The sequence below is a fragment of the Colius striatus genome, chromosome 2 (assembly GCF_028858725.1).
Source record: "Colius striatus isolate bColStr4 chromosome 2, bColStr4.1.hap1, whole genome shotgun sequence".
NCBI classification, from domain to species: Eukaryota; Metazoa; Chordata; class Aves; order Coliiformes; family Coliidae; genus Colius; species Colius striatus.
Genome location: NC_084760.1, coordinates 95,261,463 through 95,367,562, shown reverse-complemented (window position 1 = coordinate 95,367,562; position 106,100 = coordinate 95,261,463). Strand labels below are relative to the sequence as shown.

Sequence of the window (106,100 nt, the reverse complement as noted above, 5' to 3'; positions counted from 1 at the left end):
CCGAAACACGTGCGATTAGAGGTGTCGTGCGTTTACGTGCGACCTCACGGCCAAGCCGAAACGCGCAGGCACACGGTCACCAAAGGCCTTCCCAGAAGAGGAAGGGAGCTGCAGGCAGCCATGCTGAGGTGCTTCACTCCGCTGCCTCCGTGAGGAAGAGAGTGCAACACGTGCCCGGGAGCGGGGTGGCCCGCGGGGCTCAGCGTGCCCAGGAGCTTCGTAGGCTGGCAGAAGGCAAGAGCTGTACCACAGCCCGAGTTACAGGGCTGTCACACAGAGCCCATTGCCTCTTTTTCTCCGTAACAAATGTAAAAGTGGCATTGCCCTGGCAGGGCAGTTGGATTGATATTAAATATGAGTAAGTGTACTTTTCTTAACCTTTTTTCCAGAAGCAGACAAACTATCTGATGTGATATTTCCCTCTTCCAAAAGTGTTTGCTTGTGGCAATGCTCACATAGGAAAATTCAGCCTAAGTGATTGTCATTTAGCACATACATAGCCATCTGAAGGCACTCTAATGTCAGGCAGGCTTGCAAAGAGGTGGTTTCAGCTGGAAACATATATTACAAATAGCTGGGAGTGATTGTCCAATAACTACAGGTAAGGCAGAAGACAGGACAAGAAGGAAAAAAAGTGTCCCTTCAAAGAGCTGGAAAGGAGGTGGGCTCCAGGGACTTCATTACCACCTTCAAAAGAGATAATTATCTGCTAAGCTGTAATTGCAGCGCTTCCTTCTCTCTCCTTGAGCTGGCTACACCTTTTCATTTAGCAGTTTGCTCAAGGCAGCTCTGCTGAGTTACAGGCTTCCATTTACAGAGTGCCACCACCCAAAACATCCGCTAATGCTCTTAGCATGGTGGCCACAGTCCGTGAAAAAGCTTTTACATTGTGATATCTCTTGCACAAGACATCACTGGATCCATTACCTTTCCTCTGAGCTTGTGCCAGTTTCTTTGCTGCATCTGAGGTTGAGGCAATGGGGACCATATCTCCCTTTCCAGCCTCCTTTGCTTCACTGTGCTGTTGCTAACAGAACACTTCCTGACTTCTCCCATGCCTACCAGGAACGCAGGAACGATAGAAATGAGAAGATGGCTGTAATTGTTACAGTCATGGCAGATGGAAAATGAATGCTAATCTAGACCTTTATAAATTTTGTTGTCTTCTTATGCATAACTTGCATATACAGAAAAGTTGCAATGGCTTTTCAGTTAGGAAAATATGTGTCCTCTAATCATTCTACAGAAAGAAAAAATAACCTTTTTTTTCACCAAAAGTTAATTAGTATACAAGTGTGATCCATGGCAGCATTCATGCTTCCAAGTTGGTGGGGATGTCATCAGAAAATTTCATGTGAGACCAATGTGTGTGTATGTATGTATGGACATATGAGTACACACATACAATGCAGCAGAGACTTAACAAGACAGGAATATTTATTTCATGTAAATTTGAAAACAGAAAATGTGGCTGTGAAGCCACAACCTTTTAACTTTCTTGTATGCACTTTTTCACTCAGACCAATTTGGTATGGCTAGACTTGATTTTGCAGGCACTTGAATGCACAAGGATCCTGCCGTGCATTTAGGAGTTAGAAAAAAACAACCTCTTACATTCGTGATGTTTTTACATGGTATAAGCTGGTTAAGTGTTACCTATAACATTACACACCTCCTCCTTTGTATCTAGCATCCTCTCCCTTGCATAAGGCTGCCACTGTATGTCACTGCTAGGATGAGGAGGACAAAGCTCATAAAACTCTGTGGGGATGGGCCCAACTATCCCCAACATGAGAGGCATTCCTCCAGCGTGCCTGAGTACCTGTGTGCCCTGCGATAGACCCTTGTAATACCAGACAACAGCCTCTCCTGTGAACTGCTAGAATTTGGTAACTAGCAGGTGTAAAGTGGGGCAACAGAGCTATGAGCACTTTTAGTCTCTCAGAATATTTTCCGGGCTATTTCAAGCAGTCTGTAATCCAAAGTCATTTTATATTACAGCAATCAAAGTCCAGCAGGTGAGGATATAAATAAACATGGTTCTCTTACCAAACTTGCTATGGTTGTTCAGGAGGGCAATGAACATGCTACTGTCAACAGATCCTACGTACACAAGACTGACCTTTCATTTTGTAGTTGTGGAAACTACACCTAGGAATTAGTTAGGTCTTTGGAAGAAAGTTGTATAGACTTTATTGGTCATGCTTTCTCAAATATGTTATTTCCATACCCTCTTCTAAAAAGTTTCTCATTGCCTTTGCATAAACATTTATTCCATTTTGCTCAGCACTAATAAAAGCTAATATATATATATGTTAGTGTAGTAATTCATGAGGACATAATATATTTGCACTCACCTATCACAGAATCATAGAATGGTAGAGCTGGAAGGGACCTTTAGAGATCATCTAGTCCAACCCCCCTGCAGAAGCTGGTCAACCTATACAAACAGTGTTTTCCTATGTCGTACATAGACACCGAGATAAATATTATTGCTAAGGTTTCTTATACAGTTTGTGTCCATCTCCTCTCTGTGAAATCAACTTATTCGGTCTCTATTTACTAAATCTTCGGTCTGCCATTCATATCATTTATCACCATTGACATTACGTTAAAAGGGAGGGAACGTGGTATCACAGCTTTGTGTAGAACTTTAGATTTTAAAACCCCTTCACAGAAGAAAGTTAATTAATTTTATTTTTCAGTAGCAATAATATTTGCCAATAGTTCAAAGCAGCCCTATACATGAGAAGAAACACTGCATGTATATGTGGAAAGTTGACTATCTCAGTGGCTTTTTTATTTTTCATTTCAGCACATCTCCTCTAGCTGTTAAAAAAACCCTATAAAACACAATAAAGCTGCAGGATGCTGATACCCTAGCTTCTCAACTCTTGTCCCCTTCCATCCTTTTCCACTTCCCCGTAAATAACTTTTATGCAGTAGGACTGTTGCACAAGTGCAGTGTTTAGTAAACAAAAGAGAACAAAACCAAAAGAAAGGTCAATAAAACTATCTAGAAGATCAAAATATGGAAAGTCTTTTACTGATCACCATTTTGAGAGCTGAGAAGCATCACGTTTGTACTATGGTAACCGATATAGTACTATCTCTTCAGTTGTGGGCTTGTTTAGTTAAACTATCAAATGTGTTTTAATTAATTTCTGTAAGCTGTGGTTTTCTAACCTCTTGTCTAATTTCAGTAAAATCTGACATTGAAGAAGACTGTATTAGAGACACCAAGCTTGTGAAACTAACATGAAGAGCTCCATTAGGTAAAACAATTGAAAAGGATCTAAATGCCTTCCTCTACTATGGGAAAAGTAAGGAGAAAACGATTTTCAAACTATCCTACTGGGACAAGATCCAGGCCACACAGCAGGTACATACCAGCCAGTTAAATCAACATATGTGTAACTCCATCCCCGCCACAGCACACATCATCTATTTCCATTCCACAGGCCAAAAGTAAGATATGAAATGGGGATGGGGAGAGTAGGAAGAGAAGAAAGGGAAGAAACAATAGGTTTATAGTCTTGGAGAAGAAAGGAATGGCAAAGTATAGGGTACACAGTGTGAAGAATTGGGGAAGACAATAATACACGATTCATCAAAACCCAAGCTTACTGAAAACTAGGCTTAGTTTAACAGATTACAAAACTGTATGAAATTCATCGTACCTCAACAGACCACCCGTGTACCTGGGGAAAAAGGGAGTGACATATAGAGGCAGAGGGAGAGATTGCTCCACCGATACTGTCACTGACAAAGCTCCCTGAAGAGGCTGCAGAGCACTGTGGTAAATTCCCTGCTTAGCAGCAGCAGCAGCAACTTGACAAACCTAATCAATGCCCGTGTCTGCGCTCCTCAAAACATACTGTAGACTCTAGAGAAATTTAATAAAACATAGGGGCTACAGCAGTTCAGCACACAAATGTAAGTTCATGGCCCCAGATACTGGAAGATCCAAGGGAACAGTTGTTGCCTACATTGCAACATCCAACACAGTAACATATACATGTCAGCTACCACCTTGTTGAAGGGCAGAAGGAATACTGGTGATCTGTGACATTGGAGGTACATTCAGCGCAGTCCAGTAACTTCCCTGATGTATTTAGCAGAAGCACCCAAGCTCTGTAATAGGGCATGTTTCACATTTAATTTTAGAATTATGTAGAAGACACTCTCAGTAGTTTTTCCTACTTTTCCTTGTTCAGATCAAAACAAGCACTTTAGTAATAAGATTTGTTGTTCAATTCATAGAATCATAGAATCATTTCAGTTGGAAAAGACCTTTAAGATCATTGAGTCCAACCACTAATCACACTGACAAGCCCACACCTAAACCATATCCCTCAGCACCTCAGCCACACATTTTTTAAATACCTCCAGGGATGGTGACTCCACTGCCTCCCTGGGCAGCCTGTTCTGGTGCCTAACAACCCTCTCAGTTAAAAGTTCTTCATAATCTCCAATCTAAACCTCCCCTGGCCCAACTTGAGGCCATTTCCTCTTGCCCTGTAACTTGTTACTTGGGAGACTGACCCATACCTTGCTACAACCTCCTTTCAGATAGTTGTAGTTCTCAGGTAGTTTCAGACAGTTTCATAGTCTACTCAGTTGTAGGGAGCGATAAGTTCTCCCCTCACTCTCCTCCAGACTAAATATCTCCAGCTCCCTCAGCCACTCTTCATCAGATTTGTTCTCCAGACCCTTCACCAGCTTCATTGCCCATTTCTGGACACGCTCCAACACCTCCATGTCCGTGTAATGAGGGGCCCAAAACCAAACACAGAACTTGAGGTGTGTGTGAGAACAGGGGGACAATCACTGCACTGGTCCTGCTCGCCACAGTATTTCTGATACAAGCCAGAATGCTACTGGCCTTCTTGGCCACCTGGGCACACTGTTGGGTCATATTCAGACAGCTGTTGATTAACACCCCCATGTCCTTCTCCTCCAGGCAGCTTTCCAGCTACTCTGCCCCAAGGCTGTAGCATTGCATAGGATTGCTCTGGCCCAAGTGCAGGAAGGACCTGGCTCTTGGCCATTTTGAACCTCATTCACTTGGCCTCCACCCATAGACTGAGCCTGTCCCAAATCCTTCTGCTGCATCTCATTTCTTTAGCAATGGGAGTCACCTTTCCTTTGTAAATCAAATATGCTGGACTATATAGTTGCTTGTGAGCCAGTATATATGACATAGAACACCAACTGCCACAGCAAGCTTTTGTCTAAACCTCTGGGAGATGGAGAGGCTATATAACTTTAGTCAGCAATAGCAGTAGAAAGATTTTAGCAATGCAACATCCTTGCACATGCTAGCTATGCAAATGAAGGTAGTAGTGTAGTAACTCTTGCACAGATCTACCCTCAGAGGATAAGCATACATCCCCCAACCCTAAACCAGAGATCTATCTTAGAGGCTGGTTTTATGATAGTTATGTAGGATTTGAAACAGCAGTCTATACATTCCTGAAATTGCTACACTCACTGCATGTTTATTTTTCCATACAAACAACTTGTCTTTTATCATTCTGCTCCTGTTGCAAATAAAGAGTGGAAAATAGGACAACGTATAATTTTCCACAGCTTCACCCCCCAAAAAAACCATGCTACCGCCCTATTAGATGGCTAATACAAAGCTTGTTCCAAGAATATTTTCACCAGTGCTGCGTGTGCCTGCTTTAAGGAATTATTACACTTCTGCATTTTTAAGCACGGTAGCTTGGCAGATCATCCCCATTTCAACATGCAAGAATGAGAAGCCTGTTTCAAAGTTTTATTAATTCAAGTCATAAAAAAGGTACAGCAACTTCAAATATGTACAAACAGCCGTAAAAATGTCACGTTCAGTTATACAGGAGACCATCTTGTTACAACATGGCTACAAAAATCATTTTCAATAAAACTTACACAAGGGTAAAATATCTGTTTAAGCATATATGCTCCAAAACCCTAGTAACAGTAGTTGTCAACTCATTTCATCAAGAAAAAAAATACAATCAAGGAGCAATAGTTAAGTTTCACTTGAGTAAGATGGGGTGTTTAAGATTTAACTCTCAACAAATAGTAAAAGTAGTAGCATGGTTACCAGTCTTGGCTGTTATTTTTAACAATCATTAACTGAGCAAAATCGCTTCCCTTTCAGGAAGAATCTTTTAAGAGTTAAGATCCATGCCTCCAATGTTCCTGCTATATCCTTGTTTGATTGAATCTTAGTCCATCTTCAGGTGGTTCACTTATGCATTCAGCCCTCTATGCATTTCATTCATTTCCTTTACCTGGAGGGGAGGAAGTAGAGGAAGATCAATTGTGCCAGTTCTCAACATGAAACTGAAGTAGTCAACAGGAGTTAATAACCCAGATTTTCATTAGCAAAGGGATTTGATCTAACACTAACAGAATTAAACATGCTAAGACCACTGTACCACTTCAGCTGCTTTTTCTTTCTTGAAATTCTTTCGGAGGTGTGTGCAGGGAGCAGACTAACACCCCTTGGATTCCTTCACAAAAGGCTCTAGGCTTGGGGAAGCACCATGCATCAATACCATTTGTTACTGTTCCATTGAAAAGTAGCTCTTCAATAGAAACTGTGAGCTCCACGCAAATACTTCAAAGTAAAGGTGTTCAGGACAAAACAAGACTATCAGCATTTCCTGTGGATTGCATAACCCTTGCTATAGATATGTAAAAACTGTACTTGCTGTCAGCACCACCTCCTGCCCCTGGGAAATGCAGATCACCAGTTGCCTCTGAAGGTAGTGCAGAGTGAACAGTGGTGAACTACAATTGTAGTGAAAGCTAGTCACACAATTTTAATACTTTCAGTCTCCTTGAACACATCTGAAGTACCCAAAGCAAGCTTTTAACCTGCAAGAAACTTAGGAGTTTCTGGAATCTGGCCAACCTCCTCCCTGCACATACACCACAACCAGAAATTAATTACCTCAGCTTTCACGTATTTCCCTTTCCTCCTCCTTGTAAGGACCTGTAAGAGAAGGACAGAATAATTGTGACTTTTATTTAAGCCCTGATTTCCAATGCAAGCTACAGGGCAGGCTGTCACTCTCAACTACTTTAAACAAGGAAGCAAAAAACAGGTACTTTCACCTTGATGAGTTTTTCCTAATACTTTTGTTTTCCTCAACATTTTTCATGTAACACCCTTCAGTCATTACAGTATGTCCATTACTGCCTTCACACCTCCCATGTCTCAACAAAACAGCCAGTTTACAGAGGAAGGCTGTTTCCACCAAGGGTCCCATTACTATGATATGTGGTTATTTCCCCCCCCCCCAAAAAAAAAAAAAAATCACACAGTTACCAGTTCATTCTGCTTGGCAGCTTTGTCAGAACTTACCAGAACAACAATTCCAGCAACGATTGCTATTACTATTATTACAATGACAGCAATGAGGCCAGGAGTCAGAGACTTCATGGAAAACTCTGGTGCTATTTCATCAACGTAGTAGACCACTGTCTTCTCAAACTGCACCTTTTCATTATCAATGCTGACATTTAGTGGGTTACCAAGAAAGATGGAGTCACCTTTTACCTAAGAACAGGAAACAAAAAAACCAAGACTTGCCAGTTCACATGTATTCACCTAGACCCTGCAGTGATTCATCTTGCTTTAACCAGTTCACAGTAGGAGTACCGAATGGAATGCAATGCAATATACACATCAACTCTCTGGCAAACTTTACCCATAAACACACTTACTTCTTTTTCAAAGTAGTAGGCCACATCAGCTATATCCACACCTCCAGAAGATCTCTCTGAGGAATTTTGCTTCAAGTCAATAGTAATGTAAGGTTTTTCGTACTGCAAAAAAAATAAGTCTGGTATTAAGAAGGTGCTAGTTTACACTGAACTATCAAATACAGAGCAAAATATTACAATCCAACTGGTAAATTCACACTTTGAATTAAGTTTATGGCGCTTGCTCTCAAGTCAATTGTTTACAATATGATTCTAATTCCATGGTTTTAGTTATGCAAAGCAAGAACTTATGTACTGACTGCAGGGAGCAATTTGCAATTTCTCAGTATTTCTGTTGAGAGACTGCTATTTGCTGCTACCTGCTCAAGAAGTGTCACTGTTTCAAGAGCTTCTCATAAGACTTATGCTGTAGTGCACAAGTCAAAGAAGAATTTTCAGTTATTCACAGTGAAAAATCAAATTCTGACACTTTACTAACATTTATGTGCCTCTTACCAGAACACTGCTTATATAGCGTCCATCCAGCATGTAACGATTGGTCAGTGTTTCCTTGAAGAACCTGTAAGTATATTAAAGCCACAGCTTTAATAAATAAATAAAGGACTACTTTACATAGCTACTGCAGAAACAGAAAACACTAGTATAATTGGTCTTTTTTTTTCCCTTTAGTCTCTCTGTGGTGGGTTGATACCAGCTGGCAGCTAAACCTTCACCTAGTCTCTCACTCACTTCCCTCTAGAAGGACCAGGAAGAAAATCAGAAGGGCAAAAGCAAAGAAAAAAACCCTCATTATTAGATTGTGTTTACCTTGACCCAGAAGTGAAAGGGTCAGCTGAGAAAGACTCCACATGATGCAAAAGCAATCACTCATCACTAGCAATCAAAACTCAGATAATATCTGAGCAACAGCTACTTGGGAAAAAACTTCCCCCCAGAAAAAGTGTTATTACACAATACTCCCTGTGGTCAATTTGGGTCAGCTGTCTCTGCTGTTGTCTCCACCCCAACCCTCTTGCCCACCCCTAAACTACTCACTGGGGCAGCAGCAGTGAGAGTCTGAGAAGACCTGAATGCTATGTAAAAGCACTCTTCAGCAACAGCTAAAACATCAGTGACTTACCAACACTCTTTTGGTCACGAGTCTAAAACACAGCACCATACCAACTACTACCAACAATATTAACTACATCCCTACCAAACCCAGTCCATCCTCATTATTAAATCATACTGGAGGTTGGTTAATTGATAAAACTGAAGAGGCACTTACTGAAAAATAAATTCATACGTTACTGCACTATTAGACAGAAGAGTCTAGACAGTTCTGAGAGTTCATAAATGGAGATAGAGTAGCAGCTTTTGTTCCAGGGGAGAGTGGGGAGAAATCTAATAGCTATATGTATATTATTCTTCCTATATGACCTCTAACAGAAGGAAGTGGGATTTACATTTTTTTAAGGAAAAAAATAGTCAAACTGTTGATTTTCTCCTGCTGCTTCTACACAGTCCTTCTGCCATCTTCATGAGTTTACTTTTTGGGCAGTTTCACTTTATTGCTTTCTATTTATTGCCTTCAAGTATATTGACTTGATTGACTCAATTTTAAAAGGAAGTGAATCTCATTAGCAGTTAATTACTTTCCAGAAAAAAGAGAAAGCAACTTCATGAAGGCTCTGTTGGTCACTTCTGAAGTGTCTTTATGAGTTCACAGGTTTGACTTTAAAATAATTGTTTAGAAATGCACTAGATCTAGTAGCACTTGCAGACATTGCCATGACTTCTTACTATCATCACTTACTTCTTTAAAGATTCAGCGTTCAGAGGAGTGTCTCTCTCAGCATGTTTCATTTCAATGATGATCCAACTGAAGCAAGTACAATGAATATTTTTAAAGCAAGTACAATGAATATTTTTAAAGCATATGCATGCAAGAACACATATTAAGAATCCAACCCCAGGGAAAAAAAACACAGCAGAAAAAGAAAAAAGCTTAAAGAAAGCACCCTTCAAAACCCTTTAATATCTCCTTGTTTCTGAAAAATAATAAAAAAGCAATAATCAAGTGTTTATTGCTACATCTTCATTCATCCCTAGTGCATCGCTCATATAGATACTCTACAAAGCAGAGCCCAGCATAAGAACATTCTCATGTCACAGCACATCTCATTGAAAGACTTACATTGTTCTGACTAATTGATTGCACTTCAAGTCTGAATCATGTTTGTCAGTTCTTCTAACACCAGCTGTATTCACACACCAACAGGTGGTTCCATTGCACTGCTTTGCCTTGAAAACACCAGTATTTTCACACTCGGGGTCATAAAGGCCATCAGTATCTTCAAATGCATCTTTTGGTTTCTCACGGCGACCTGATTTTGAGCTTGTCATTTCTGCTTTCATCAACAGGCATTTTGAAGTCACTAAAAATAACCAGAAAGTCATGTTATGCAACATCAGACTAGGCATGTTCTAAACAGAGCTCTTAGTCAGTAAAAACACGAGGTTTCATCAGAAGCAACCAGTTTTGAAGCCACTACAAGGAAACACTGGTGTCTAACATACAGCTGGTGCATAAAGGCAACACAGCTGAGGTATATCAGCTTCTCAACGCAAATGCATAAGAAGCTCAGCTACCTACCTTATCTTACAACAAAATACTGATTTGCAGTTTTGCTGAGCTTGAACCAAGAGCAAAATCCCAAGATAAGGCTCTTTTGCCTCTGGATTTGTACGAAAAGCCACAATACATGCTTTTAAGAAAACTATAAATTAATTAATCTTTGAGAAATCCTTGCCATTGGAGTGACTATTGCGTACGAAGTTCCACAGAAGGAATTCAAAATGCTTATCTTCCATCTCCGGTTAACCTGAAAGACCAGGAAGAAGCTTTCCTTCCTTACTACCATTAGTTGCCAGGAACTTAATAGTAATTTTCTCATACTCCCTTGGCACTTTTCCTTGCACCCCCGTACCAAAGCGCAGACCCAGGTCCCCACAGCCAACACGCATGATTTACTCACAAGTGCTGCAGTTCACGCTCAAGTCGGAACCCAGCGAGTTGCACCAGCAGATGTTACCCTCCATCCTGCAGTTGCTGACACGCTTGTTCTTCTCGCAGATGCATGCTGGAAGAGAAGCGCGGCCGTGAGGGCGGATACCCCCAGGGAGGCCGGCGAGCACCCCGGGGCATCGCCACCCGCTGCTCCGCAGACAGAGAGACAAAGCGGCCTCTCACCGAGCGGAGCCGGCCATGTACGAACACCTGAACCCCATCGCCTCCCACCTGGCCACCCACCCCTCCCTAGACAAAGGCGAGAACGCCCGTCGCTCCGGCTGGGCTCCCGGCGGGCTATGGGGCCGCTCTGGCCGGGGACAAAGGAGCATAGAGGCTGGGCGCCCCTGCCCCCACCCCGCTTACCTTTCCTCCCGCAGGACGGCCCCTCCCCGTCCGCCCGCGGTCCCGGTGGAAAGGGGGCGCCATGTTACGGCGCCATGGGGACCAGGGGACCGCCAAGGCGGCTCCGCGGGCGCGGAGGGGCCACAGAGGGGGTGCCAGGGTGAGGGAGCTCGGTTGGCGGGGAGAAGTAGATGGAGGAGTGTGGGCACTCACAGGTCTGTTGGGCACAGGCGGCGGCGCAGAGCAGCAGTAGGAGAGCAGTCCCACAGAGCGACTTCATGGCTCGGGCCGTCGACCGAGCGCGGAGAAGCCGGGCAAAAGTCCTCAGAGGTCCGGGTGGAGGAGACGGAGCGGTACGAGCGCGGCGGCGAAGCGATGTGAGCCGCCCGACAGGTTCCGCAGGTGGTGGCTGTGCCGCGCCCGCTCGGCTCTGGTTACACCTGGGACGCGCAGGGGGCGGCGGCGGCGACTCCTCCTCCTGGGCCAGCCGGGCGCTCTGTTAAACCACCGTCCCCTCCCCCCACACCTGGGCGAAACTGCATGGGGTAGGGCGGGTTGCTGTTTCTCTTTTGGCCCAAGTATGGCCTCTTCCGTAGGGCTGGGGAGGAGAGGAGAGGGGAGGGGAAGGGGGGTAAGAGCCTAGCCTGGCGTGGGCGGGAGGAGGTGAGGGGTGCCCCGAGGTGCAGTCGTCCCGGTAAAGGGGCTGTGAAACTATCCCGCCCGTGCCGGAGGGGTGGCGGGACAGGGCCGGAGAGGGAGAGAAGGAGGGGGCGTCGTCGTCGGGGAGCCGAGGGACGGCCGCCCCCGCCGTCGAAGAGAAACTGTTAGTCATCGGGGGAACCTCCCGGGCGTGTTTGTTTTGCGGGGTGGGGAGGCGGCCCTGCACCGTGAGACAGGGGCTGGGGGAACAAAACCGGCTCTTCTCCTAGCTCGGGGCTTTCTGCTCCAGCCGATGGCCTTCGGAGGGCTGAGGAAGGCCTCCCCGGGGGTGGCTGGCTCCGAGGTCCCTGCCCCAGTCCAGGGGCCGTTGAACCCTGCTGTTTCCTTTCCCCCAGGAGAGAGGCGGCCGATGTTTTCTCTTCCCTTTGAGGGCAAGCGGCCACGGATCGTTCCTGTAGTCCAGTCTCGGCTAGCTGAGAGCCAGTAATAAATCTTCACGCTTTAGTTTTGTTCACATCCAGTGGTGCCCTTCCAACGACTCTATGAGGACTGTGTGTTTAAAACGAATCCTGATGATACCTTAGTTAACTTTAGAAAAAAAAACAGAACACCTCTCTATATAGAATAAACTATTTCTTAAGGGGCTTTCTGCTGGTTGTATTGTTGGATTTCTTTTATTCCCTGTCATTATTCTCTTTAAAACACACACTAGATCACTACCTTAGGACTGCTTTGAAGAAAGGCTCTTCTGGCACTGCAGTACCCCCACTTCCTCGTCTAGAGCAATGTAGTCATCTGTGCTTTGTCTCTGAACAGCACAGCTATTTGGGAACCTACAAAATGGTAGGTATTGCCAGAGCCCTGCAAGGTCGCTGTGGAGGAGACATAGGAAAGCCTGCTGCAGGTTTTTAAATTACTTTCTGAAGTGTAAAAGTAATATAAAAAATGGAAGACAGAAAGATAGGTATGGTATACAAAAAATATTTGCTGAAGTGTTTTTTAAAATTAGTTTTAACTCAGTTTTTAAAATATGCAGAGATCTCTCAGAAAGATATATTAGTATCCTAGAAAAACAAGTTATTTTAGTAGGGAAAACCACAATGACATTTCTCTAAGTTCCTGCATTTGTGAGAAATCAACAGCATTTCCAAAGCCTTGAAATTTCCTCTTACCGGTATTCACCTTCCCTGTACAGTAAAAACTTGATGCTTTTGTGCACACAGTGCTCAGTTAATGAAACTGTTGGAAGCTTTGCATGTTCTGAAATATAAGTGCAGGTTAGCCGTCTTTGTGATTTTGTCTCTGTGTTTGTATTGTATTTTTGGGTTTGTATTTACTGTTGTCTACAGAGCTCTGCTGAAATCAAGTAAGTGATGTCCCACGTGGGTCTGAATTAAATGACTGGGGTTTGGGTCTACTGGTACAACCCAAAATAAAGAGTTTTACATCATTTCTATTTATTCTTATTTCAGTTTTGTGTGTCTTAATACCGTTCTCATATATTTGTCAAAGACTCAAAGTAAGCGCTTGATCTTAATGATGTGAAAACTTGGGCAGACGTTAAAAAGTCTCAGATATGGACTTCTTGCATTGCTGCTGTCAAGTGATGGCATCCTTCAGAAAGACGGGGAGGCTTAGAACTGCCTGCCTTGTTTTAGAGCTCATTTTCTATGTAGACATATTGATTTGTTCAAGATAAGAAGAGTTACTTTGTCATTATTGAATCACTAAGGTGAACTATGTAAGCCTTAATAATGAGGAATGGTAAATGTCATTGAAGTCCTTTGCCTTTTTTTTCTTCCTAAAGATGTAAATATAGAAGAACAGAAAAAGCTGTGTACAATTTAATCCTCCCTGTTCTTCCGGCCCTTGTTCTGTGCAGGTAAACGTCTGCCTAATTTTAAAAATCCAAGCCTTACTCTGCACTCTTGGAACCGAACAGTCACTAGTACTGAAAGCAGCACTTGTTCAACCACCTCCAAATACCAGGCAGGACTTTGATGTCAGTATACAAAAAAAGCCACAGCCTTCATTTTCTAAATGTTGAACAGCATTAGGGTATTTGTGTGGACTAAATGCTCCCCCTCTATTCTGCCCGGATGAGGCCTCATCTGGAGTGCTGTGTAAAGTTCTGGGCTCCCCAGCTCAGGAGGGACAGGGAACTTCTGGAGAGAGTCCAGCACAGGGCCACCAAGATGATCAGAGGACTGAAGCATCTTCCTTGTGAGGAAAGGCTGTGGGACCTGGGGCTGTTTATTCTAGAGGAGACTGAGGGGGTATCTCATGAATATTTATAAGTATATAAATGGTGGGTGTCAGGAGGTTGGGGCATCCTTTTTTTCTGTTGTATCTAGCAACAGGACAAGGGGTAATGGGATGAAGCTGGAACATAGAAAGTTCCATTTAAACCTAAGAAAAAACTATTTCCCTGTTCAGGTGAGGGAGCCCTGGCACAGGCTGCCCAGGGAGGGTGTGGAGTCTCCTTCCTTGGAGGTCTTCAAGACCCACCTGGATACATTCCTATGTGACCTGATCTAGGTGGACCTGCTGCTGCAGGGCGGTTGGACTAGATCTCTAAAGGTCCCTTCCAACCCCTACCATTCTATGATAAATAAGCAGTTTACAGTGGATTCTGGCTTTTTAGTATGACACACGTTTCCTGTGAGCTGTTAATTATCACTTATAGAAAGGCATGCCATAACTGGTGCAAAGATAGGTACATCATGTTGCTTTTTATAGTATAGAGTTTTAATTTGCTTCCCACTTGCAGGAGTTAATAAAGAAGTCATGAGCTATAATTTCCCCAGATTTTAAAATCTGAAGAAATTATTATTTAAACATTGTTCAGTATCTCAGAAGCAAAGAGAGTTGCTATACGTCATTCCTCAGGAAAGCAATGGAAATGAGGGACCGTTCACAATAATTTTAATCTTGTACCTCTTTTCAGGTTAATTTGAGGGAACCAGACCATACGGTTAAAACGATAAAAGGGCCCAAGTATTGAAGTAGCTTCATTACGGAGATACCTTGGTCCCTATGGGTTTGGAAGCTAGTGTCATCTTTGTACTTTTTGTGGTGACAAATAACTCTCTGCTGGAATATGTGACCTAATTCAGTGGTTCTCCTATCATATTAACTTTCCTCAGCATACAGCTCTAAAGGTAAGGGCTTGCTTACTGGTTATAAGAAGGGTAATTTTATCAACTGTTGGAGATACCTGCTGTTACCAGATATCTGAATGCTGATAAGGCAGTGCAGTGTAGGCTAGTTGTAGTTTACACTCAGTAATGCATAATTACAGCTCAGACAAATTATAATTTAAATAACAACAAACACATTACTGGCTCTATCATATGGCAAAAAGAAGCAGCAAAAATGTTTTGATCACCAGGCCCTAGGGAATGTCTTATATCGGGAAAACTTATGTGATCTGCATTTTTCATCTTTTGCTCTGTGATTTACATCTGCTTCAGCTCTGTTTCGAGAATAAAGTTCAGTTCACTGAAGTACTCAAGGGCCACTGATGCCAGGGGAAAATTTTCCATTGACTTCAGTGAACTGTGTATCAAATCCAAGGAGATAAATCCATCTTGTTCTGAAGTCTGTAAGAATTAGGGTTATTCAGGGATCTGGCCTAGGTCTTTATGAGGTCATTTCCAGGTCTGCTCTAGAAACTGGGGAAGAGGGCTTTGTGCTGCTCCCCAGGCGTAGAAAAGAGATGAATTCTGCTTTCAGGGAAAGTTGCAAGGATACATGAGTCACTCCTGAGGTATCAGGAAATCAAGTATCAAGGTGGGGCTGTGACATGCACTGTGGTCAGCAGATCAGAGAGATGAGTCGACAAGAGCATGATCAGTGCCATTGGAGTATCTGGCAATCTAGCTCGGAGCTTCTTCAGCAGCCACAAACCTGATCAGTTTTGGGTGTACCCTTCTGAAGATAACCAAAGTCTCATCCCTAGAACATAGGCCATGTATCATACCAAATTGCAAAACATAGTCTTACTAGTGTTCTCCCATCAAAAGTCATGACTTTTGAAAGTTCATGACTTTAGTTGATGCTGAAGAAGTTAGAAACAACCAGAAACAGTCTTTTGCTTGCAAGTGCCAACACATTTTTTGGACAGTCATCATAGCTGTATGCATTATCTGTATGAGAGACTTGCTCAAGAATGTTTTGTTAGGACAGCTTTAGAACATTTGTTCTCAATTTTGGGGTTTACTTTTTTTCTTTTTTTTTTCCCCAGACTGCACCATCTGCTTAAAATGAGCCCTGGAAAGGACTGTAGGAAGAGGATGATATTGAGAAATTGTATCTTATCCATGATGTGTTTCTGAAGATTCCGTGCCTTTGCAAATCGATGTTTGCTGCTGCTGCTGCTCAGAAGTGTAATAAAACTGCTACTTCTGTGTATTTTATTTCTCCTGCAAGTTTGAAAGCCACCATAGAACAGGTAAGAACAGGTACATTGATTTGAATAATGAGAACATTTGGAGCCATGAAGAACTTAAATGTTTTGGCCATATGGAGATGGTTAAGTATACAGCCAATCAGAAAAGGAACAGTCTTGTGTCTTTCTGTTAGGCTGTCTAACTACTCCAAACACTGTAAAAAAGCTAGTTTACACATTTTTGTCCTGTTTCTAAATCATTACTTCCTTTTTTTTTATTAGACTAACAACAGAGTTTATAAACCTGTTTGTGTATTTTGCTGCAATTGTTATGCACGCTGGAGATGGAAATTAGTTCTGAGGCAGTAGCTGCACTGATAAAGCCCTCCTCAGCTTCAGAAGCCTGCAGCTTGGTTCCCTGTCAGGCTGGAGAATTTTGACTGAAAGTAAGAGTACCCACTAGGAAGTGAAGGGCTGTTGGTTCAGAGGTTCATAAAACTAGACAGGGTGTAGCCACAGGAAAGAAATGCTCATGCAGTTAATGTGCATTCTGTTTGCGTCTCTGACGATTATAGAAACCAGCCTGTCTGATTTGAGGTGGCATCCTCACCTCTCTGCCGAGGCTTAGTCTTAACAGCAGTGGGTGAGGTCAGTCACCAGCTCCTCATCCTCATCTTCACTTACCTGAAAATACATCTCCACGGCTCTTACACCAGCTGCATTTTTAGAACAGCTATTGTCAGCATTCATAGCTGCTTTAAATGTGCAATATGAGATGTAAAATCTTAGTAGCTTTTCATCCAGGCTACTTTGTACCAGAGGGGCAAGCCTGTTAGTTTCATAGTGTGCCCAGTCCCTCAGAACACTAAACACTGATTTAGTATGGTTGGGGGAAAAGGCTCAGAAGAAAACATAAGATCACAACCTGTAGTAATAGAATCTCTATTTACACTAAAATTGCTTCAATTCTGGCACCTAAGAGACTTCTTTTTGCTCTTTTAGCCATTCTCTGTGAAAGAAGATACAGTTGGAACTTTGTCAAATCATTTGCTAAAAACTGTTTGAGAAAGTCCTAAATAGTTTTAACCATGTTTTATCACACAACGACATCTCAGCGCTGTAGGCAGAACCAAAAGCTGGTGGTTAGAGGGACACATAGTTGTCCCCACTCCAGTATGGTGTTATCAGAAGGCACATTAAGTATTTTTCTCACAACCTGAAGGTGTCTGCCATTTAATTTGCTTGCATTGGACTTGCCAGGCTACTACAAGGCAAGCTAGGGTGTGGATTTACAGGTAACCCACAGTAACAACCTATGGACACAGCAGTAAGCAGAAGGCATTTATTCCTCAATGAAAACAGGGTCAGAGCATGCACACTGGCAATTTCCAGCTAACACGCTGGAAATCCCCACCCACTCTTGCCTCACTGAACTTGTATGTGTAGTCATACCCCAAGCAAAGGTGAATAAATACACCCATGAGCTGAGAACAAAAATTGCATCCCACAAACACAACTTGGCATGACACAAGGGACATCAGAGAGTGGGGGGCTAGGCATTCCATAGCTCACAGAATGCTTTTTCCCCTCACTGAAATAAATTGCTTTTGTGCTATGACTACTCTCCTAGTTCATGAGTTTATTTTTTCAGTTAGCAATAGCTGTTACCAAAGTTCATCTGTTTCTCTTTGCACTTTAATTTACAGCCCTTAGTCATTTTATTGCTTCAACCTCCGAGTGAGAGGACGTTTACAACTTGTGATTATTGAATTCGGAGAAAGAAGAAAGCTTTTTGACCTGCTGAGGAGTAATTATAGAGCCCATTGCCTCTTGGGAGGGGCATTCAATGTTTAACAAACTGTGGCAACTCTGATTTAACTATGTGGAGCCCGGATCATTGGTTGGGCATGAAAAAAAATTCCACATTTGTTCCAGCTTACATTTTAACTTGTGTGTTTTGAGTCTCCAAAGGACTGTCCTTGAATTTCTACCTTCCCACTGCTGAACTTGATGCTGTTCCTTTCTTAGCTGTATGAGGTGATTGGAGCCAAACTATTTACATATGGAAATAATTTTCCTTCACCTCAGAAATTACAGCTACATTATTCTTGTTTAATCCTTTCATGAGGTGAGTCTTCTGAATGCCATGCCATGAAAATAAGACTCTTGACAATACAGAAACTACCCTGTCTTAATTAAGACTATTGTTTTGTACTATAGGGGCTGTGGTCATGGACAAAGATTCAATTGTGTTTAACAGAGTAAAAACAGAGGATAGATACTCTGTGTTTGAAAGAGTTTGTGATCTGAATTATGTGACCAATCAACTGAGACATAAATCTAATTTTTTTAAATTGGAAAATGCAATGAGAAAGATTTGATGTAATTTACACATTTTGCCCAGTTCTGGAATCAAAAGCCAGCTAGCTCAGAGCTTGAAGGCTCTCACCTGTTCTGAACTCACCTTCAGGAAAAATAAAATAGGACATTATTTTGAAAGCAGCAGTTTTTCTACTTTTGATCTCTCTAGATCTGCCACTGTTTTGTGTACTAATGTGTGCATGTATATTACATAAGTGATCTGTGAATTTGTGTGTCTCACTAGATGTGAGTGGAAGATTTTCAGATGACGTGATTTCATAAAAATGTTTAAATAAAATTCTTGAAGTTTTATTTATTCTGCTACATTGCTATCATGAGGATTTTTGAAGTTAGGGTTTGCTAGTGGTTTCTTGGAGGAAAGAGTAGAAAAACCCAAACTGGAGTGTGCCTTTCCCAGTGTGAATGTCAGCCCTCCCATTTCCCTGCGCAGGCGCAGGACCCCGGCAGTGCCCCGGCATGACACACACCTGCTTCATGTTGCTGCTGCACCTGCGCCTGAGGAAGCCTGGTGCTCCTGGCAGCTGGAACAAATGGCTCCAGGGTCACGGTACTGTAGAGGAGGTTTATTAGTCCTCTTTGCATAACACAGTCTGAGGAAACAGCATGGGTACGACTGGGTAACAAATAGTCATGGTGGTTAAATACTCATCGAAACAAAATGTAATCTCCAGTAGCTTCAGAAGGTTCAAAAAACCCCACACTTAAAGGGGTACTGAACAGTTCATCTCCTGCAGCGTAAAACATGCACTCAAGAGTTTTGGGTTACTCATGTTAAAGATGCATCATTCATCACTTGCCATTTTGTGACACAACAGTGAAGACATAATGTGGTCTATCTCATCTGTTTATTTTGACAATGTAATTGGAAGTCTTCAGATAAAATTGTTTGATTTCATTTACAACCAGCACAGAACTGTCAGTCCTTAAAGGCTTCTGCTGTCTGCTGTAAATTAAGTTCATATAGGATTTTTCAGTCTATTTACAGTAGAAATGAACAGCAAGTTCAAACTTCTGTCCCTGGTACTTTACGTAGCTGTGCTGCCGCATAGTAGTTGCCTGTTCTGAGGTATGCAGAAGCAGCATGTTTAAACATGCACTGCATTTGCTGTCAGCCTTGGCATTCTTTTACCATTTGCTGTTATTAGTCTAGTCCGTACACTTTCTGTTCACTGCATAATTTCCAAATGATTTTTTTTCTTCTAATTCATTAATTTCTCAGTGCCGGCAAAAAACTTTTGTTCTTAGACTTTTGTATCACAAAACCCTGCTATATGCTTAGAAGTTGTTTTCAAGTAAACAAAGCCAAAACCAATTTTCCTGTTCATTCATCCATCAATGACATACACTTAAGTGGCACTGGACCATGTATAGTTCTATTCATACTGTCACATTTGTCAAAAGCAAGGATTTAGCTGTAAGGCACCCTTCCAGCATCCTTACTTGCTACCTCAAGTAGCAAACAGGCAAGGCATATCCAGTCTGTTACGTTTAGTCCCAGCCCAGGCACCATGGTGCCATAACAATTTGTGCCACACAGCTCCTTACTCTCCCTTTCCACATAAAAAACCCCAAGGTTTCTGGTGATAGATGTGGGATGAAATGGTTTATCTGTTCCTTTTTAATTTACTGAAGCTTGTATGACTTGCTACATGCTTTGTTCTGAAAGTTAACCACGTGTCCAAAGTTTGCTCTTTAGATGAATGCTTTGGTTTTGGTATGGTCTTTAGGCAGGGAGTGCTCAGCCTGTGTGTGTGCATTTCATCTAGAACCTGTCTGACCGAGAGGCTGGATTCTCCCCAGTGTCTCGACAAGCAAGAGAGACTTTTTTTCTTCCTATTTCCTACCCTGCAGTAAGTAGGAAAATTCTATAATTTAAAACTATGCATTTTATAATGAACAATTACCTGTATTTAAAAGAAGCAATGGTTCCTCTTCATGGCTTTGTTTGAAAAGAAATACCAGGTGTTCTTCCTAGGATATTTTCTTAAACAACAAAAAACATTCAGTTTTGTTGTTTAAAAGCATAACAGAGGCCAAAGGCATTTGTTTTCCTACCTCACAGATTAAACAATTTTTTATAAAGTATCTCATAAAGATAGCTTATTAAAATATTAGCCCTGTGTTTTTCTTCAGTGATGCCTCTTAATTTATCTGTAAAGAACTCAGTCACTGGAAAAATTTAAGTTCTTTTTTCTTTTAAAGGAAGAAAACTGATCTGCACATGCCTTTTTTGGACGAGCTACTGGTTAGCCATGCTAACTATCACATACAATGGAGTGCCACACAAATACTGCACTGCTTTAAATTGCTGGTGGTGAAATGGTGCCCCCTGATGTCCAGCAAGCTGCTTGGAAATCCAAAAGCTACACTCTTCCCGATGCTCTTGGATCAATTGTTCAATAACCTTCTAAATACTGTAGTCAGTAATAAACAAACTTGAGAACCAGTGAAGTCCACTATATCATGAAGAGGATTTATTCAGGTAAAGTTCTGTTTCCTTGTTACCACTGTGTTCAGGCATTAGCCTTTCCACCTGGATGTTTTTCCATGATGTTTCCAAATGGAATCCTTGAGTCATCCCCATCTCAACAACTCTACCTCAGGCTGCAGAGTCCTGCAAGGAAAGGAAGGTAAAGTTGCAGACTTTCTCACAGCTTTCTCTCACTGCTTCAGTTTCTTCCAAGCTTGAGCCAAGGATATGCAACTGGTCTGTATCAGAGCAGAGCCCTGGTAGGTAAGTGACAGTATCGGAAGGGCTAGGGACACAAAATACCTGTCAAATAACTTGTTTGTAATGTATTTTTTGGAGTGAAAAGAAAGAAAAAATAACATTTTATTGCAGAACCACCAGCTCACAAAAACAATTTCCTGGATGTCTTTCTTGCCTAGGAGAAATCTTTAGCTCTTTTAACAAAAGACAACAGTAGGGTTTCACACTGAATCTTAATTTTCATTCCCGTTCTTAAATTTCAGTAGATTGCCTCAGACTAATTGCATAATACCACATAAATTAAATTGTTTCTGAGGAAAAGTATCAGCAGGGTATATTGCACCAATATTTTTAATGAACTTTAGCGTAGGTATGCCTTCTCCCTCATGGCCTGTGTCTCCTGGGGGCATGTTTATCATCCAGGGGAGTCGTTTTAAGGACGTTTAAACCGTGTTAATGGGCACCCGACGGTCAAGCTTGAGAAGAGCTGACGGTAAAGAGTGCCAACGGCAGCGCTGGGTAGCGGGCGGCCTGTCCGCTCCCTTTCCTCTCCTCACGCCGTGCCGGCAGCGCCGCCCTCCGCCCAGGCCGCGGCGGCGCATCGCCCCTCACCCCAAGTCCCGCTCCGGGACGCTGGTATGAAGCGGCACCGCGGCGAAGAGACGTGTCCCGGTGCCGACACGCCCCAGAGCTTCGGGGCTCACCTCGTCTTATGTGGGAAAGCGATGGCATTGAGACGCGCCCCGGGCCGCGCGGCACAGCCCTCTGCGGGCACCAGCCAAATGCCTGACGTGTGGCATCGCACGGACGTACGACATGAGCTGGGAGCTTTCTGCAGCCGTGAGGCCAGCGTGCCACGGCGGGCACGCCTCAGAGCGCGCGTCTCCCTCCCAGCACGGAGGAGCTGAGCGGCGGCGCAGCCAGACCCGTGCCCTGCGCCCACCTGCCCCGTTCTGCTCTAGTTGGCGGGCTCAAGGCAGACCAACACCCCCAGGCGGTAGCATGAGGGTAGAGGAGGAAAGAGTATCCCGCCGTCCGATTGGCTGAGGCGGCCGCCTGGCGCACTCCGATTGGCTGCGCGCGGCGCCATCGCGGGCTGGGCGGCGGGGAGCGCTGAGGGGAGTGAGGGGGCTGAGCTGTCACGGGCGGAGGCGGGCTCCGGGCCGAAGTGCGGGGAACCAAAGCGCACAACCACATTGACACGTGAGGGGCTTTTGTTTGTTTTGTTTATGTGGCCGCCAAGTAAGAGCTGCAGAGCCAGGCAGCCTGCTGTCAGCCGGCCAAGACCGCCCTATGCGCTCTGGAGGGGATCTACTGAAGAAGTAAATTGCTGCCGTGTAAAAGCCACTTTCCTCACACCCCATTTGGCATCTTCCTGAATTTTACAGTTACAAACGCCTTAGGTTTTTTCCTTGGTTATGCTTTCAGGGTATGTCCTAATACAAGTTTTATTCCCAATAGCTATTACCAAGTGTATACAAAATTAAGACCTCAAGACTTCTGTCTTAATTGTGGTTCCTTTATAGTAATTACGTTCTGTTGCATTAATTCTACAAACTTGCCTTGAAAAAGACACAATCACAAATTGGAGAGGGAGAGTGGAGATTTTTTTTTGGTAGATTGGTATAAATGTAGGGCCATGAGGATCTGACAAGCAGCAACTTTTTCTGGAAAGGAGTTTTTTTTCCATTTTGCAAGATTTTGAATGGGAAAAAGAAAGATCAAAGGCTCCTTCCACTGAAAAAGAGCTTTATCAAATTAGAACTAAATTAAAGAACTCTACATAGTCGGCTTAATACACAAGAATTATGTAATGAGTTCTGATACAGCCAATTTTTTTTATCACCTGACATACAGATCCTCTTAAAGCACTTCAGTTGAACAAAAGAAATACCAACAGCTACTGCTCAAACTGACTATTTTTGTAGTTAATTTTCTCTTTTTCTTTAACAGGAGCTTTTACTTTCCAAAATGAGACACAATCTGGTGTGTCAGACACCTCCCACTGCCACTGTTCATGTAAAATCGAGTGCATCCAGATCACATCAGCAAAAAAACCTTCTTAGACTAAAGCGGCCTACTTTTAAAGACCATGAAGAAAAGGCTCAAAGTCATAAACATAAATGTCCAAAAGGACCATGCCTAGTTATTCAGCGTCAGGAAATGACAGCTTTCTTTAAAATATTTGGTAGGTTAATATTGACATATCAATGTATTTACTGAAGAGTATAAAACTGTTAAGTAAGTATGTTTTCTAAAATCAGTAATTTTGGGAGTGACTTTTATGGAGAGGCCATGTCTTTGTCTGAATATATTTCATTGTTATATTTTAGTGTATAAATATTTAATGCTTAAGAAGGGGTACCAAACTGATGAAAAGCATCTTTTAAAATAACAAACAAAATCAAGATGGTATGATACTTCCTTTTGTGATTGTTTCCCTTTCCTTCCGATTTTCTCTTACCTTTCAATAAATACATATAAAACAACATACATGTTGTTTTACACAATGCTTAAAAAAGGCTGGACTACCAGTCTTATAAAGATGTTATTCAATATGGGAATAAGCACTTAAGAGAAGGAACAAAATCTAAGGAGTTGCAGCATCTTGTTTTCATTTGTGTCTCTTTCATATGAAGTTCTGTATTAATTTAGTGAAGAGATTAAGTAATAGTGGAAGATTGTGCTTGGTTTTTATTTGAACTTCAAATACAGGAGTGAATCGGAGAGTTTGTGGTGACTCTGTTATAGGACCTGTTCACAGTGATGCACTGACCACAAATAATTGAGCAAGTATTGCCTCATAAAGGCTGCCGGGTAATCAAGGTGCAGAGATCCAGCAGTTCAGCAGGACTAATGGTATGCTATTAGATGGAATGACTTAGTGCAGGAAGAAGTTACATAAACAGAAAAAATACTGGTGATTTTTCACCTTCACTTGCCATGACTGAGAATGAATCAAATGCAGTCACTTAGATTTTCCACCTTGCCTTTCTGATGGTTTGTCTTTTCGTGTTGTCTAAGATGTTTCATGACTAAACTGTCCCATCAGTTTCTCTGTTCTCTGCTGGTGGGCTTAGCTTCTTTCCTTTTGCTTGGTTTAATGAAAAGATCAACTGTTATTTATTTAGAAATACTTTCTAACAAACATAATTTTGGTGTTGGGAATGCTACAACTTTCTTTCTTTGCAGACGACGATCTAATTCAGGACTTCCTTTGGATGGACTGTTGCTGTAAAATTGCAGACAAGGTAAATTTATTTCCTTCTTAGTTAATAGAACATATATTGAGTGAAAAATCTGCCCTTAATCACTTGGTACTGTAATGCATCTACAGACAACATTTTTTTTTTTTCCATAAAAAAGTTCTGTTCATATGGAAGCTTCAAGAAACCAAATTTATGCTTTCCTAGTTGATAAAAATTATCAAAATATCTTGGTGCAAGATAACTGTGCAAAGCATTTTAGGAAATTCTATACTGAAATAACATATTGATACTTCATTTTGCGTTTTAAAACAGTATCTCTTGGCAATGACATTCGTTTATTTCAAGAGGGCTAACTTCACAATAAATGAGCATACCAGAATCAATTTCTTTGTCGCTCTGTAAGTACTTTTAAATTATCTGATTTTATTAGCATAAATGGCATTATTTTGCTCCTTTATTGATGCCACTGATAATTATGATCTATGATGAGACTTCTTTAATGAGTGTGTAGTTGTTTAAGAGACGGCTGGATGTTGCACTTAGGGAAATGGTCTAGTGGTTGACAGGGCTAGGACAAAGGCTGGACTCGATCTTAAAAATCTCTTCCAACTGAAACTATTCTATGATTCTATATGAAGTATACAAACATAACCTATGTGCTAGATATAAATAGCACAAATCCAACAATCTGCCTCTGATGATCACCTGTGAGGAACGAGCTTGGGCAGCAGTGAGGGAATGTTTGTGCTGGTGCAGGGATGCATAGTGTGACATTCTGCATACCAAACGACATCTGTGAATTTTTTAAAGCACTATACAAGAAATATATGCAGGACAATACATGGCAACATATACTTGGCTCACACTTCCTGCTAAAAGGTCCTGTTTTATGACTTACCAAACATTTATTTGTTCCAAAATGTTTCCTCATGATATGCACCTCAGCAGTAACTTTTATTAAAAGTTCCTGTCAGTATGACTTAAACCAACTGTCAATGTTGCTAGAGAATTTCTGAGAACATCTTTGAGCAGTTCTAAAATTTCTATACTGTGGAACAGAGGTGCAATCAGTAATCTGTCTTTACTGAGCCTGTATCATCTCTCAACATTTGGCTACGACTACAGGGTGATTCAGCGTTTTCTTTCACAGTGTTATGGTTTTCAGGTCATCTTTTTCTGTAACAGAGCTTCTCAGGTGCTCTGATTTGCACATTAGTGCAGGGGGAAAGATGGCTCTTTCTTCTACTGTACATGGGGTTCTGGGTCACATCCCCAGAGCATATAGGAAGAAGCTATCTGACTCTGCACTGCAGGGAGAGAAGCCAGGCCAGAAGAGTGAGCGGATTAGAAAGAGACAAAGGGCCTGGTGAGACTGTGGCTAGAGTGAATATTTGGGTTAGGAGCAAGTGAGAAAATTTGGGAGGAGGCTAAAAGTCGTAATTTTTTCAGGTATGGCTTACAGGAGCTTAGTATCAGGTGGATCCAGAGGGAGTAAATGTTTTCCTGATGACCGAGAAGATGACTCAGAACCAAGAGTATCACATAGTGAAGGAAGGAAGAAATAGGGGCATGAAGAAAATAAGGTTTCCATTTATACATGAGAGTAGACCTCTGTCTAGTGGTTTTCCACTAATTTGATGCAAACAACATAATTTTCCAAGGATAAAGCCCATGAAGTAGCAAATGTAAAGATTTCAGATTTTGTAAGATAGTTTTAAGCTTGATTTAGAGCATCAGACAGAAATTGTTCATTTTAGTGTAAAGATATCTTGCCAATTTGGAAAAAGCTGTCAAAAGGTGTCAGTTCTTGTATATCTACTAATTTAGGAGACTCTAGGGTAAAACAATTTTTGTAATAGCTTACATTAAGTTCTTAGGTACTCAAAGGATACATATGGAGCTTTCTGATGAAGGAAATCTTGTACACCAGAGAGAAGGCTGTATTTTATTAGCAGTTTTTCTCACAATATTGGGGAAAAGAACTGCTTCAATGTGTTTTAGTACTAGCAGTGATACTCATGTAGTGACTTAAGATTGCTTAACAGCATTTACAGACACAAACATATATATATATTTGAAGGTATCTGGCAAATACGGTTGAAGAAGATGATGAAGAAGCAAAGTATGAAATTTTCCCATGGGCTTTGGGAAAAGCCTGGAGAAAGCTCTTCCCTGATTTCTTAAAGTTAAGAGATCAACTATGGCGTAGAATTGACTACAGGGCTATTGTAAGCAGACGCTGCTGTGAAGAGGTAGGGAGTGTTTTAGTATTGTAGATGCTGAAACGACAACAGTTAAAAGCAGCTAACAATCTAGCTCTGTACAAATAATTTCTTTCATGAAGTGCATTGACAAGCCATGGGAAAGAAAAGATGCAGCTGAAATGTAATGGCCCATTTATCCTCCATGAACATTTTGTATCCTTCTGCATTCTTTGCAGCCTTATGATAAAGAAATATTTTACCATGCACTATGGTTCAAAGGGAAGTTTATATTGGCTGGAATCTTTCTGCTTTATGCAAATATTTTTATTTAAAAATTATCATTTTTTTTCACTTTTTCACTTCATTCACTTTAGAAATGGTTTTGTGCATGTTCACTGTACAAATTTTAAGTTTGTACACAAGTAAAACCTTCAAATAAAAACCTCAGCTCCTCAGGTGAAATTTTAGTCCCTTCAAAATTAGTATTTTATCTGACTTCTTAAGAGAAAGGTTTTTCACTGCATTTAAAAAAACCTCATGACACACTTTTAACATGGCAGCCCATTTCAGCTACCTAGTATTAACTCTCTGCCACATGTGAATTGGTCCCCTTGTTTTCAGCTGTATGTTTTCCCTTTATTTTGATGATGTCTGATGCAAAGGCTGTTCTGGTAGGTGATGGCTATTGCTCCAACACATTACGTGTGGCAGCGAGAACGTTCTGTGCACCATAGTGGAGCTGTGAGAAACTACAGTGACCAAGTACAGCTGCCCCGAGGACCTGGCGCTACTCCCACAGACTGTCTGCTCTGTGGCAAGAAAGGAAGATTTGTTCAACTAGGATTATCATCATCTTCCTCATCTACAGACAGTTTGGAGACTACAGAATTACATTCATCCCAGAATTTGAAGGACACCTTTCCAACTGAAAAAATGCTTGTTGACCCTCCTTTTCATAAAGCCCAAGGTATGGTTTGATATTGCAAATAATTTCCAAGTAGTTTAGGCAGATAAGGCTGTATTTGCCCTTCAGAATACTGTAAAGACTCCCATGCCCTTCCTGGCATGATGAGACTCAAATCTGTGTTAGCAGACATTGCTATTACCTGTGCAGCAACTTTGGCAGAACTCTGTTTTTACTGCCCAGGCTTCATTTCCACATCTTGTATCTTAATGTCCTGGAAGTACTAACTACTTTATATTCTCATCAAACTACTTTCATTTACTACAGTAGACTTTGGGTTGTATGCCAATCTATTTAAGCATTTATTACTATTCTTACTTTATAACTAAATTGAGAATCCTATTTGGAACACTTAGAACTGCTTAGAAGAAAAAGTAGAAATACTGGTCCATCTCACTCGAGTTAGAAGAGGGCATCGTGAATTGCTCTTGTTGAGAGCACTAGTTTTAGAAAGGGCAGGTTCCTCAGTTGCTGTCATCAGCTTGGACATATGTTAAATCCCAATTCACACCTTTCTTTAAGTGTATCTCAATTGCTGCCAGTGTTTAGACAAGGTTTCATTTAGAGACTGCGATGTGAGTAGAAAACAATACAATTGTGAATTTACTGTGAAAATTACTTTATGTACTTGAATCTTTGCATATGAAACTATTAAAAAACAGCATCCTGAGCCTGAGAAGCCTCCCTTACACACAGCAAACAAGGGGCAAACCCTTGTTTCATTTGAGACTGGAACACACTTGGGATGTAAATGTCCTGGAGGAGCAGTATAAGGCCTCAGCTCTGCAGATACTTTCATGGGCTTAACCACTGCAGAGTTTTTAGTACTAATTTAATCCGGAGTTACAGATGTTTATAGCTTTAGATTTTATTTGCATATGTTCTCACTGATATACAAGTTTTAGCTGTTATAGTAGGATTGTTGCTGCTTTTGACAGCTTCAGGTGTAGCTGTGATTCTCAAGAGATCTCTCAACTTTGAAAGCATTGGCAGTTGGGTCTTCCTTGAGATAGAGAAAAAGTCAGCTGTCTACAACACACCATTTAATAAATTTAATGTGTTAAACCATCACCATGTACTTATGTGGAGACTTAGGCGAGATTCTTAAAAGACTTAATTTTAAATCTTTTTCCACCTCACAGATCTTGCTTTTCCTGTCTGACAAAAGTCAGAAAAAAAAAAAGTGTTTATTTTGACCATTGGAGAATGGTTTATATGCTGGCAACTTTCATCAGGGGTGCTGGAAGTGAACCAAAGCTATGCACATGTCAACAACTTTTCTTGAAATAAACAGTTTATCAAGAGAACAAACTGAATTTCAGTTTCTCTTACAGCTGTGCTTTAAGAACATCATTCTAAAGAAAATGATAGCCACCAGTTGGTAGCCAGTGAAGCCAGAAGCCTTGCATTTTAAAGTGCAGGCTTTGATCTATCAGCTTCTTCCTAAGTTTTTTTATCCTCCTTTCTGGCAGGCTGCCAGAGTCTATCCAGCAAAAGCAGACCACGAAGCACCTTGAAGCAAGACAAATCCATGGAATGGTTTACAAGCAATGAAGAATGAAACACATCTGATGAGACAGAAACAGACACAGTGCTTTGCAGAACAACCTGTCACCTTGCATCACACCACCATACTTGACAATTGTTAAAACATTTCCCTTCAAATAGTAGGTGGGCTTTCAAACTTTGAATGCAGTAAAACTCAAAGCAGTCACTACTTAAAAGTTACACAACTTGCAAAATGTAGCAGCTCCCTTGTAACTTTTTATTAGGATACAGTACTTAAATTAGCAAGGACAATCTTGTTAGTGTCCAGAGAACAGTGGTTGAAACTTCCTCAGCTGTGTAAGGAATGCTAATTGAAAACAAAACAGGTTATTACTTCAGTATTTCAACATACAATGACTAATTTATTACTACAAGTTTTATGATTTCATGACACAATATGTCAAAGACTAGTACAGAAAAATACTATTTTTGAAAATAAACCACCACTAAACATTTCAGTTAAAAAAAATCAGAATTTTCCAAGTGTCTCACCTGAATGAGCCTCCTGCCAACAAGCCGGTCTGGCAACATAAGGCACCGACCAGTACGGTTCAGCACTGTCAGAAAGTGATTCTGTGACAAGAAAATGTTTTTAATTATTTCCAAAGAGTTAGAAACACACCTGCAAACTAAAGCTGCCAATGCACCTGGATTACTTTTTCCTGACATATTTTAACTTTCCTTTTGCTTATGTTAAAGTACTTTGTTGTAACCTATCAGTACATTCCAACCTCTTTGCTCTATTATAGATTTTGGAAGTCTATGCTAGTATGAGACATCTTCTTTCGCTTCTTCAGAAAAAAAAATACGCCAGAACAGAGCACAGTGATAACATTTCTTCTGTAGAAACCTTAAGTCCATCAGGGTCCTTGAAAGCGGCTACAGAACAAGTATAGAGGGCTGAATTTTATTAAAAAATAAAAATTAGAAAAACAGTAGTAGACAAGCAGTGATGCATTATTTGCAGATTGCAAATTATTTTCTATTTAGCCTGGATCTTTAATGAGATATTTAAAGTTAAATAACCATTAACATTTAATGTTTCAAACCTGACTAGATCTAGGGTGTCTATTCTTCACAACAATCTCAGCTGACCTCTTCCTACAAGCTTTGCCTTCATTGTATCCTTGGATTATCAAATTGCAGTAACAGGACATCTCATCAGCAATAATGTTCTTACCATTGTATTCATTTTCTTTAAGAACTACTTGATCCTGAATGTGGATTTCTTCATATTGCTTTTGAGGTGGTTCTTCAATGTTTTCTTGATTTTCCACCATTTCGCTTGTTTTGCAATTCTTAGGTTTAGCAGGGAGCACCATCCATTTTCGATGGGTCACCTCGAGGATCCTTTCACACACAAAAGGGAGCTTGCAGGTCCTTATTCTGTCTAAAAGGTCAACAACCTGTGTGATGCTTTTGAAGAAATGCAGAGGATAAAGTAGTATTTTGGAAACTCAAATCGCATGCTGTTAGTATCAATTCTACTGCCTTCCTCACTTTCTTTACCTTTGAGTCCTTCAGTTCTAGGGTAAAGGAGCTAGCAAACTGCCTATTGAAATGGAAAATAGTACAGATATTTTGAGGATGTCTTTAAGTGCAAACTTCTACTGACCATAATGAGAGCGTTTCCAAAGGCCAAAGGATTTGGCCAAGAGTAATTTATACTGCTCGCAAATCCCTACAAAGCACATCACATGGGGGTGAAAAAAATGTTGTGTTTAACATTTAAAATTTATATCCAGCATTAATGAAAAGATGTTTGATTGTGTAACAATGTTAGGTGAGGCCTGAATAAATGTAAGTGCCAGATGTAAATACCTACTTTGCTAAATACACAGCACACACACCACCCTGTTTCAGACTTTGACGTACAACAGGCAGAGCAGACTGAGGGTCAAGCATATCCAGTATGACCTGCAAGACATACATGTTTTTCCAGTAAATATTACTATTTATCTATCAGTTTTTTTCCATAGCAATGATGCTTGGAAATGCAATGTTTATATATGGAAAATGAATGCATACAACAGCAGTACATGATCACAAACCAGTGTTGTTCCTACCTCTCAAAGCCTTAGAGAAACCTGAGGTCCGCACACGAAACAAAACCAGCAAGTAGGGTTTCACCAACACAAAAGCCCTGTGCTAATGTTAAACCTTCTCCTAATTAAATGTCATAACATTGACATTAACATTAACAAAAGCTTTTGGAAGTCTAAACTGGTAGCACCTTTGGATATCTAATTTTCAAATGTAAAAACCCCGCATGTTAAAGTGCATGGTTTTCATTAAAAGATCACACTACACCCTCAATGTCCAACTTTAAGTATGTTTCAAGATTTAGAAAATTGGTTTTGGCAATTTAGTCATCTTTGGCTAGAAAAGTATTCAAACTGTGAACCTTCCTATCTGCAGATTATGTTAAAGTTTTAAAAAATGGTATTTTTATGCTATGTATTTTATCTCTTTGTCCAAACAGTTCAACACAGTTGTTTGTTTAAAGCGTTACCGCAAGTCATTTGTCTGCTTTACATGAAGAGTGGTTAATGTGTGACTGTGTTGCCAAGCACAACTTCCTTCACAATATCTCGATATGAAAAGTAGGACAGGAGAGCAAGCGAGAGCACTTCTTACTGGCCCTACTTACATTGTGCATTCTATATAGCTGATAGCAAAGTGTTCACATCTTTGTATTTTTAATAAGCTTGTGCATTTTTTTCTTAAATGTAATGTTTGAAATATATGCCGTAAGATACAGAATTCTCCAAAATACAAGAAAGTTTGTCTTTGCTCACAAGACAGCAGTGATTAATTTGTATTATTTCTCTACTACAGCCATGTTGCTCTTTCATTTGGGACCCTGTAGCTGAAACCCTACAAACACTTGTAATCTGTCAAAAAAAAGGGAAAATCACAACCTTTCTTCCACTGATGATCTGATTGTTTTTTCTCATTTTAAATCAGATAGGGGAATCCCACTGCAGGTGTTGAGTGCTAGAAGTTTTACTTTATGCAGAAAAGATATATGTCAAATGGTGAGATTTTTTTGGACTTACTGCATCAAGTGTTACAGATTTCATATCCACAGCAGCTGCTGAAATGTCTTTAAGAATAAAATCCACGTTATCTGGCCACTCTTCTGTATGTCCGATTTCCCACGCAGCACGCCAGTTCTTGTAATTCTTCTTAGCTAAATTATGATGATCCTCCCTGACTTCATAGCTTATAACACGTCCTCTGGGCCCCACTGAAGACAAACAAAAGAGCAGGGGTAAGGCTAAGAAAACTCCCAAGGCTACTAACTGATCTCAGTCTCGTAGACAAGTTTTCAGGTGCGCTCTGACTTACATAGGCTTGCACTATTTTTCTGTAACTGCAATAAATTTTTAAGTTTACTATACTAAAATTTAGAGGCAATACACAATGTTCATCACCACAGAAGTGTTGCCTGGATGCAGACAGTATGGCGTGCATTGCTATATCACTCTATCTTTGTATTGCTCTAGTTTTCCTGTCGCAGCATTAGCATCTCTTTCTCCTCATGCCTTTTCACTGGGCAAAGGCAGCTTTCAGCCATCAGCAGCCAGTGAGGTTCTGTGCCTTTTTAAGCTGTTTTAAGTCAGAGTCCCAAGGCTGTGCCCCTCACCTATTTGTTCAGCAAATCCATTCAGAAAAACTGAATACATGAAGGAATGGGTTTCCTGACAGTCTCTCTGGGCTCTAGCTTACTCTGGATCAGAAGCCAGAGCCAACATAGGAGGGAAGGTTTTAGCAGTGTCGCTTTGGATCACCTTAACTGGATGCAGAATATCAGGATCAGCTCCTTATTAACTCAAAATTATCAGTTTAGAAATACTGGAAGACTAAAATTGTTCACACTGGGGGTCAGTCTTACTCCTTCTGCCCATTCAAGAAACTTCCTACTTTTTGACACTGACTTTTATAGTACATCAAGTTTGCATGCATCACATTTTCCAGTCCAGGTTCAGTGACCACTGCTGGTACCCACAAGTACTCACTTACTCTGATGGTGGGGTGCCCACCAACACTGACTTGGAACATAAGCCTTCATGATACACAACTTGTGCTTTTCTGCTGCTTCAGTTAAAGGTGATTCCACGACGAGGTTCCAGTCTCTACCCTCAAAAGTGCTTTAATATTGCAGAGGACAGTATTCTGCAATAGCAGAAGTACTTAAGAAAAGAATTTGAAAAACAAATTCAAATGATGCTTTATTTTTTCATGTGTGTGCAAAAACAATCAGGGCAAATAATGGTGGAGGTTTTGTTTTATTTCCTTAAGTAAGTTGTTCTACCAGAAACTCATAAATCAAATTACTCTGAAATGCATTCCACTAACAGGATGCCTACGGATGAGATGAAGTTTAGGGGTGAGGTCTTACCCTCATGCACATTGCTGAGTGCAAAGGCTCTCTACCTGTAAGAGCACTGAGGCCTACATCAAATCAGGCTAGCTGCAACATGAAAAAATAAAGAGCCTGTGTACAAATAAGCACTTTCACTGGTACTCAGCAACCTGATTATTCACATCGTTCATCAAGATAAGGAAAAGTCAACTGAGAAAGGCATGAGACCAGAGAAAGTCTAGTATGGTTAATCCAAAACCAACAATAACAATGGCTGAAACTCAGCTTTCTACAGGGTCTTTCATAAGTAACCCTTTGTACTAGTGCCCTTGAAATAGTCAGAATGGTCTGCAGTCCCTGTGCTAGCTCTGGCACAGATGTATTCCTCCTTTAAGTCAACGAACCATATACAAACACGTGAACTGCAGCAAAACTTTTAAGAACTGAGTGTAAGTATTTGTTAAAAGAAAGGCAACATGTGATATGGGAACTGCACTGCTTCTAGGTTTTCTAAAACCAGGTTCTCACCTGCCCTTGACAGAAACAAGCTCATAGCGCCAGACCCACTTCCAGTTTCCAAAACGGTGTCTCCCGGGTGGACATCCGTCATCATTAAAATAGCATTTATATCCTGCAGGTGAGATAAACACGGCACGTTGTTATTTTTGGAAGCTGAGGGTGAGATTCGTCCCGTGAGCGGCCAGCCCGCTGAAATGCCAGTACCTTGGGGTACGCGATGGTGGGCCCCCGCGGCATCAGCAGCACGTACTCCTCCAGCGAGGGCCGCCTCAGCAGCAACCGCGCCCCGGCCGAGGCGCGCAGCACCTGCCCGGGCAGCTGCCCGATGATGTCGCGGTGGGGCAGCACGCCGCCGGGGGTGGTCAGCGCCGACCCCGCCGCCAGCCAGCACATCTGCTTCAGCGTCGCGTTGTGCTTCCGCCGCATCTCCGCCAGCGCCAGCTCCCCGGCGCGGAACGGCCCGGGGCGCGCTCCCGTCGCTTCGAGAGGCGCCTGAAGGTCGGCCGCCACCTCCTCCGCCTCCATCTCCATCCCCATCTCCTTCTCCCTCTCAGAGGGTGACCGAGAGGCCGCCGCGCACCGGCCCACCGCCTCCGCTTCCTCCGGCGGCAGCAGGCGCCTCACCCGCTCCAGAGGCGACAGCGACGCCTCCCACGCTCGCCTCCGCGGCCTCCCGCCGGGGGCCGGCCCATGGCCGGAGGAGAGGTCGGAGGAGGCTGCCCGCCGCAGGGCGCGCCAGGCCCTCATGGCAGCCCCAGCGGGAACGGGCGGAGGACGCCGCCGCCGCGCGCCTGCGCCGCGCGGGCCGATGACGGCAGAGGGCGACGCAGGCGCGCGCGGGGAGCACGCGGGCGGTGCGTGCGCCGGCGCGGAGGGGCCGGGCGAGGAGCGCCATGGCGGCGGCAGCGTGCGGCGGGGAGGCGGCGGCGGCGCGGGCCCTTTGCGCTTTCTCCCCCCGCGACCGGCGTTTCTTCGCCATCTCCGGTTCAGATGGGCGGCTGCGAGTGTGGGAGACGGCTAACAGCCGCTTGCAGCACGAATACGTGCCCTCCGCCCATCTCAGCGCTGCCTGTACGTGCCTGGCCTGGGCCCCGCCGGGGGGACGCCCGCCCCCCAGCAAGGTACGGGCAGGGGGTGAGAGGAGGCGGGGGGATACGCTGTGGGAAAGGGCCGGCGGGGATGGGGTCGGCGGCGCCCCGAGCAGCCCCGACGCGTGGCCGCGGCCCGCTCGGCTTCACCCCGCCCTCCCGGCGCCATGTGGCGGGGGTCGGCGTGGCCCGGCAGGCCGGGGAGCGGAGGCGCGGCGTCTCGGAGGGGGAGCGGGGAAAGCTAATGGGGTAACAGTCCCGTGGAAGGGATCGGAGCTCCACGGGGTTCGGCCGCGGAACCTCCTCACGGTACTTGGGGCATGTCCACGTGTTCCCCGGGGTGGAGGGACGCCGCTCCCCTCAGAGGAGCATCGTAGGATGGCGCTTAGCGAAGCAAATTTCACGTGTTGGTGGGGGAAGCGGCCCTGGGGATTGCATTAATATTTTTTTTTTAAACAAAAAGAAAAAGGGAGGAGGGCTAGTGACAAAAGCGCTGACTGTGTAAAATCGTTTATCTTTCGTATAACCTCCATGGAAGAAGCCTTCCTTGAAGGAGCGAGGTATGTTACTTCATGACACGTCTCACCTTAATCAAAAAGGTGATGTGACAGAGCAGGTCGACTGCTGTGCATCCACTTAGCTTATGTACAGTTCGTGTTCCAGTAAAGACAGTATTTCTCCACACTTCCTTACCCTTGGAAATATTTCCATGCAAGCTGCTACGCTGTCCGTGACGTGCCTTCCCGAGCTCAGGAATCCTGCAAGAAGGTATTCAGTAGCTTTATTCAGAGCACACATCAGAGGGCTTGGATGTTCTCCATCTTGAATTTGTTTTATTTAACTTCACCTCAGGAGAACACTGGACCTGAAAATATCTGGGATGTGTACAGTAAGGTACCTTTTAATCCTCTTTGTGTTGAAGTAAACCTATTTTCTTTAGCTAAAACGTTACGTTTCCCCAAAAAAACTCCTTAGTTAAAGTATGTGAAATCCACCCCCTTTGTCATAAGAAGTAGGAAGGACTTTTAAAAATGCTTTTAATGTATCAACAATTTAGTGTTTTTGAAATAGTGTAGGAAGTATTTCAAAATGCTTAACAGACAGATTTCCAATCCAATGGAAGACAAGATTGACTGATTTTTCTCATTTGAGCAGTGTAGTGTCTGAACTTTGAAAACTCCCCATTTGAAGAATGTAGCAGAAAGTGTTAGTTTTGGATTGACCTTAAGCTGTTCACTTGTCGTGTAACCTGGAAGAAAAAAGGATACATATGTGAATTGCAGGGCTGTGTGTGTTCATTGCCCTTAAACTGACATGTGAAAATGGAGTTCATCTATCCTGTGTGAAATAAAACTTAAGTGAACATAGCGCACTGCTGTGGTGCCGTAAGTTAAGCACAGGAGGGTTTCCAAGTGACTTTTTAAAACTAACCATTTTGTAGAGACTCGCTCCTAAAACCCGCAACAGCTCCAATTTAACCTGCATTAAGCTTATATAGAAAATGGATGTAATCAAGACAGCATTTGCCTGCTTCTAATTCTAATTATTCCAGTAGTTTGAATGCTGCCTGCTGCTTGAAAGTTGGTATGTTTTCAAGTGGAGCTGGAAGACATACTGTTTCTTGGAGTAATTATGCCATAAGCTTAATTCATTAGTTTGTCCTTAGACTGAACTGAAAAACTGAAGCTGTGATAGTTCTGCCAAATGTACCATATAGAATGTGCTTTTTTCCAACCTTATTTAGTCCTCTTTTTTTTAAACAGAGAGTTGACATGTCTAGGTAGTACATCTGGTGTTCATGAATAAAACTGTATCACTAGATACCTATAAATGGTGTTTGGCCAAGTAATACCTAAACTAAGTATGTTTTGGACTGTTGCCATGTAAATGAAGGACATGTTACAGGGGAGTATCAGAAATTAAGTTTTGAAGTGCAGGCCTTGGAATTGCTGATGCAGACGTGGCTTGTTGGGATGTTACCTGCACACGTGCTTTTGCAGTGTCAGTGCTTCCTGCTCGTGGTGTTCACCAGCTCCTGCTCCCTGAAGTGGTGCCTTGTGCAAGAGTGTGTGGACCCCTGTCTTTCAAAATACCTTCTTCCACTTTCTTCCTAATAAGCTGCGGCCGCTCTGTTGTCTTCAACTCTCAAGACTCTTCAGGCTTTACCTCATTTCAGCATTTTAAGTGCTTCACTTCACAAGTGAGCAGTAGATTTCTGCTTTTTAAAAAAAGAAATCTCAGTGACTGACTTCCTTAAGTAAGAATATTATGGAAAAATACATGCACAGCCCCTTTTCAAATAACCCTTTTTAGCCATCTCTACTGATTAAAACACTGCTTTTTCAGTTAAAGTTAAGAACTTCTGAATAAGCTTGAGTTTCCATAAATCTGGAGAAAAAAACCCCAAAACGAAGGAAACCGATGTTTGGCATAGTTCAGCTTCCCTATCCTATCCATGAAAACAGAATAGTCTTAAATATGACCCCTTATATTTAAGGTCTCACTGGCCTTTATTTCATGCAAAAGTTTCTGACAGAATGCCCCACCAATAATGGTGATAAGGGGTGGTCAGTCAAGAAACGTGCATGGAAAAAATAATGGGAAAAACCTTCATGGCCTCTAGCTTTCCTCTTGACATGGAAGTAACTATGGACTTGAGTGGAAATTTTCTTATACCTTTGGGTTGTTCCAGAGGAATTTTGCCATAACAAACTGAAATGGAGGATGAGCAAATTTTAGTTAAAAGATTTGTGCAAGAGAAGAGAATGAAACCTGTTCTTTATTGTGATTTTGCTTTGCAGTGAAGGTATGTGGGGTAATAGTAAAACTACTTCGAGATTGAAAAATACCACAAAACACATAACCTCTACTTGCAGCTCCACTATGTGGCCCATGTCTTTACATGACAGACATCAGTTTAGTTGGCAATGCTGCCAAACATTTAGTTCAGTTTTTTCTGGTATATTGTCTTAAAACCTGGTTGATTTACTTGATTGTGCTTTGCAACTGTGATGATTTCTCAGCACCTATGTTTTTGTCATATTTTATAAACACTTTTATTTCCCAGGAAAGATAAATCCTAACCAAATTCTTGCGAAAAAAATGGTGGTTTGGGTTTTTTGCAAGAGCCTGCTTTTCATTTAGGTACTTTATAACATTTTGGTATCTATTGGTCTAAGCAAAAACACTTCTCCTTTCAGAAGGTCTGTCAGTAGCATTAGGGATGATTCTTCTGAAGACCTTGAATGGTTTTTCTTTTGTGTGTATGTGTGATTGGTTGTATGGGATTAACCTGGTGAGAAGAAATGTAGCGACATCTTCTGCCCTCTTTACTTTAGTTTCACATACTCAAGAGCCACTTTTATTTCTTCTTCCCTGCATAGTGATGTGCTGCATTCACCCATGTTTGTTCAAGAGAGGTAAAGTAAATCCATCCTTGATGTGGTTGATAACACTTGCAAAGCAAGAGAGTGAGGACTTAAGAATTTCCTGATCATAGAAGGTTGTGTGGTACTGGTGACAGGACTTGAGCAGGGCTCTTGGCTCAAATCCTGGTTGTTTCCCTCTGTGGAGTAGGGGTAGCACTTTCTTTTTAACAAGCACTATGAATACTTAATGTTGACAAGACTCTTCCGAATAGCTTTTGATAATAAATGAACTGACCATTCTTGATACAGCGTTTCCACCTTGTAGATGAAGTATTCTGATTGTGTTAGTCTGCTTCTGGGACACAAACTCTGTGAAAAACCTGTGTATTTTTTTTCCCCTCATGTCTGTAGTCTCTAGGATGGCAAAATGGCCTCCACCAAATGCAAGTGACTCATAGCAACTTCATTACCTTGTAAAGAATTACAAGATGAGTCTCTGGGTTGCTGTGCCCCTTGGTGCCTTCATTTTGTATCTTGGCAGAATTTGTGCTGGCTGACTGGGTCTCAGGCTTACAGACATTTTTTTCCCTTCTGCTTTAACACCGAGATGGGCTGGTCAGACTAATGTAATTGATGTTTTATCTTCTTTGATTTTCCAGGATGGCCCCCAGAGGAAAAAACGGAAGTCTGAAGTTGCAGAAGTGGACAAGCAGTTAGATATCCTGGCTATTGGTACAGCAGTTGGTAGCATTTTGTTGTACAGCACAGTAAAAGGAGAATTACACAGCAAGCTAGTAAGTAATACACCCTTCACATGCTACTGAATGCTTATGGTTTCGGTCAGTTCAAAGCTGTTCTTGGTGCTGCTCAGAAATGGAATAAACTAACCTTATTATTTAGATTTTTTTTCTTTTTATTAATAGCTGCATGTATGGCTGGAGGCATAGTAATTCAGGTGCTTGGCAGTCTTCGAGGGGTGCTTCTTCTGTTGTTGGCAGTATGTATGTGTTTAGAAATATTGTTTTTGAAGTTAAAGCCATGTCTTAACATGATGCATGGATTTGTTATTTAGCATTGAATATAATGGTAATGATGAATTGTTTAACTGAAGAGTTAAGTCTTGTAAGGGAGTGTTATACCCTCAGCTCCTGTGCAGCATTGAAAAAGCGGAGAACAGGACTGAAACACTCATTGACTCACTGAGAAGGTGTCTTTTTAATGGGCTTTTCTTTAAACTTATCTCCCTTGTGTAAGCTTTTGAGCTGCCTCAGCACTTGATCTTTCCCACATGAGACATGCTGATTTTTGTTTTTCCTTTCTCTTTTATAACTTCCCTATTACTCAAAACCAAGTACCTTGGTTTTAGTCTTGGGGTACAAGCAAAACAAATCTGTAAATCCCTGTGCAAGTGTATTTGAGATACTTGGACTTTTGCTTCTAAACTGTTAGTCATTTGTAGGGTGATAAATGTACATGAATTTAGAGAAATTTATAATTCTTAAAATACATGCAAGTGACACCAGCTAATGAGTACATGAATTTATGGAAAACTTGCATTTATGCCTGAAAACTATGAACAAAGTGAAGGAGTTTCAGGTAAAAATTTACAGTTTCAGTTGATCTGAAAACAGGGGTTACTGTTTTCTAGGAGCAGGATAGCAGATGTTACTTGGTGAGTACTTTTTAATTCAACCTATCATAGAATGGTAGGGGTTGGAAGGGACCTTTAGAGATCATCTAGTCCACCCCCCCTGCAGAAGCAGATTCACCTAGATCAGATCACATAAGAACATGTCCAGATGGGTCTTCAAGACCTCCAGGGAAGGAGACTCCACACCCTCCCTGGGCAGCCTGTGCCAGGGCTCCCTCACCTGAACAGTGAAATAGTTTTTTCTTATATTTAAGTGGACCTTTTTTTTGTAAAAAGAAAAAAAGGTACTCCAGAGCTGTCACTTTTAGCTGTCCTTATTGAACAGAATGTCTTGCTGTGACTTAGTCTTGCTCCAAGCTGGTTGGTTTGCAGTGACGCTTTTAGGGGTAGTCTGAGCTGGCTGATGCTGATTCAAATAGTGAAATTTTATGAACTCCAGGAAATATTTTCTTAAACAGTTAAAGGGTATGTTTAAGATGCAGAGATTTTTTTGTTGTTAAGTGAATGATACCCCATTTTAGGGTCTTCTGATCTGCTGATAACTTGCTTTTGAATGCTGAGTACAAAGTGGGAACGCCACTTATCTCCGAATGTACTTAAGCAAGCAGGCACTTAGAAGTCAGTTAGCAAAAGGTATGTGCTAGCTTTTCCTTTAAGGAAATTTCATACTGTTAGCCTTGTTTGTCTGTGTGTATAAAAAATAGTGGGCAGAACAATTCTTTTATGTGAAGTGTGAGAACAAGAATTAATTCAAATACTTGTACATAGCAAAATATGAAAAATCTTTAATTTAGGTAACTGTGTATGTATATTGGTCTTTAAACCCACACTCTCTCATCAGATTGCCAGTGATTTGAATTTAGTTCTCAGAAGATCAGTTGGTTCACACTGGTGTGGGGAAGACTCGGTAGTCAAGACTTCTTTATTTATTGAGTTGACCCTCTTTTACCTTTTCTAGGATGGTGGTCATGACAATAAAGTAAACTGTGTGAGATGGCATCAAGACAACTGCTGCTTGTATAGCTGTTCAGACGACAAACACATTGTGGAATGGAACACACAGACCTGCAAAGTAAAGTGGTAAGTGGTGATGGTTTTCAGCCAAATTGGTTCAGCTAAATTTTCCTCCCTCAAAAGTTTTAGTGAGGCCCTGTTGGAAATGCTGCACTCTGCTATCCAGGCTTCATGCCCTCTGTACAAAAATGTCTGGGATATTATTCTTCTGAGATTTATCCCTTAATAAAACCACTTTAAAAGAGTAATTGTCATAGTTTAATTTCTTCCTCTGTGCACTAGAAAGACTGAATGAAACGAGTCACTGCTCTGAGAGGGATTCAGGTCCCTCAGTGTTAATTTCTAGTGGGACATGGATTTCCAGTCACGTGTGATGCTGTAAAAATCTAAAGTCTAGAAAATATCCTTAACGATACGCGAGAGCAGATAGATACTGGGACATCTCATCGCCATTAAATCAGTTACGTGCACCCAGCTCTGCTTAGAGCCTTGCTGTGATGATAACCCATTTGGTTTCGCTTACTACTGATGTGCAGTGGTGACAGTTCCACTTGGCTGTCTGAGCAGGCTGCTACTGTTTAAAAGTACTGTAGAGCAAAATAGAGCTTAGTGCAGAGAAACAAGGTGTCTGGTGTAGGCATTATTTTGTAATGAAGTCAAACTGTTTTTGAACTTTGAAGAAGAAATCAAGAGTTTTATTAATGATCTTGGTTATCTTAAGTAAAAGCCTAGCATGTGATGTCACCTTGACCCTTCTCTTATGCTGTTGTTTCTTTTTTATAACATTCTCTTGTGTTACTCTAACTGCTGCTCTGTCAGTTGTGTTAAAGTTGGTGTGAGCACTACAGACAGCCTGTTATTGGTAGTCTCTTTGGTGTCCCTAGGAAAGACATGCATCCTTAGGTTGTATTGAGACCTTGACATAAAGTATCAGAAGATGGCCATAAAATCTCCCTCTAGCCTTCTCTTCTGAAGATTCAACACACCTAGTTGCTTTTCTTCTTGCATTATGTGCTCTAGTCACTAAACTGCCTTTGTGGCCTTCCACTGGATTTACTCCACTATATCCCTGACTTTCTCCCAACTGAATCTAGTACTCAGGTGCAGTTTTAAAAGTGCTGCGCAGCGGAGAAGAATCAGTTTCCTTGACCCACTGACTGCACTCTAGCTAATGCAAATCCATTTGTAGTTGACCTCATTGCCACAAGACTCTCTATTTACTCATGTTGTGAACTTGACTGAGGACCGCAAGCTTGCTTTTCTGCAAAACTACCTTCTAGCCATTTGTCCCTAGCCTGCACTAGGATTTTTCCATCCCACATGCAGGACTGTACCTTTTCCTTTGAGCTCTGAGATTCTGACAGCCTATTTCTCAAGCCTGCTGAGATGCCCCCACGTGACTGCCCTGGCGTCTGCCCTATCAGCTGCTCTCAGTAATTCAGTATTGTATGTGAACTTGTTATATGTTTGTTTTGACCTGTTTTGAGGTCATTAATGAAGACCTGGACAATTTTAAACAGTATCCTGATGTCTTTAGGAAGTGACATCAGTAACTGACCACCAGCTGGACTTAGTACCGACTGTTTGAACTCTGTGATGTTACCTTTCCTTAGAGTCCATCCATTCAGTATATATAATATATATCCAGTTTGTCTGCAAGGGTACTAAGTAAGATGTTGTCAAAAGCATTGCTAAAGTCAACTGAAGTGGGATATGTAGCTCTTCTCATCCACCAAGACAGTTGTGGAGAGAAATAATCTAAAACATTCTGGATAACTTCTTGTTTCTCTGGTTGTGGCTTTTTCATATCTTAATACTGTGAATACTCAGAGGCAGCCTCTTGTATCACAATATCCTGTTTAAAACTCTGTTCTGTAAAATTAAATAAAGAGTATCCAAAGTAAAAACTGATGCTTTTTTTTTGCTGTGTTTTATGTTCTGAAGTCCAGTTTACAGTAGTCTTTTTACTACATTTAAAAATACCTTCTTGGGTTTAAGTCATTAAATGGTTTGAAATACTTAGTTCTGACCTTTCCTTTGTAACAGAATACAAAGTCTCGTTATACTTTCTGTAGAGTATAATGTTGTGTGTCAAGTCTGTGGGCATTAAAACTTTCAACTTCTAGGAAATGAAATCAAAAGTGATACATTAAATGAGCTTTGTGAGGATGTGACAGGTTGCAGGGTACTTCCTGAATGTGAGAAGTTTGTGTTGATGCTTTCCTTGCAATTTTGTCCTGTGAGAAATGTTCAGTACTTGGACTCCTTGAAAGAAGATGCAAGCTCTTCATGACAGCATCTTTCTTTTTTTTTTTTTTTTTTTAAAGTAGTACTTTGTGCCATAGACCTTTAAGCTGAAGTTTGTTATTGTCAGTGTTGTTGACAGACTTGGGAAGAAGACTTAGAACTGAATGAGCCTCGCAACTCTGAGAAGGCTTTTCTGAGTGGATTGATGTAAGCCTTTTGGGTGTGGGTCTTAAAATGGTTGTGACTCCTCTTACCCTGTTTGGGTAACAGAGAAATTTGAGAGAGGAATTAAGAACAAAATAGGCAGATATTTTAAAGATATTTTAAAGGTAACATTTGTTTGCTATTAAATAGCTTTCCATTTTTGAGTTGATGTATTTTTGTGTAAACTGGTTTGAAAGAGAGGAGCGGAATCAGAGTAGCTTTAACCTCACTTTTGATTGCTTAAATTATTATTTTTTTTAAAATATTTTTTTCTTTAAATTCTTCAGCATGGTGGTTGTACATTTTGAGATTATGCTAATGTGTGCTGTTTTTTCAATATCTCCTTCTTTCTCCCTTTGGACAAAACCTCTCCATACAAATTCTAGCAAGTGGAAAGGCGACAATAGCAGTGTCACCTCTCTATGCATCAGTCCAGATGGGAAAATGCTGCTGTCAGCTGGTAGAACTATAAAACTGTGGGACCTGGAGACCAAAGAAGTCTACAGAGTAAGTAACCTTGTTAAACTAGATGCAAAGAAGTACCCTTCTTGATCGATGACTTCACTTATCTAGTGATTCCTGATAGGATGGATATCTGGAAATTTCCCTGGGTGTGAGGAGACAGTTGGGGCAGTTTTGGGATTGCTGGAAGCTGTTGCTGTGATGATACCCTCAACTGTGGTTTCAACTTACTGACAGTTGAATGAGGACGTTGAATTCCTTGGCTGTGTCTGAGCATGTTACCAGCACCCTTTCTCAAGCCTGTGGCAGAAAGCTGGATGTACTGCTTTTTTTACTTGGTCCCTTTCGGATGCCCTTCTAGATGGAGAAACCAGTTCACCATGGTATTAGTTACTGCTGGCATGGGTTTGTGCGTGAGCTGGCTGACTTTTCAAGGAGGAATTTGTGTTAAGCCTTCAGATTTCTTTGCTGAACTTCATGTAACTGGTAGCATGATAAGTTTTGCTGTTGAAACAGTTGGAAGGTGTAGGAGCAAACCCCTCGTTGTTCCTTGAGCAGGGCTCAAGTTCTTTTGCCTGCTGGTATGTAGGACTTGGCTAGTCTGGATCTCTGAATCTCCTGGTACTTGCTGCCAGGTAAGTGTCTATGCTTGAGCTGTTACTGTGGGCTTACTGGCACATGGCAGCTACTGTTTATGTTTGCATCCTGTTATGACCAAAACCATGGTATAGAAAAGCAGATTTAAGAACTGATTATTTTGGGGAGGGAGAGTGGGGTTTGAACAGCCTTAGTATGTCAGCAGGCCTTTGTGTTCATCTTGCAGTTGAGAATGAAACTCTGAATTTAGTTTAATTGAGAAAGTGTAAAATTGGGAGTGGGGGTGGGGAAGTGCCCTCTTTTGGTAAGAGCAGTATAGGTGGATGTAATTTCTTTTGCCAGGACTTTGTACCAGTGAATTTGCCTTTGATTCCCCATCTAACTTCTGAAATTATGGTAAATATCTGGAGGGTCAGAAAAAGTTTCCTTGAAATACAGAGATGCAGGGAAACCAATCACTAGTAAAAAAAAAAAATCATTGAAATGTTCTTGTTGACTTAGTAAGCATTGAATCTTTCCTGATGTTCTTTGGTTTAATTTTTGCCATGTGACTGCTTATATAAATCACTGAAAGGCTTTTTTTTTCCCCCTTAGCATTTCACAGGCCATGCTACGTCAGTGTCATCATTAATGTTTACGACGGTGAAACCTATGAATGAAAGTAAGCCCTTTGATGGAATTACAGGGCTTTATTTTTTGTCTGGAGCTATACATGACCGATTACTGAGTGTATGGTATGTAAGCCTTTCATAATCTGTAGCGTTGATTATCATCAGTATTGAGGATAGGCTCGAGTATGTTCTGAACTCTGTGATTAGACAGAAGGTTAAGCAGAAGGGGCATTTCTGAGAAATGCAGTGATGATCTCTTAAATTGTGCATTCAACTAACTGATTGTTGAATGAAGATATAAATTTTTTTGGCTATGTCTGAGCATACTTCCAGTTGCCATTTGAATCACTAGTGTATGCCAAGAACATACTCTGTAATAGGCTTCCTTGTTGTTTTTGCTTACTATAAGGTTTATGATAATTTTATTGCTAAATTTCACTTGCTAGATACTTTGCACTTGGAATACAGTTTCAGTTTCTAAGCTAAAAACTGAAATTGCAGCATGAGTATTTTTTTCCTTTTTGTGGGGTGGATACTACCACAGTTGCTGGTGACTTATGAGGTTTATAGTGCTTGTCAGGTTCAGAGAGGACTGCTTGTGCTCTGGTAAATAATGTGTGCTGTTTGTGTCTTCCAGGCAGATCAGATCAGATAGGAAAGAAAAGAATGCTGTCATGTCTTTCACAGTAACAGATGAACCAACTTTTATTGACCTGACTGTATCAGAAGTCAAAGAAGAGGTAGGAGCAGTAGCTTGTAACTAAAGGTGTTCAGTTGTTTTTCAGTTGTCACATCAGCTTCGTTTTAAGAGTGTAAAGACAGAAGCTTGGTTGATATTTGGGTTCTGTTATGTAGAGATGAGATCTAAATGCCAGTTCACAGGTATAAACATTTTTATTACAGGTGCATTTATAAAGCTAATTCTTTTAAATACTAATTTCCAAAGCTACTAAGTGCAAATTTAGTGTTTTCTTGTGAAATTTTGCTTGTCATGGCAGAAATAGCATTTATTTCCTATTTGGAAAAAGTTATCAATATTGTTGTTAGAACTTGGCAGCAAAAACCACAAAATAAGTTATTTTTAAAAACTGAGTTTGGCTATAGTCCTGTTCTTCTGATCTCAGGTGGTTTTGTCAGTGTAAATGCATTTTGAATTAACTAACCTTTAATGAGTTAGGGAATGCATACTGTTGCTTTAAGTCTCTCAATTTCAGCAAGTACAGGACTTTCAAAGTAGTTGTCTTGTGAAACATGGTCACAAACTGTTTTGGTAATTATTTGAAATATTCTTCTCCTGCTGTCTTTTAGATTCCTTGTCTAAAAGCAGTATTACATGGCTGTATTTTTCTAATATTGCCAGTTGTGCTCTCTTACTGCAGATATTGGAGAGAAGAGTATTCCATAATGTACACCTGCCTGACTTGCTCAGAGCACTCATCTCAGTTTCTTTCCTCAAAGCATATTTACAATGTCTACGCCTTCATAGACTTGTGCCTCTAGACATATTTTTAGCACTGTGCTGCTTATGATGACATATGTCTGCTGTTGTGCAAACTGTTTGAATTTGGATCAATCTATAGTGGTCCAGAGTTATCTAATAGTTGTACGAAATGTTACTGAGATGTTAGTGTCTTTGACCTTCCTTAGGGGTTTAATTTTATCTTCAAAGTGTTCAGTTACTGAAAAAAGTCCAATCGTAGCTCGGCAGCTGTATCTTGATATCCTGTAGTTATGAGAGGTTTTCCCTTTGATCTAATTAAAATCTTTTACTGTGGCTTCTTTCAGCCTGTGAAGTTAGCAGTTGTGTGCAGAGATGGACAGTTGCATTTGTTTGAACATATCTTAAATGGGTAAGTTAGTATTCATCTCGAGGGTATTGAGGGAATGGTCTGGGATTACTGTAAGGCAAAGTTCAATCTTGTCATGCTGCCGCCTTTAAGCTGTTCTGGCTGTTCATAAACCAGGTTCCAGCTGGTTCTTTACCAGCTGGTAACTGGACACATTTTTTGAGAATTTAATTGTTTGGGACTGTGCTCCATTTGGGTATTGAATATTGCTTTAGCCAAGATTTTGTGTCTGTACCTCATCTTAGCCATCTGTAAAGGATGTAAACTGACTGAATTTGCTGAACACCTTCTAATGACAGGTGCTTAGGTGTGCAAGATATGGGAGTGTTTAAGCTACACATCTTGGGATTTTTTTCATTCTTTTTGTTTTTTTCTAATTATTTTTCAGTTATTGCAAAAAACCCTTAACATCAAACTGTACTGTCCAGATAGCAACGCCTGGAAGTGATGGAGACTCCACACCAAAACCAGTCCCTATTCTAGCAGCTGCATTTTGCGCAGACAAACAGTCTCTGCTGCTTGTGTATGGAAACACCTTACAGCCCATCATAGAGAAAGTGGTATGTAAAACTTACTGGAGGTGTTGTAGATTTTGTGATTTGGACTGTATGCTGCTCTCAGTTGGAGAGTTGTTTTTTTAACTTTCTTGAAAATGTATAACAAGACACACTCCTTTCCTGTTTTCTGGGAGCTGTGACTTTTATCCCTGAGCTATTTAGAAAGGCAATTTGTAGTCTTACATCTTTCAGTTAAAATACAACTTGACATCACTGCTGGCTCTTTCTTGCCGTTTAACCTGTTACTGAGTTAGGCCATTGAAGCTATTTTTAATACTGTTTCAATTTACCTATGTGAGTCTCTTTGGAGAGTACAGAGATCTGGTAACAAAAGGCAGGTATGCAAAGCAGCTGCTGTTTTAGAGTGGAAAAAGAGTTATTTCTACTATATACCTCTGGAATTTGTTCTCTCTTTCAGTAGCATAATGAATTGAGGGGATGAATCTCAAATATATTAACTGGTTTTGTTCCTGTCTTTTCAGTCTTTGAACACCACTGAATCCCACGTATGTTTGATACGGGACATCCAGAAAGTGTTGTCACTTAAAACAGATGTTGCTCTGACAAAGGTGAGCTTTGTGTGAAATGCAGTTTTGTTGCACCTCTTGTTTTACTTTGAAAATGGTAGAATTCACTGCACTCTTTTTAAAAGAGGTTGGATTTCTGTTTGGATCTGCTCAGAGCTGCTGTGGTAGCTGTGAGTGTCTGTAGTGCCCAGGCAAGTGAGGGTAGAGTGTGCTTTGTGACCACAGGGAGTCCTAGTGTACCCTCCTGCACAGTTCCTCTCCTGTAGCTCAGCAAGTGTTGTTCTCAACAGGTCTTCTTGATGGATGGGACTAGTCCTTGGCTTTTTTTCTGAGATCAGCTCTCTCCTAGAACCTGACAAAGTGTACAGTCTCTTTGACGCTGATGGTTTGGGGTGAAGTAGGGATGTCTTTGTTTTAGAGTCTAAATAAATTGTAATGGAGCCTTAAAGGGCAGGTCCTTTTAGCTCTTTGTTGAGATGGCCTTCGTGTGTTCTTCCTCACAGGCATATGGCACCTGGGAATGTGAGCTCAACACTTAGGTGTTCACTAAGGCCACCTGCCACCTTTTTCTGTCATGCAGGATCCCCTGGGGGTTTAGAGACAGGCTGTGAAGCTCTTAATTGGTGTGCGTGTTCAGGGCCTTGAAGATTTGAAACACAGGATGAGTGAAGTGAGCAGACAGCGCTGTTTTTCTAACCGTCAAATTACCAAATGGATCTAGTGCTCCATTGGTCAGGCAGGGTTTTGTACCGATTCCTGAGTCCTGGAGCTGAAGGGTAGCAGAGCCTGAGATGCAGTGAGAGGTGTAGGAGCTCCCTGGCATGCAGTGATGATACCCACCTTGGTTTCGCTTTTTACTGAATTCCAGTGAAGACGCATTTCTCTTGGCTGTCTGAGCATGCCTTGTGGGGAGAAGGTCAGTGATTAATATGGTGAGCAAAGAGGTTACTGTTCTACGGTAAAAATCTTGAGCTAGAAAATAAATTTTTTTGACTCTCACACACAACATATGGAAGTTGCTTTGTTTAGTGTGGTAGAAGATATTTCATAGAATAGGTAGGGGTTGGAAGGGACCTCTAGAGATCATCTAGTCCAACCCCCCTGCCAAAGCAGGTCCACCTAGATCAGGTCACACGGGAATGCGTCCAGTCTCTAGAGAAGTAGACTTCACACCCTCCCTGGGCAGCCCATGCCAGGGCTCCCTCTCCCTCACAGTGAAATAGTTTTTTATTGTGTCTAAATGGAATTTTTTGTGTTCCAGCTTCTTTCCATTACTCCTTGTCCTGTCCCTAGATACAACAGAAAAAAGGGATGCCCCATCCTTGTGACACCCACCATTTAGATATTTGTAAACATTAGTCTTACTTGCATTGCTTCATTGGGCACTCAGGCTCTCACAAGTACCCAAGTTTTGAGCAGGTACTTCAAAAAAAGGCCTGCACAGGAGCGCTGTGGTTTGAGTGTTCTTGAAATAGCGGGTAGCATTCTTCATATTCTAAGAGTGGCATACTCCCTTACATCCTCTGTGGGTCATGGAAACAGTTATTAAATGTATTGCATTTGAATTGGATCTCTCTTGTGTTCGTTGAAGATAGAGACCAGAGCTTGTTTGGTATAGCCTAAGATTGCTCTGTTTGTCATTGTGATCATAGTCTAATTCAGACCACTGCCTTCTGCATCTGAGCAATCCCTAGAAGAGGATCGGTGGTGGGACTGAAGTGAATAGTAACTACCTTTTACTGTTACATTGTGCTGCTGTCATGATCAGCTCTTACCTTCCAATGGAAGCTGAATTAATCGTATGGTTTATGGGCCTGACTAGTGCAGGTGGCATCTGTTGCTAGCAAACACCCAAATATTTGTTGGACACAAACAGTTCAATGAGTGTTATGAAAAAAGCTTGCAAGAAAAATGATTAACGGGTGATTCCAAAGGGATTGTTGCCTTAGTTAATGATGAAAACTAGCTGTTACTTGAGGTTATTAATTACTCTTAAAAATGTAGGGTTTTCCTAATGTATATGTCAAGAATATGAGTTATGGCAGGCTGGTTTTAACATGTGTATGAGTATCAGAATAAAATCAATACTTGAAATTGTAAGAAAGCTCAAAGTATTAGTAATTTATGCAAATGTGGTTATCTCTTGTCTACTAGGTAAAGACACCTGTTGTGAACTCAGACACCAAAGTTCTAGTGCCTGGCATTCCAGGACATAGTACAGCTGTCAAAACTCCATCATCAGGAAAGGAGAAGAAGAAGAGCAAGAGGAAACCAGGAGAGACAGAGGTAAAGTGCTTCCTCTTCTAAACACTGCAATAATGGAGAAACTAGAGTCATAAATCATCATTGTAACTTCTTTGGGTGAACTTGAACTTGCTTTATTTGGCACGGAAGCAAGGTTAGCGATATCCCCTTTTTGTACAAGAGACTTCCCTCTGCTCAGAAGCCTTTTTTTCCCGCCCTCATTCAAGCCCCATGTGCTTTGCCCATGCACAGTTTTACAATGTGCCTGCAGAACTGTCTCACGCTTGTGTCTGTTGCTCTGTGGTAAGGCATAGTACTACTTTTCAGCCAAAAAACTTCATATTTTCTTATTTTCTCAGGCTATTCTCTGTCAGTACATATAAAGAATATGCGGAATTGATGTTGTGTTCCATCAGCAGCAGAGGGAATGCTGTAGGTTAGGTACTTTGCTTTCAGCTGGTGTGTCTGAGAAACTGCACTGAAACAGCACTGCTGTTGTTTTCTGTCCGCAGGAGAGCATTGAGGAGCGCCTGGGGGCGCTGGATATCGACGTGAGCAAAGTCAAGACACCCGGGGGCCTTCCGCAGACAGACAGCTTAGCAGTGCTTCTGGTTCAGGGCTTGGAGAGCAACGATGCAGAAATCTTAAATGTAAGTGGTACAAGGTCATTGTGTGCTGTTTTTGATCTGTTCACTGAGACTTCTGAGGAGCTCTACTCAGAGCCTGAATAGTCAAGGACCTGTTGTTTCTCCCAGCTGCTTTTTGCTGGTTTGCTGCCCAGGGCAAATGGCATAGGTGTTATAACTGATAGTAGAGGTTATCACTTTTGTGTTGCTTCCTGAGTCAGTCTGTGAACTTTGAGGTACTTCTGTTTATAAGAAATTTCAGTTTAGGTGATTTACTAGCAGTGTTACTAATGCAGCCATCTTCCCTTAAGCTTGAGATGGAGCATAATCTGTGCTTAATCTCCTGAGTGTACAGTTTCTGAGTAGACACTGTTTGAAAAGTGCACCAATGACAACAGAAAGCTCAGAAAGCGTACTGTTGCACTTAGACTAGGAAGGAATAAGAGTTCTGGGGCAGGGAAATGAAATCTTTGGAATTTGATTCTGAAATTACTTGTTGCAGATACTGCTGAAAGGCATTTATTTACAGAAGTCAAGCACGGAAATAAGCAGGGAGATTTTAATCTGCTCGTGATGCTTCATTTCTAACATGGAGTAGGTGGACTAGAGGCAACATTAGCTTGTTTTAAGTCAATTAATCAAGTATCCTCTTCTGTTAATTGAAGCTGACTTGAAAAATGGAACTGCTTTTTGTAGTAAATCTTTTACTCATAATCCCCACCTAAGCATACAAAGGTAGTGGAGTAGAAAGACATTTAAAGCCATGAATTTTTGATTGTACTCATTTCTCATACACATGTTAAAACTGAATGATTCTCTGATCATATTTTTCTACTTTAACAGAGAGTGCTTAACACAAGAAAGGAAAATGTAATAAAGAACACAGTAGCCAGAATGCCTATACATGCTGTCATTCCATTGCTGCATGAGGTAAGAGAGATGATGTTTTGTGTACTGCTATACAAGCCACGTTTAATTTGCATTTGAGCTGAGGAGAATCCAGGATATATGCCTCTATTTTTAGCAATTAAATTGGTTTGGTAGTTTTACAGGACAGAAAGTGTTCTTATTTATCTCTGTTAGATCTTCTCTGGCTGAAGAAGAGTACCACTGCCAAAGCTAGGAAGAGTATTAGATCATGTAATATTATCTTAAAAGATTATGTGGGGAAAAGAAAAGGAAGAGGTTAAGCTGAAGGCTTGTTTGGTCCATGGCAGGCAATTATCATTACCTCTTCTAAACTATTAAAATGGATGATAATTTCAAGCATGAAAATGGCAGTGCTAGCCAGAGCAAGTTACATGATCATAAATGTGCTAGATACTCACATGGGAGAAAAAGAAGTAGCATCTAGACTTCGAGCAGTGGGTTTTAGATAGCACTTGGAAATTGAGGGGCAATTTCTTTCTTCTTTTGAAGATAGCTCAGAAGCCCAGTTGCTATATTTAAACTTTGTGACATCACTTTGTCAATTTTTAAAGGGATTTGGCTTCTGAACTGCTTACTCAGTGCTATTAAATAAAATCTGTATTTGGACAGCAATATTTTAATGTTTAGCCTTATCTAGACATTATTTCAGCTGAACATCAGTTAGTTGCTCTTGTTGCATGAACATCACATAACGTAAGGTAAAGGTTAGAGTTTTCTCATATTTTAATGCACTGGCCACAAGTAAGATTTAATTTTTGATAGTGGTACTAATCTTAACTGAAGTATTCAGATGGCCTGGATTGGAATGCTAAGGCTTGCTTTAAGCATGTGTTATGATGCCTCCTTAGACTTGTATTAATGAGGTGCAGGGCCTTTGTCAGATGATCTCAGTGCAAGTGTTTGGCTGTATGATCTCAGTGGATGGATAGATGACCATAGAACTGTCTTATCCAGAGCCTGAGATTTGTCCTGGGAAGTAGCCTTTACCTGACTGTTACCTTCGCTTGTTTCCCCAACTTGTCCACTTCCTAACAGCTGCTGTACAAAGCAGATAAAAACACAGAGATGTGTAAAAAAAGCAATTTCCTTCTACTTATTCCTGCCAGCTTTGAGCTTCACTGGATATATTGCCTGTTAAAAAGAGCTCCAGTTTTATTGGAAAACTGAAACTCTGCTTCTGCAAGTTGTCAGCCTACATATGGGATGGTAGAGCCAGCAATGTAATATTCTGGAGCCTAGCAATGGTTTATCCTGGCAATGGTTTATCCTGGCAAACTTCAAGTGCCTGAAGCTCTTTGAGCAACAATGTTGGAGCTGTCACATGGATGTAGCATTGGGTTTTTAAACTCGTTAAGTGTTTGTTACTTATTCCTGACTATTTTTGTCCTTTTAGCTTACGAAGAGATTGCAGGGCAATCCATATAGGTAAGAGACAACTCGACTACAAGTTTTCACCTGAAACTTTTCTAGTATGTGCATTATGATCTCTCCTTCCACTTATGTGATTGATTTCCATAGTAACTAATTCAGCTGTAGCATCTTGAGGTAAAAATTCCTACCCAATTGTGAGTACAAAGAGGAACTTAAGGCAGCACTTTGTCAGGATGACAAAGTGGAATTGAGAAGGGAAAAGGATACCTGAAATGAGCATATCACCCTGAGAAAGTATCCAGAGTCCCAGAATATGGGCACTGTGGGCCCGATCACTATGTATTTAGACATCTCCTGGTGTTGTGTTTAATAACAAACCCAACTCTTCCCCCTGTGCCTGTGTTATATTGCTGTAAGGATAACTTTGCTGTCCTCAGTTGTGTTTGGTTGTTTTTTGATGATTGGTCTGTGTGGTTTTTTTTATTTTAAAATAAAATTTCCCTTATTGTAGTTGGAGAGCACAGTAGCATGCTTTGATCTGTTATTCACTGAAATGTCCCATAAAAGATTTGAGAAACACAGACCTCTGAACATGTCTGGTTTAGTTCCTCACCTAAATGTCTGTAGTTTTTATAACAAATTACCTATGTATCTTTTCTAGATAGCCAAATTACTATAAGTATTTCTACTGCATTTATCTTAGTACACAATGAACAGGGAACACTCTATAGAACAATTTAGCATCCAGAATGTGAAATGAGTGTTTTCTCAGCCAATATCTCTTTGACATTCTTTATTTTTCTCCTCCAGTGCCTCTCTAATGGTTCGATGGCTGAAATCTGTTTTTACTCTACATGCGTCCTACCTTTCCACAGTAAGTATTTTGCATTAATTCTAATGCATGTAACTAAAACTAGAGGTAAATGCTTGAATATATGTTATGTTCTGCCTTTAAGAATCTTGTCTCCTGCTCTCTACTTATTGCAGTGCCCAGATCAATGTGCAGAGGGCCGTACTTCTGCCACTTTGGTTGAACTGCTGCACATAGGCTATAAATTGTCTTAGTCATTCATGACATAATTATAGCCATCCCAGAATCAAACCAAGATAAGTTATGTCACACCTGTGAGAGTCAGGGAACAAAATTACTGTCAAAGAGTCATGTAGCTTGTGTTGCTAAATCTTACGTAACTAAGTTTGCCTTGCTGTTGTAATGCTCATCTTGAGACTCTCTTGGGCATGGCTGGATTTATAGGGTGCCAAAGTTGGCAGGGTAGGAAGTAATGTCATAGCTTCTGGAGTCCAGTCTGACCTTACAAGTGATGGATAAAGTACTCTTTGCTAGGTAAAGAAAAAGGCATTTTGGCACTGTTAGTGCTTTGTCCCGTTTATTCCAGGAGTGCTGTGTATCAGCCCTTGCACACCTTGCTGAGGCTGCATTCCTACTGGTGTATATTCAGTTCCCACATACACAGCTTTCCAAGTAGTGCGACACCTGCTTAACAGCAGTGACTGTGGGAAGGAAAAGAAGGATAAGAATTGTCATGTCTTGAAAGCAGATGATGTTTCTGAACATGGTGAAATGTTAATGGATCAGGCTGCAAGTGGTTTCTGTGAACCCTCAGCTCTCCTTTCCATTTAGAATAACATGAGCAAGGATTGCTTGCCCCAAATGTACAAAAATAGTTTAAAAATTTTACAATAGGACATTTGTGATGTGGTGGTTAACAGCTTTGTTTATCCTTCCCCCAAGTTGCCAGACCTTATTCCTCAGCTGGGAATGCTCTATCAGTTAATGGAGAGCAGAGTAAAAACTTTGCAAAAGCTTTCACGTCTGCACGGAAGACTCTTCATTCTTGTCACCCAGGTGAGTTCCAGATAAATAACATGGGATGTGCAGAAGTATCGTTTGCAGATTTCACCTCCTAGTGGGATTACATCTGATGGGATCTGTCACTGGGAACTTGATTCAGCCGCTGTACAGCTTCACTAATAGCTCTTCAAGGAGCACACGTTAGTTGGCTGTCTGGTCAGTCCCTGCTCATGGGAAGTGTAACATGTTTTTTCTTTCCTGCCAAACGTGTACTAACCCATAAAGTTTTAGGGGGGAATAATTAGGAGGTACTGGGCCACTTCAGAGCAGAGTCCTCTAAATTTTTACTTTGTCTGTCATACTTCTTTGGCTGTTAAACTACTGCTATAAATTAATGCATAAAACTCGATGTAGACTTCATTTACATTACTAAGAGTTCTGTTGCTCCTCAAAGTTGGAATACATGATTGCATCTAAGGCTAATCTGCAAATTCCACGCAGGTTGCGGCGTCGGAAGCAGTTCAGGATGTAGCTGAGGTGAATCAGACTGCAAAGCTAGTATACGAGGATGGTAAGTGTTGTATGCTCTGTGAATGGGGCTCAGCTCCTGAATTCACGTGACACCCTGTGCTTGTTGGCTGTTTGGCACATTCCTGTGCTTATCTGTTAGCATATGAACTTCAAGTAGAGACACTGTGGGAAGTCTGTGTCGGGAGAGTCAGTGGTTGATGATGTGGACGTATTGTAGTTAGTTGTTTCGTCCTTCTGTCATTTTCGTTTCCTTTCATCCCTCCCATCTTTGCTTCACAAATTAAGGAATCAGTTATTCAGAAGTTCGGTGTGTTGCTTAATTTTAATGGACAGCCTTCAGTTTCTAGTGTTAGCTGCCCTTCTGCTAGGTAGATCCACTCAGGACACTTTTATGTTTAAGTCAGCAGGACATCAAAGTAGTGGATGTCAGTGTGCGCATGTACACTTCCAATTTGGTCTTTTTTTACTGCATCTTTGTACTGTATAACCTTATTGGAAACATCATTGATTCTTCAGGTACTGAAGAATTGCGACCTGCTCTAGGTTGACCTGCTTCTGCAGGGGGTTTGGACTAGATGATCTCTAAAGGTCCCTTCTAACCCTACCATTCTACGATTCTATGATTCAGGTAGTTTTGGAATTGAAATAGCACAGTTTGGAGACTTAGCAGCATGTGGGGTTGGGCTTTGTTGCCGTTTTGAAGTCTGTTCTCCAGGCTGAGGGATTGTTTTCTCTTTGCAGAATCCTCAGAGGAGGAAGTCTCAGATGATGAGATGATTGCAGATAAAGACTCTGATGTAAGTGCACTTGGACCAGATCTTCTCCTGTTTGCTTGAAACAGAAATGATGTAACTGTCAAAGGTTCAAACGTTCCTGTTTATTTTTTTTCCCCAGGAAAACTGGGACGAAGATGAGGAAAGAGAGGAGCAGTCTGATGAACAAGACATGACTGTTGAAAAGGAAATCAATGGTGATTCTGATTTGGAACCAGAAAATGAAAGTGAAGAGGAATAACAACACAAAAGAATTTTACCAGTTAAACAAGTGGGCCACCAAACTCTCTAATTCTGGATCATCTTGCTGAAAGATGCCACGTTTGCATATAGGGAGTGCAGACTCTTGCACAGCCTGTGTGCAGTGGCACATGTGGGGCACTGTGCGCTTCAGAATCCAGAATGTTTAACCATGCCAGCCTTCTCTCACCCTATTTCCCTGTGCTTACTTATAGAAACATTTCTTCCACCTCATGGTCAGATTATGCCTGTCATGTGGACACGCATTTGTATCTCAAGTGAAATAAATCCACCACCGATGTTTGTGTGGTAAACTTGGTTCAGCTTTACATTGAATTTGTTTCAGATATTCAAGGATCAAAGACAACTGGTCTGTACCTTCTTTCCATGCTTCAGTTAGCAGTAGCAAGTGGGCATCTGCTGCTTTTTTTTTAAAAAAAAAAGATAAAAAAAGGATATTTTTGTAATATTTAAATTCTCTACTGAATTTCTTTTCTTTCCACCCCCTTCTCCATTGGTTTAGCCATGCCTTGGTGATATCTAAATGCCAGCCTGACTTAAAGATGGCTCTTTCTTTTTTTAACAAATTTGAACTCAAGACTTTTATATGTACAAATCAAGACTTTTCTTCTGCTTCAAAAGGACGTTAGAATTATCACTGGCTCCTAATTTTGTTTTAATGGAGGCTGTATACGAGTTTAATGCTAACCCGGAGGACAGAGCGTGTTGAGTTGGGTGGGGAGAGGGGAGTAACACAGGGAAATGAGAAGGTGAGTGCTTGTGAATATCTAGCGCACAGCTATACCTTTAGTACGGATTTTTAATCTCTCAGTGGCAAAACAAGGACAGCTATTTGCTCAGCTAATAGAAGCTGAAGTGGTGCAAACACATTTTTAAGAGCAAAACACGGTAAAGGTTTGAGCCATTCACCACTATAATGTACAATAATATATTTGTCTATAAATGGAGCTGTTGCAACTAAATACCACCCTCTTTGTAAAGTGAATAAATATACATCTCCTTTACCAAATACCTGTCCTGTGGTGTTTGTTGAGAGAGACCTTAGGTAGCTATGAGTGGTGGTTAAGAATGAAGTGTACTTTGCAGGAAGCAGATTTCTAGTGGCAGAGAAAGCCAACCTAGAAAATGAATGTTCTGCAGAGCATCTGTTGATGCTGGTTTCTTTGTGTTGGGGTTGCGTTGTCACCTGGAGCTGCATGGGATTGTCACTGGCAAAGCTGCAAGAGACGTTTTCTGTCTTTGGGGAGCTGGAGGAAGAACGGGAGCAGTTTGCTTGCAGGACGCTTCCAGTGTTTGGAGAGTTGAGCTGACAGTAAATTACTGTCTTGATAATTTGTAAGGCTGGGCTTGCTTTTGATTTCCGAGAGGCTGTGAAGTCAGTGCCAGCACTTCTGTGCTGTCCATACTCACACAAGGCACCGAATTAAGCCAATCTAATGTGTAAGGTTTTAACCAGTACTGATGTTATTAAATGTAGGCAGGCTTGAAATCAGGCAAAAAGAAGGCTGAGAGTGAAGGTCTGCTGAGCTTTTGGGGCACATAGTAATGCAAGGAACAGCTGTGTTTTGGTTATGCAAAGTCCTACATGTATCTGTGTCCCAGCCTTCCCAGAAGTCAAAGCAGGAGCCCTGGGTTGGGGTCAAAGGCTGAGTGTCTTTGCACTGTTAGAGTTGAGGGAGTGGTGGCACTGGAAACTTGGCACTGCTCACTATTGCACCTGTAAGGCAGGCATTAACCTGTGTCCGCCCTTCAGTGAACAGAAAGCTATTCTAGGAGTGGAGCTGTGGGAGAACCTGAGAGCAGGAGGAGGAGGGGCATTTCAAGAAGGTTTTCTTCATTCTTTAGTCTTGCTGACACTTTGATTCTGTGAATATGTTTCAGTATCAGCAAGCTGACAGCAGGTGTATGAGTTCAGGGTTCCTATTCTGGTGTTACAACAGCCTGGTCACGGTGTCTTCTGAGCCCTCTGCCTACATCATCTTCAAGCAGCTGTTCTGTGTGAAACTGTTTGGGTATGGCAGCTGCCAGCTATTGGGCTGGTGGTTCAAAAAACCTTCCTCACCTTACAGCTGTAATTAACAAGCCTTTGCACTTTCCATTCCTTACAACTATTTATCTGTAAAGCCAAGGTTTCTGCCAGCTGATGATGACTAAGGCATTTATGTCTTTCAAAGGTGCAGCATTGTCTGGAGAAAGGCTGGAAATGAGGAAACAAGGTCCCTTGCAGGTAGGTGTGGAGCATTGATGAGAGCGAGCACAGGGCAGCTGCTCATGTAGGGCAGCTGAAGTTGGATGAGGGTTTCTGGTAGAACCCATCCAAGGTATGTCCAGCACAAGCTTCTGTGGCTAAGGAGTCACAGAATCTCAAGGGTTGGAAGGGACCTCGAAAGATCATCCTAGTCCAACACCCCTGCCAGAGCAGGACCACCTAGAATAGGTCACACAGGAACTCATCTAGGTGGGTTTTGAATTGCCATGTCAATGGGATGGAAGCTCTGAGGCGTATTTTTGTTTTTATTTGCCTAACTAGCATTGTTTCCCACTTACAGGTGTGTGTTTAACGTTTCTCCAGGCACCACTGCACAGCACGAGGGATTTTTGTATGCTTTCATGCAGTGGTGGTGTTATTTCCACGTTCTAGAAGTAAATAAGCTTGGAATGAGATGAGCAATACCACCGACGGCCAGGGGGTGTCAGGCCGGCGCCACAAAACTTCCTTGAATCTTCTTGGGCAGCAAGAGCAAGCTGTGACTGGTGCCTTTGAGAAGGACACAATGGTATTGTTGCTGAATTCGTCCTGCAGAAAGATGACGTGGCTCCCATTCTCACCTCTTATTGTGGTCCTGATTCTGAAGGGACTTAGTACTACACCAGAACTTGGTGCAAGTTAGACTAGTTGATCTTTTGAGCCCCCTTCCAGCCCTTAAGATTCTGTGATTCTGTGAAGAGGTGGTAAATATTTCAGTGTTTCATTTGTCTCTTGAAAGTTTGGTAGGGGAATAGGAACTGCCTGTGTGGGACATGCACCTGTGTCCGTGAAAGATTCTGCTGTGTAAGGACTTGGAGTATGGGTGTTTTATCTTCCTGCAGGCTATGGGAAATGCTTTGATTGGCTTAAAACCCCCCCAAACTAATTTTTCGGTTCATCCTTTAAATTACCTTTGCTAATGGTAACTCCATCCCAAACTACCTTAATGGCATTGGTTAAGAGGAAGCAAACAAAAGCAAAACATGCTGTTGGAGATAAAGTAGAGGAGGAGGTTGAGGAGAGGGAGGAAAGAAGGAAAGATTTAGAATGCTCAGCTAGTTATTAGAAAATTCCTTGTTACTGGGAACATTGGTATGTAGACATTTGAAAGCTGCACTTGAAAATACCAGAGATGGCACGTAGCTTCATAGACAAGTTGTAGTTTAGGCTGTCGTGATGAAATAAGTACCTGGTACTGTATTCCCACTTCTCTAGGTGGGAGGAGACTGTGGTGCTAAGGAAAACTCATTCTGTGCACAGTTTTGCACTTTGGCCCTTTAACCTGTGCATACACCACGATCAAGTCTAAGCAGTTCACTTGTGGTGTTTGAGATGTTATTTCCCTGTTCTGTGGAAGGAGGGGGCTAGAGAAAGATGATTGTGGTAGACGCTGTTTCCTTGCAGGTGTATCCAAGCTCACAGCTGTGGGACCTTCATGAACCATCTGAGACACACTGCTTCCCTGGTTTGTAGGAAAGACAGATATTTGTGAGTTCATTTATGGCAGATGGCTTAAAACTTCTTTTTTTTTTTTTTCTTTAGGGAACAGTAAGATTGACCAGATGAAAAGAACACTCCTACATCTCTAGTCTGATAAAAGTGGGTGACTGCTACTTGAGGTGGTTACCGGGTGTGACTATACCCTTCCAGTTAAGGATTGGGTTTGGGATCAGCCTTGCCATCTCCTTCCTGGCACATAGGTCCCTAAGGTCTCAAACTGAGTGCACAGAACAACTGGAGTCACTGGGAAGCTTGCTGGAGCTATGGTTTGGAGATCATCTTGTAAAGCAGATAGCATGAAATACTAAGTTATGGTGTCTGGATGCCTCATCTCATATGTTGTGATGTTTTTCAGCTGATTTAAATGTCTTTAAGGGCTTGTTTAGAATTGGAGAGAGAGACCCTTTCCTGTTGAGGCTGCAGAAATAACATGTGGGAAGCCACTGTATTCAAGCAGAGGAAATAACTTGACAAAATGTACTTGGTTGATGCCAGCATGATTGGTTTTGACTCAGCTGCTGCCTAAGATGTCATCTCTTTTTTGGATCTTTTCTCCTAAACTACCTTATACTCAGCTCTTGTAACATCAAGACTGTAAAGAAAACCCTGCTTGGAAGAGAGCCTGGACCTCTGCATGAGGAAAATTTTGTCCAAGTGCTTTCCTCTCTGCTTCTTGTTTGGCAGTAAGATACAAAATTGCTTAGCAAGGAGGTACGAGATATAAACAGGATTTGTGTGAGTGGATCTCAGGTTATCTAGGAAGGGAAGTGAAGTCATGGCCAGACCTGGAGCCTATCCAAAGCTCTTTTAATCACAGAGATGGGGTTAACTGGGTTATTTCAAATACCTTGTCTCAGTAATGAGCACTCTAAGTTATTTCAGAATAACTTAGGGAATTAATGGTGCATTTTATCCTTGAGAAGAAAATGAAACTCTGTGGGGGCTTGGAGGGGAGGGGGTTGTCTCTAGGTTCCTCCTGTAACAGTTACTGCACACACAAGCTTAGGACCCCCTTGATCTCTGCATCTCTGGAGTACTGTTTGCTTTCATCAGCATTAGAGAGCACTTGTCTGTTGTTTATTCTAGTGACTTCCCAAAGCCCCTGCAATAAAGCAGTCAACAATATTTCGGTGCCTCATGGCATTTTTCAGAAGGAGCGGGCTTATGCATTTATCATGTGCTCTCACACACACAAAGCTCTTTATATTCAGCTGTTTGCTGACAAGGGGCAATAAATGATTTACAACCACAGCAACAGTTGTTGTGGACAACTGGCATCAACAAGAATATTTTTCATGTCCACATCAATGAAAGTATTAAAAATCTTCCTGCTCTGAATCAGGTGAGACTACCTGTGACACTTCCAAGAAGGGGGTGGAGGGGTAAGGAACCAATGACCTTTTCACCAGCCTGAAGTTGGAAGTCCCTATAATTGGATTAGAGAGATGTTTCCTGCCCCCAGCTGAACCTGGGTTTTCTGGGAAGGGGGGTTGGCAGTGAACATTGGTAGAATCTGCTTTTGCTGGAGTTGCACCTTGTTGGTTCGGAGACTTCTGCAATGCAAAAAAACCCCTATCTCATGGTTTGGTGAATTGAGGGAATGTAGGAACACAAGTGTTTGTAGCCACTGTTTCAGCTTGACTGGCTTTCGGCACTTGTAGGTTGGAAGGAGCTTGGGTCCCTTCCAAACCTGTGGCTCTCCAAAGCTTCATCGTGCATTTGGGCTCCTCAAAGCAAGGTGTGAGGCTGAAAGAGTTTGTAGACACAATCAAAGATTTGGAAGAGGGATGCGTTTATTGAAGGTAACTGATAGGATGAAGGGAAGGCTCCTCTGGAAAACATGAACTCTAGTAGATGCTTCAAACTAAATTACTTTAAAGGGAGTTTCAAAGTGGCAATTCCTTTTCCACAGTCTCCTTATTTCCATTGAAACATCTTTAAATTTACAGGAGGAGTCTTTCCCTCTATCTGTAACTAGATTTCTAAGGTAAATCCACAGAAGACTGTTTTGCAATACACTGAAACATGCGCTTACTGCTGCTCCGTGAAGGGGGCTGATAACAATTTTGGAACTCGGTGGGTGTTTCTGGGGATTGTTGCCCCTGCCCCCTAGTTCCACAAGTTCTAACTTAGTTTGCCAGTCTGTGCTTAATTCTAGATTACTTTTTTCTACTGTGCGTTAGTGCCGTGATGACTGCTGCTGGAAACGGCAAGAAGAATCACAACCATCTGCTCGGCACCCAGCATGCTCAGGAGGCTTTGGCTGCACATCCCCGAATCTTCTGAAAGCACTGGCTGAAGTGATGATAAGGCAGCCCGATGCACAGTGTGCTGAACCTGTAAAAGAGTATTTGCATTTCTATACCATTAAAGCCTGAGCAGAACAGCACTAGGTGGCGTCCAGGTCCTTCTTGGGGCTTCTGAAACATTGCAAGTAGGAAACCACGCTGCATGCACTGGTGGGCTGAGTAACATCCTCCTGCTGTGTCCTCACCAGGCCACTCTTGTTCTCCACACGCTGGATCTGAGCTGTGGTCCTCACTGCTCTTCCTGGACGCTTTCCTTTCATCCTGACAGTCTCTTAAGAGAAGTGTATCGTGTTACTGATGTGAGGTTTCTCTTACCTCAGAAGCAGTGTCTGAATGTTTTGCTTCTCTGGAAGCTTGAAGTTTGAGGAGAGATTTCAGTTCAGCTTGGAAATGGTACATTTACAGAAGAGAAAACTGAATTGTCAACCGACTAATAGTTTGATGCACAAAAAAAGGGAGAGGGTGACGTGAATGATAAAGGAGGAAAAGTTGAAGAGCGATTTTGAAGGTTTTTTGGTCATTTTTATTGGGCAGACGCTGAAGCTTTTTAGTATCCTACTGGAACTGACCTTTTTCTTTAGATTTGATTGGTTTTAAACTTACTTTAATATTTTCCTTTAATCTCCTTTAGTTACTCATAAACCAATCCCCAGTGGTGTCCATTTTGTGGTTTTGGTGGGTGGTTGTTAATGGGGTTTTTTGTTTGTTTGCTTTTGTTTTAAAATTCAAGTTCAGTGAATTAATCCACCTTAAATTCAGACTTCAAGCTGAAAATTTTGTTTCCTACTGGATCCTGGTGAGGAGAGCTACCAAAGGGCAGTACAGTGGACAGCACTGCAAGTGAAATCCTACTCTAGAGCTGCTCACCAGATGTGATGCTCTCCATTCTTCATGTTGATCAGAACTGCTATAGGAAGCAGTGGTCTTCCTGGGACTAGTCATAGTCCAGCATTTAAAAATGGATGTGTTGATAACCAGTGCTGTAATCTAGGCTATTTTGGAAAAAAGTGACCAGATATCATATTGTTTCTGTTGCTGGGCTAGGCAGCAAAACTCTCGAAGTACCCTCAGAGGGGTAATATAGTTTTTGAAGGCTGGAAGAGATGAAATAACCTATTAAGGCAGTTTTTTCATGTTGTCTTTCAGTCTGCAGCTCTGAGCTGTTGATTGCTTTGCAAAACAGTGGGGAAACTGCAGCACACAGAAAATCACTGCAGTGCTCCGGCTCCCTCTGTGCTGCCTGGGATCTGTCCCCAGGCTTTTGTGGCCCATCAGGCAGGCAAGCCTCAGCACGTGCCCCTTTGAATGAGACATTTGGCTCTTTGCCTCGTGCCCTATTGATCTGTGTTCTCTGTAGGGAAGGTTGTTGCAATGTTCTTAAAATCCAGAAGGAGCTTGACAATCCCTTTTAAAGTAAAGCAGTGACAGCAGTTTTGGAAATATGTGGAACTTGAAGGGCACTCGGGCCACAAAGGATACCAATCCAGTGAGAAGATAGCTGTAGGAAAGAGAGTTGAATAAGCATGGTCTCTGTGACCAAATTCATTTCTACAGTGTGCTTCTCTGGTGCATGAATCTTTGCTAGTGTGCATCAGTTTTCATTGATTTTAAAGTTTAATTTTAGTTCCTGTAGCTTCAGAAAGAACTTCCCAGGAGAACCAAGCCTAATTTATTGGTGAACAGGCTGAAAATGCAGGTCATCTGAAACAGCAAATCCCTGTTTGTTGCCTGCTGGCGTGCTAGTCCTAAAGCTGATGTTGCTTTGTTGTCCACACTTAGCCTTTTCCCTTGCTGGTAGGGGCTAGTGTGGAAAGGGGAGGGGGGATCAGAGAAAAATGCGAGGTTAGGGCAGGGATAGCCATATTTCTGGGACATTACTATGTTTCTCAGGCACTGACTGCAAAAAAACCCCTATTCTAAATAAATGCCTCCATTAGTTCATCTGTAAAAGGCGTATTTCCCCCTTCATCTCTCCACAAATCTGTTGAAGGCAGCAATGGCTGCAGTGTGGCGTTTGCCACAGCTGGGACTTCTGTCCTGGACTGCAGTATGTTGTTAAATACATTGCAGAGGCTGCCCTTTTGAGAGGGTCCGGTATTCATATGTCACTGACATCCTGGGAGAAGAAACTGGTGGAAAGAGTAGCCAAGGTCCCAGAGGCCCAGGAGAGTGGTAGGTGCATTTTGCTGAGACTTGAGGTAGAGGGAGTTTGGCATACAGCGCTGAGGCCAGGTGCAGGAGCTGATGTCACCGTATTGCTCAGGAGAGGAAATGACTGATTAGATAAGGCCTCTAAGTTTGAGGCCAAAGATGTTGTTTTGTCTCTTAAGGATTATAGATTAGATCTAACTGCTAAGAAATGCATTGAATATCAAAAATGGGGCTTGCTGAGTGAGGCTCCGAGTGTCATTGCATTATGGCTGTTGAAGGATTAGGTTAGAGTAGATTGGCCTGTACAAATCTTCCTTCCATTAACGTCCCTGGTTGGCTTTAACGCTTTCAGTTGCTGGATTAGCATCTCCTACAAGAGTCTAGTCTTGTTCCTCTCAGCATCTCTCTGTTTGTCAGCCCTTCCTCTGCTTAACACCTCTTTCTTGTCAGGGTCAAGTAAATAGTGCTGTTTAAAAAAAAAGCACAGCATTTAATGGTGTTTTGTATGATCGTGCTGCAATGCCTTAAAGGGAGGGGAGACATTGCAGGGTCTCATCTGCTCCAGCTATCTTAACTGCAGCTTTCTGCATTTCTGTACTCTTAATGGGTTTCAAGTGTGATTTCACAGGGAACACTTCCAGCTCAGTATGTGAAGAGAAGAAAGGCTGACTGAGCAGAAGGGAGGTGTATGTGTGTGCAAGAAATCCTTGTTGGTTAGAGATGGAGGGGAAACAAAAATGAGTGACTGTGCAAGTTCAACCCTGATGTGTGCCTCAAGGGAAGGACTCAAGTCAAACCCTGTAATTTCCTTTTAGAAATATGAATACAGCTGCAAGCGATGAGAAGTCTTAAAACAGCTGCAGATATCTTGCCTTGCCAAAGGGGGCCTCTAGGAGTTACTGTAGTGTTTCATACTGATACCTCTTGCCTTTGTATGTGAGCCATCTTGTAGCAATTAGAGTGGGTTTTATGCAGTCTGGTCACTCCACGTTGGAGCTTATACCCCTCTTGGAGCTTACAGAGAGATCCTACATTTCTCATCTCCTCTTGTCACTACAGTGTCAGTGCAGCAGTGTCACCTGTGGTGGGTTGACCTTGGCCAGCTTGTCAGGCACCCACACAGCCACTGTCCCGCTCTCCCTCCTCAGTAGGGACAGTGAGGGAGAAAATAAGGTGGAAAAAAGCTCATAGGCAGCTATTGAGACAGGGAGATCACATGTCAATTACCATCGTGGCAAAACAGATACGACTTGAGGAAAATCATTTTTATCTATTGCCAGTTAAAAGATATTTGGAATGGTGAAAAACAAAGACAAAAGCGAAACAGCACCTTTCCCTCCTCCCCTTTGTTCCAGACTGAACTTCACCCCTTCTTTCTGGACACTTCTACCTCTCCTGTCCCTCTGGAGGTAGCGTCAGGGGTGAGGGCTGCGGTCAGGTCCTGGCAGCTCATCTCTGCCGCTCCTTCCTCCCCACAGTTTTCCCTTGCCTCAGTGTGGGCATTCTCCATGGGCTGCAGTCCTTCAGGATGAATAGGTCTTCTACAGGCCATGGCTTTCTTCAGGAAATGTCTGTCTTCTCTGATGTGGGCTCCTCCACAGGCTGAGAGTGGATGCCCGCTACACAGGGGCCTCCTCTCTGGAGGCTACAGGGCAATCTCTGGTAGCTGCATCACTTCCACCCTTCTCCAACCTCAGTACTCACAGGGCTGTTTCACATTTTACCTCAGCCTTCTCTGTTTCTCCGTGGTCTCGATGTTTTAGAGGAAGGCACAAGAGCCCCATCATGGGCAGACAGAGTATTTCATCCTAATGGAGGACATAAACCCATCTGTGATCTCTGCTTTGGAGTGTTTGATGTGAGCTGTCAGGAAATTCATTAGACGAGAAGTGATGACTCCTGAGGGATCTGGTTTCCAGTCACGCGTCTGTTCAGATCCTTTGCACTCCTTGGGACCCTTCCTTGAAACTTCAGATATTTGAGGAAACAAAGCAAATGAACCCAACTCTGACCTGTCAAGGCTCTTTTACCTTGCTCTCAGTGGAGTCATCCAGAGTGCAGACTCTCTTTAAATCAATTTTATATAAGCTCTTAATTACACAGCTTAGAAAAAATGAAGTGATGGCCAGATGGGAAACGGGGTAAGACATGGACTCCTACTTGGAAAGAGGAGGTAGGGGTTTTTGTGTGGAAATATATTTAACTGTTTAAGTGCAATGCAGGAGTCTGGAGGTTTTGTGATTGTTGGACAGGAGACTGTTGGTATGTTAGACGTGTTGGAAAAGTTTTGTGGTGAACAGGCAAACCGCACTGCAGCCTGGTGGTGGTTCTTTTCCCACTCTCTTCCTTAATGTGTTAGTGGATCAGTTATACAGTGATGCTGCCTTATGTTCAGGATCTACTCTATCTTCATGTGACCCTCCTGATGTGTCAAAGCAAACCCCGAATAATGCAATGATGAGCTGAAGGTCATTACTGCTGCTTTCCAGCTCCATACAGTTTGTGCTCATACAGGTGCCCTTCAGGAGAGGCAGCTGAGTGACATTAGGATTAGGCTGCTCATGGACAGGCATCAATTTACTCCTTCAGCTTTACTGCTATGTAGCTGTTTGGGGCCTGTGTGCCCTGACCTGGCCTTCAGGAGAAGAGTTCTCTTGTGGAGGTAGCAGAGGATGGGCTGGTTACCAGGGGAAGCTGGTGGGAGTTTGGGGCTGTGGAACTGTGTCAGGTCACATCTATCCAGAGACTAGGTGCACAGGAAGTGGAAGTGCTTGGCCCTGTGTTACCCAGTAGCTGCAGAGACCCTGAATATCTATCTAGTAGGACACACTCAGAAAAACTTTGACACAGCTGTACTTTCTTTTCCTCAGCCCAGAACTTCAGACTCGCTAAGATTGCTGTGATGGAAAACTAATAAAACAGAATGAATGGGACAAAGAAAGACAGCTTTATGCTTTTGTGAATAAGATGCATCATGGTGTTTTGATACCTTCTGGGAAAAGCTGTGCTGTGGTTGCCATCGCAGGAGATTCTTTGCCTAGCTAGTAGTTTGTTCAGTGAAATAGTCAGAAATTGCAGAGAGTTGAGAATTTTAGCACGTAAAAGTGCTTGCTCAAAACTCGAACTGAAAAGCAACCGTAATTTAGGGTTCATTTTGTTTTTGTGTTGTGCCCACTTCAATTACTTAGGAAGCAGAAACAATGCCATATGGCTTGGGCACCCACTTGCACATGTACCACGAGCTCAGAGGCAGCAGTGTGGTGAATTGTTCCAAGAATAATTACTCAGCTGAATGTTGCTTCTGTGAGCTATTTGGAAAATATTTGCTAATAATTTTCTGCATAAAAGTCAGAATTGATTTGTAGATAGCAAAATGAGCTATATTTGTCAGCTCATTTATTCAGAAACGTTTCAGTGAAAGCTTGTTTTTCTAAGCAAAGGAAATAAATGCTGATAGATACTGCTTTGCTTTAAAACTTGAGAGTTTTTTTCAGCCATTACCTGAACTTGCAGCTATGTTAAAACTTTAGCAAAGCATTTTATCTTTTTAAATGTTCAGCTATAGAATTGGATAGATGCTGAGAGAAACAAAAGTTTTTTAAAAGTAAGGAAACTATCAGAAGGGGTTCTGGAGTCTGTTTGCCTCTCTTCCTTTGGGGGTGATCTAGGTAGCCGGAGAAGTGGCACATGGGGACTTTCCATCCGTAAGTGCAAAGCCTGTTTACTAGAATTACTCTACTAGTGAGACAGTTGTTGCAGCATCAGGCCATGTGGGCTCCTTGGAGCCCAGAGGGAAGGAACAAGCGCTGCGCTGCGCAGCTCTTATTTTGTTCTTGCAAAGTTCTCCCAAACCACAAGGCTGGCATTGGTGTTTACTATGGAAAAATAATCCAGAGCATTAGTTCTAGTAAATTACAGTAACTTGGAGAGGAGATTAAGCCACATTATGTTCCTGCCTGTTCTTAGGTTTCACTCAGCACCTGCTGCAGCCCATTGCAGAGGACGTCTGTGGGGAAGGCAGACCCTCTGCCAGGCAGGTGTTTTACAGTCACCTTGCAGTGAAGGATGACAGTGCACATAGTGGGTGCCTCAGGGGAACTGTAACTGAGCATAATATCTATACACACAGACTATTCATAGAATCATTTTGGTTGGAACAGACCTTTAAGACCACCAAGTCCAACCACTAACCTCACAGTGCCAAGCCCACCACTAACCCATGTCCCTCAGCACCTCGGCTATATGGCTTTTAAATATGTCCAGGAATGGTGACTACACTACCTCCCTGGGTTAGAATCATAGACTCGTTTTGGTTAGAAAAGACCTGAAAGATCATCAAGTCCAACCACTAACCTAACATCAGATCACATGGATAATATTCCTATACTTAAGTAGACATATACTTAATGTATAGACCACACTGATGTGGATGTTACTGATTTCTCTCACCCCAAGGAAGGCATACTTTGCAGTCATGCACAAAATGTCTTACCAAACTGTTCACATAGTGGTATTTCCTATTCCTATTTCTTAAGGAATTGCATGTCCTGTGTCCTGTTGCACTTAAGGATTCTCCTCCAAGTATCTTTCCAGTCCAGTCCCACTTAATTTGTGAGGTCTAATGAGACTGTATCCTCAGGTGAAAGTATTATGGGCAAGCCTCCAGCAGAAGTCAAATATATGCCAATCATAAATCATCTTTAAGGGTCCTGCAAAACTGTAATTCTGCTGAACTACAGGGCCAATAGCTGTATTTATCAGTAATGAAATGGGTGTCTCTAGAAGGACAGATGTTTGAAGACACCTGTGACAGCTGGTGGTGCTTGCTATGAGACGCGACAGAGTTAACAGTAAAGACATGTGCCTGACACCAGCAACTGTCTCCTTTCACGCTGGTTTGGTTTGGTGGCGTTGCTGCTTGGGCTGTGCTGTTAGGGTGGAAGAGTGGCGAACAATAAAGGTTGTCAGTGAGTGCAGCTGCATAGGCAGCAGCCACGTGGTTATGGATGGTGAGAATATTCCCTGGACAGTCCTAAAGTTTAATCTAGAGGTGATTTTTGTCATTTGTGATTTCTCACAGGCAAGGGACAGTTAGTCCCTTGGGATTTGTTCTGGTTGTGGTTAGTGCCACATTGCCTTTACAGGATGTCATTCTATGACATGTATGCAAATTGCATTGTCTCTCCAGAGTGCAGAAGCAACTAATACCACCTTATGTCTTTTACTATCTTGAAGCAATCAGAAGTTGTAGATTCTTCCAGTGTGGCTTTGTGGAGGTTGTACTTTCTTTCTCTCTGTTTAAGCAAGAGCACTGGCAAGCTGCCTGCTCTCCCCTGAGAGTCTCATCCTCCAAGTTTGTTTGCATGCTGCTTGCCAAACACCTAAAAAAAGGAGCCAATCAGATCGCATTTGCTTAATGCATTAATGAATCTGCTTAGGTGTCATCAAGCCTAATTTCTTAGTGAGCTCTGACAGCTTAATGCCTTGGGATGGAATAGCTGAGGAGAAGTTGCAAGGTGATGGATGGCTAGAGGAGAGCTGAAACCTGAGGACTTGACCATGCTATGTCCCCCAGCCCAGAGGTAAACTTCCCTGGGTGCTAATGGAAGCATGTAAACAAAAAACAAAGATGAAGGTAGGTGTCCCTTCTTGTCATTCGTGCAGCAAACATGCTATTTGCTTGGTGGTTAGTGCCCTTTGCCAAAGGAACTTAAACTCCTTGGCTTAGCTGCATAGGAGTAGATTTTACTCATTAATGTTTGAGTTATGGTTTAAGAAAACCCCAAACATACAAAAAACAATTTGGAACACAGGATTATAACAGCCTTTGTTAGTCCTAGTAAAATGCCTGTGAAAACTAGATTCAGTGTATACTAGCTCCTTCCCTGTCTCCTGTGGTGTTGGACTGAGGGCTCTGTAGCAGATGTTTTACATCTGAGGGCTGGTACACAAAATTCTGACACTTCTGACAAAGTGGCCTGTAGCCAGTGGCACTCATCCTCAAAGAAACAGTGTGCTGTACATCTCTTCACACTGGGAAGGCCACTCAGATGCTGAAATGACAGTGGTTGGCTTTTTGGCCAGCGTGAGGTGCCTGGATCCATCCATGCAAGGGCCCACCAGTGCCTTTGCGCACTAGGTCCAAACAGATCACATTAGAGCTCAGAGGAACAGGTCTCTGGTTTTCCATCATCCCACACAGTTAGCTGGCCTTAAATTCCCAGTGTAACAGGCTTCAGGGCTCTGCAGAGCCACCAACTGTGCTTGTTCCTGTGCTGGCTGAACCTGCGGCACATAGGAGTCTATCCCAGGCAAGGCTCTGTTGCTGAATGCTGCGCTGGTCTGGCTCACAGGAGTGTGTGCGAGTCCTTTGTGCACTGTGCCACTTCCACGACTCCTCTGGGACTCTGCTTAGGGCTTCTTTGGGGGCTTGTGAGAACAGTGAGACACTAGTTGGCCCTTCCTTTGCTTTAGGAAAAAAATGACAGAGAACTTCCTCTCAGAAGCTGTAGCTTCTCTGGGAAATTTCTGAAACTTCCTACAAAACCACTAGGTGTGTTAGCCAAAATGTATTTATAACTATATATTTCTGAATATATATATATATATAAAATATATCTATTTAGCTTCACAAGGTGAGCATTTGACATAAAAACCAAGAGCTCTTTTCGTTTCAAATGTTTGCACGGCTTTGTCAAATGTTTCCGAACATCTCAACTACTGTTTAGCTGAAAAGTGTTTTGATCTTTTTTACCCATTCTGTGGAAAATAAAAGATCACAACCAAACTCTGTGCTTGGGGAAAATTTGTGTTTTTATTGAAGAATATATTCTAGTGAAGGTTTTTATTGCATCTTTTAAAAAATGCACAGACAACAGGCTACATAAAGAAACTTTATTCCATCTTTTAGTCTGTGTGCTGAAGGTGTTTCGCTGACATTTAAAATCAATTACAGGTTTGCTATGAGCACTGATGGGAGTAAAACCTAAACTGTCGTTTCTGCTTCTGGGTTCCTGTGGCTCCCGTGGCTAAAAAACCCCGGTGCTGAAAACCTGAAGCTGAAAACCTTGAGCAGCCAAAATCAATCAGCTCTAGGTTTTATGTTAATGTCATAACCAGTGTTTGCTCCACAGACTCAGAGATCGTTGGCAGCCATAGAGAGGAAAATGACCCTGCCTGGTCTGCCAGCAGAGCCTGTCACAGTATTAAGCTTGCCACTAGACATGGATTTCAAAGACACTTCTTTGTTTGGGCACTTATCTGTCTGCTCCTAGGTACAAACAATACAAACTTCCACTGTCTTTCAGCAACTGCTCAAAAATCATCAAATTTGGCATTAAGAAATGCCGCTGCTGATACTGAGCAGCACTTGATGCCCCACAGCAGAGGACAAAGCTATTCCCTGCAGAAAACTCACTTTTTTGGTCCCCTCATCTCTTGAGAGATGCTAGTCTTGTAAAAAGCCTTGCTAAAGTCTCAGAAAATGTTGTTACCTAGATGATGGAGTTTTCTGTTCAAGAAAGATGGTGAAGTCCTGGCTTTGCTTGAAGACAGTGGTGAAACTGCCGACATAATCGTGCTCAGTCAGATGAGGCATTGAATAACACAGCGTGAGTAAGGTGTATGAGAAGAGATTTGTTTCCTTAGCAGCTGAAGGAATCACAGCGGTAGCCAAAGTGTCTTGGGACTGAGCGATGGGAAATCAGTGACTGTCAAGGCTGAAAATTGTGTTTCCAAGTTCTATGCCACGGTTTCCCCATCTGCAACATAGGGATAACCCTATTTGGATGGTTTACCAAAACGCTTTCTTAGACTGAACGCCTAGTTTCTTGCAGAAAAATGCATTGTGGAAGCAAAATGCATGCTGCTTTACTTCCCTTGTTCCTCAGGAAAGCACTGCAGAGAGGACTTCTGGCCTGAGCAAGCTTGCAGTGCAGCTGGACAAGACCATCAACAAGATGTGGGGAAGAATATACAGTTGCAGCTGATATGCAGGGAGGATGTAAGAAGATATATATTCTCCCCCACTACTCTGTCCTGGTGAGGCCTCATCTGGAGTCCTGTGTCCAGTTCTGGGCTCCTCAGCTCAAGAGGGACAGGGAAGTGCTGGAGAGAGTCCAGCGCAGGGACACCAAGATGATCAGAGGGCTGGAGCATCTCTCTTATGAGGAAAGGCTGTGGGAACTGGGGCTGTTTAGTCTAGAAAAGGGGAGACTGAGGGAAGATCTTAACATTTACAAATATCTAAAAGGTGGGTGTCAGGAGGTTGGGACATCCCTTTTTTCTATAGTATCTAGCAACAGGACAAGGCGTAATGGGATGAAGCTGGAACACAAAAAGTTCCACTTAAATATAAGAAAAAACTATTTCACTGCTCAGGTGAGGGAGCCCTGGCACAGGCTGCCCAGAGGAGTTGTGGAGTCTCCTTCCTTGGAGGTCTTCAAGACCCGCCTGGATATGTTCCTATGCAACCTGATCTAGGTGACCCTGCTCCTGCAGGAGGGTTGGACTAGATGATCTCTAAAGGTCCCTTCCAACCCCTACCATTCTATGGTTCTGTGATATATGCCTGATATATGACCTGCCAACCCTTGGTCTTGGTGAAGCCGTGTGGGATCTACTTTGCAGGGCCTTTGGAGGTGTCTGGCTTGGGAATCACAAACCAGTTAGCAGCCACCTCTACATAGACACTAGTTCCACGTGAAGTTTTCTTCCTTGCTCCTGAATTCTCCTTTTCTCGGCACTCACATGGTGTCTTTTATATGTACTTGATGTTTCAGCCACCTGCCTGCCTCTAAGTGCAGTCACAAGGCCTAATTTTGTGCGGCGACTTGAATGGCTTCGAGCTCTGCCAACACGGGATTTATGGCATCTTGATACACTCATCGTTTGCCCCATTCGTGAACAAACTCCGCTTCATACAGAAGGCTCAGCACACAGCCTACCAGTCTGATGAAAAAGCACTGTCTGCTAAATGAGCTGTTCCCCTCGGAGCAGGCAGGGGCTGTGCCATTCCTCCTCGGTGCTCCCTCCCACTGTTGTGCTGTCCCCGCAGAATTCCCCCATGCTTCATTTCTGGCACCTCGTACAAACTATAGCTTGGCAATTTTTCATTTGTTATTATCATCTGCTGTGGGCTAGTGACTGGAAATCATTTTCTACCCAAGATTGACGGGGATAATGTGATTCAGAAGAGGAGCTTTTTCTCAAACGTCCACAGGTTGGGCATGGCGCCTGTTTGATATCAGCAGGGTCAGACTCAGTCCTCTAATTCCTACTGTTTCCAACACCACCACCTCCCCCAGCAGCTTCAACAAAGGGAAAAGGAGGCAAAACCGCATCCCATGTGATTTTATTTCAAGAGCAGCTATGTAAATGAAACAAAACAACCCCAAACGCACCATCCCTTTCACACAAGTTAAATTCAAGGTAACCATAAAAAAACCCTAAAAAAAGGTTTTCTCCACCCTAGCCACAGAGTCTTGTTTAAAACAGTGAAGGTGAAAAGAGGAATATATCCATCTACCACTGCAGTCTTCTCCTTAAATTTATTGTGGTCTGTAAATACTCAAACTTAGTATTTTTTTTAAAAGACACCAGCCTGTGCCTATTTTTCATTTCCGTAGAGCTCAAGCAGCTAATTTCTGGAGCCAAACAGGACTTGAATGGAAAGGCGTTAACATGGAAATGGGGTCCTTCCTCATTGTGTCTCATCCCTGTGTTTATTCTATCATGACGTCCTCCTGTACAGGAGAGTGAGGAATAAGCTGTTACATCGCCATCTGTTTGAGACAAGCTGTTACCTGCTCGGGAGGCTGGGTATCCTCCAGCTTGAGGTACGCACTTTGCCAAGCTCTTATCAGGGACTGATGGAAGCTGAGAGTGTTTTTCAGGACCTCTTCAAAGTCGATGGCAGGTAAAGTAAGTTGCAGGCCTAATTTCTCTTGTCACTATCCCCAGTTCAAGTCTCCATTACCTTCATTAGATGGATGTTCAATAGCCTGAACAAACTTTTTCATCTGGTAGCACTTTTATTTTTCCATCCAAATGATCATACTTTTTTCCTCTTTCAGAAGTGAATGAAACAAGATCTTCTCCAGTTGTTTGTAAGACTTAAAGAAACAACTCCGCTTCTCTGTGTCACATTTTCCTCGGTGCATGAAGGGCCAGCCACTGTCTGATTCGTGCAGTGCTATGGGCGATACTGAGAGGGCTTAGCAGATCCAACATCCCAAACATGGTTTGATGGCTGTGACCTGGTGAAACACATGGGAAAATGTGGGCTCCTGAACATGCCTACCCTGGACCTTCATCCTTCATTTTGACGCTAGTGTTCATGTACTTGTTGATTTACAGGCTTTGAGGTTGTGTGTTCTCTGCTTGTAATCTTTGTGAGCCCTTCAGATCAAAAATTCAGTCCTGAAGCCTCATTCCCAGCCCCTAAACTGTGCCAGCAGATTTTCTGCTCAGCAGATGAATGGTATGTAGGGGAAAAATCAGACTCTTGAGACAAGTGCAACTAAACTTTCTGTAGGAGCAGAGAGATTTTAAAGTCCAAGGACTGAACTCTGCCTTGCTGGGGCTCAGTCTGTGGTTCTTGCCTCAGCTTTAGTGCAGGGTTGTGGGAAAGTAGTTTATTTTTTGTGCAGCTTTGATGTGCAGCTGCCTCCCTGAATATGGTATCCTGCTGAAGCACTTAACAGCCCGTCACTAGAGCCTGTAAGCCCTGCAGTTGCACTTCAGAGTGGGGCTGTATGTTGCTCTGTAGCAGTGGCCTGTGGTTCAGCGTCAGTGGAACTATTTGGCTTTGCCTATTCTCTTAGAGGTGTACCTGCCCAGGTCTGCCTCCAACAGACAGGTACTTGCGCTGACGTCCAGCAGCTGGGGTCTGTTTTCAGAATTAGTTGGGCTAAATTCTGGTAAACTTGAGGAGAAGGCTCTGGCCTTTTGAGTCTGTAGTGGTTTTTGCCTGAGCTAGGTTTTTTGGTAGCAGGGAGGGGGAGTGATATTACGACTTGGTGGACGCCTGTCACCCAGCCAAGGCTAAACCACCTCAGAGTCATATGAAACCCTCAGGAATATGAGAGGTGTACTTGCATACACTGGATTAGCCAAGTGGCTCACTGGTCCTGCTTTTGACATGCCTATGTAAGAGCCAGGGTCTTTTATGTATATTTTTTTTCTCCTGTGTCCACCTGCCCACAGATTTTGTGTTAGTGAAAGGTGTCCTAAGGCAATGATTAGGGGTTTTTTGTTGTTGTTTTTCTTTTTTGGGGGCTTTTTCTTTCTTTCTTGTTGAATAGTAATAGTTTTATTATGGTAAAGCACCTGAAATACAGACTTGCACTAGACAGCAGGTGCTGGTAGCTTGTTTCTCTGCGCCCCTAGATGAGGTGCAGCTTCTGACTCTTCAGGTAGCCAAAGCAAACAGACAGTGAGATGCTGTGCTTGGCAGAGTTAAAGCTTGCAATTAGCCAATCTACAGTTAACTAGATAAGTAACATGTGGAACAAAGCGGCCTCAATTTAGGAACACATGATCTTGAATGAATCAGGTAGGAAAGCATGATGTGTGCAGTGCCCTGGATCACCAGAGGATGTTAGAGGGGCTGTGGGCATTCCTTAATTGGCCTGATTTTCTGTTGCCTCATGGAGGTCTCTGTTTCAGTTTGTGGGTCTTTTTTGGGGCCTGGTGCTGTGATGCACTTGGATTTGAGACACCTGGTCTTTGTCCTCTAGGGCACACATGCACCTTGGAGCTTATTTACCTCCGTCCTTTTGTCTCCTGAGTGTCCAAGAAGCATTCTGAAGTCTCCTTTTCAACCCTTACAGAAGTTAAAATATTCTCTATGGTTTCCAGAAACTGCAGTTTCTTCTCCGCTGCTATATTGAAGAAGCACTGGAAACAGGCTTTTTTCTCACCAGGATCAGATCTGGAAATGTGTCTGAGGTAGGTGGTGGGTAGGCTTAAGCATTAGTCAGAATGAAGATAATTTTATGATTTCCTGGAAGACTTTGAGAAAAATACCAAATATTCAGGTCTAAAACTCGCTTTTTCACAGTATCATAGGTTTGTGTGGAGCTGTTTCTGGTAACGGGGAAGGGGCTGTGAAGATCACTCCTGTAAGAAGTCACTCAAAACTCTCTCTGACCCACCTCTGGGGCTGAGCCAACTGCGTGCCTCTGCGACCACTTTTTAAGAAAAAGCAGGCTTACTTCTTCTCTGGGGGATGGTGGAAGGATCTGGATGAGAGAGAAGCGACCCTGAGGACCCAAGGTCAGTGAGGGAAGAGAGGAGGTGGTGTGCTGGAGCAGAGACTCCCCTGCATCCCATTGTGAGACAGCAGCTGTCGTCCTGCAACCCACAGAGAGAAATGGTGAAGCTGAGATCTGCTGGCAGTTCATGGAGGAACGCATGCCAGGGGTGGTGACTGTGTCTGGAGGAGCCCATGGATTTGTGGGAGGGCAGCGTTGCAGCAGAAGGTGCCCAGAATGCTGCTGGCTGCAGAGGAGTCCCACTCTGGAGGAGACTGTGAGGAGTTGCAGCCTTTGGGAAGGACTCACACTGGAGAGGTTTGATAGGGACTGTACCCTTTAGGAAGGACCCTGTGTTGGAGCAGGGGAAGAATCATATGCTGAGGAAAAAGAAGCAGCAGAGACCATCTGTGAGGGACTGACTGCATCCCCCATTCAGTAACCCCCCGTGCTGATGAGAGAGGAGGAGGTAGAGATATCAGGAGCAATGACCTGAGCCAGGGAAGAGGTGAGAGGTGGGGGAAAAAATGGAGTCACAGAATGGTAGGGGTTGGAAGGGATTTTTAGAGATCATCCAGTCCAGCCCCATGCTAAAGCAAGTTCACCTACATCAGGTCACACAGCAATATGTCCAGGAGGGTTTCAAAGCCTCCAGAGAGGGAGACTCCACACCCTCCCTGTGCAGCCTGTGCCACGGCTCCCTCATTCCCATAGGAATGAAGTTTTTTCTCATGTTCAAGTAGAACTTCCTGTATTCCAAGTTGTGCCCATTAACCCTTGTCCTGTTGCTGGGTACTACAGGAAAAAAGACTGGCCCCATCCTCTTGACATACATCTTTTAAATAGTTGTGTTAATAAGATTCCCTCCCCAGTTTTGTCTTCTCCAGGCTAAAAAGCCCCAGGTCCTACAGCCTTTCCTCATAAGTGAGATGTTCCAGTCCCTTCATCATCTTGGTGGACCTCTGCTGGACTGTCTCCAGAAGTTCTCTGTCCCTCTTGAACTGGGGAGCTGAGAACTGGACACAGATGAGGCCTCACCAGGGCAGAGTAGAGGCAGGGAGAACCTCCCTTGACCTGCTGGCCACACTCTTCTTGATGCATCCCAGGATGCCATTGGCCTTCTTGGCACATTGATGGCTCATGTTTAGTTTACTTCTTTTTGAAACACCTCAGCATGTTGTCCTCCAGCTGACCCAGTCCCAATTGTTACCCTGCCATGGACAGATCAAGAGAAACTGTGTTTTGCTGGTTTTACTGCAGTTGATTGAGGTTCTAACTGAGGTTTGGAGCACTTTTGTCTGCCTCAGTTTCCCAGTGTATTTTAATGCTGCTTGAGTCACCTCACGAAGAGGTGTTAAGCACTACTCAGGGCAATGCAAAACTGCTCTGGGCTCATCAGAGAGAAACTGCAATATAATTATGAACCCAAAGTGTTACTGTAGTGATTTTCACTGACCTTAGTGTTTCTGTGAGCCTATGGGTTCATGCTTTAAGTTTGTCACTTCCTTTCCTGTTTTCATTCGTGAGCTTTGTTCAGAAAAGACATCTCCTTTAAGGAAATGGAATCATTGTTTTTCTGATGTTTTTGTTTTGGGCATTGACCTTACTGTGGAGGGGTGTGGAAGCTTTCCATGACAAGAGAAATTTCTGAAAATGTAGATGCTCTTTCTACCTTGCATGTTTTTGTGTCTTAATCGTTCCTCTCTGCTTTCCTCTTATGGTGTTGAGGTGCACGCCCTGCATACTTCTCTTGTCACTCTTTGAATAATTTGATTTATTCTTTGTGACAGAGCTTGGTGGAGGAAGGGTTGCAGAAGGTGGTACCTCTCTCAAAGCCCTTGGGCTCCTGATGATTAGAATCATAGAATGGTAGGGATTGGAGGACACCTCTAGAGGTCATCTAGCCCAATCCCCTGCTAAAACAGGTTTACCTTGAACAGGTCACACAGGAACGTGTCCAGGCGGGTTTGAAAACCTCCAGAGAAGGAGACTCTACACCCTCCCTGAGCAGCCAGTGCCAGGGCTCCCTCACCTGCACAGATAAGTTCTTCTGTATGTTCAAGTGGAACTTTTTGTGTTCCAGCTCCTGTACATTACTGCTTGTCTAGTCACTGGGCACCATAGAAAAAAGTGTCACCCCATGCTCCTGACATGCACACTGGGGGACAGTGCCTAGTGAATAACCAAAGGCCAGGGAGGTCTTGCTCCCTAGGGCTGGGACAAAACAGAGGCAGACAGAGAAAGGCAGATACAACAGTATCTGAACTCATCCTGTTGTCTGTTCAGCTTTTTTCTCTCTTTCCCTATCGCTATGAATTCAGGATCAATAAAACCAAACATTTTTAAAAGGTTTGTATAAGCTCATAGGCTCCCGACCAGTCTGCTGGTCTCTAATTGACATTTAGTCTATGCACTTGGGCCATTTCTCTCACGGGCTTCTGGATACCACAGGGTAGCAATTGCCCTTGCCCGATGCACCAATGAGGTTGCCATGGGGAAACCCAAAGGGCTCCCAATCCAGCAGAGGTGCTTGTGAACAAAAAAGCAGCTGCCAGCGTACCAGGAAGCTGCAGCCAAAGGTTAAGCTGCTCAGGATGAATGCTGTGGGAAAGCAAACCTGCTGAGAGGAATAGACTGAGCAGGTTTAGCCAAATAAGTCCATGATGTGTCTGTTGAAATGGAGAGGGCATGCTTTGTGTCTAGAGAAAGGAGATTTCAGAGCAATTTGTTTGGTTAACTTGTGAGCATTGACAGGACTGTTCTGTCAGGGGGGACTGGCAGCAGTGCTTGGGGTGCTATGGATGGAAGAGAGAGAGGCTTTGACCTTGTAACAAGGTTTATTGTGCAGCTGTCTCAAGGAGCGGTGTGATAGTGATCACCAGATTCATTTCTAGGATGCGTGTGAGCACACGGACACTGCCCATTGCCCATGTAACATCCTGTGGCTTTACAGCGGGTGTAGCTGACAGAAGAGCACGGCCACAGGGGTGACTGCTGATGGTGAGGTGGGTCTGACCCAAGTTAGGCTTTGGAGGGAAGGTGCTCTGCTCCCTGACTACAGATGCGTTTTTTTTCCTCCTTTTCTTCCTTTTACAAAGGATGAAATAAAACATTGGCATCCTGATTTTAAGACTGAACAGGTAGGCTTTTAGGTTTCTCTTTGGTTGAATCTCTACCATCAGCTTCAGTATTACTTGAGCCAGAAGAAAAGAGAGTGTAAGCAGGTGGTCAGAGAGGAAGGCTGCATGTTAGATGCTCCCGGGTGGTTAAAGCCTATCCAGCTGATCATCTTTGCTCTACTTTTGTCACTTTTGGTGATTTAACAAAGGTCATTCTTTTCAGTGCTGCTAATGCCCTCTCCTTGTAGAAGTGCTCATTTTGAGGCACCCAGGAGCTTTAACTTCTTCGCTAGAGCTGAGCTGGTAGCTCATTGCTGCCCCCATGGTTAAAGGGAAGACGCAAAGCCTGTATGGAGGAAAGCCCTTTGGAGAGCTCCTGCCACCCCTATTTCACAGTGGAGTCCTGAGCTGATGGCTGTATCAGGTCTGTTAGGTAATGCACATGTGTGCAGAAAGAGACCAATTCCGTACCTCAAAGAGTTTGTTGCCTTAAAAGAAAATCCAGATAAAGGTGAACATGCAGCATTTCTGCTATTCTTGTATCACAGGCAGGAGCTGGAGCAGGTAAGTCTTGCCTGAAGCCAGCAACACAGCTGAGACAAGAGTGTTCTTCTGGTCTCCTAAGGGTCTAAAGCAGTGCTGCCACCTGAGGGCAGTTCTCTGCCTATTGTCTGTAGCAAAAGGGAGAAGCCTTTTGGGAGTATTCTCCTGTTTCATGCAGGAGATGTCACATGTGGGGGCCCGTTTGCTGCAGTCAGCTCATTTTCTGCCATTCTGCAATATACAGGGTTGTTATTTACTCACCTATCTGATTACTCAGTCTTGGAGAAGCTGAGAGAATTGTGTGGTTTAAGGTGACTCATTGTAAGGCTGAATCCTTTACTCCTATGGTGCCAGTACCAACAGTGTGGAGGGTGCCTTGGCAGTGACAGGAAGATGCTTCCCTTTGTCTTTGCTGTTGCTTTTACCAAGTGAGGTGACAGTCACCTCCCCAAATTGCAACAGGGTGTGTGTGGTGCTTTGCTGCTCGGAGAAGGACTGTAAACTCCTGTGGATGGTTTTCTGTGGTTGTGGTTTCTTGTTTTCCCTCTAGCAGCAGAGTTATTGCATGTTTTTGCAGCTAAAATCCCCTTCCCACTTATCTGTTGGCTTACAAGTTGAGTAAAATTACTTGGGACTTACCACTTGGTATATGAATTCCTTTTCTTGTACTACTCACATGGATTCTTTCCTTTGAAATAATTCTAAAGACAGGCTGAGCTACTGTTTCTCAAGTTTAATAGAGAACCTCATGAGAGTCATCACACACTTGCAAAAAGATTTTCTCTCTTTTTTCTGTACAAGGGTGTTTTTAAAAATAGCCTACCCTGTTACGGAAGATTTCCAGATTAGATATGGAAATGGTGAAAATCTTATTTTTACATTTGAAAGTAGCTTTTGAATGTACATTAACAACAACAACACACACAGGGTAGCAAAACTAAGTGTCTGCTCTGTGTTGTATATTGCATGATTATCCACAGCACAGGGGAGAGGTAGAAACTATTTGTAATGGGAGTGGTGGAGATTTCCAGTTTGGCAGCATTTAATGGTGAGTGAGTACAGCAACTGTGGCCATGCCACATTGGTGAGGGCCAGGCTGAAAGAAGGAATTCTCCTCTTCTACTCGTGCCTGAATGAGGTGCTTTCTGTAAGGCTGATATGGATTTATTCCCATCTAACCAAGAGAGGCTCCAGGCTGCACGCTGCCTAGCTAAGCAGTTTACCAAGCAGAGATGTCATCAAATCCTGCAGCAAAGAGGATGGAAACTTTTCCTTCCCTTTTATAAGTTTCTGGCAGATGCATACTTTGCAGTTTGCTTGTGCACTGTGCACAGCTTTAGGGATGGTCTTCACACAGAGCAGTGGTCACAAGCAGGCAGGGAGGGACCAGGAGCACTGCAGTTGAGAGTGTGTCCCTGGATGAAGGTCTGGGTGCTGCTGAGGTCCTTTGGGTGCTTGCAGCTGCAGCATCCAGGGATCTAACTGCCAGCCCTGCAGGCAAAAGATAGTCCTTACATCTCACGCTTAATATTTCTTCAGAGAAGCGGTTGCTATGCAGCCTTGTTTCTTCCTGGTATGTGACACTGTTTGCTTGCTGAGTTTGTACACCTGGAAGGGAGAGCCCTCTGTCCTGCTGGAGAAGGGGTCTGGCTTGACAAATGGCCATCCCTGCTTCCAGTTTTGGAGATAGAGAGTGTGGAGCAGAAGAAATCCTCATCTCCTGTGGGAGGCAACCCACAACAGGGCTTTACAGCTCCTGGGGAGATTACAAGCTTGACAACGTGGAGCTACGTTTCCAAAGTGCAGGACAACACACGTGTTTGTGAAAGAGGTTGGTGGATAGCCCTGTCTCGGGCACTGTTGATTCTGAGCATAGCGGTGCTCTGAATCTGGCAGGGGCTGGCAGGAGCCAGGAAGAGGGGCTGCTTTTATTGTGCTCTGGTGGAGGTAGCTTGGTGCAAGTCTTTTGCCCCAAAGGCAGTACAATTAGAGAGAATGAATTGATGACTTTTCTTATTTTTCTCTTTTCAAAAAGTTGTTTTGAAAAGCTACGTGAGGGAAGGTTCTGCTGTGTGGCAGAGATTTTGGGTGTCATTTGAGAGACACCGTCCTGGGAAGTGTGGAAGAAGAGCAATGCTTGGGGTGGTGGATGGAAGGAGAGGAGAGAAGGACAGGCAGGAGTTGCAGAGCAGACAGGATGGTTTGTTGACAGGGAAGAACCTCTTTGTAAGAAGAGAGACAGCCTGGCCTCTGCCAGAGGCAGAGTGAGAGCTCCCACCTTGACTCAGGTCCTGCTGTTGGTCTCCTGGGACTCCCATTGCTGCTGTGTGTGGACAAATGGGCAAGTCCTTGCTCAGTCCCTGCTCAAACGCCCCTTGCTCTGCACCTGTGGTCCCTCCTGGGCTCACAATGTTATTTTCCAGGTAGAATCAAGGAAGGTCGAACTCAAGTCAACTTTCTGAATCAGTCCCTGCTGAGGTTTAGGTCCGTGTTCTGTGACTCCTGGGAGTGACAGTTCACCCCTGTGGGATAGTAATCAAGTCTGCTTTTGCCCATGGTTTAAATTGCTGTGTTTTATGAGTTTTAACCTTGGCACTTCACTCCAAAGGATGTAGGGGTTGAGTGGAAAAGCTTTACTCCAAACAAAGAGAGGGGAAGTGAAATTTAGTGAGCTTGGAGGCTCTCTGATGCATAAATGCCTAGTCCCAAAGCAGTATCACTCTGAGGAACAAACTTGCCTCCAGGTCAGCCTCTGTTTGCAGAGACGTTTGTTACCAAAGTATGAATCTCTTAAAATTAAATCAACAAAATATGTAGGATGATGAAGAGGGAAGATGCCCTGTCTAATGCGTCTTGAATTTCTTTTGAGGTGCAGAGATGCTGGCTTGCCACAGCAGCAGAGGGAGAACAACCCAAAATCTCTCAAGGGCTGAGATAAAGGGACTCTGCTCAATGATCAGTGGTGTTTGCTGGTTACTTTCTCCCTTTGTTTCTCTCTTTCTCTTTCTGGAGAGAGTGCCTTTGTTTCACTTTATTTTTTTTTCATTCCCTTTCTTCCTGATAATATCCATCTCCCTCACCCCTAACAATTTAGCAAGCTGGGGCTCTGCTGCAGAGACTACAGCTGTCATGACAGTGGTAACTGCTTGTAATATCCATCACCCCAGGGCCTTTGAGAGCTTTGCCTAGTTTCCAAGCATTATTTTGTGTTTTTCGGTTGGAGGTACTGACCTGTAAGAAACTAAGGTTGATCTGATCAAAAACTGTGGCCTGAAGAGGTTGCATTTATCTGTCCTAACTTTCTGGCCTTGAGATTTCTATTTCTGGATTTAAGATGTATATTTCTATTTCTCTGCAGGCCAGGTGATGAATCAGCAAGAGAACTAGCCTTGCGTTTGCAGTCTTCGCCTTCTCATGTTGTTCTTCAGCTTTGTTCACTTTTGGTTGCTGGAAGTGATGCCAGTTAGGAAACCTGGTCAGGTCAGTGAGACAAATCATTGCGAGGTTTCATCAGCCAGCTCTGCTGTGTTCTGTGTGCATATCTGGCAGCATTTTTTTTGGTCTCAGTCCCTGTAAGCATTGCAGTTTGTTGCGGAGACAGCTTGTTACTCCTTTACCTCTTAGTGGCCTCCAGCTCACCCAACGTCAATGCTCACACCTGGTAGGAATTGGAAAATAGGCATTTGTCCACCCTGACTGGAGATCTTGCATTGGGCCCTCTGGGCACCATGGTGTGGGGCTCTGAGCAAGACAGCTCCTGTGTTTAGCAGGCATCAGCCTGTGGACACTTGGGCACACCTGTGGAGTTACGTAATACCTTGTAGGTTAGGTAAATGGAGGCTTTACAGTGGCGCTTGATTGGTGGACTCAGGTCCTGAACGAGACAGAGGTGCTTATATACTGTAAAGACCAGGGAATAAATTCTGAGAAGTGGGAACTGTTGTATTTCAAGGTTCATACAGCACTGAAAACAAAACTGGGACTTCAGGGGAATAGATGTAAGAGTAATAAAACGGACAATTAAACTGGTCTCGTTAGAGGCTTTCTCATGTCAGCCCTGCACCTCATGCTCCCAGTGCTTGTTACTCATAGTGAAAAATTTCAAGACAAAACTCAGATCCCATGTCACAGCTGAATGAAATTGCTTCTGATCATTGAGAATTTCCCTGCCTGATGATTACACAGGAGCGGGACAGAGCCCTTGGGATGCTCACTTGGAGTTATCTTGGATTTATGCAGCTAGCTGTTTGTGGAGACCTGCTGTAGTCAGAATGCTTAGGGTTGGCTTGTGCCTTTATGGAAGATGTGTGAAATAGCACACAGGACCCTACCAGGGGAAACTACTGGCCAGGGAAAGGATTTTAGTAGCTTTCCGAGATGGCTTCACACAGGAGCATGGGGTGGGAAACCTCTGTCCCCAAGGTAGCTGAGAGGAAGGCACTGAGGGAGGTGAACCTGATATTTCTAAGGAAAACATTTTTTCCAAGAAACTGATGTGGGCCAACAAACAGCTGGCCCAACATTTCAAAACATGGGCCACTGGCTGGACTTGATTTGAGGCTATATTAGTTCAAGATACTGATTGCAACTGCTTCTGTACACAAGCTTTGAGAGTTGAGCATCTAGAGCCTTTCCTGGAGTCCTCCATGGTGGAAATCCTATGTACCGTGAAGATCTGCTCACAGAGGAGAAGCAGCAGATGATTGTTGCCTGCTTTTTCTAGTGCTAGCCCCGCAGCTTTACTGCTGTCAGTTAATTTCAGAGTGAGGACCTCTCTGGGTGAGGTGCTCTGCAAACCCCTGCAGGGGCTCGGGAGCTGTCAGTTTCAGGGCCTTCCAAGTGCCTCAATAAGGAGGGGAAACCCTTCAGTGCTTTTGGTAAAGGCTGGGTTATGTTCAAGGCAAAAGTGTGGCAACATACTTGGCTTCTTTTTGTATAATTGTGTCAGACAGTCCCAGGAGCCCACAGAGCAATCGATTGTTCACCTTTGGGGAGCAACTGCCCTTGGCCACAGCTCCAATGGAGACCATTGCAGAGCTCAGTGGCAGCAAACTTGTGTACATGACTCAAATAACCGTGGTGCACAGCACAACACCTCATTAGAGCTGGAATGAGGGATTGTTCAAGTGTTTTTTGAAGGAGCTAATGAGATTTGGCATTCAGATCAGCTTGTTCCTAACTCTTGATTTGCTGTCCTGGGTAGGCTGCTGCTTGTGCTAACTCTTGTTTCATGGTTGAACAGCCCTGCTCTGATGAGAAACAGCCATTACAGGAGCTTTTGATAGGGTCATTGAATTTTTAAGATCTTCCAAATGAAAGCTGAGGGAAGACCTTGTAAAAAAAAAAAAGCATCATGTGAGCCATTACATCTTTTGTCTGTACTACCTTGCCATGCACAGTAAATACTGGAGGAAGCAAGTTTGCTGGCTCAGAAATTCCTCAAAACAGGAAGTTCAACAGCAAGAGAAAACACATTTTAGATATGTAATCTCACTTGGATCATTGTGCCGAAAGATACAGGAGTATTTCTTGCAAGCTGTGTGTTTGGCGTTGACACCAAGAATTCAGAAAAGTGGGGAGAGATGCAATTAGTAGCACAGGGATCTGCCTTGTGATTCTCTCACATGTCTGGGGGAGCTGCCCAGTACCGCTGGGCAATGGCTTTTAACTCTATATAAAAACTCCATGCTACAGATGCTTGATGGCCCTGTAAGCTGAAATCCACTGGCCAAAAAACCCCAAACAACTGTCATCACTCCAATTTCATTTTATCCTCACAACAGTCCTCTGGATGATGAAATATTGGGTTGAATCTCCACAGCAGCTCCCCCACTGACAGGCTCGGTAGGGTTGTTGGCATCAGCATGTTTCACATAATGATGCTGTATGTTTGCTGTGCTGGGAAGTCACCAGAGAAATTGTGAGTTGCGAAAGAAAGTAATCACAGCATTAAATAATCTCTGTTTTCATTTACTGGGTGCTAAGGATCCAAAGAAACTGAAAATCCCAGGGGATGCATTTCCTTTTGGTTAACCCAGCAAAAGGATGACAAGGAATAGAGTTACTGTCTACTGAAACATCACAAGGGCCCAGAGCTGTTCAAATGCAGCTGTGTTCCATTTTTTTATCTTCAGAAAGCCATGTTCTAACACTTTTCTTTTTCTTCACCCAGCAGTGAACCACCACCACTGTTCTCTGTCCAGAGAATGGCACCAGCTTGTTTTCCATGCTCCTGTCTGCAGTGGCAAAAGATGAATCCTGCATGCTCAGTGCTTTCCCCGGGCTGCAGGTAAATTGCTCTGCCATTATCTTTCCTGTTACAGTGGTTTCAGTGCAAGGGAGAAAGGGAGGACCTTACATAGCTGTACATTTGGTGTTTTCCGTATCATGTAGCTGGCCTGAATTAGGAACTATGCTCTGGATCTAGGCAATTAAGCCTTTGGGGGCCACGGAAGTGGCTATAAGTTATGCCCTTCCCAATTACACTTTATATCATGCTAGCATTTAGGTAGGACAGCCTGGCAGAGGAACAAAAGTGAGGCATGGAAGGCCTGGCTTTGTGTTACAGAGTGATTCTGAGATTCTGTCCTAGCTACTGCACTCATTTCTGGTACTTACTGCTCTCTTTTGGGCATTTATAGCTTAAGCAATGAGACATGGTCAGCATCATTTAGGAGGCATTCTTAACCAGCCAAAATTGCCACTGGTGTACTGCTTAGATATTTATCCTATGCAGCGAGACCAAAGAAAGCACATCTTACTCTCTGCTTTATGCCCTTGTCCCACTGACAATGATGATTCCATTGCTTGTTTTAAAGTACACAGTACAAATAGACCTACATTTGTATTTATAAAGGTATTTAGTCCATGCCTTTCATTGAAAGTAATAGGAATTAGATTCTAAAATCTCTCTAATCACCTTCATTCCTTGACCTTAAGCAGTCTCTGTGAATTTATCTTGACTAACAAAAAGCGTGAAAGCCAGAAGTGGGTTAACTGCCTCAGCTAGCTGGAAATCACCTGCTTTACTGCACATGAATACTCTGACAGGTTTTGAGCAGAGCTAAATCTCTTCGGCAGGGGGTGGAGCAATACAGGGCCTTGCTGTAGTGTGAACAATTTCTATTGAAATTTGCTTGAGGATACCATTTTATCTGATTGCAAGTTCGATTGACAGTAGGGTACCTAAAGTCCTTGTACAGGCATTGTGTATGATTTGTTTTAAGCTTACAGAACACATTAATAGGGACTTGCTATTGCATCTTCCATTGAGTGTAGAGGCATTTTTCCTTCTGTAATAATTTCACTGAAGTGTATCTGTGATCGATCCTTCTGGATGCACTCAGATACCATGTGATTGTTGTTCTGTTTGCAGAGCTTCAGGAGCATCTATCAGTGGATTTTCAAAAGCAGTCCGTGTTGGCATCCTTCTGTGCTTACTGACGTTTATAGGAACTTTACTGCTGGCTTACCATCCTGACCTCTTATCCTAAGGGATGCTCTGCAAAATCCCCTCTTACCTCTCACTTAGACCATAAGAAATGGCCTAATTTATTTAAGGAAGCCCACGCCTTATGTGGTGACTGAAGTCTCTGTCAGAAGGTGACATCTCCTAGACTTTTTAAGTGAAAGCAACCAAACTGACAAGGAAATGGACTGGAGGGACTGAAGATGAAAAGTGTCAAGTATTGCTGTAGCACTAACCTGAAGGGAAAAGTGTAAAATTCCTTTACTTTTATGTGCCCTGTGCACTATAACACTGCCTACAGTTCCTCTAGTCCCGTGGGACGTGTATTTGCTGATGTGAGCACGCCAAACAGCTTCTGGATAGCTGGCATCACTAAATATGGTTTATGCTGTAGCCTCAGGCTTTTTGAAGTGCTGAAAGTGCTATAGATACCTTGGCAACACTATAAATGCAGGCAATTTAGTTACGACAGCAGTTGTTTCAACTGCTTTTCTCCTCCATTTCCCATTTGGTGACAGATTTGGAAGTATTTGGCTTATGATTTGAGTCGTGGCTCAGAATTACTCATGGACGTGTCAAAAACTCACCTACCCTTTCTAGTGAAAAAGTCTTGCAGACTAGTGGAAAGTGCTAGCAATAGGGGTTTTATTCTACCCCTATTTTTTTCAGCTGTATTCTACCCCTGCCTTTTTTCAGTTGTTCTTGGGGCAACTCCAGTGTGACATTACAGCTCTCTTGTTATCAGATGTGTGAAACGAGGCTCCTGTTGCAGCTTCAGCGCTGAGCTCAGTGGGAACAACCCCAATGTGCTGCACTGAGTCCAGCAGCAGTGGGTGCAGTGAGAGACCTGCCTCTGCTGCCGTGCCCATACAGCCAACGGGGAGAGCAGCTGCTGGGATGGAGTTATGTTTCCCCAGTTATGCTGACAGCAGTCTTCCTCCAGCATTTGGACTTTACGGCCATGATTTTGGCAGCATGTGGAAAATGCATAGCTTGAATATATTTTTATATTGTTTTAATGCCACCTGACTTGAGCAGTTTTGCAGGCAGTGCAATGCCAGGGTTTGGCGTCTGACACTTGCACTGACAGTGATATTTTTCCGTGTAGGCTCCTGATGATGCAGGGAAACCCACCATCAGCTGTATCAGCCCCAGCGACCGATAACACGTCATATAGACTTTCTTCTGCAAAGAGCTCATCACCCCCTCCCACCATGGCAATGCAAGATAATTTCGCAGCAGGTAAAGGGCTGCAGCAGACTGAAGACTTCTTCAGCCAGGGCTTGTTGGAAGACCGTTCCTGCAGCTTTTGCCTGGAAGATGTTCACTTGCAGCGACAGTGCCAGTGCCCAGGAGTGCCTAGGAATGCTGCTCGGCTCAGGGACGCAGAGCATGTACAAAAGCTGTGTTCAAAGCGTTGATCACGAGACCCTGGAGATGCTGGCAAGTGCAGCAGCTATTCTTCATGCTGTACAAGGGAGAGCCCAGCCTTAGAGGCTGGGTAATGGGGAATATATTGGCCATGATAAGGGGCAGGGCAATAAGCTGTAAGTAATGTTCAATTTTCAGGAACAGCCAAGATCAGAAAATTTTTTAGACAGGTGAGGTTTATGTTGGTTTTGGGTGTCTCTGCAGTAAGGAAAACAGGGAATAAAGCCCTCTAACAGTGAAGCAGAACAAAGGAGAAGGATTGGATGGACAACTTGCATCCTACGGATACAGTAATCAAATAAGCCCACTGAATATTGGGGACATCGAGTGCAGAGGGCAAACCTTTTAGTTACAACACCTGGTGATTAATCGACTTTCTCTGTCGTGAGAAGAAATAAAAAAAACTAACCAAACTCAACCCAACCCAACCCAAAATTGAGTTACAGAGTCCCAGAAGCAAAGATGCTTTGGAAAGTATCTACTTAGCAGACATCATCACAATGGTCTCCAGAAGGCAGTTTGCAGGCCCTGTGACAGACCCGTAACCGTGCAAGTGGCCGGCCGGCCAATAGAGGCACGTATGCTAATGAGCACAACACTCTGTTGCCAGGTTGCTTGTGATGTTATGAGGCCCACATCAAGGCTTGTGGGTCAGTTCAGCTCTGGTAGCCTTCCAGAGATGTGGTGTGTCTGTTTTCTGCTCTCTGTATTGAGTGCTGTGACTTTCAGTCATCTTTACTGTCTTTATTTTCAAGAGGAGTACCACGGCCCAGTTGCTGTCTACTGTGGGAGCGTTTGCAAATCCAAACCCAGATACGCAGCTCTGCGACGTGGAACCGTTGATTCCAACTTGTGGCTTTGTGGCAGTAGCTGGACGACTAAAGAAGAAGGTGAGGACAGAAATGGATTGAAAATGTAATGGTGGTCTCAGAAAAAAAAAAAAAACCAACAAAAAAACCGACCAACTGACTTCAGGTAGAAATAGTCCTGGGAGGTTAGCCTGCTTTCCCACCCAATCTGACCTTCAGGGATGGGATGGTGCTCTGTAGACACACTGGCAAGGTCTGCCTGCTCGCTGAGATGTCTTTATGCTTTTCAGAAATGCCAGTAGCAGCATGTGGGTCTTTACCGGTAGTCTTCACAGAAGCCAAGGCCTGAAATGGGAATCTTTTCTCCCCTCTTAGCAGTGAGGCCTTCAACTTCTCTCTCATGGCTTGCTAGCTCAGTGTTGTTCAGAAGAATTAAACTGATGCTAGTTGTATGAAAAATAAAAACAAACCGATCTTCCGAATGATTAAAACCCCCCTTGAATGCTTCACTGTTATGTGGGTTGATTGTAAAGATGTTAGGTCACTAACTTATTTCTTCCCTTTCACCTGATCTACAGATTCTTTTCAGTCCATATTAACAGCTCAGATGAAGAAGCTGAGGTTTGAGAATGAGGATGGAGTTGGGAAACCTTCCTATAAGCCAATGGCCGTCTCTCCCCCTAATGACTCTGTCAGCAAGGCTTATGTGCATGCCCTCAGCCCTGAGGATAGAGATGACCTCTCCTACCTTTCCCACGGAGCCTTGGCCCAGGTCCCTGGAGAGAGACAGCAGAGAAACCTTTCCCCAGTAATTGCTCAGGCCAAGGAACAGCTGAAGTGGAGGAGGATGTCTGCAGCGAGAGGTAAAGTGGGCGCCTGCCTGCTCTCTTGCAGGAAGATGGATTTTTTCTCTAACTTAGAGAGCTAGCGCACATTCCCAGTGAAGGGATTGCCCCTGCACGTGTTGCTGTAGGGGTGTACAACTGCAGGGGAGGGGGAGGAGTCGGAGGGTAGTATGTGCAGAGGGTGACTACTTCTGGGCAGGCCCCGGATCTGTGGGCTCTCTGTTGTCTGAGCAGATCTCAGAGGACCAGAGTGTTCTGGTGATGGCTCTGTGGAAGTGGGTAGATATTGCCCGCTGGCCTGCTTCAAATGGCTGCCAGCATGAGGATGTGTCTCTGGGCCTTTTTATTTTAGGAGTTTCCAAGAAATTTGTCCAATGAATTAGCTAGCTTCAGGTGCTCTAGGTTTTGCAGTGCTGCCACTGTTACATTTTGTGACTCTGCTTTACAGACCTGCCTGACTGCTGGGGCCCTAAGAGGGTTACTCGAAAGCCAGCAGTTTCCAAATTGTCTTCCAAGAGTCTCCTGGGAACCTCTGGGCCCATACCTTCCATCCAGAATAGCCCATATTCTTCAAAGCTCAGCAGGATGAGCAATGGAGGATATGGGGAAAACGGCATAGGCCATAATGACTGTGATGAGAATGACATGGAGCTGCCATTAGAGGTAAGAGTATATCAAGTAAGTAAACCAAGCCAAATCACATGTGGTGGATCTTCAGTTTATTTCCTGTAGGCAGAGCTCTGAGATTCTTTTCCTGTGGTGCAAGCCCAGGGAAGAAGCTGAGCCAATGAAGAGCTCAGCTGGACATTGTGTTTCAGGCTGTCTTTGCAATGTGCGTACTGCAGACTCCGTGTCCTTGGTGTGTATCAATAGAAGAGGCCTTTAGATAGTTTATGTGCTCTGTAGTGGCTCTGTTTATGACTGAGAAAACACCAGAAACCAGTAGGAGCAATTAAATATGTCTAATCTAGCCAAGCATATCCTTCTACAACTACTAAAATACAGGTGTCTGTGAACCGTCTCTACATTGCAGTTACTGTTGCAGGCATATCAATGTCCTGGCAGCTTTTTACATCAGCTCTGCCTGGTTTAGATGCAAAAAGATGTTTACTGTACGAGGCAGTTCTGCAAACTCAACTTGAGGTTGTCTCAGCTTTTGAGTTGCACAGCTGTGTCCTTCTGCACAGTTACCTCTAAAAATATTTCTGGTGTTCAGCAGCTTCATTGCTGCTGGATCCTCTTCCATGGGGCTGCCCAAAGGTAAGTGATGGGAACTGGCAATTCTGGCGAAGAAGAATGGAGTCCAGACCCCATTAACTTGATTGGCTTTTCAGGAAACTGCAGTTGTTTTGGTTTTGCTGTGGCGGACAGGAGAAGGCAGATGAAGAACAGCTTTTGTAAATGGATAACCAATAGGAGGCTACTTCAGCCTTGTGGGCACAGGGCTAAAAGTATCCCTGACATTAACTTCTGGTTTCAGTGGAGTTTGAACAGATCCTAATTTGGCTTTTTAGCTGCGACAAGAATTATGGGATAATAAGGAAAGGTGTACATTTGCCCCCACTCCCTCCATCATCCTTCCTGGCCATGACATGGGGAGCCTAAAGTAATTTCTGCAGACAGGGAGACCTTACGCAGAGCAGCAAGGTAGGAAATGTTACTGAATTTCATAAATGACAGTAAGCCTGAGACAATGAATTCTGTGGGAGCTGAAGAACACTGAGCATCCAGAGAGCACATTATTATCCAGCCAAAAGGCTGATGGGGGACTATCAGAAGGGAAGAAGTAGGAAAAACTATGGGCTTGAGAAAAGCAGATTTTGACAGTGTGCAAAATGACTGTGTGGGTACTTGAGTTCAGCAATGGCTGGTAGGTGCTTCAGGGACAATGAGAGGATAGTGACCTAAACTCATTCCTGTACCATTAGAAAGGCTAATAGAGTCAGTGTCACCCCAGAATATCCTTATGCTAAGCAGATGGATGCCAGGTGCAAATGCAGCCACTGCCAGAGAGGTGAGCAAGGAAAGAGAGCTGGCAACAGCATGGGACATGGTCTCCCTTCACCACTTCTCTTTCTGTTGCCGATCCTAGGCCAGGCTGCTCCATCAGTTTGACTTTTCCTGCAAGTCCTAGCTAAGAGCATGACTAAAATTCTTGTGACATCAAAGGAGGAAATCTGGATGCTCAAGCTGAGCACTATGTTCTACCATTTCCAGGCTTCCCTGATGCCCTTGTATTGCAGCAATGAGGACGAGATGAAGTCACGGAAAGTGCCATTGCTTCCCTCTGTCCCCGAGTTGGTGGGCTCACCTGATGAGGCTCCTAGAAGCACCGCAGAGCCTCTCCCAAGCTCTGAATGCTTGGTTTCCCAAGAGGCTCCAGAGCCAAGGTGAGCCAAAGTGTCTGCTTCTCCAATATGCTGTTCACTTCACAGTTATCATCTCATGAGGCTATTTCCCACAGTCAGCTCTCCAATATATTTCTGCAAACTTCTGTGTACTCACCATTTTGGCTATCTGTGACGATCCAGCACAATGTCTAAACCAATATCATACACTCTTAAGAGCAGGGTTGGCAGGAGGAGGAGGAGGAGGAGAAGGCAGCACATAAGAGAACCATAAAAGCAGGTTCTCTGCTGGACTCTGATCCTGATTCACTCTGTAATCCTTGTGGTGCCATTTGGGAACTCTATTTCATGGATCTGAATACAGAATCCGGTTTTGTGTGTGATCTTTGACTGCCAGTTTACCTGCAAGGATATGTAAATGTCAGTTGTAACTTCTCTGTGTCTTGAGTCTTTGCTGTGAAATGACAGCCCAGATAAATCTTAGTTTGCAGATGTATCCTCCTATAGATGTTTAATAGTTACATACAATTTTAGTACCTAAGAAGGCAAGGAGCTAAAGAACAGTTATAGGACTGTAATCGATGGAAAGATATTTGCTTGGATATGCATGGGAAAAGCTAGCTGTCAACCTTATCCTAGTTATAACAATAACTAGGAGTCATAAAATAAGAATAATAGAATAATAAGGAGTCATAGAAATAGAGTTCCAATTTAAAAGCTTCAATGTGGCTTTTAAAGTGCATTCCAGATATACTTTCCTACCAGTTGAGTTGGAAAACTCCTTTTTTCTTCTTGAAAGAGCAGGGAGGGACAATACTATCTCAGGAGAAAGCAGTGGTGTTACCATGTATAATAAGATCAGATCATCAGTGGAAGGCATAACCAGGCAAAGGTAGGCTTCAGCAGCAGTATACAGCTACCTGCCCTCAAAAATGGGCTTATGACTGGCTTACCATCTCTTGCTGATTCAGAAAGGATGGATGTAACAATGAGAGCCACTTAGCTCCAAAAGGAGAGACAGCAGAATTGGATAGTTGAGGCTCAAATTGAAGAATGATTCCTGCCTTTCAGCAGGAGCTTGATGGGCTCTGTGTGGCCGCAGCAACTGAAAGTCTTATGGCAATTAAGCAACTTTGCATATTGTTGATTTCATGGGTTGCATTTCCCTCTTCATCAGAATGACCATGACCATGCCAAGAAAGTTTTCCTACTTTAATGATTTGTGCCATCTCCTGCAGCTTCTCTTTCTAGCTCCTAATATATTCTTTTGTCCCCAATTTTCTTCAGGCTAAGACCAAGCAACAGGAGGGAAGACCTGACCATTGAATATGTAGGTAGGTACATGGCATGGCTGTCCTCAAGTGATCCCAGGAATCCTGACCCATGGACAGCGCTGTGAAAATTTGGTTGAAAACCATCCTGTAACTTTTTTCTTGATGTGCTCAGACAGCTGCTCCAGAGCTGTCTGGGAACTGAAGGAACCTAGGAACCTGCTCTGGCTATCAAGTGAAAATAACTCTAACCCCAGCATGGGGTTATGAATGACAGGAGCTGGAGGGGTACCTTGGGAAAATGCACAGCAGGAAAATAAAATGTTCCTCATGCCTTTTATCTTCCTGCATGCTTTCTAATGTCACAAAGATTAGAGAAAAATGAGGCATTTGCATGAAATGAGAAATTTTCCCACTCCTTCCTCCTACACTTGAAGGAGAAAAGTTGGAGCGGTTTCTGAACGGAGTCCTTTGAGATCTGAAGTGGATTCATCCACATGGCCTATTTTTGAACTCAAGAAGTAGTGACACTTTGTGTGATGAGTGTGAATTTTCCATTTACAGAGAAAGAGAATTTGAAAAGGATCCAGCCTATGCAGGATCTGAGCTTTCTGTCCTCAGAAAACACAAGCTTAAACTAAATGCTGAGCAATTAACTGAGATTTCCTCTATGCAACTCATTTACCTTCAACCACATATGCTAGGTTTATGATTACTAATCTCTTCCTGTAGTCTGTCTGCACACACCAGCATTGCAAACTGAGGCTGTGGTACGAGATGCCTATGGTCTTCTCCCCTCTCCCTGCCTTGCATTGTCACTAGCAATGAGAGTTCTTGTGCAAAACAAAGAGCAGTGGCTGGTGCATCTGTGTCAGCCGACATTCCTAAGTGGAAAATGTCTGTTACACCATTGTTGTCCCTTGCCACTTGTGGGTTTGTAGCAACAGGAGATGTGAGAACTTAACAAACAATTTTGCTGATGCAGAAAAAGAGATAAGATCCACTGGTCCTTCAGCTTGGTGTTCTGCCAAATAATGGACATGCCCCACAGGAATGATTCCTTTATTGCTGATAGGCAGCTAGGATAGTGGATGTAACTAGGGAGAAGTATTGCTGAGTAAGTGGTATGTTCTGGGCTAGAAATGAGCTACATTGTTAAACCATCTCTCTCTTTATTATTGACCTGACCATTCTGCAGGGATTTAAGAAAGTTATTCCTTTTTTATTGCTTGGCTTCCACATAATTTTGTCACCTGTGAAGCCATGTTAGGAATTATTAGTTTGACTAGTTCTCTGAGTTTTTACAGCTCTGACGGACAGCATTTTCGAATGAGCTACACTGTGCTATCTACGTTATGAAAACCAGACTTTAGTCAGGCTGCTCAGAAAGTAGTCTGATCTATCACAATTTAAAACTAAACTCCTTGGGGTAAATGAATGTTCTAGGTTCAAGAATCCAGTTCTGGTTTTGGTAACACTAGCAATGCTAGGCTTTTCTTTAAATGCCTTCTCAAGTATTCTGGCAAAGAGGAGGAAATGTTGGTTCTTACCTCTACAAAGGCAGTACTCCTCCATAAAGAAGTTCCTTTAGTAACTGGGAAAAAAAAGGATGTTTGCTAAAATGAAAATGAATAGGAACAGATGCAAACTTTTTTGGCAAGAGCAATCTTCATCTCTCTACTTTTCTCTATAAAACACAGATGCTCACCAGAAACCAAAGGCTGAGGCTTTTATCATGCAGTAGGTTTGAGTCTGGCCAACAGAGTAATGTAATTTCTGCTGCCCGTACGATATAGCATCCCCATCTGTTTTGAGAGGTTATATGTGTCATGTTGTTCTCATACATCATCTACATGTGTCTCTTCAGAACTCCAGACTCTGGGAACTGATATGCCTGTTCTCCAGCATCACGCTGTTGGTGGCATGAAGGATGCTGAACATTTAAGTGAATGTGTTCCCTCCTTAAGAGACTTCCCACTCAAACAGGACAAGGAGATGGATTGTCCAATGATCCCTCACCCTCCGAATGACGACAACGTGAAGGACAAAAACAGCAGGGTAAGGGAGTCAGGAGTGTGCAAGCTTCCTTTCAGTGACTGTTCAGTGCTTAGCACAAAATGCCACTGAAAATCTCCATCTTCCCCCCTTGGGGAGTGGATACTCTTGGACATACATTTGACAGCCACAGAGTAATTGTTTGAGTATTTTCACTGGTGCAGAGGTCACTGGTTGGGAGATAGTACCAAGGGGATGCAAGAAGCATTCTTTATGTATGACGGCCAATTTAGAGCAGATCTGATTGGCAGAGCAAGCTACTTACCAGTATGTGCAAAGTGCATGCACAGAAGCAAAGATTATAATGCTGACTGCAAGCAAAGCCGCAAAATAAAATGTGAGAGCTTGCTTTTCCTTGGTTACCTTTCTCACAACCCTCTTATTCTCAGATTTTTCTATTCTTTAAGACCAGTGTCTCTCCAGCTTGTTTCAACATGGCTTCTTTTCTGTTCTTGGAAAGCAGCTGAGTCCTTCAGAAGCAAGGAAGTGAGAAGCAACTGCAATTACTGTCCCTGAGTGTTAAGAAAGAATAAATTACTTCTCATTGCTCACTTTTATTCCCCTGACCTGGCCTGAAGGAACAAAACCGCCTTTTCACTAGTAGTGTGAACTCTTAATATGTCTTGTAGCACTCCTATGACTCTCTTGGTTCAAGCAGGACTTCCTGACACAAATTGAGAAACAGTATGTGGAGCCAGCAGAAGGTTATGGCAAGGAAGTGTTATCCATCACTGGGTGTAATTGTATGTCAAAGTGAGGAAGAATTCTGAAACTATTTGGATGTATATGGAGCTGCATTCCAGATTGTGACATTCTACCACTGTGTTCCTGCTGAGGTGCTGTGTATGGTTTGTGTATCTCTATGTTCCATGTTGTATTTCCATTGCAATTAGATCCGTGGGACCTTGTACAAGTCAGCTCAAAAGAAACTACAAAAGGAGAAAAGTAGAATAATGGAGCAAGCAACGGAGCTGTTGTCTAGAAGAAGGGAGAAGGAGAGAGGAAAGAAAATGTCTTCACAGCTTCCTACACACCCTCTATATGCAGTCAAAGAAAGTAAGTGTTTGCTATTGTTGTGAGCCTTCTTGCTTGTTATTTGCAAATGTCTAGGAAGTCATATTGGAAGGCTGTTAAAAGTTAAAATTTCATTTCATAGAATCATAGAATCATAGAATGGTAGGGGTTGGAAGAGACCTCTAAAGATCATCTAGTCCAACCCACTGCTAAAGCACTTTAACCTACATCAGCTCACACAAGAACGCTTCCAGGTGGGTTTTGAAAGCCTCTAGAGGAGACAACTCCACACCCTCCCTGGGCAGTCTGTGCCAGGGCTTCCTCACAGGAAAGAAGTGTTTCCCTGTGATTAAGTGGAACTTGTGTTCCAGCTTCTGCCCATTACCCTCTGTTCTATCACTGGGCACAAAAGAAAAGAGTGTCACTCCATCCTCCTGATATACGCTCTTTAGGTACTTAAAAGTGTTGATGAGGTTCCCCCCTGAGTCTTCTCCAGACTAAACAGCCCCAGTTCCCGCAGCCTTTCCTCATAAGAAAGATGTTCCAGCCCCCTGATCATCTTGATGGCCCTGCACTGAACTCTCTCCAGAAGTTCTCTGTCCCTCTTGAGCTGAGCAGCCCAGAACTGGACACAGGGCTCCAGATGAGGCCTCACCAGGGCAGAGCAGAGGGGGAGAAGAACCTCACTCTACTTGCTGGCCACACTCTTCTTGATGCATCCCAGGATGGCATTGGCCTTCTTGCCCACAAGGGCACATTGCTGGCTCAGGTTCAGTTTGTTATCAACCAGGACTCCCAGGTCTCTCTCTGCAGAGCTGCTCTCCATTAGGTCAATCCCCAGCCTGTACTGGTGCATGGGGTTGTTCCTTCCCAGATGCAGGACTCTGTGCTTGTCCTTGTTGAACCTCATGAGGTTCCTCTGTGCCCAACTCTCAAGCCGGTTGAGATCCCACTGAATGGCAGCACAGCCTGCTGGGGAATCAGCCAGTCCTCCCAGTTTGGTGTCATCAGTGAACTTGCTGAGGGTACACTGTCCTCTCATCCAGGTCATTGATGAAGATCTTGAACAAGACTGGCCCCACAACCAACCCCTGTGGGTTGGCCACAGAAAAATACAGAAACATGGAGTGTCTTGCCTGTGGCCCACAATGAGTCAGTCACAGAATACCACCTTTCCTGCTTTTCCTATAAAGTCTTTCCAATTAGATCTGTCTTGCAAACTACATTGGGGTTTCAGAGTCTTTAAGTGAGAGTAGCCTCTAGGCATAGTGAATGGATGAGTCTAACAACGCTTTTCAACCAAGGGGCAACCTGGAAGACATAAAATTAATCAGAAGATCACATAATAAGACAGATCATCCTGCAAACCTCACTCCTTCCTGACGAGCTCTTGTTGCAGAGCTATGGTGGAGTGCTCAGCCAGTGCTTATGGTTGACCCAGCTTGATCCAGCAGTATCACTGACTTAGTTGTGGCCGAGGGCTTTGATGGTACTGCTGTATGTGCCGCTGTGAGTGCAGCAGCAGGGAACTGAGGAGTCAGCACTCAGCCTAAGGGCATCAGCAAGGTCATCTTCTCTTTTTCTTGCTATTATTTTCTGAAGTACTGGTGACAGTGCTGAGGTGAGAGCCCCACAAATACAACTTCCCCGTCCAGGCTCTGAAACGGGACAGCAAAATAAAAGTAGTCCTGGTTTTTCCTCTCTCCTTGCAGAAGGAAGTATGGCATTCAAGAGGGTAGTTGTAGAGTAGATATAAGGAAGACTTTTCTAATTTATTGTGAGAGTGGTGAAACACTGGAACAGGTTGCCCATAGAAGTTGTTGTTGCCCTATCATTGGAGGTGTTCAGGGTCAGGCTAGATGGGGCTCTGAGCAACCTGATCTAATTGAGGAGGTCCCTCAATTGCTGGTGGGTTGGACTAGATGACCTTTAAGGGTCCCTTCCAACCTAAACCATTCTATGATTCTGTGATCACTGTCCCATGTCAGCATGCAACTGTTAAAGTCAAAGTTGTTGGGGACAAAAAGATATGTTACCCAGCTCCAGCAAGTTTTCTAGCCTTTTCCAAGCCCACAGCCACCCTGTCCAGTGCTCTCCACTTACAAGGTCTTTTTGATCTCTGCAGGCTCTGGTCTACAGGATGACAATGAGAAGGTTTGCATTTTCCCCGACATAAATGATCCACATGGAAATCACACTGGTGTTGACTTGAGGAAGCAGCTCAATAGGCCCAAACTCCCCAACATCAGCCAGGGTGACAGCTTCCAGCACAACCCCTCAGGTGAGCTTGCTCTGCTGCAGTCCCCACACCAGCTCTTTCCTTGCACAAGGAGCACAAACTGCCTCATTCCTCAACTGTAGGCAGGATCTCAGGTCCCAAGTCTCTCCTGAGGATTAAGTGCAAACTGGTTTTGGTTCCATTCCAGCTGGATACTGGAGTGACACTGGAGCAGTTGGTGCTTACAGATCCATTGGAAAGTTGAGCTAAATAAAGTAGTGGTGAAACCTTAAGCTCTAGCTTTTACCCGTACACATAGTTCAAAATATAACACTGCTGTCAGGCAGCAGCTACAACTGCAGGGCTGAGCTCCAGGGAAGGTGGGCAGGGTGTGTTCACTGAGCACATATGTGCACCACCACGATCAAGTAGCCACTCACTGTCTTGGCCCTTGGCCCGCGCTGCTGTCTGGCTCTCCAGCCAGCTTTTCTGCTAGAGTGCCAAGGGTTGTCTTTGTGTGGAAATTAGTGACTTGCTACTTGCTACAATCATGTTGTTGCACTTAGAAGTGATTGCCTCTGCGTTCAGCCTCTCTTTGCAATGCAAGCTGGGAACAAGCGGTGCCTCTTCTGTCACCCCACACAAAGGCAGTGGCTGCGCGTAGCAGATGACATAGAGCAGGGGCTGCCTGGTTATCCCAGGCTGCTTCCTATCTGCCATAAGTATACAGCAGAGAGTGAGTCCACAGTGATTCTCATATCTTCTTTGTGGGTATCCTATCTGATGTTGTGATCCTGAGTAGGGTGAGTTGAGAAAAAGGAAGCTAGGAATGATACTTGGAAAGTTGTTTTCTAGTGATGCTACTCAGATTTTCAGAACTGACCAGAACTAGCCTGAGGTGCCTCTCTCTGTTCATATTGAATGTAGATGTGTATAACTACATACTTGTGCAGTGACCTCACTGATATGTGTCAGTGACAGTGGTGGCAGTGACATCCAAATTAGTCTCCGTCTGGATATTTTATGATTTTACAGTTCTTCAATCTTCCATACTTTGTAGAACATGCAAGGTAGCAAAAAAACCCTACAAAGTCCATAGCAGTTCCTCTAGACTCTGTGCAATATTCATACCCAATACGTTTAGACAGCTCAAATGTTTTCATCTACACTTTAGAAAATGAGCCTTTGAGTGAAAGACATGAAATTTTTGACCTATGGTTCTTTTGATGACAAATAGGTTTCATAACAAATGCATTTGTCATCTGAATTTTCTTACACCTTGTATATTTATCATCAAGAGAGTGTTTTTGATAACAATTTGCATCTATATTTACATGTTTTTATTCTCCATTCACATTTGGAAGGCCTTTTTGTCACAACTATCTAGACTGGAAATTGCATTTTTTCCACGAGAGAAAGCTTAGGCATTGCATAGTTTGCAAACAACTATATTTTATGACAAATACATTTCACCTCAGCACCTTTGAAATGCAGCCAGTGGGTACCTCTGAAATAGTAAATATTCATAATGCTTTGAAAAGAGCAAAATCCACAAGCTACTGCTTTCCCAATAGTATGCACATGCTCTCAGCTGCCTGCTGACTAGAATATTTGAAGCAAATGGAAACAGAGGCACTGTCAGATTTAAAGGGTTGGGTATCAGTGTTCTCTGGTGGTTGCTCCGTGTGGATTTGCCCAAGCCCACTAGGACTTGGTTGTTCAGGCTTGGCACTCACTGGGGTCAGCGAGAGATGTTTCCCCAAAAAGCCACAGCGTGCCTCTGTTACCTCCAGATAACAAAGAGGCGATAGAGATATGTGTACATCTCAGAAGCTTACTTAGGGTATCAAGTCTTGCTGGGAGACAGTGGCTCCCAGTTGGCACGAGCTCAGCAGCACGATGAACCTGCAGGCTGGCTGTGGTACCTGTATGGACTTTGGAGCTGGTTCTGTGTACACAGTTTTCAGATTTACAAAAGGAACTGGTGCCTAGGTTGGAGTTCCTGGGAGGTGGCTGGGTGCTGTGAAAGAAATGAGCCTGATAGCAGGGAAGGCTCTGAACCAATAATGCCACTTTGCACCCAGGTGCTATCCTGGCTGGGAGATCAAATTGCTGATGGATTGCCTTGCACAGGAGTATGTGATACTGGAGTCTGACCCTCTGTTTACAGGGAACTCAAACTCACTGCCTTTAATTTCTCTGGACTTCCTGGATGAGAAGATAGAGAGTCAGGACACCTGGGAAGCCAACCCCTTGCCTCAGCCAGAGCACAAGCTGCTCGATGCACTTGCATGGCTCAACAGTGACGACTGGTAAGAGAGGCTCTGGTTCACTCTTTCTCTGTGTAAAAGTAAGCTAGAAACATTTCTTTCCAGTACCTCTGAGTCCAGACATCCAAAGGGGACTAGTAAAACCACTCCCAAGCAGTCACAGTATAAAGGTGTGAGAGCAGCCTTTCATCTGCTAGGTCTAGGGCAGTTGCTATAGCCGCAGCAGGTCCATGCTGTTTCCCAGTTTTGCTTTCTGGTCCCCGTGTCTGCAAGTGAAATCTACAGTGGGGAGTGAACATTGTGGAATGAGATGATTTGCTGGCCAAAGCCAGAAGCAAGACAGAAGGAGTCTTGAATTTAGAGGTTTAGGGGCCTCAGGTCACTGGCCCAGGTGGCACTGAGTAAGGATTTGTTTCTGACGCCACTGCCGTCAGCAGCAGCAGGAGACGGGACCTCTGTGTGACTGCCTGCACATGGGTCCCAGGAGCACCTACGGGGAGTCCCTGTGTCTGAGAAACAGACTGAGACACGTGGTGCAGAGTTGCCCAGCCTGTCATTTCTTGCACTTTTAGAATTCCAGGTATTTTGTGTATAATAAGTCTGTCCTGAAAGTAAACACAGACAGGAGGACATTGTGCCTTTCAGGTGATACTGGTTGTATTTTTCATTTCTGGGTCAGCATACACTCACTGGGACTCTGTTCACTCTGGCATAACCACGGAAAATCTTCCATGATGCATCTCCATGTCATTCACTTTGTTTTGCCCTTCTCCCCTTTCTCTTTCCTGTTCCCCTTGCTGCCCTGTGAGGTGCAGACGATGTGACTTCATCATGTATCTTCATGTAGCTCAGGTCCAAGAAAGTGATGAGAGAGGCAGATTTTTTACTGCTTGTAAATAACGTGTTGCTGTTGTGCATTTTATTTTAAGTAGAGATTTTCTGGAAAATCCATCATTTTGGCTGTTCTTGCCCAGACGTAGAATATTTTCGGAAATACTGGGGGTTTTTCTGAGGGGTAGAGGTGGAGGTGGACTAGTTTGCAAAGTGTAAACTCAGCTATGGAGTATCAGTGCAGACTCTCACAGCCCTCTGGGGTTGGTGAAGAGGTAAAATGTTTCAGTAACAGCCAGATAGGGACTCATCTCAGGGTCAGGATACAGGGAGGATGCAAGGAACAGAAACATGGCACAGCCTCCCAGCTCCTAGGAAGCAGCAACATAGGGACTTTGTGTGCCAGGGATTTCAGAAAGGCTGTCTTGTGGTAATGGCCATAAATTAACCCATCCTCACTGGAATAATCTGTTTGCCTTTTGGATTTATGTATGCTTGTGACCTCCACAGCACACCCTGGCAACAAGTTCTGTGATTGAATTAAGTGGCATTAGAGAAACACCTCCCTTTGTGTTTTTGAGCCCACACCCTGGTAATTCAGAGGGTGTTGCCAAGTTCTCGGGTGGTGAGAAAAAACAATCTTTTTGGTAATTGCCTTTCAGGCAGGAGAAGGCGAGGGGCCTCCTCATCATCAGACGGCTGGCTATCTGCAACTCAGAAGTCCTTCTTGATAGACTTCGTGATGTTTCCTTGGCAGTTGCCAAAGAGGTAAGAACATGATGTTTAATTGTCTTGCATACCTCATACATGGGGCGTGGAGTAGATACTTGCTTGTTCATTTACATGTATGCTCAATATCTGCCTCCATAACTATTTTTAGACCTCATTTTTCTAATAACTCTGTCACCTATCTCTATGACCTGTTTGTACATCTAGCTATATTTACTAGTATATAGGGCATCTATCTCACTCCTCTCCAAGATAAGTGTCATTATGATGCAATATACAAATGCAGAAACTGAGATACTAATCAGGTGATATGCCACAGCCTAAAGCTCTGCCCAAGTTATCATTAAACACTGCAGCTTTTACCTCCCAGTTTGCTCCTCCTCAGCATCCTGGGGGACTGACTGCAGGTAATTATTTTCCAGTGTTTCCTAATGATATCTTCTCCTTCTTCCTTTCTATAACCTTTTTGGGAATTTACCCTTTCCATTGAGCGCTCAACCAGGAGTCCAGTGCCTCTGTCCACTGGCAGGATTTTGCACCGCAGCCACTGTGTGCATGGAGTGGCCTTGCTTTGGGATTTGCAGGGCAGTCATGTGTAGCTTCACTCCCTCATCTCTCAGGGAACAGAAAGATCTCAGCCTAAGCTCCTTAATAATGTCGTGGCTGTATTTCCAACTTGACACTTGTCTGTAGCCCGTACCATCTGCCTTGTACTCCTACTACATGAGTGACAAAAATATTAAATTTTCCTTTTCTTGCAGAAGATGATAGGGCTTTGGTACAGTTCTCTTGAGCAGATGATGCTGCAGATGAGCTCAAGTCCCTGCTAGGACTTGGTCTGTGGGCTTGAGCCTGTATTTTCTGTTTCCTGGTTGAGTGCTCAAACTGCCACTGCTGCAATTTTTGACAGGAGGAAAGTTCTACTTTTCCTTTCTCTTGTCTTTAGGAATTGTGACTTGCTAGTTTAAAACCAGCCATTCCTTTATTTTTTTTCTTTTTTGTTTGTTTGTTTTCAGCGAAAGGGCCTAAAATCAAAGCAGTGTACATTAGGGGCTAAGTAGCACACTTTTATTTGAGGTGAAACAATGTTTTTTAGGTCTGCAGTTTCATATAAGTGGGCCTGGGGCCAGAGAAGAAGTTGGTATCAAAGTGTGTTTCTGTGCTTGTGGTCTTCTACTCTGACTGTGCTCCTGTCCCACCTGGACACAGTGAGAAGTCTTGCTATTTCCTGGGTCTTTTGTCTTAGGGGAGCTGATTTTCTCTACAAAAAGATGCTTATGTTTCCCACTGTGACTTCCCCAGGTGAGCAACCTCCGCTTGAAGGTGGCTCGCTTTGCCATCAACACTGTCGGAGAGCTCTTCAGAAGCATGAAGAAGAACATGGACAGTGAAGTGGACAACATTGCTCAGGTCTTGCTCCAGAAGATGGGAGACTCCAACAAGTTCATTCAGGAAGCAGCCAGTAAATCCCTGGGCCTCATGGTGATGAATGTGACTCCTACACGAGCGATGTCTGCTCTCATCGCTATTGGAGCCCAGTAAGTCATTCTTCTCTTAGTGATATGCTTTGCTTTAAATTGTCTGGGGAGGAGAAAGGGATGGGAGGAAGAAGGTGAATGATGGGAGGGACAGGTCCTCTCTCCTGTGCCATCTGTGAACTCGGTGATTAGATTCTCTCATCAGCCTCACTTCTTGCTTCTCATCACCTGCTTCTGTCCTACTGCAGCCCATTTGTTCTCACAGTCTGTCAATGCTGACTAGAGGTGCTGAATGATGGGGAAGTCCCTGCAAAGGGCAATGATGGAGGCTTGAGGCTTTGCGGCCAGAGGGACAATGGCAGTTGCAGCAGTGAGTGGCCTTTGGTGTTTCACAACGCTAACCACAGAGGTGC

The 106,100-nt window shown here is 43.2% G+C and overlaps 4 protein-coding genes and 4 non-coding genes across 11 annotated transcripts; 6 read left to right on the top strand and 2 right to left on the bottom strand.

Annotated features, from left to right (window-relative positions):
* Nucleotides 1-5,768: 5,768 nt before the first annotated feature.
* Nucleotides 5,769-11,623, bottom strand: EPCAM (epithelial cell adhesion molecule). The gene is made up of 9 exons (XM_061991548.1): nt 11,333-11,623; nt 10,743-10,847; nt 9,902-10,142; nt 9,521-9,586; nt 8,221-8,284; nt 7,726-7,827; nt 7,364-7,558; nt 6,950-6,991; nt 5,769-6,284 (listed from the first exon to the last, which is right to left on the bottom strand). The coding sequence occupies exons 1-9, from the start codon at nt 11,397-11,399 to the stop codon at nt 6,243-6,245; spliced, it is 924 nt and encodes a 307-aa protein (XP_061847532.1). The 5' UTR covers nt 11,400-11,623; the 3' UTR covers nt 5,769-6,242.
* Nucleotides 11,624-21,010: 9,387 nt separating this feature from the next.
* TRMT61B (tRNA methyltransferase 61B) lies at nt 21,011-34,840 on the bottom strand. Of its 3 annotated transcripts, none has more exons than XM_061991546.1 (7): nt 34,279-34,840; nt 34,084-34,186; nt 32,246-32,436; nt 31,012-31,103; nt 30,367-30,602; nt 29,679-29,759; nt 21,011-21,165 (listed from the first exon to the last, which is right to left on the bottom strand). In XM_061991546.1, the coding sequence occupies exons 1-7, from the start codon at nt 34,819-34,821 to the stop codon at nt 21,146-21,148; spliced, it is 1,266 nt and encodes a 421-aa protein (XP_061847530.1). In that variant the 5' UTR covers nt 34,822-34,840; the 3' UTR covers nt 21,011-21,145. The 3 variants fall into 3 exon arrangements, with proteins under 3 accessions (XP_061847530.1, XP_061847529.1, XP_010205131.2); XM_061991545.1 differs by lacking the exon at nt 21,011-21,165 and adding an exon at nt 23,877-24,493; XM_010206829.2 differs by lacking the exon at nt 21,011-21,165 and adding an exon at nt 24,788-29,493.
* On the top strand, nt 23,233-29,199 carry SPDYA (speedy/RINGO cell cycle regulator family member A). The gene is made up of 6 exons (XM_010206828.1): nt 23,233-23,449; nt 24,454-24,512; nt 24,783-24,868; nt 26,551-26,722; nt 27,350-27,641; nt 29,111-29,199. Exons 1-6 carry the CDS (start codon nt 23,233-23,235, stop codon nt 29,197-29,199), a joined length of 915 nt encoding a protein of 304 aa, XP_010205130.1.
* A 113-nt stretch (nt 34,841-34,953) lies between the features above and the next one.
* Nucleotides 34,954-57,093, top strand: WDR43 (WD repeat domain 43). Of its 2 annotated transcripts, none has more exons than XM_061991543.1 (18): nt 34,954-35,195; nt 39,190-39,324; nt 41,140-41,261; nt 44,033-44,153; nt 45,300-45,439; nt 45,954-46,056; nt 47,102-47,166; nt 47,552-47,723; nt 48,203-48,289; nt 50,402-50,533; nt 51,004-51,141; nt 51,961-52,047; nt 53,441-53,472; nt 54,229-54,292; nt 55,172-55,285; nt 55,733-55,802; nt 56,504-56,559; nt 56,657-57,093. In XM_061991543.1, exons 1-18 carry the CDS (start codon nt 34,968-34,970, stop codon nt 56,774-56,776), a joined length of 1,986 nt encoding a protein of 661 aa, XP_061847527.1. In that variant the 5' UTR covers nt 34,954-34,967; the 3' UTR covers nt 56,777-57,093. The 2 variants fall into 2 exon arrangements, with proteins under 2 accessions (XP_061847527.1, XP_061847528.1); XM_061991544.1 differs by lacking the exon at nt 34,954-35,195 and adding an exon at nt 35,436-36,056.
* Nucleotides 41,685-41,762, top strand: LOC133625045 (small nucleolar RNA SNORD53/SNORD92). The gene has a single exon (XR_009818343.1). It is a non-coding gene; the product is annotated as a small nucleolar RNA SNORD53/SNORD92 (small nucleolar RNA).
* Nucleotides 44,302-44,385, top strand: LOC133625046 (small nucleolar RNA SNORD53/SNORD92). The gene has a single exon (XR_009818344.1). It is a non-coding gene; the product is annotated as a small nucleolar RNA SNORD53/SNORD92 (small nucleolar RNA).
* Nucleotides 45,558-45,641, top strand: LOC133625047 (small nucleolar RNA SNORD53/SNORD92). Its single transcript, XR_009818345.1, has one exon. It is a non-coding gene; the product is annotated as a small nucleolar RNA SNORD53/SNORD92 (small nucleolar RNA).
* LOC133625044 (small nucleolar RNA SNORD53/SNORD92) lies at nt 49,069-49,147 on the top strand. Its single transcript, XR_009818342.1, has one exon. It is a non-coding gene; the product is annotated as a small nucleolar RNA SNORD53/SNORD92 (small nucleolar RNA).
* Nucleotides 57,094-106,100: the final 49,007 nt, after the last annotated feature.

Bases quoted from the DNA above. Each gene is read 5' to 3' on its own strand.
- EPCAM (XM_061991548.1), bottom strand. From the start codon at position 11,399: ATGAAGTCGCTCTGTGGGACTGCTCTCCTACTGCTGCTCTGCGCCGCC. The intron at 9,587-9,901 runs GTAAGTCTTTCA...TACTTGCTTCAG, and splicing joins AATCAATTAGTCAGAACAAT to TTGGATCATCATTGAAATGA. The intron at 6,992-7,363 runs GTAAGTTCTGAC...CTTCTCTTACAG, and splicing joins TTGCTGGAATTGTTGTTCTG to GTCCTTACAAGGAGGAGGAA.
- SPDYA (XM_010206828.1), top strand. From the start codon at position 23,233: ATGAGACACAATCTGGTGTGTCAGACACCTCCCACTGCCACTGTTCAT. The intron at 23,450-24,453 runs GTAGGTTAATAT...CTTTCTTTGCAG, and splicing joins AGCTTTCTTTAAAATATTTG to ACGACGATCTAATTCAGGAC. The intron at 27,642-29,110 runs GTATGGTTTGAT...CCTTTCTGGCAG, and splicing joins TCCTTTTCATAAAGCCCAAG to GCTGCCAGAGTCTATCCAGC.
- WDR43 (XM_061991543.1), top strand. From the start codon at position 34,968: ATGGCGGCGGCAGCGTGCGGCGGGGAGGCGGCGGCGGCGCGGGCCCTT. The intron at 39,325-41,139 runs GTAAGTAATACA...TACCTTTTCTAG, and splicing joins GAGAATTACACAGCAAGCTA to GATGGTGGTCATGACAATAA. The intron at 53,473-54,228 runs GTAAGAGACAAC...TTTCTCCTCCAG, and splicing joins TTGCAGGGCAATCCATATAG to TGCCTCTCTAATGGTTCGAT.
- TRMT61B (XM_010206829.2), bottom strand. From the start codon at position 34,821: ATGAGGGCCTGGCGCGCCCTGCGGCGGGCAGCCTCCTCCGACCTCTCC. The intron at 32,437-34,083 runs GTGAGAACCTGG...GTTTGTCTTCAG, and splicing joins CTTGTTTCTGTCAAGGGCAG to TGGGGCCCAGAGGACGTGTT. The intron at 29,760-30,366 runs GTAAGAACATTA...TTCTTGTCACAG, and splicing joins TAAAGAAAATGAATACAATG to AATCACTTTCTGACAGTGCT.